This window comes from Coregonus clupeaformis, chromosome 12 (genome assembly GCF_020615455.1).
Source record: "Coregonus clupeaformis isolate EN_2021a chromosome 12, ASM2061545v1, whole genome shotgun sequence".
NCBI classification, from domain to species: Eukaryota; Metazoa; Chordata; class Actinopteri; order Salmoniformes; family Salmonidae; genus Coregonus; species Coregonus clupeaformis.
The window spans coordinates 49,173,555-49,295,450 of NC_059203.1; the positions used below are offsets into that span (position 1 = coordinate 49,173,555).

General features: G+C 42.0%; 2 protein-coding genes and 1 non-coding gene across 6 annotated transcripts; 2 read left to right on the forward strand and 1 right to left on the reverse strand.

Moving 5' to 3' along the window:
• The first annotated feature begins 7,819 nt into the window (after positions 1-7,819).
• LOC121578351 (protein phosphatase 1 regulatory subunit 12B-like) lies at positions 7,820-43,554 on the forward strand. Its single transcript, XM_041892675.1, has 7 exons — positions 7,820-8,214; positions 35,878-35,894; positions 36,130-36,241; positions 36,455-36,559; positions 39,844-39,903; positions 40,084-40,134; positions 42,813-43,554. Exons 1-7 carry the CDS (start codon positions 8,107-8,109, stop codon positions 42,897-42,899), a joined length of 540 nt encoding a protein of 179 aa, XP_041748609.1. The 5' UTR covers positions 7,820-8,106; the 3' UTR covers positions 42,900-43,554.
• A 12-nt stretch (positions 43,555-43,566) lies between these two features.
• Positions 43,567-121,521, reverse strand: LOC121578352 (synaptotagmin-2). Of its 4 annotated transcripts, XM_041892678.2 has the most exons (10): positions 75,597-75,753; positions 75,311-75,367; positions 67,256-67,486; positions 66,954-67,114; positions 61,959-62,087; positions 59,970-60,137; positions 52,820-52,987; positions 52,486-52,603; positions 49,766-49,899; positions 43,567-47,979 (listed from the first exon to the last, which is right to left on the reverse strand). In XM_041892678.2, exons 3-10 carry the CDS (start codon positions 67,455-67,457, stop codon positions 47,764-47,766), a joined length of 1,296 nt encoding a protein of 431 aa, XP_041748612.1. In that variant the 5' UTR covers positions 67,458-67,486; positions 75,311-75,367; positions 75,597-75,753; the 3' UTR covers positions 43,567-47,763. The 4 variants fall into 4 exon arrangements, with proteins under 4 accessions (XP_041748612.1, XP_041748611.1, XP_041748613.1 ...); XM_041892677.2 differs by lacking the exons at positions 75,311-75,367; positions 75,597-75,753 and adding an exon at positions 121,174-121,521; XM_041892679.2 differs by lacking the exon at positions 75,311-75,367 and having other exon boundaries at positions 61,959-62,081.
• Positions 115,568-115,620, forward strand: LOC121578828. Its single transcript, XR_006002832.1, has one exon. It is a non-coding gene; the product is annotated as a U7 small nuclear RNA (small nuclear RNA).
• Positions 121,522-121,896: the final 375 nt, after the last annotated feature.

Below are 121,896 nucleotides of genomic sequence, written 5' to 3' on the forward strand. Positions count from 1 at the left end.
GAACGGTGAGGAATCAGCCCAGAACTACACGGGAGGATCTTGTCAATGATCTCAAGGAAGCTGGGACCATAGTCACCAAGAAAACAATTGGTAACACACTACGCGTGAAGGACTGAAATCCTGCAGCGCCCGCAAGGTTCCCCTGCTCAAGAAAGCACATATACAGGACCGTCTGAAGTTTGCAATTAACATCTGAATGATTCAGAGGAGAACTGGGTGAAAGTGTTGTGGTCAGATGAGACCAAAATCGAGCTTTTTGTCATCAACTCAACTCGCCGTGTTTGGAGGAGGAGGAATGCTGCCTATGACCCCAAGAATACCATCCCCACCGTCAAACATGGAGGTGGAAACATTATGCTTTGGGGGTGTTTTTCTGCTAAGGGGACAGGACAACTTCACTGCATCAAAGGGACGATGGACAGGGCCAAATCTTGGGTGAGAACCTCCTTCCCTCAGCCAGGGCATTGAAAATGGGTCGTGGATGGGTATTCCAGCATGACAATGACCCAAAACACACGGCCAAGGCAACAAAGGAGTGGCTCAAGAAGAAGCACATTAAGGTCCTGGAGTGGCCTAGCCAGTCTCCAGACCTTAATCCCATAGAAAATCTGTGGAGGGAGCTGAAGGTTCGAGTTGCCAAACGTCAGCCTCGAAACCTTAATGACTTGGAGAAGATCTGCAAAGAGGAGTGGGACAAAATCCCTCCTGAGATGTGTGCAAACCTGGTGGCCAACTACAAGAAACGTCTGACCTCTGTGATTGCCAACAAGGGTTTTGCCACCAAGTACTAAGTCATGTTTTGCAGAGGGGTCAAATACTTATTTCCCTCATTAAAATGCAAATCAATTTATAACATTTTTGACATGCGTTTTTCTGGATGTTTTTGTTGTTATTCTGTATCTCACTGTTCAAATAAACCTACCATTGAAATGATAGACTGATCATGTCTTTGTCAGTGGGCAAACGTACAAAATCAGCAGGGGATCAAATACTTTTTCCCCTCACTGTACTTATTGAGTCATGAAAGAGGAAGACATCACAAAACAGTTCTGAGATCTGGGATTTGAAAAAAACTATCTCAACAATATACATTTAGCAGATTCAACCAGTGTGTTCCCAGTGGGAAGTTCTTGATTATTCATGTCATAGTATCTGGTCCTTTTTTTCAATTACTTAGATTATTTGAAGGTGAATGAAGCAGAATGAAAAGGCTAAGACTTGAAATGCCCTTCACTATTAAATGTCTTTGCATCACCACCTAGAATAGGGATGGGCAATAATTTAGGTTTGAGGGCCACATCAGGATTTTTAAAAATAAACGGAGGACCACACAGATTTTTTCAAGACCTATTTGTTTTGTCGAAAGCAATTTGTGGACCAGAAAAAGGGCATTTCTTTTAAAATATATACAGTCGCTATTTAAAGTCTACACACCCCTTGAACAGTCTTCAAATGTTTCTGCCTTAAAATTACATCTACTATTGAGCAGGAGGAGCTGGAGTTGACTTTGCGGAGAATGCCCAAGAGCATGCAGTTAAAAAATACGTCAGACAGAGAGGTGCTGATGGAGAAGGTGAAAGCAATCAAGGAAGAGAGAGCGGCTAATCCCCCTGCAGCGCCTGAGCCTGCAGCTAATGCTAAGGTGGTAGAGGCTGCCAAAATAGCTAAGGACACTGATCACAAGTGTGACAGAGATGACAATGATGACCATTCCAACTAAATGAATAAAGATGGCAAGCACTATCACAAATAAAATTAGCTGAAGATGTCTTTGTGATGTCCTTGAGACAGTTGTTATGAAATACAACTAAATCAATGCCAATCTGTCTTTGTGAGTGCTGGCCATCTTTATTTGTTAAAGTTGGATTACTCCTGGCCTGGGCCACAGCACCCAAAGACTCATCTACACTGAGTGTACAAAACATTAGGAACACCTTTCTATTGAGTTGCACCCCCTTTTGCCCTCAGAACAGCCTCAATTTGTCGGGGCATGGACTCCACAAGGTGTCAAAAGCGTTCCACAGGGATGCTGGCCCATGATTGAAGTGGATTTAACAGGTGACATCAATACGGAATCATAGCTTTCACCTGGATTCACCTGGTCAGTCTATATCATGGAAAGAGCAGAGCTGTGTTCGAATACTCATACTAACAGCACTAACAGTACTATTTGTGATGTAAATTGAGTATGTAGTATGCTTATTGGTCATAGTATGGATATAGTTAGTATGCCAAAAGTTCCCGGATGTCGTACTAAATTCACCAAAATATGAAGTATACAAGCAGTGGACACTATTTCGGTGTTTTTAGGGCACATAATGCAATTCTTCAGAAAATGGGCGTGGCTTCACAACGTAAATGGCGGAAAATATGCAGCCGTAGTCCGACGAGAGCAGATACAAATTCATTGCTGTAACTAATTATGACAAATGTTAAGAAAATGTTGAGCAATGTAATAAAGTAATGACTTTTCAAATAAGTTACGTTACATGTTATGTTGGCTGACAATTTGTTAACTACGCTATCCTTAAGAACCGCATAGCGCAGAATAACTGATGAATTTACGAACGTTCAACACCCATAAATATAACTGTGGTCAGTAAACGTTGGCAAAAAAAGCGTAATTAAATTGTTGCCTGCAGCACAGTTACAGTCACCAACACTCTGGATAACATGAAAACAGCCTAACCAGCTCTGCTAGGGCGAGTAAAATGGTCAGAGTGAGGTGTTCTCTCATTTGTGTCTGGAAGTAGCTAGCAAGTTAGCCAGTTAGCTTGTGTGCTTGACTGCCGTTGTGAGGTCAGAACGCTTGGATCAACCCTCCTCCAGTGACGTGTGCGCTCTGAATGCTCCGAGAGCGAAATACTCTGAATTTACGAACGGACAATCTAACAACGCTCTGAATTTATCAGCGCCCAGAGCGCACTCTGGCACTCCAGATTTAATTCACGAATGAGGATGGTGCCAGGTTTCCTCCAGATGTGATGCATGGTAATTTTGTTTCTCAGGGTCTGAGTGTCCTTTTGGAGCTTTTTGGCAAACTCCAAGCAGGCTGTCATGTGCTTTTTACTGAGGAGTGGCTTCCGTCTGGCCACTCTACCATAAATGCCTGATTGGTGGAGTGCTGCAGAGATGGTTGTCCTTCTGGAAGGTTCTCCCATCTCCACAGAGGAACTCTGGAGCTCTGTGAGAGTGACCATCGGGTTCTTGGTCACCTGTAGTGGACATTTTAATCAATAATGAGGAGAGACAGGGTCAATCACCAATCAGGATATTACTTTATTCAGAACTTGTCAATAAGGCAATAACCGGGGCTGGTCGGTTCAACAGTCTTGACTGTTGGCTGAGAGCCCCAACACAAAGAATACAAATATATTTTATAGCAAAGATACACCCTCTTAGTCTACATGACAAATAACAGATGTATGGAATGGGTCACAAGGTGAGACTTGATATATGAGAAAGGAGCATCCCCCAGCCAGATAGCATTTGCCATGAAGACTGTTCTTATTGTACAGAAACCAGAGTTTGGCCCCCAAAACAAGCTTCCTCTCATCATTATCCATACCCGAGCCATCTCTCCCTGGTACCTCATTACACAAACACCAACTCATTCTATGGAATGCCTGCTGTAGGTTTTATCACCAAAGGCATCGTAAATCTACTGTCAGTGTTAACACAGAAACATGAGAGTGCTAAGAACCCTATTCTATTGCAGAAAACAACCATTTGATGCAATAACAGTATTATAGCATAATCTTGTAATTTTTGCTCTCACACACCTCCCTGTCCAAGGCTCTTCTCCCCCAATTGCTCAGTTTGGCCGGGCGGCCAGCTCTAGGAAGAGTCTTGGTGGTTCCAAACTTCTTTCATTTAAGAATGATGGAGGCCACTGTGTTCTTGGGGACCTTCAATGCTGCAGAAATGTGTTGGTACCCATCCCCAGTTCTGTTCCTCGACACAATCCTGTCTCGGAGATCTACGGAAAATTCCTTTGACCTCATGGCTTGGTTTTTGCTCTGACATGCACTGTCAACTGTGGGACCTTATAAAGAAAGGTGTGCCTTTCCAAATCAAGTCCAATCAATTGAATGTACCACAGGTGGACTCCAATGAAGTTGTAGAAACATCTCAAGGATGATCAATGGAAACAGGATGCACCTGTTTTCGCTTTGTCAATATGGGGTATTGTGTGTAGATTGAGGAGGGAACATTTTAGAGTAAGGCTGTAACCTAACAAAATGTGGAAAAAGGGAAGGGGTCTGAATACTTTCCGAATGCACTGTATATTCTGAACACATTCTCCATAGTCTACATTCAAGTCTTGATCAAATTAATGGGACACTGTTATTTACATGTTTGTTATTTAGCAGACACTCTGGATAAGAGTGACTTACAGTAGTGAGTGCATATATTTTCATGACTCTTTCGTACTGGTCCCCCATGGGAATCGAACCCACAACCCTACCTTTGTAAGCGCCATGCTCTACCAACTGAGCCACACAGGATTGCTTTAAATAAATGAACAGAAAAACAAATTGAACAAAAACTCCCTGATGAAATTGGTAGTAATTGTGTGTTCTGGGGATGAATTAAATGTATTCAGTGCGTGCAAGGGAACCACGCCTGCAAACCTCATAACACGTCTCCATAAGGTGTCTGAATACCAACTACTGAAAAGTGCATAGGAAAGGCATGCGTAGGAAAGGCATACATGTCCTAAGTCTGAATCAGCTCCAAAAAGAATGGCTTGAAACCTTAACCATACTGTGATCTGTAACAAAACACCTTTGCACAACTTACCCAAAGGTTATTTACTGTATGGTGTTGGCTTAGCCTATAGCTGTGAGAACATTATAGCCCTGCACTGGACATGATGTACATGTGAGTAGAGTTTCCCCTGTCTGGTAATCTTGAACTAAGTCTTCTCCAGCTAGAATGCAGGTGGATGTTCTATTTAAAAACTCTCCACCCATCAGGCATGAATGAAGAATTGTTATCGAAGTGTTTTCTGTAACTGGTATATTGCCTCTTTGTGTTCGATACCCCATCTAGTGGTGTCTCTAGCTCCCTACTCATACAATCCTGTTTTATTTATTCTGAGGAAATGTTCACATCACAGGAGGTTGGGGAGGACGGGCTCGTGGTAATGGCTGAAACGGAATCAGTTGAATGGTATCAAATACATCAAACATATGGTTTGATGCCATTTCATTTGCTGTTCTTTTACCGCCAAGCTTTTTTTAAGCCCTTTGGAAGCGTTGTATTATGCCACCAGGTGGTGCCAGTATCTACAGATCACTGTCTCATCGTCAATGTGCGTCAAAGTGTGAAAGATAATTGTCCATACAGTACTGATGTGTGATCTTGTGAGTATTATGAGGATAATGTGATCTTGTGAGTATTGGTTTAGCAGATCTGGTAGTAAAAAAATCCACCCAAAATAATGAACATACTGTAATGATCTCTGCCCTAAAAGGTGCATACAGTACAATTCCCACGCACTGTAGTTTGTTTTATCTTACCAGGAGACAGTGTCAACATGGTCTTTGATTTTCATATACTATTTAGAAAATATAAATAAATAAATCAAAATAGAACCATTGCGCTATCCCAGAAGCTTGGCTGGTGCGTAAAACCTGCGAATTCAGACAAACAAAAAGGGGTCGCATAAAGCTTTCTTCATTATTCGATTTTTAAAATTATTTTCACTGCGTCAGGGATAGCGTACACAGATGTTTCCGCTTTACAGGCTTCTTCGGTGTGTAGGTACAATTTTATTTTAATTCAAAACAGTATTTGTAAAGAACAACCGATGAGCAGCAGGTGCTTCTAATCAGGGTTGCCACTCAACTACCAATCAGGGATGTGGTTTTTCTGGTATACCTGTATACAAATTAGTCACAAAGAAATACAGAATTATACGGTATGGGAGCGGGCACGAAGGGCAACTCACAAGTCAACCGCCCCAGGTGTCCGCTCACCTCATATCAATTCATGAGATAGCCCACCACAAAGGACATCAGGCACAGCCGTTCATAAATATGTGGGGACAACTCATAAAAGATGTGCAAAATCTGATTTGGACAGTGTTCTTGTATAACAATCTCTATTTGGCTTATGGAAGGAGGTGAAATCTAATTCTTTGTTTAAACCGTGTGGAGATACAGAATTTAATTTATATGTCCACATGGTGAATATAAATAAACCAACATGATTGGTGTGATTAGGCTGCGATGATTGTTGTTTTTCTGGTTAATCATGTGGAGTGGTATTGCTGTTACCAATATATAAACTCAGCAAAAAAAGAAACGTCCCTTTTTCAGGACTGTGTCTTTCAAACATAATTCGTAAAAATCCAAATAACTTCACAGATTGGAGGGTGAGGGCTAGGTCCATTCCCCCCAGAAATGTCTGGGAACTTGCAGGTGCCTTGGTGGAAGAGTGGGGTAACATCTGACAGCAAGAACTGGCAAATCTGGTGCAGTCCCTGAGGAGGAGATACACTGCAGTACTTACTGCAGCTGGTGGCCACACCAGATACTGACTGTTACTTTTGATTTTGACCCCCCCTTTGTTCAGGGACAAAAATTCCATTTCTGTTAGTCACATGTCTGTGGAACTTGTTCAGTTTATGTCTCAGTTGTTGAATCTTGTTATATTCATACAAATATTTACACATGTTAAGTTTGCTGAAAATAAACACAGTTGACAGTGAGAGGACATTTTTTTATTTTTTTTTATCACTTTTCAATTGGTCTGAGCAAATAATTTAGGTAGAGATAGATGACAAGCTATCATTTTTCAGGGCATAAAGATAATTTATGCTATTGTCACCTTTAATGTTATGCTCATATCCCCTCTCTGTAAAGTAAAGATAGTGATTATTTGTCCATAAGGTATGTGTATAGTATGTGTACTGTATTTGTACATGCTGAAGGCAGAAGTTGTTGTTAGACAGGCACTGACCACTGACTCATTAGGGGAGCAGTAATCAAAGGAAGTAGGGATCATGAGCCCCAGCCAAAAATACTTCCTGTTGTTGTCATCTACCCCTCCTGCCCCCCTCTCTCCAGATCCCCTCCTACCCCTTCTCTCCAGCAGGCAAATAATCCCTGTGAGGCTGAAGGATCCTCCTCATTTACAGTTTGTAGTCTACTGTACGGTACTGAGAGGACCTCTGCTGGCCACTGTGTGATATCATGTCTTTATAAATATACACATTAAATATGTGGTTGTACTTTTACACTAAGGAAATACTAGTATCCAATTTGGGTGAGGCTGTCATTTTTTTAATGTAAAAAAGAGATCATCTTCATAACTAATTCTAAAGTCTAAAATCCATGTTAGTCCACATCTCAAAGGCTGATTAGAGAAGGAAAGGGAGAGAGAGAAAGAGAGAAAGAGAAACTGTGAGGCAAAAAGAGAGAGAGTGAGAGAGACTGTCAGGCAGAACGAGAGCAGAGTTCTTTGCTTTGATATTTTCATTTTTGTTGAATGACCACAGTCCAGTGAGAGAGTACTCTCATGAGCGGCACTGCTGTCAAGTTCCAGGCAGTGTCCCTCCACATATATTCTACAGCAGGGTTTCCCAACCCTCTCCTCGGGCCCCCCCAGACGTTTCACATTTTTGTAGCCCTGATTCAATTAGTCAACTAATCATCAAGCAGGTGTGCCAGTTTAGGGTTAAAACAAAAATGTGAAACGTCTGGGGCGGCCTGAGAAGAGGGTTGGGAAACCCTGCTCTGGAGCACCGCCCACCCTCTACTTCCTCCACAGCTCCCTCATCTGTGGATCACACTTCTGCTACTCACTCACCCTCAACTCATCGCATCATAACTCAACATCACTTGAAGATAGATCACACTCCTGGCCACAGCTGTTTTTGTATCATTAGAACTCTATAATTTGGATCACAACTCTGGTTCTGTCCCTTCACCACCATTCACATCACAGGGATTTTAACTGCGTGTCACTGGATTGTTTATGCAGTAGTCTTTTGGAATCACATTGGTTGGACTGCTGGACCAGACCGCTGGACAGGACTGCTGGACCAGACTGCTGGACCAGACTTGAACCCCATGCAGTGTAGAGTAGCCTGCAGCGATGTCATCTCTTCTCTCCCCCCGCAACGCAAAGGATCAGCCACGCACGACAAAGTCACTCTCTGACTCGTCTCTCACTACACCCTCGCCGACTTCCAGAAGTCTCAAAGTAAGAGCAGATGACTTATCTTTTCTATGGGCAATATCAAGGAAATGCCTAGGATGCTGTTAGGCTGCTGTTTCTAAACATTGCTATGTGCAGAAGCTGTTACATTGCCATGTGCAGAAGCTCAGACAAAATGCCATGCTTGACTTTTGACTATCATCATTGGTTTGGAGCACAGTGCACTGTGTGTAGGTCTAATACTATACGTCAGTGGTTCCCAACCATAGGTACTACGACCTTGGCCTATCCACAGGGGGTACTTGAGAAGACTCATGAGACCATATGCCTACTGGTAAAATGCAGTAGGGGTTACTTCAGGGGTACTCCGGGAAGAGTAAACTCTGTTGGTGGTACAGTAACCAAAAAAGGCTGGGAATCACTGCTATAGGTGTTATGCTTTTAGGGTGTCCAGGAAAAACGGGTTATTTTGAATATCCTTCTTTGTTTAACCATAAACGTTTTACTCAACATTGAAACCAATGTAATTGTTCCATGAGCAGACATCATCAGATTGTAATGACAGATAGTGATGAGATCTCTTGGGCCCGGTGGATTATGTGGGAGTAAATTTGACTAAAGGAAAATGAATTTTCAGCATTGGCTGCATGCATGTAATTATTCAAATAACATGGTAACACACATTACAGATACAAAGTGTACTAATACACAGGCTCTCTCTCTTTGTGAGAGAGCTGTCCAATACAGCCTCAACATTTACTTCCCACGATGGGTCATATAAGTCCCGGATAACTTTGGAGTTTCCATGACATCATCAGCTCCATGCTATTTTTTCATCGGGCAGAAAGTTGCCTCAGAATTTTACTGAGAGGGGTCCTGTGTAACTCAACGAAATAACAAGAGGCAACTGACATATAAAACTCAGATTGGCATTGAAGATAGATATCTGACAGGATCAACAATATCAAACCCTTTGAGAGGCATGATTTCAAGTATATCACTCTGGACAAGACTCTGGCAGCACGAGCCAGACAGTGAAAACGAAACAGGAAAATTAAAAATAGATTGTAATAAGAAGTTCATCTCAACTGTTTACTCAAGCAGTGACACTGGAACTTTGAGAGAGCGAGAGAGAGAGAGCAAGAGCAAGAGAGCGAGCAAAAGAGAGAGAGCAAAAGAGGGGGAGAGAGAGAGAGAGAGAGAGATGGTCAGAGTACTTAGGGCTGTCTTGTATTGGAACGCAGACACTGTCTATCCCTCCGCTGGTCCAGTGGGAGAAGCTCACATTTTCCACTTGGGAAGAGCTGGTCAGCAGACAGTCAGTCCCCCATGACATCTAACAGAGCAAGAGGGGAGCACAGAGGAAGACTGGCCTGGTCCACAAACAACCCCTGGCCTTTACACTCTAGGCACAGGTGTGGATAGGAAAGGATTTGATTGGTGAAATCAATATGGCAGTACTTTCACCAAGCATACTAGAGAACCAGGTGGAGCTACAACCATATTGTTTATACCCAGATCTACATGAAGTACCTAGGGGTTAGATATTATAGGGGTTATTCCTGACTGGGTTGGTCAGTGTTGGAAGACCAGACTCAGAGCAGGCCCTCTCCATCACACCAGCATCTCCCAGTGCTGGATCCATGATCCAAAGCAGAGCTTCAGGGGGTCAACAGCAAGCCTTATTTTTATGAGAGCTTACCATGGCTCCAAACACAGACAGACTCTTTAATAAGAGAGAGCTGATAGTGTTGACACAGACTGAGAGCTTGTTGATGTCTGACGGGAACCATTCCTGTGTGTTTTTACATGAGGCCCGAGACTAAAGCAATGGACTGATCCCCCTGTAGACCCCCTTGAACAATTCAGTTTAATATGTATCTGTGGAGGGACTGGCCAACACTTTATAGAGCCTAAAGGCGCCCACATACTAGGTTTGGTTTGATCCTAGCAGAACTCGGCTAGGTGAAGCGAACGTCTGTGCCTCGCATACTCCCTTAAAAGACCTTCACCTGAAAAACGAGAAAAAAGTGGCAATAGTACTGTTTGGGCCTCTAGCAACAACATAGCCAGTATACACTTCCTCAAAATAGTCAGAATGAATCTAGGATAAATCAAGAAATCTGTAATTGATTTTGATGTTTTTGCCTAGGGGGTCTAGTCGCAGAATTTTACATCTAACTAACATGTTAGTTGCAGTATTTTTCAAGTGAAAAAAAAAAAGCATGAAAACTAGTCATCTCTCGTTGAATGACAACAAACACTTCATTGAAGAATCCCGTCCATAGTTCTCACTCCTACTAGGAGTAGTAGGCTGTTGACCAATCACCTTCGAAGGGACATAGACTTCGGCTACCGAACTTCAACTTGCCTCAAGAAAATAATGTGTGCGCGAACAGAAGAAATAAAAACTTGCTGAACTTTAAAACGAACAAAAACGTCACAAAATGTAATCATAATATATGCGCAAACTGTTTAGACTGGGAAGCATGCGACAGGCTTTACTTGATGTGTAATGGTTTGTCCCAGGCTGGAAGAAATGCTGACAGGTAGCCTAGTCTGTAGTAAAAATAAAGCTGTCTAAACACTGCAGTGAGTCCATACGTCTGTGCATGACCTTAAGTCTCTCGTCCAGACTTCAATTTAAGTCTCTTTTATTATTGAGAGCAATAATAGGCAAGTGCACAAAAAACAAGAAAAAATGCATATGATCTTACATTGTTAGCTTTATCCATTGACGTGATTTCTAGATAGCACAATTTTAATCAATGTTAAATGCCTTCACTCTTGCATGCCATGGCGTAAAAGCATAAATATTTGGCTTTGTGGGCTGAACTCTTGTAATTGCCTGACAAAGTGCTGGTCCACTGCAGCCTGAGAACACAGAGGTCATGGGTTGGCCCAGAACACAGAGGTCAGGGGTTGGCCCAGATACTGTAGGAGAGTGACTGGGGATATATAGCAGCATGAATGATTTTGTCTGCAGTGGAACACATCTCCTATTCTATTCTATTCTATCAGTAATAAACCTCTCAGCTCTAATGAAATAAATCTACAAGGCAAGTGACTGAAGTGACAAGTGACCCCAACATCATCTGACACTATTAAAAAGCTCAAACATTGCCATTTTTGAAGGAGTATCTCTTTAAAAACACGCTCATATACCCTGCCTCCAGCCCTTCAGCAGGCAATAACCGTCAAGATTCCCAAGCTAAGCCACTGCCATAGTTATGACCTTTTTTGGATATGTTTAGTTTTATCTCTGGCTCTCAGTTAATGCATGTGGCTGTTTCCTCTGTCCTTCTCTGACTTGGTGTGAGCTTCAAGTTTCATCCCAAGATGCTCTCTGCTGATAAGAACAAGCTTGGCTGCAGGACGGTGTAAAGGTCTAAGTCTTCCGTGAGAGATCATAACTAGGGCCAGGGGTTTTTCCTGACCACTTGAACTGAAAATGAAAAACACAGAATCCCTATGCATACAGGACACAAAGTCCTTTACAAAGTGCTGATCTTGACAGCTCTGCTCTGTCATTTTAGAGGCTGGTAATGGTCTTATTTAGGTCACTCAAGTAAAGTCAGTAGCAGGGCTGAGGGAGATTCCATTGGCAACATTCAAACAAAGTGGGGAGCAAACATCTAGTGGAGTTTATTGCAAATGGTAATAGTGTAATGCCGTTATGGGTCTCATACCCAGGTCTCCCAGCCCATAGGCAGGCCTGCTAATCACTGCTCCAAAATGGGTTAATGTTTTAGGGAGGAATTGTAACAGGCATTCCTAGGCAAGGTTTGTTACAATACAATAATTATGACCCAGGCAGTTCTGTGAGTGTTCAGAATGTTGTGTTTGGTCATGACTTGGACTGCAAATAATGGATAATGGAAACTCAACACATTCACTTTAAAGTACAAAAAAAATAAAAATCAATCACTTTTTGTGCAATATGCACATGCATGTGGTACATTTTCAACTCTAAACGCACACCAAAAAAAAAACAGATCATCAAAATGCCTCATGTTTTAAAACCCTAAGCACATTTTCAATTGACTGAATACCACAAACAAATTCACAGTCACTTGTTCACTGCGCCAAATCACTTGTTCAATTTGCATACATTCAATAACTGCTGATCACTGTAAAATTCAATATTTTTACATCATAAATGTATTAATTGACATCAATTCACGTTGGAAGCCAAAACAAAATCATATATGGATGTGGCTGAAAATATCTACATCATTCTCCATCAGCCAGTTTGCTTCAATAGGCAGGGTGTCCAATCAAAAATGTATATTCTGACCAATGGGTCAACTGTATATATCGTCCTCTAAGAAAAACAATGGTCCAACCCCCATGGCGCTATCATAATACATTCAACAGTTATTGGAGTTTTTAACACTGTAGGACGGCCAGAATGAGGCTGACTAAATAAATGAACGAAGGCCAGAGAAAATGGTCGAAAATCTGGAAATTTCCACTCTGTGCAAAGATTAAATCTTCTGGCTACCTGACAGGCTCACTTACCTGTTGAACTCATTTTAGGTTGGACGGTAAAACCAAATTAACATATAGATGTGGATGTAACTACTACATCATCCTCCATCAGCCAGTGTGCTTCAATACAGTAGGGCAACGTGGAAATTGTCTCTAAATGTGTTAGTGCTACTATTTGAAAATATGGTGTAGGTTACAATCCGCTGCTGAAAAGCGAATGATTTTAGCTAATGATACTGTAGCAGTTACAGTGCACGTCACATAGAAGTTGATCTTGTGCAATGTTGCTTGGGGCAGAAATGGCATATATACAGTGCATTCGGAAAGTATTCAGACCCCTTGACATTTTTCCACATTGTTACGTTACAGCCTTATTCTAAAATGGACTAAATACATGTTTTTCCTCGTCAATCTACACACAATACCCCATAATGACAAAGCAAAAACAGGTTTTATTAAATTTTTGCAAATGAATTAAAAATAAGAAACAGAAAAACCTTATTTACATAAGTATTCAGACCCTTTGCTATGAGACTCGAAATTGAGCTCAGGTACATCCTGTTTCCATTGATCATCCTTGAGATGTTTCTACAACTTCATTGGAGTCCACCTGTGATAAATTCAATTGATTGGACATGATTTGGAAAGGCACACACCTCTCTATATAAGGTCCCACAGTTGACAGTGCATGTCAGAGCAAAAACCAAGCCATGAGGCCAAAGGAATTGTCCGTAGAGCTCCGAGGCAGGATTGTGTCAAGGCACAGATCTGGGGAAGGTTACCAAAACATTTCTGCAGCATTGAAGGTCCCCAAGAACACAGTGGCCTCCATCATTCTTAAATGGAAGAAGTTTGGAACCACCAAGACTCTTCCCAGAGCTGCCCCCCCCGGCCAAACTGAGCAATCGGGGGAGAAAGGCCTTGGTCAGGGAGGTGACAAAGAACTTGATGATCACTCTGACAGAGCTCTAGAGTTCCTCTGTGGAGATGGGAGAACCTTCCAGAAGGACAACCATCTCTGCAGCACTCCACCAATCAGACCTTTATTGTAGAGTGGCCAGACGGAAGCCACTCCTCAGTAAAAGGCACATGACAACCTGCTTGGAGTTTGCCAAAAGGCACCTAAAGAACTCTCAGACCATGAGAAACAAGATTCTCTGGTTTGATGAAACCAAGATTGAACTCTTTGGCCTGAATGCAAAGCGTCATGTCTGGAGGAAACCTGGCACCATCCCTACGTTGAAGCATGGTGGTGGCAGCATCATGCTGTGGGGATGTTTTTCAGTGACAGGGACTGGGAGATTGGTCAGGATCGAGGGAAAGATGAACGGAGCAAAGTACAGAGATCCTTGATGAAAACATGCTGCAGAGTGCTCAGGACCTCAGACTGGGGCAAAGGTTCAACTTCCAACAGGACAACGACCCTAAGCACACAGCCAAGACAACGCAGGAGTGGCTTCGGGCAAGTCTCTCAATGTCCTTGAGTGGCCCAGCCAGAGCCTGGACTTGAACCCGATCGAACATCTCTGGAGAGACCTGAAAATAGCTGTGCAGTGATGCTCCCCATCCAACCTGACAGCACTTGAGAGGATCTGCAGAGAAGAATGGGAGAAACTCTCCAAATACAGGTGTGCCAAGCTTGTAGTGTCATACCCAAGAAGACTCAAGGTTGTAATCGCTGCCAAAGGTGCTTTAACAAAGTACTGAGTAAAGGGTCTGAACACTTATGTAAATGTGATATTTCAGTTTTTATTTGTAATAGATTTGCAAAAATTTCTAAAAACCAGTTTTTGCTTTGTCATTATGGGGTATTGTGTGTAGATTGATGAGGAAGAAAAACAATTTAATCAATTTTAGAATAAGGCGGTAACATAACAAAATGTGGAAAAGGTGAAGGGGTCTGAATATTTTCCGAATGCACTGTATCCCAGGCTACACCAATACCTTTTACTGTCGGTGTCTGCTTTACAATATATGCCACAAAACCCCCTATATCTGATGATTTATTCTACTGTACAAGGATACTGAAACTGTAAGACTGACATTTTTCTCAATATGCTACAAACAGTGGATACAATTATTAGTATTTTTGCAGTAAACTTGAAAAATTGTAAATACTGGTACATAGCTAAAACTTTATGGAAAATGGTATTTACCCTCTATTATTCCTTCCATTCAACTAGGCGTATGTCGCAAGTCATGACACAGGAGAGCCATTTTAACTTTTTTTTTTTTTTTTTTTTAAATCAAAATGCGTTTCTTGGCAGAAATGCCTTCTGGAACATTTGAACTTTCATGTGCCTTAATAACAAACTTGTATGCCATCTGTAAATACAAATAAAATAGTTTAATTACGAGCCTTGTTGGTTAAGACACAGAAAAAGACAGCAACCATTCCACTAGCCATGATTGGCTGAGATAATGAGTGGGCTGGACATGCCGAGAGAAGCCTTCTGTCTATTTGAGCCGGTCAGTCTGTGTTGGTAATCCTGTCGAATGTGGCTTTTTAAAAAATGTATCGTCTAGTGGAGCTGCGTAAGTGTTGCTCTCCACTTTCTGGAGGATGGAGTTTTGAAATCAGTGGAATTAGAGTATGATAGCTAAAGAGATGGCGAAAACACGTCTCCAGATTACATGTTCAAACTAAGGGCAACCGTGGCATGGCATCCGTGAGAGCGAGACGCGTCCATCATGCATGATGATGTATACGGGTAAGATAGTCTAGCTAGCTACATTTTCAGATATTACACGTTTCTAATTTTGACAGAAAGTGGTTTCATTTCAAGCTAGTGTACTGTTAGCTAGCTAGCTAATGTTAGCTGGCTGGCTCCCTAGCTAACGTTACTTTTTTTGAAGTTATTATTCATTGTTGTTTAACTAGCTAACATTAGCTGGCTGGCTCCTTAGCTAACGTTACGTGACGTGTGTGATCTTACACGTTGTTTACCTAGATAGGTTCATTGTTTACCTAGCTAGCTACATGTCTTAAGCTAAAGTGTACAACACCCATTGAATATGACCGGTGTCAGTAAACGTCGGCAAAAAAGTTTAATGAAATTGTTGCCAGCAGAGCTGTTTTCATGTTATCCAGAGGTAAACAAATCATTGGCCAGAGCATCAAGTGTGCACTCTGAACGCTCCAAGAGCAAAACGAGATGGGTGGGAACGATGCTGAATGGGTGTAGACAAAGAGCTCTTCACTAGTTCCCAAAACATTTAAATGCCCTTTTCTCAAAAGTGAGTTTACAAGTTTATCAACTTTCAAAGCAGAATTACTTTCCGATTGTTCCTCAAAAATGCAGTGTATGATATACCATTTTGTAGCTATGAGTCTCTACTTTTATCCAATGTAAAAAACAGCATTTCAAATTTTGCTACATAAGACCAAATCCAGGTGGTGAGTCATAATTTTGAAAATTGTATCATATGTTTTTTGCTATTGGATTAAATGTTAGTTAAAAATACTAAACTGTGAGCCTATCATTATCTGATGGATTGGTGACTAAACTAAATGGTCTCATGGTATTTCATGAAAACATTTTTTTTTAGCAAGAATGACTCCGGGGTGAAAGATTTGTTCATCTTCAATGAATGCTCAATCAAAGGTTCTGAACATAAGACAGGGGAGGCATTTGGCTATCTTAAGAGAGTCATATTTACTGCCTCTGTTTGCCCGCACTTCATTGAATTCCTTCCCTTGACAAGAGGAGCACCGGCGAAGCGGGGCTCGTCTCCTTTGAATATCATTTATTTGACATTTGGTTGATCCGCATGGCGGTAGTTGACCCTTTTCTGGCATACAGACTGGCCGTCAGTCATCCTGTCAGTCATCCATGTGCTACGCACTACTTACCTGGATTGAGATCGCCAAGGACTAGCCCTACTGTATCTGGGGTCCTCCAGCTAGGGTGGGATATCCGTTTCCTACTGCTTGTCTCCGTCTGGCACTCCGAGAAACCTGAGGGCAATATAACGAGGGATTATTCGGCCAGTAATCGGTGGTAGCACCCTCGGCTATTGTATCAAAATCTACGACTGTTTGTTAGATTATGCTTGTGTGATACTTGTTACCATTCCTGCCCCTCGCACCTCACCGCGTGCATGTCAGTATTGATGGCTGTGTGTTGCGGTTGGGGGGCACTTACCGTGCCCTCTCTGGTTTGCTCCCCTCGGCCTGCACCGTCGTCAGCGTGCCCCCTGTTCTGATGACCGCCCAAGTGGTCTCCCACTCTTGTTGGGGTTTTGGTTGTTAGGAGTACCGAGGAATATCAAATCCACTTGACCTGATGCGGAACTGGTGCTGCGAGCAATGGGAGTACCGCAGTCCGGAAGGGCGGCCTTCGCAAAGCTGGTGAGCCGGAGAGTCCTGCTCTACTCCAACGATCTGCTGAGAGAATTTTTCCACGCCAACCGGCTGGAGGAAAAGGCCCCGAGTGAGAAGGTTTCTTCAACCACCCGTGGCAGCATCAGTAAGAGTCATATTTACTGACGCCGTTTGCCCACGCTTCATTGAATTTCTTCACTTGACATGAGGAGCACCAGCAATTTTTTAATTGTGTGTAGAGTACAACTTCAGCTGTCTAACAAGAACGGCATTAAATTTCGATGGTCTATTTGGCTAAATACAGTTGAAGTCGGAAGTTTACATACACCTTAGCCAAATACATTTCAACTCAGTTTTTCACAATTCCTGACATTTAATCCTAGTAAAAATTCCCTGTCTTAGGTCAGTTAGGATAACCACTTTATTTTAAAAATGTGAAATGTCAGAATAATAGTAGAGCGATGTCACGCCCTGGCTCTGGGGACACTGTTATGTTGAGCCAGGGTGTGTAATTCTATGTTTGTATTTCTATGTTGGCCTGAGTGACTCCCAATCAGAGGCAACGAGTGTCAGCTGGTTGTCTCTGATTGGGAGCCATATTTAACTGTCTGTCTTTCACTTTGTGTTTGTGGTTTCTTGTTCGTGTTGGTTTGTGTTTAAACCGTAGACATCACGTTATCGTTTGTTGTTTTGTTACGTGTGATCATTAATTAAATAAATATGTTCACCTTCAACGCTGCGCCTTGGTCTCTCCCTGACGATCGTGACAGAAGAAACCACCAAGATGTGACCAAGCAGCGTGTCCAGGAGCCATCGCCAGGGAGATCCCTAACAGATCTCCTTCGCCTCCTCGACTGGGTCAAGCCGAGTGAGGAAGAGAAGGGCTTGACATTGTGGCAGAAGGGCGAACGGCTGGCGAGGGACATGGAGACCTTGGCCACGGGTAGGAGTGAAGCCCAGAAAATTTTTAGGGGGGGGCTAACACCGTGGACGACGGGCCAGCAGGAGACCGCGGCAGAGCGGCCCAGCGGATTGGCAGAGGAGGCCGCCAGGTTACGGGGGCCACTGGTCGAAGAGGGGGTGGAAGATGTAGAGGCACGGCGAGAGGTACTGGCGTGTGTTGCCAGTCCGGTCCGGCCTGTTCCTGATCCCCACGTAGGGCCAGTGGTGTGTGTTCCCAGTACGGTCCGGCCTGTTCCTGCCACTCGCACCAAGTCTACGGTGCGCATCGCCAGCTCGGCCCGGCCCATTCCTGCTCCCCGCACCAAGTCTGTGGTGCGTTTCGTCAGCCCTGTCCGGCCCGTTCCTGCTCTCCGCACGAAGTCTGTGGTGCGCGTCGCCAGCCCAGTCCGGCCCATTCCTGCTCCCCGCACCAAGTCTGTGGTGCGTATCGTCAGCCCTGTCCGGCCCGCTCCTGCTCCCCACACCAAGCCAGTGGTGTGCGTCGTCAGTCCAGTACGGCCCGTGCCTGTTCCCCACACCAAGCCAGTGGTGTGCGTCGTCGGTCCGGCACGGCCCGTGCCTGTTCCACTGGTGCCTGGTCCGGCACCGGTCAGATGCGTTACGCCGGAGCTAGAGCAATCCGCTCCATCAGTGTGCAGTCCAGCTCCGGCCAGCGGGGCCAGACCGGACCAGGGGTACTTTGGGGGGTTGGAGAGGGAGTGGGGATCAGGCCCGAGCCGGATCCGCCGCCAAGGCGGAGTGCCCACCCGGTCCCTCCCCTGTGGTATTTAGTTGGCGCGGTCGGAGTCCGCGCCTTTAGGGGGGGGTACTGTTACGCCCTGGCTCTGGGGACACTGTTATGTTGAGCCAGGGTGTGTAATTCTATGTTTGTATTTCTATGTTGGCCTGAGTGACTCCCAATCAGAGGCAACGAGTGTCAGCTGGTTGTCTCTGATTGGGAGCCATATTTAACTGTCTGTCTTTCACTTTGTGTTTGTGGTTTCTTGTTCGTGTTGGTTTGTGTTTAAACCGTAGACGTCACGTTATCGTTTGTTGTTTTGTTACGTGTGATCATTAATTAAATAAATATGTTCACCTTCAACGCTGCGCCTTGGTCTCTCCCTGACGATCGTGACAAGCGAATGATTTATTTAAGCTTTTATTTATTTAATCACATTCCCAGTGGGTCAGAAGTTTACATACATTCAATTAGTATTTGGTAGCATTGCCTTTAAATTGTTTAACTTGGGTCAAACATTTCGGGTAGCCTTCCACAAGCTTCCCACAATAAGTTGGGTGAATTTTGGCCCATTCCTCTTAACAGAGCCTGTGTAACTGAGTCAGGTTTGTAGGCCTCCTTGCGCGCACACGCTTTTTCAGTTCTGCCCACACATTTTCTATAGGATTGAGGTCAAAGCTTTGTGATGGCCACTCCAATACCTTGACTTTGTTGTCCTTAAGCCATTTTGCAACAACTTTGGAAGTATGCTTGGGTTCATTGTTCATTTGGAAGACCAATTTGCGACCAAGCTTTAACTTCCTGACTGATGTCTTCAGATGTTGCTTCGATATATCCACATAATTTTCCTTCCTCATGATGCCATCTATTTTGTGAAGTGCACCAGTCCATCCTGCAGCAAAGCACCCCCACGTCATGATGCTGCCACCCCCATGCTTCACGGTTAGGATGGTGTTCTTCGGCTTGCAAGCATTCCCCTTTTTCCTCCAAACATAACGATGGTCATTATGGCTAAATAGTTATATTTTTGTTTCATCAGACCAGAGGGCATTTCTCCAAAAAGTACGATCTTTGTCCCCATGTGCAGTTGCAAACCGTAGTCTGGCTTTTTTATGGCAGTTTTGGAGCAGTGGCTTCATCCTTGCTGAGTGGCCTTTCAGGTTATGTTGATATAGGACAAATTTATCTGTGGATATAGATACTTTTGTACCTGTTTCCTCCAGCATCTTCACAAGGTCCTTTGCTGTTGTTCTGGGATTGATTTGGCACTTTTCGCACCAAAGTACGTTCATCTCTAGGAGACAACAGACTCCTTCCTGAGTGGTATGACAGCTGCATGGTCCCATGGTGTTTATACTTGTGTACTATTGTTTGTACAGATGAACTTGGTACCTTCAGGCATTTTGAAATTGCTCCCAAGGATGAACCAGACTTATGGAGGTCTACAATTTCTTTGGCTGATTTCTTTTGATTTTCCCATAATGTCAAGCAAAGAGGCACTGAGTTTTAAGGTAGGCCTTGAAATACATCCATATGTACACCTCCAATTGACTCAAATGATGTAATGAGTGTCAGTGTAATGCGGTTGATCGAAGTCATACGCAGGACACAGAACTCGAGGAAACGTACTTTACTGAACTTGAGTAAAGATAACAACACAGCAATACCTTCACGCAGGAAGGAACTAACCCGCTCACCAAACGACACACGAAACGAAAAACAACCACGCACAAGACACATTGGGAGCACCTGGGTTAAATAGGGTAGGTGTGATTACACAAATGGGAAACAGGTGTGTGACATAGACAACAGGTGCAACATAGACACATATAACATAGATCGGCAGCAGCTAGTATTCCGGTGACGACGAACGCCGCAGCCTGCCCGAGCAAGGAGGAGGGGCAGCCTCAGCAGAATCCGTGACAGTACCCACCCCCCCTGACGCGCGGCTCCAGCTGGGCAGGTGTCTAGGAGCCTTACACTGGGTGCACAACGAGCAGGAAGAAACATAAACCCTCACGTCCTTAGCTAAGGTGGGCCACCATTACTTCCCACTAAGACAATGCACTGTCCGACCGATACCAGGATGACCAGAGGAGGGTGACGTGTGAGCTCAATAGATCAACCGATCGCGGACCTCCAGCGGAACGTACACATGACCCTCTGGACACTGGGGAGGAGTGGGTTCTTTATGCAACGCCCGCTCGATGTCCGCGTCCACTTCCCACACCACCGGTGCCACCAGATACGACGCCGGAAGTATGGGAGTGGGCTCCACGGAACTCTCCTCCATGTCATACAGTCGGGACAGAGCATCTGCCTTAGCATTCTGGGAGCCTGGCCTGTACGAAAAGGTGAAACAAAAACAGGTGAGAAACATTGACCACCTTGCCTGGCGAGGGTTTAATCTCTTCGCCGCCCGGATGTACTCCAGATTGCGGTGGTCAGTCAAAATGAGAAAAGGGTGGTTAGCCCCCTCAAGCCAATGTCTCCACTTTTTCAGGGCTTGGACCACGGCCAAAAGCTCTCGGTCCCCCACATCATAGTTGCGCTCCGCCGGACTGAGCTTCTTAGAAAAGAACGCACAGGTTTGGAGCTTGGGTGGTGTGCCCGAGCTCTGGGAAAGTACAGCACCTATCCCAGCCTCTGACGCGTCCACCTCAACTGTGAAGGCGAAGGAGGGATCCGGATGAGCCAGAACTGGAGCCGAGGTAAACGGGCTCTTCAGACGATTGAAAGCCCTTTCCGCCTCAGCTGACCACCGCAAGCGCACCGGTCCCCCCTTCAGCAATGAGGTAATGGGAGCCGCTACCTGACCAAAGCCCCATATAAACCTCCAGTAGTAATTGGCAAATCCCCAAAATTGCTGCACCTCCTTCACCGTGGTTGGAGTCGGCCAATTACGCATGGCCAAAATGCGGTCACTCTCCATTTTCACCCCAGACGCGGACATGTGTTACCCTAGGAAGGAGATGGACTCTTGAAAGAACAAGCACTTCTCCGCCTTGGCATACAGGTCATGCTTCAACAATCGTCCAAGTACGTTACGCACCAGGGACACATGCTCTGCCCGTGTAGCGGAGTATATGAGGATGTCATCAATATACACCACTACACCCTGTCCGTACAGATCCCTGAAAATCTCATCGACGAAGGCTTGGAAGACTGATGGAGCATTCATCAACCCGTATGGCATGACGAGGTACTCATAGTGTCCTGAAAGCCATCTTCCACTCATCTCCCTCCCGAATACGCACCAGATTGTACGCGCTCCTGAGATCCAATTTCGTGAAGAAGTGCGCTCCGTGCAGTGATTCCGTCATACATGCTATCAGATGTAAGGGATAGCTGTACTTGACAGTGATCTGATTAAGCCCATGGTAATCAATGCACGGGCGTAACCCACCATCCTTCTTCTTCACGAAAAAGAAACTTGAGGAAACAGGTGAAGTGGAAGGCCGAATGTATCCCTGTCTCAGCGAATCGGAGACATATGTTTCCATAGCCGCCTTCTCCGCCTGTGACAGAGGATACACGTGACTCCGGGGAAGTGCAGCGCCTACCTGGAGATTTATCACACAATCCCCTGGACGATGGGGTGGTAATTTAGTCGCCCTCTTCTTACTGAAGGCGAGAGCCAAATCGGCATACTCAGAAGGAATGTGCACTGTGGAGACCTGGTTTGGACTCTCCACCGTAGTAGCCCCCAAGGAAACCCCTACACACCTCCCCAAGCACTGACTGGACCATCCCTTGAGAGCCCTCTGTTGCCAGGAAATAGTGGGATCATGAGTGGTTAACCAGTTAACCAGGGAAGTCCCAACACCACAGGATATGCAGGAGAATCAATCAGATAGAGACTAATCCTCTCCTCATGACCCCCCTGCGTCCTCATAGAGAGTGGTGCGGTAACCTCCCTGATTAGACCTGACCCTAGCGGGCGACTATCTAATGTGTGGACAGGAAAAGGCACATCAACACGAACAGTAGGAAAACTCCGGAAACACAACCTCTATAAACAACTGACCAACAGGGAGCTCTGGGTGAGTCGGGTGCCTACTCACCAAGATGGTCGACCAGTGCTCTGCTTACTGCCTCGACTCCCTGGGGACCCTCCCCAGCACCAAAACGCAGTGTGTCCTCTGCGGCCACAGTTGGTGCAGGGGACGGCCCCTCTCCTGGTCTCCCTAAGTGCAGCACCTCCGAGCTCCATGGGGGTAGAGTCGGAGGTGCTTGGGGATGGAATGAATGAGCCCTGATCAGAAAGTCCGCGGGTCTCCAACAGGTTATTGAGCCTGATGGACATCTCCACCAGTTGGTCCAGATTGAGATTGGTATCCCTGCAGGCCAGTTCCCGCCAAACGTCCTCCCTTAGGCTGCACCGATAGTGGTCGATCAGGGCCCTCTCATTCCATCCGGCGCTGCCAATGTCCTGAATTCCAGCGCAAAATCCTGGGCGCTCCTCCTCTCCTGTCGTAGGTGGAACAGACGCTCGCCCGCCGCTCTCCCCTCTGGTGGATGATCGAATACCGCCCGGAAGCGACGGGTGAACTCCTCGTAGCGGACCGATGCAGCATCAATTCCTCCCCACTCGGCGTTGGCCCACTCGAGCGCCTTCCCCGACAGACAGGAGATGAGGGCGGACACGCTCTCGTATCCCGAGGGCGCCGGGTGGATGGTTGCCAGGTAGAGCTCTACCTGGAGCAGGAAACCCGGCTGGTGTACCGTCATATGCCCTCGGGAGCGAGAGCCGAAACCCACTGGGCCCAGGTGGAGAAGAGGTGGACTGTGGTATGGGTGGTAGAGTGGTTGGAGGAGGTGTGGGAAGGCCACCTCTCTCCCAACGGTTCATCGTGTTCATCACCCTCTCCATGGCGGTGCCGAGCACCTGGATGACACTCTCCTGTCGTTGAAAACGTTCCTCCATAGATTCGGACTGACGAGCTGTATCTGCTGACTCCATAGATGGTGCGTGGTTCTGTAACGAGTGTCAGTGTAATGCGGTGGATCGAAGTCAGGCGCAGGACACAGAACTTGAGGAATCGTACTTTACTGAACTTGAGTAAAGAAAACAACACAGCAATACCTTCACGCATTGGGAGCACCTGGGTTAAATAGGGTAGGCGTGATTACACAAATAGGAAACAGGTGTGTGACATCGACAACAGGTGCAACATAGACACATATAACATAGATCGGCAGCAGCTAGTATTCCGGTGACGACGAACGCCGCAGCCTGCCCGAGCAAGGAGGAGGGGCAGCCTCAGCAGAATCCGTGACAAATGATGTCAATTGGCCTATCAGAAGCTTCTAAAGCATGACATAATTTTCTGGAATTGTGATACAGTGAATTATAAGTGAAATAATCTGTCTGTAAACAATTGTTGGAAAAATGACTTGTGTCATGAACAAAGTGTTGTCCTAACCGACTTGCCAAAACCATAGTTTGTTATCAAGACATTTGTGGAGTGGTTGAAAAACAAGTTTTAATGACTCCAACCTAAGTGTATGTAAACTTCTGACTTCAACTGTATAAGGATGTGGCTGTCTAACCACACACTGTCATTCACAGCTCTCTGGGTGAAGTTCTGTCTTTAAGTCTCCAGTGACTGATGAAGTTGCTTCCATCTATGTAATGTTTTACAGGTTATGGACCGGTGCAGTCAGGTGGCAGGAGGGGTGGAGTGCATTACACTCCATCCTGGATATGACACAGTTTGCCTCATGGGTCCAGCAGGCAGAGTTTAATAACTACAGGCAGATGCAGGACAATTGCACTCTTCTCATACCCATATTCTGACCAATTCTAAGCTTCCTCCAGGGGGAGAAGAGTGCAATTGCTGAACTTATGTAGATATTGTAAGCAAAGTGTTTTGATAACTTTCAAGTGTAACAGTTCCATGTAGAATAAACCATTCTTCACATAATTCTGTAGAAGCCGTGTTCTACTAATATAACAATGTTTACACTGTATTTCATCTTCTATATGAAATACAGTGTAAACATTATTATTATTATTATCATTCTATTGTCATTCCTTGTACATGCACATGTATCTGGCAAATAAAGGTGATTCTGATTCTTATATTACTAAACACTTGTGATGTACTGTCTTAATTGTAATCACCTTTAGTCCCTTCTGAGGTGTTTGCCAGCACCTGATGTGCATGGCAGTGTAGATCAGCTCCAAGCCCCTCTCGTCACAGATACTGGTCAAGAAGCAGCCTGTCTTACAGATCTGACCCAGCTCCTATATCACAGAGGGAGGGACTGAGAGAAGCCAGAAGTAAATACACAGTTGAACATAGCCAATCATAGATCATGATACACAGCTAATTCACAAGTGCCAGCATGGCAGCTCTGTACATTGCTGAATACTTGCTAACTTTGAGTTTGGATCCCGCTACAAAGTTGGCATCAGTTGCTGGGACTGCTGTCCAGTGATCCTGCTGACCAAGGCCGGGTCTGAGGAGCTATTTGGCGTAGCAGCTAGCCTAACTGCTAGATCACTGCCTATCAAGCTAGCAGGGTTTTCTTGAGGGCTTGAACGCAGCCTGCGACGCGGTTAGCCATTGTGGCTGAGACCGCGGATTGTCCCGGGTTTGTGGCTGTCTAGAACCCTGCTGTCTGTTGCTGTTTCCATCTTCCCTGCGACCTGCCCTGTCTGGAATTGCGGGGAGTAACAGCGTAGACTATGTTGCTACCATGACAAAGACCAAAGCCAGCGGGAGTACCGTTGATGACAGTGGTGTCTCTTTATCACAGGTGAAGGATCTTTTTAAACAAACAAAAATAGTTCTACAAGAAGTTGTTACAACAAAGTGAAAATAGCTTCAAGTGTTTTGTCCAAATACTGGTGAAGTCAACTAATAAAATAATGGAATGGACCTGACCAGAATGGACCTGACCAAAAAGGTCCAGGACCTGAAGAACAGTTTGCAGTTTTCCCAGGGTTAGCTCGATGAGTTTAAACAGGAGAACGGCAAGATGACATCAATCTGTAAGTCATTGAGAGAGGACATCAGTTCTGTGTGTGAATCCACGATAACAATGACGGAGAAATCAGATTATCTCGAGGGACAATCAAGGCGGAACAACCTGGTTGTGGACGGAATTGCAGAATCTCCACATGAGACCTGGACGGAGTTTGAGGACAAAGTGAGGGAAATGATCTCAGAGAAATTGAAGATGGACCACAGGAAGATTGAAGTGGAGCGCACCCACAGAACTGGAAAACTCACCACTGGCCCAGGTGACAGGCCCAGGCCAATAGTGGTCAAGTTCCTGAGGTTCAAGGACAATGTAGCTGTTCTGGAAAGAGCCAAGAACTTGAGAGGAACGTTTATCTTCCTCAACGAGGACTATCCTGAAGCTGTGCGCCAGAAGACGAAATAACTTATCCCAGCCATAAAAGCTGCCAGAGCGCGTGGGGACATTGCTTACATCCGCTATGCCAGGCTCATTGTCTACCCTCCCTCCCAGAAGTCTGGAAGGGATGAGAGAGCCAAGCCTATGGGTTCGTAGCTTCAACCCCGCAGCACACACAAATGCATGATAATGTATGTGATATCAAAAGAGAGGTATATTTTCTGGGTGATTTTAAATATTGACTGGCTTTCATCAGGCTGCCCACTCAAGATAAAGCTTCAAACTGTAACTAGTGCCTGCAACGTGGTTCAGGATATCAATCAACCTACCAGGGTAGTTACAAACAGCACAGGAATGAAATCATCAACATGTATTGATCAAGTGTTGTTGAAGTGTTGTGGTTGTAGGTTCACTTGGCACATCTAAAGCCTTTCTTTTGGGGTGTTGCTATAGGCCACAAAGTGCTAACAGTTAGTATCTAAATAATATGTGTGAAATAGCGTATGTAATGTAAACAGAGAGGTCTACTTTCTTGGGGACCTGAATATTGACTGGTTTTCATCAAGCTGTCTGCTCAAGAGGAAGCTTCTCACTGTAACCAGCGCCTGTAATCTGGTTCAGGTTATTAATCAACCTACCAGGGTGTTTACAAACACTACAGGAACAAGATCATCCACATGTATCGATCACATTTTTACTAATACTGTAGAACTTTGTTCTAAAGCTGTATCCGTACCCATTGGATGCATTGATCACAATATAGTGGCTATATCCAGGAAATTCAAAGTTCCAAAAGCTGGGCCTAAAATAGTGTATAAGAGATCAAACAAAATATTTTTCTGTGACTCTTATTTATCAAATTGCTTCTTCCAATTATTGATAAACATACATCTATTAAGAAACTGACTTTTAGAACTGTTAAGGCTCCATGGATTGATGAGGAATTGAAAAAATGTATGGCTGAAAGAGATGGGGCAAAAGGCGTCTAGCTGGACATCTGACTGGCTGACTTACTGCAAATTGAGAAATGATGTGACTAAACTCAACAAAAATAATAAGAAGCTGTATTATGAAGCCAAGATCAATGATATAAAGAATGATTGAAAAAAAACGTTAGAGGACTTTAAATGAAATTATGGGCAGAAAGACAAATTAAACTCCATCTTTCATTAAAATCAGATTGCTTACTCATCACAAAACCATTTGATGTTGCCAATTATTTCAATGATTACTTCATTGGCAAAGTGGGCAAACTTAGGCAGGAAATGCCAACAATGAACAGTGAGCCATCATGTTCATGTATAAAAAAATATATATAATGAAAGAAAAGCATTTGTTCCCTCACTGTAGGCTACGTGTGTGTGCCTTAAAATTGATGTAGTTCTGTCCTTGAGCTGTGCTTCTCAAGTAATGTTCTGTATAATGTCATGTTTCATATTTTGTGTGGACCCCAGGAAGGGTAGCAGCTGCTTTTGCAACAGCTAATGGGTATCCTAATAAAATACCAATACATGTTTTGCTACTTGCTGCCAGAGCCATAGCTATACTTGTAGTACTAGAACATTATTGAAAGCAAAGTGGTTACATCCAATGATAAGCTAGCTAAATAGTATCCAAATACCTGCTCTGTATTTGTATTTGTATTTATTATGGATCCTCATTAGCGGCTGCCAAGGCAACAGCTACTCTTCCTGAGGTCCAACCACAATTTACATACAATAAAACAATACATAACACAACACAACACCTTATTACACACTACTCTACCATAACATATTTACAATACAAAATCAATAATACAGAAAAATAACAATATTAAAATGTGTGTGTGTTAGCATGTGTTTGCGAATGCTGTGTGTGCCTGTGTTTGTGTGTGTGTGTGTCTCTTCACAGTCTGCGCTGTTCCATAATTGTATCTGATTTTACTGCTTGACTGAGTTACATGATGTGGAATAGAGTTCCATGTAGTCATGGCTCTATGTAGTACTGTGCATTTCCCATAGTCTGTTCTAGACTTGGGGACTGTGAAGAGACCTCTGGTGGCATGTCTCGTGGGGTATGCATGGGTGTCCGAGCTGTGTGCCAGCATTCCAAACAGACAGCTCGGTACATTCAGCTTGTCTACACCTCTTAAAAAAACAAGCAGTGATGAAGTCAATCTCTCTTCCACTCTAAGACAGGAGAGACTAACATGCATGTCATTAATGTTAGCTCTCTGTGTACTTTTAAGGGCCAGCCGTGCTGCCCTGTTCTGAGCCAACTGCAATTTTCCCGAGTCCCTCCTTGTGGCACCTGACCACACTACTGAACAGTAGTCTAGGTGCGACAAAACTAGGGCCTGTAGGACCTGCCTTGTTGATAGTGTTGTTAAGAAGGCAGAGCAGTGCTTAATTATGGACATACTTCTCCCCATCTTAGCTACTGTTGTATCAATATGATTTGACCATGACAGTTTACAATCCAGGGTTACTCCAAGCAGTTTAGTCTCCTCAACTTGCTCAATTTCCACATTATTCAGTACGAGATGTAGTTGAGGTTTAGGGTTTAGTGAATGATTTGACCCAAATACAATGCTTTTAGTTTTGGAAATATTTAGGACTAACTTATTCCTTGCCACCCATTCCGAAACTAACTGCAACTCTTTATTAAGTGTTGCAGTTATTTCAGTTGCTGTAGCAGCTGATGTGTATAGTGTTGAGTCATCCGCATACATAGACACACTGGCTTTACTCAAAGCCAGTGGCATGTCATTAGTAAAGATGGAAAAAAGTAAGGGGTCTAAACAGCTGCCCTGGGGAATTCCTGATTCTACCTGGATTTTGTTGGAGAGGCTTCCATTAAAGAACACCCTCTGTGTTCTGTTAGACAAGTAACTCTTTATCCACATTATAGCAGGGGGTGTAAAGCCATAACACATACGTTTTTCCAGCAGCAGACTATGATCGATAATGTCAAAAGCCGCACTGAAGTCTAACAAAACAGCCCCCACAATCTTTTTATCATAAATTTCAGTCATTTGTGTAAGTGCTGTACTTGTTGAATGTCCTTCTCTATAAGCATGCTGAAAGTTTGTTGTCAATTTGTTTACTGTAAAATAGCATTGTATCTGGTTAAACACCATTTTTTCCAATAGTTTACTAAGGGTTGGTAACAGGCTAATCGGTCGGCTATTTGAGCCTGTAAAGGGGGCTTTACTGTTCTATGGTAGCGGAATGACTTTTGCTTCCCTCCAAGCCTTGGGGCACATACATTCTAGTAGGCTTAAATTTAAATTATGGCAAATAGGAGTGGCAATATCGTCCACTATTATCCTCAGTAATTTTCCATCCAAGTTGTCAGACCCTGGTGGCTTGTCATTGTTAATAGACAACAATACTTTTTTCACCTCTTCCCCACTCACTTTACGGAATTCAAAAAAATTACAATGGTTGTCTTTCATAATTTGGTCAGATATACTTGGATGTGTAGTGTCAGCAATTGTTGCTGGCATGTCATGCCTAAGTTTGCTAATTTTGCCAATGAAAAAATTATTAAAGTAGTTGGTAATATCAGTTGTTTTTGTGATGAATGAGCCATCTGATTCAATGAACGATGGAGCTGAGTTTGCCATTTTGCCCAAAATTTCATTTAAGGTGCTCCAAAGATTTTTACTATCATTCTTTATGTCATTTATCCTTGTTTCATAGTGTTGTTTCTTCTTCTTTATATTCAGTTTAGTCACATGATTTCTCAATTTGCAATCCGTTTGCCAATCGGTTGTACAGCCAGACTTATTTGCCTTTCCTTTTGCCTCATCCCTCTCAACCATACAATTGTTAAATTCCTCATCAATCCAGGGGGATTTAACAATTTTTACAGTCATTTTCTTAATGGGTGCATGCTTATTAATAACTGGAATAAGCAATTTCATAAATGTGTCAAGTGCAGTGTCTGTCTGCTCCTCATTACACACCACGGACCAACATATATTCTTTACATCAACAACATAGGAATCACTACAAAACGTATTGTGGTCCTCTGTAGCTCAATTGGTAGAGCATGGCGCTTGTAACACCAGGGTAGTGGGTTCGATCCCCGGGACCACCCATACGTAAAAATGTATGCACGCATGGCTGTAAGTCTCTTTGGATAAAAACGTCTGCTAAATGGCTTATTATTATTACCTCTTATACACAATAGTAGGCCCAGCCTTTGGTTTTCCTAGATCTGGCTACTATATTGGGCCAATTGTGCACCGCCCCATGGGTCTCCCAGTCGCGGACGGCTACGACAGAGCCTGGATTCAAACCAGGATATCTAGTTGCACATCAAGCACTGCGATGCAGTGCCTTAGACCACTGCGCCACTCGGGAGGCTTTCAAACGAATCAATAGTAAAGATATGATCAATACATGTTGATGATTTAATTCCTGTACTGTTTGTAACTACCCTGGTAGGTTGACTGATAACCTGAACCAGGTTGAATGCACTGGTTACAGTTTCAAGCTTTCTCTTGAGTGGGCAGCCTGATAAAAGCCAGTCAATATTTAAATCACCCAGAAAGTATACCTCTCTATTGATATCACATACATTATCAAGCATTTCTCACATGTTATCCAGATACTGACTGTTAGCACTTGGTGGTCTATAGCAGCTTCCCACCAGAATTGGCTTTAGGTGAGGCAGATGAACCTGTAGCCATATTACTTCAACAGTATTTAACATGAGATCCTCTCTAATCTTCACAGGAATGTGGTTCTGAACAGCAACACCTCCACCATTGGCATTTCTATATTTTCTGTAAATGTTATAACCTTGTATTGCTACTACTGTATCCTCAAAGGTATTATCTGAGTGAGTTTCAGATATAGTCAGAATATGAATGTCATCTGTTACTAGCAAATGATTGATTTCATGAACCTTGTTTCTTAAGATACATATGTCAACGTGGGCTATTTTGAGCACTTTTCTTCTGGGATGCTTACTTGTTTTTATTGCTTTACTGGGAAACTTAGCAGCGGTAGATGTGGTCATGTTGTTTATGTTAGTGCAGGGTGAGCTGCACACAGTGGCCTTCCTCCTCGGGCACACCGGCTCAGTGCTAACAGTATAAATCTGGTTCTTAGGCACATGATTACTGCATACAATAGCTGTAGGATCAGCAGAGGCATTCAGGGCAGTTAGAGGGACATAAATTAGGTTACTTATATTGTGTCTACCTACGCCCCTGTTGTAATGTACATTTGCTGAAGCATTTTGACAACTCTACGTCACAATGGTAGGGATTAGCTGAGCTGGGCCATTGGTAAGTCATTGTCTCAACGCAGCCTTATAATGCTGTGAAAGGATCCAGGAACCCAAATGATTTGGGTGGATCCCATCCTCCTTATAAAACGTGTTTTGTTTCCAAAAGGTATCGAAATTGTCAACAAATGTTACACCAATTGAGCTGCAATAATCACGTGGCCAATTGTGAAGAGCAAGAATCCTGCTAAAGCGTTCAATGCCACGATTCAGAGAGGGCACAGGGCCAGATATGATGGGGTTTGTGTTAGTGTCTAGCAGTGAGTCAGTCAGTTCTTTAAAATCCAGTTTCAACTGTTCAGAGCTGCCCTTCATAATGTCATTAAAACCCACATGGACTACGATAGAATCGATTTCCATGTCCTGACTTAGTACATTCGGGAGCAGCTTAGTAATGTCATTTACTCGAGCTCCGGGATAGGACATTGTTTTTGCACCAGGAACAGTCACATTTCTTACCATGGAGCTGCCCAAAATCACGGCTGGCGAGAAGGACAAGGAACTTCGCCCACTCTCACACTTCACAGGATGCAGGCCTCCGACAGATGGAGAAGCCCTGCTCGATGTAGAGCAGGGACGGAAGGTTGATGACTTCGAAATCGTAGTAGTACACACTGCGGCCGCAGATACAGGCACCCCCAGCGACGAAGGTGCTGGAAGATCAGGCTCCAGGACGGCGAAACTATTTGTTGTTTGTATCCGCTCTGGGCCTCTCGTTGGGAGTGTAGACTGCTTTGCGGGAGGTCACTGTCTTCAGCTTCCACGGCTCGTGACATGCGACCATCATTGATTTTCCTTTCTCCTCATGCTGTGCTCCTTTGACGGTGCTTTCAGATGGGGGAGCTCTGGGCAACACCGGCCAGTCGGATAAGGACAAACGAGAAGGCGGAGATGCATCAAACAAGCGTGAACGCCGTCCAGCCACCGTCGTAGAAAATGTAAACATTCCACTCTGTGTTTTCCCCAGTTTCTTACGTAGGCTGGTGACCTGCATGATCAAGGAAGCCACCTCAAGCCTATAATCCTCGGCAAGTAAACAATTGCCGCATTGGAACTCTGAGTGATCCGGTTTGTCCCGAAACAAAGTGTAATAGATACAGCTCCTACAGCGCTGGAACCGTTCATTTAGTTCTCCAGACAAAGAGGGCTCCATTGCTAAATGAATCTGGTAGTAACTTTGTTAGCTTGATGGCTAGCATCTTAGCATCTCTGTTAAGCAGGCTTCAACCTGTCTCTTAAGCAGGATTCCGGGACAAGACATAGCGGTCCTAGCTGTTAAAAGCTAACCGCGTCATGGAATCCACGCAAAAACAAGTTCTGTATTCATTTTTATGAATAGCGTTTTTGATTTAATCCAAAATAACAAACCAAGTGTTTTCCAGCATACAATGTTCAGCTGCGCGGGGAGAAAGTTTGTCTCTACTCTTGATCGTTTCTGTATTGACCCTAAATGCCAATAATACAGTTAAATCAAATCAAATCAAATGTTATTGGTCACATGCGCCGAATACAACAGGTGCATACATTACAGTGAAATGCTTACTTACAGCCCTTAACCAACAGTGCATTTTAAAAATAAAACAACAACAAAAAAAGTGTTGAGAAAAAAAAGAGCAGAAGTAAAATAAAATAACAGTAGGGAGGCTATATATACAGGGGGGTACCGTTGCAGAGTCAATGTGCGGGGGCACCGGCTAGTTGAGGTAGTTGAGGTAATATGTACATGTGGGTAGAGTTAAAGTGACTATGCATAAATAATTAACAGAGTAGCAGCAGCGTAAAAAGGATGGTGTGGGGGGGCAGTGCAAATAGTCCGGGTAGCCATGATTAGCTGTTCAGGAGTCTAATGGCTTGGGGGTAGAAGCTGTTGAGAAGTCTTTTGGACCTAGACTTGGCACTCCGGTACCGCTTGCCGTGCGGTAGCAGAGAGAACAGTCTATGACTAGGGTGGCTGGAGTCTTTGACAATTTTGAGGGCCTTCCTCTGACACCGCCTGGTATAGAGGTCCTGGATGGCAGGAAGCTTGGCCCCAGTGATGTACTGGGCCGTACGCACTACCCTCTGTAGTGCCTTGCGGTCGGAGGCCAAGCAGTTGCCATACCAGGCGGTGATGCAACCAGTCAGGATGCTCTCGATGGTGCAGCTGTAGAATTTTTGGAGGATCTGAGGACCCATGCCAAATCTTTTCAGTCTCCTGAGGGGGAATAGGCTTTGTCGTGCCCTCTTCACGACTGTCTTGGTGTGTTTGGACCATGATAGTTCGTTGGTGATGTGGACACCAAGGAACTTGAAGCTCTCAACCTGTTCCACTACAGCCCCGTCAATGAGAATGGGGGCGTGCTCAGTCCTCTTTTTTTTCCTGTAGTCCACAATCATCTCCTTTGTCTTGGTCACGTTGAGTTAGCTGTTGTTGGCAAGGTAGCTAGCTGAAGTAAGCTATGCACATCTTTTTCTGACGTGTGACATGACATTACATGTTAGCTTGATGTTTTTAGCTAGCAACAGTATCATTCCCCTTTCATCTGTGGTATCATAGCTAGCCTGGCTCGCTAGGATGATCAAATAATGTTGTATAACCAAAAGTAGTACCAGCTATCTACTTACCTACTCACCAACACCAGTCACAGGTTTGACATTTGACAGACAGCAGAAGTGGAAGTTTTGGATGTAATCCATTCCTGGCCATTAGAGTTTGGCACGGGAACAGGACTCCTGCTGGTCTTGCAGGTCCCGCGGGACAGGATCGAAAGACCACAGGCACGGGAATAGTTATGAATAGTTATGAACTGAGTTTTTTTCTTTTGGGTTAGAAATATGTAATGTGTGGAGCATTTCATAAAATAAATATTGTTTACTTAATACAAATCTATACAAAATAAATTGTCATTTTCCCCCTCCCCCTTCCGTCGACTCACTCACTCCAGTTGTAGACAGTCACTACTTTACCTCAGATGCCAATGTACATCAGTGAATGATGAAGCCTTCAAGAGATGAATTGCAACATCTTGTTGAAGCCAAGGACCCATCAATAACATTAGAGCCATTAAAAGGAAAGAGCAATGTTTTAGCTACATTTTATAGATGTGTTTTTGACAACGAAGGAACAGAGTACACGGCTTGTAAAATAAGCCATAGTTCAATCAACAACGTTACCGGTCTAGCCCAATTGGTCCTTTTAAAATGCATGTGGAGACACACACACAATGAGTTCATCCAACTCTGAGTAAGTAGAAGGGCTGCCTTCATTGCTAGAATCTTGTAATATGGTTGTTATCAGCTGACACTTTAGTCATCACCTTTGTGCACAAAACATCCATTGAATTATTCAAATAATTGTCACATTTTTCCCCCCATCACTGACAGCCGAAGATATTAACATGTTATTTTCATCCCAATGTCTGCCATGTTTTTGGATGACGTGCTGACATCATCGCTGCTCCCTGTGCACACTGAGTGCTAGTGTGCATGTGAAGTATGCGAACGTGAGTAGATTACCGACAACAGTCGGACATCTTGTACGCAGTCTCCAGTTATTTTATACCTCAATGGGACAGACAGACGAGCAGCTAACAGAGGACGTTACAGTGCCTTCAGAAATTATTCACACCCCTTGAATGTTTCCACATTTTGTTGTGACAGGCTGAATTTAAAATAGATTAAATTGAGACCTTTTGTCACTGGCCTACACAAAATACCCCATAATGTCAAAATGGAATTATGTTTTTCAAAATGTTGAGTCAGTAAGTATTGCCCGTTGTTATGGAAAGCCTAAATCAGTTCAGGAGTAAACATTTGCAATAATAGTGTTTAACAGGATTTTTGAATGACTATCTAATCTTTGTACCCCACACACGCAATTATTGGTAAGGTCCCTAAGTCGCGCAGTACATTTAAAACCGATTCAATCACATAGACCAGGGAGGTTTTCCAAAGCATCACAAAGAAGGGCACCTATTGGTAGATGGTTAAATAAAAAGCAGACATTTAATATCCCTTTGAGCATGGTGCAGTTAATAATTACACTTTGGATGGTGTATCAATACACCCAGTCACTACAAAGATACAGGCGTCCTTCCTAACTTAGTTGCCGGAGAGGAAGAAAACTGCTCCGGGATTTCACCATGAGGCCAAAGGTGACTTTAAAACAGTGTCAGAGTTTAATGCTGAAATATGCAACTTTTGGGGTGTGTTGCGTGCATGTGTGTGGTTTGACCTGTTCATGCCATGTCAGAATGAGGCTGGTGTGCAGTACATCACAGGCACAAAGGTGCACAACCCAATCCTCTGGGAGCCAAGACGACTGGAGCCAATTTAAGCTATTGAAAACTGTTTCTCTTTGAGTAACATAATATTGATTCAAGTCCTAACACATTCCTATTTTATTCCTGTTCATTAAAGCCCAATAAGCATAGGCTGATTAAAGTACTGTCACAGGCTAAAGTTACGGTCTGAGTGTGCAATATTAACCTGGAAGAAGACATTACACCTCAGTGTTGAAGATCATTCAAACTACTGTTTTATGCATTTTGTAAGTGACATATCTTTTTTGTTTTGTTTTCAGCATGAAAGAGTGTCCAGGTAAGCTGCTTTCATCTCAGTTCACTTTATCAAAAGACACAGGAGGGCTTCAGATTTTCATTACCAGGCATTCACACACATCCTAACAGCCATTGGTCAACTTTATTACTCAGGCCCCCATTGCACCCGACTTTTATTACAATTAGGGTCAAAAGTATATTGACGATCAAGCTCTGACACAGTGAAGTAGGTTCAGGTTCAGTCATTTGGAATATCTGTCCTATCTTTCCCTCAGGCTGGACTCGTCTGGTGCTTACGACAGAGAGGCCTATGATGCTCGCAGGGAAAACAGAATGGCAGCGCGGAAAAAGGCTGAGGAAGAGGCAGGATGCACGGACTATAAGAAGGCAACCTGAAATGCAAAATTCTCTAAAAGTTTCTTAAAGCTAGCAAACTGGCATAGGTAGCTAATGATCTGTTGTGACATCTGTTATGTCATGATAATGACAGTATTATGTGGCCATTATGACAGAGGGTTCAAGTAAAGTGTAATAGTAAAATGCTGTGGCAAGTTATGATATTATGTGTCTGAGTTTGCTGTTGCATCCTGTATATTGCAGATGTACGAGGAGGCCATGTCTACAAATGAGAGACTCAAGTCCCGGCTGCAGGGCAGTAAACAGGAGCTGGTGTTGGTACAGACTCAGCTGGAGAAAGTCACACAGGTGATTATCCCTAACTGGTATTCATCCGCCACACAAAATAGCTCAAACCCTCATCCCAAACATCAAATAAAACGGATGAAAATTACCAGTTTGCAGAAGAGTCCAATGAAAAAGTACACTAAAGTATGTGGACACCTGCCTGTCGAACATCTCATTCTAAAATCATGGGCATTAATATGGAGTTGGTGCCCCCTTTGCTATAACAGCCTCCACTCTTCTGTGAAGGCTTTCCTCTAGATGTTGGAACAATGCTGCGGGGACTTGCTTCCATTCAGCCACAAGAGGATTAGTGATGTCGGGCACTGATGTTGGGCGATTAGGCCTGGCTCGCAGTCAACGTTCCAATTCATCCCAAAGGTGTTCGATGGGGTTGAGTCAGGGCTCAGTGCGGGCCAGTCAAGTTCTTCCACACCGATCTCGACAAACCATTTCTGTATGGACCTCGCTTTGTGCACAGGGTTATTATCATGCTGAAACAGGAAAGGACCTTCCCCAAATGGTTGCCACAAATTTGGAAGCACAGAATCGTCTAGAATGTCATTGTATGCTGTGGTGTTAAGATTTCCCTTCACTAGAACTAAGGAGCCTAGCCCAAACCATGAAAAACAGCCCCAGACCATTATTCCTCCTCCACCAAACTTACAGTTGGCAATATGCATTGGGGCAGGTAGCGTTCTCCTGGCATCCGCCAAACCCAGATTTGTCAGTCGGACTGCCAGATGGTGAAGCGTGATTCATCACTCCAGAGAACGCGTTTCCACTGCTCCAGAGTCCAATGGCGGCAAGCTTTACACCGCTCCAGCCGACGCTTGGCATTGCACATGGTGATCTTAGGCTTGTGTGCGTCTGCTCGGCCATGGGAACTCATTTCATGAAGCTCCCGACGAGCAGTTCTTGTGTTGACGTTGCTTCCAGAGGCAGTTTGGAACTCGGTAGTGAGTGTTGCAAACGAGGACAGACGATCTTTACACGTTACGCACTTCAGCACTCGGCAGTCCCATTCTGTGAGCTTGTGTGGCCTACCTCTTCAAGGCTGAGCTGTTGTTGCTCCTAGACATTTCCACACTAACAGCACTTACAGTTGACCGGGGCAGCTCCAGCAGGGAAGAAATTTGACGAACTGACTTGTTGGAAAGGTGGCATCCTATGACGGTGCCATGTTGAAAGTCACTGAGTTCTTCAGTACGGGCCATTCTACTGTCAATGTTTGTGTATGGAGATTGCATGGCAGTGTGCTCTATTTTATACACCTGTCAGTAACGGGTGTGGCTGAAATAGCCTAATCCACTAATTTGAAAGGGTGTCCACATACTTGTAGTGTATATGTATGGTTGTGCCATTTCATGACGTATCATTGTGATTCCCAATTTACAGTTCTTGTCAAATACATGGTGGAGTAACTCTTCCATGTCCTATTACATGGACCACTGCACAATAGAATCAGGAAAAATGCAGTAGTGAGAACTATGACAGATTATGTAGTAAGATGCTTTGGCTGATTCCAAGAGGAAAATGCTTGGGAATTGGTATTTGTAAAGTACAGTACCATGGTTGTTTTCAAAGGTAAATATTGAAGAGTTTCGTTCCAAAACGCTATGTCCACAAATCATTTACATTTGTGTTTCTTTCATCAGAAATGATTGCTTATGGCTGCCTTCATGTGTGTGTAAAATATTACTGTTTTTTCATTCATAGATTTTAGATGTGTATTAAAATGGCTTTTGTTGCAAAACGCTAATTATCCATTGTTTAGCTGGAATGGAATTGTCTTATCCTGTATATTCGACTGATATGTGCTTGTCTCTCACCTAGCAATCTTAAAATGAATGAATGTAAGTCACTCTGGATAAGAGCATCTGCTAAATGACAAAAATGGCAAATATAAATATTTTATATACAGACCTCATATTACTGTATTGATATAAATATTGATGTCACAAATGTATAATTTGTACATTACTTTATTAAAAATATAATTAGTTGTCACATTTGACTGTGTAAAACCTACCAGTACTACTTATTTTTTTGAGTGAGGCTCAGGCGGATATATAGCGTTTTGCAACAAAACATGATTATTTGTCTCTCTGAAATGAAACCATCACGTGATACTGTAGATTTCAAACAAATACATGTCTGTTATTGAACAACCCCATGCCTTGATTAGGTGGTGAAAAAACACATCAATCTCTTTCATAAGTTCTTTAACCCTTTAACCCTATCCTCAACCGTCTCGTTGAGCATGTTTTGACAGAGGATTTAGAAGTATAAAAAGGTATGCACTCACTAACTGTAAGTCGCTCTGGATAAGAGCGTCTGCTACATGACTAAAATGTTAAATTTTAAGTAGATATAAAAAAAAATTGATTGGTCGTCTCCCCAGCCCTCCTACATCAATTTACATCATTTGTATCCTTTTGGGTGGCTGCAGTTCAGTGTTGTGGCACTCTAACTTTGCCCAATCAGAGAACTGTAAGAAAACTCAAAATCGGTCACCAAAGATATGGGATAAAAGGCAGGAAATCAGTTGGTGAGCGATGAATATTGCACCATTTCTGTTAGGAATAAGAATATGGTAAATAGTAATAAATAGTCATAGAAATAGTAATACAAAAAATGCTATAATAGAAAACTACTCTTTGTCATGTATGTGGGAAACGTGATGGAAGAATGTACAGTAGCTAATTTGAAATGGAAGAAAACCACTTTGGGTGATATTGCATTATACACCACCTGAAAACGCATTCATTTCAATATAATTAAATATAAATTTTTGGACACACAAAATTACCATCATGTGTCCAAATTTGACATCAGTCCTCATTTAACAATGCTTACCTACCTATGACAGCCACTGAAGCAGACCTAAAGTAATTTATGTTATGCAAATTGCCCTTCTAATGTGGCATTGTTAATATGATCCTCTTTTGACTTCTCAACCGCCTGGTAGAGCTCTAATTTCCAAATTGAACATAAAGCTGAACCCCCCCTCTCCCTCGGCCACCTTCCACTTAGATATGCGGAAGGCCGATAGTCGGATGCGGTGGAAGGTGGCCAAGCTAAAGCGGTGTTTGATATCTCTAGCTTAAACTGACAGATTTTGATAGGGATTTTCTTATTATGTTGCTTTGATTGACGCACGGGTGCACGGGTTCGTCAATAGACTCCATCTGAAAATGGATATATAGCGTTTTGGAATGAAACTCTTCATATGAGAAATGTCTGCAGTTTCAGGGATTGTGCTGTTCTCATTTTCGCCATTTTAACCATGGACTTTTGCATTGCAGAGAAAGATCACAATGACTGAGAGGTCCAATGAGAGGTCCATGCTTGAGAAAGAAAGACGGGTGAGATCCTTATCTCACTGGATGTTTGCCTATGGACTTTCTTTTTACTTCTCTCTTGGTCTGGTACAACTTGTCTATTTGATATATTTTATTTTAATAGGTCATAGGTCAAGTCATGGTCAGGCTGATAGCCCCATCATGTTTAGTCTCATTGTGACATGTATCATCTCCTCTCTGTAGGAAACACGTGTCCTACAGAAGAAGATATCAGACATGGAAGATGAAGTGAAGGTATCTGTCCAGTTCCAATAATCTTGTCTTGGAGGCAGAGCTGAGCAATTTCCACTAGATTATTTATTTTATTTTACCTTTATTTAACTAGGCAAGTCAGTTAAGAACAAATTCATATTTACAATGACGGCCTACACCAGCCAAACCCGGACGATGCTGGGCCAATTGTGCGCTGCCTTATGGGACTCCCAATCACGTCCGGTTGTGATACAGCCTGGAATCGAACCAGGGGGTCTGTAGTGATGCCTCAAGCACTGAGCACTAAGATGCAGTGCCTTAGACCGCTGTGCCACTCGGGAGCCAGCTGCAAAATCAAAATTTGCTATATAACGTACAAATTAATGAAAACAAGGTAAGTGTTAGGCATACGGTTAGCAGTGTGGTTAAGGTTAGGGTTAAGGTTAGGGTTAGGTTCAAAATCAGATTGTATGACTTTGTGGCTGTGCCAGCTAGTGACCACCCTGCAGAGCTGCCTCCAGTACATGAGTCATCCCAATAAATACCAACCTTCTTGAAGATACTGAATTGATAGTGAGAGATGTTCAAGGTTTGACCAATTCAGGGCACTTTTCTTGTGGCTTAATGCCAGTTCTTGTCCCTCTTGAGAACATCTCTAATAGACTGAACTGAGCCACAGCAGAGAGAGAACATATTGCCAAAACACACTCTCCACAAAGCCGCCCTGCAGACAGATGTGACTTGGTGCTATAGTGTTAGTCTGTCTATCAAATGGCACCCGATTCCCTATAATGCACTGCTTTGTGATGTGATATTCTAAGATTACATTGTTTGTCACCATTATGCCCCGTTGGCTGTGGATTGTGAGAGTGCTTTGATTGATATTCATTGAGTGAGTACGCCATTGATATTTGTCTGCATTCACTACTGCCACAAGCATCTGCAGTGTTCCATACACCAGGGTACAGACAACAACCTCTTATTATCTCTGAATGAGAGATACTATCTCTGTGGGCAAACACTGTGGGGCCATACTTGTGAACATTTAAAGTTAAATGGGTTCTCCAGCTCAAAATGCGTATCAGGGAATGAAAAGGCATCGATTTACTTGCACGTGATAGAAGGCTCGATTGTAGGGGAGGGTTTGGCCGGCAGGGATGTGGGTTCGTTTCCCACGGGGGGCCAGTATGGGGGGAGAAAAAAATTAATTAATAAATAATAATAATAATAAAATAAAAAATAAAAAAACGTATGCATTCACTAACTGTAAGTCGCTCTGGATAAGAGCGTCTGCTAAATGACTAAAATGTAAATGTAAATGTAGATGGTCCCATCAGATAACATGGCACACGTTAGCCCTATGCAAACCTCAACAGGTGGTACTGATTTTATACTGGCACAACATTTTCATTAGCCTATGAAAGATCTTAGACTTTATATCCACCGATCAATGGCATTTCTTAAAATAGTTCAACCCTGGCCACTAGAGGGGTATTTTAAACCTACAAATTCAAGGTTTACTTGTTCTGTTAGTCTGTAACAAAATGTAATGTGCCAATATTGAACTGATGCATCCTTGACTAGGCTTACTAGTGGTAGACTAGTAAGCCTATATGACAAAATCCAATGTTTTTGTTGATCAATTTCACACATCCATGTGCTTTTATGGGAAAGCTGAAGAGCTTTATGGATTTGTCAGATAGTAGCCATATCATTGTCATCATCACTTCTCTGTGGTACACGCTGCTAAAGTGGTTGACTTGCAATCGATAGTGTACTTTAACCGTGGGTTTGAACCCCCCTCGCTTTTTTGTTGAGGAAAACACTGTTCACTGCCAGTCCTTATGCTCGATTTAAAACGAATGTGACGAAGTGGATCAATATAACAATGCATAGCGGTTAGCCTGCATGTAAGTGTAGCCTACATAAGAATATACTAATGACAGCCAACTGTCTTCCTACATTAAGAATGTCGATTTCGAGTCCTGCACTCGCAATTAAATGTATTTAAAAGAACTGCAATACTGCCATCTGTAGGATGATAACGAGAGTGCAAATTACCTACTGTACACATTGTAATGCTAATCTTTTTTGAATCTACTAACCTGTGACAAAGTAGATAAAAAATGCATATAAAACATTGTAGGCCTACATTTAGGTGTACACGTCCATGTAATATAGCCTATTCAATATGATTATTAGCCAATAGCAGTGTGTTTGTGTGCAAGGCTGAAGAAAGAGGTAGCTCCTTATTCAATTCATTCATAATCTTCATTTTCAAGCTGTTTGCTGTAGGCATCCCTTTTCAACACACTATATAATCAGTGCCACCTGTTGAAGTTAGCATAGGGCTAACGTGTGCCATGTTTTCTGATGGGACAAGCTACAATTTTAGCATTTGTCACAGTAAATCAACGATTTTAATTGACTAATACACATTTTGAGCTGGAGAACCCATTTAACTGAATGGTTGCTTATGTTTGAAAGTATGGCCCCAGTTGACTCGGAGGAGAGATGGGTGATGAATGTGTTAGTCATTGTCATTTGTTCTGTATATCACATTTGGACTGCAATATTTAGTAAATCACCTTGAATTGGTATACTTTCAACTTTTAGCTTTTCCTTTAACAAACATAACATCTACACACTGTACTATTTCAATAACCCCAACCCCAACCCTAATCCTTCTCTGTTTGCTTGTTGTCTGCTGTCCTCCACAGATCCAGACAGAGCTGAAGAATGAGAACCAGAGACTGAAGGACGAGAACGTAGCCTTAATCCGGGTCATCAGTAAACTGTCTAAGTGAGAGGAGGAGGAAGAGGATGATCCAAGCTTTATTTCCAATTTTTACCCCGACTTCCCCACCACCATCACCTCCACCAACCACCCCTACATTCAAATCATGATAGGAATGACAGATAGGCGCCAACTTTAAATCACATCTTGACGCTCCTTTCACCTTTCTCCTCTGTCTTCTGTTGATGATTGTACTGTACACAGATAGTGTTCACACACAGTCAGCACATTAGAATTTTTTTAAATGTATTTATGGATTGTTATAATGCACACTTATATCATCATAGCACATAATTATACTGTACGATTGTCTACAAAGGTTTAATCTATAAACTGGTGTAACAGTTGATATATTATGATGTTCTATATCACTATGTTACATTTAAAATGTTTATTTAAAACTCCATCACCTGAATGGTCTCCTGCGCCTTTTATAAATTATTGATAATGATTGTCTATGCTGCAATCCAATGCAATCTCTTGTATGCACTGTCATCAACTGGTCATGTGTGGTAATGCACCTTACTGCAGAGGCCTACCGTATATATGACATGATTGCGAATCAGGGTTGGTACACATTTGTAAGCGATAATAAAGCAGGTATAGATTATATGAAGAAGTGAATTTGAAAATATAATAAAAAATATATATTGTTTACAAACCACGCAAGACAAGCATACTTAAAATGCCTTTATTTCCTATGATTACATATAGATACGTCTGTTGAGACATTCCATGTTTTGGTTCCCTTGAGGTTCTAAATAATATCACATTGACTGATATATTGATACAAGAGCTGGAGGATTTGGATTCTTTTTGCTGGACAACATGTTCCTTGGCAGGGAAATAAATCATGCAATCCACAAAAGGCACAACTACTGACACACACATACACACACCTCTACAAAAAAAAGTATAATAATCAAGTTCAAGCATTTCCCTTGTCCATGTTGTTGAATAGTATAGAAGGAGAGGAGGGAGTGAGGAGGCGAGGCAGAGGGGAACAGTTCTTTGGAAGTCTTATAGTATGGTGACCACGGAGGATCAAAACGCTATGCATAAAGAAGAACCGTTTTTCTTTTTTAAGCAGCAAGGTTGGCAGTATTGCATTGCGAATGTAGCTCTGCACTGTTTGGGTCCGCCCCATGCTCAAAAGAGTTCCATAGACCCAGGAAGACAGGGATTTTGTTGCCTGCATTGCAGTAATTTGAGAAAAAAAACACTCAGTTTCTGTTGTCCACTGAGAAAACGTTAGAAGAACACAGGTGCTATTGGTCCTATTGCAAATACAATTTAAATCATTTAAAATAGACAGAATAATGGTCTATAAAACAATAATAATCAACCCAAGCATACTCAATACTAGGGATATGGAAAACAAGTGCGGAAGTAACAGTATTCATTCATCACCACAATTAAACTCATATTTTGAGTAATAACTGCTTTACTGGAATGGAGTTTATACTGTATGGGTCATACAAATCAGCTCTATACTTGCAATCAGAGTATTAAGAGCATGTGTGCTGAGACATGGAAAAACGAATGCAATTTTGCAATCGACTAACATGTCACTATTTTGCTGCTATATGCTCGTTATGCTAACATTTAAAAAACATTGTTGTGCAAATTATACGAATGACTGAAGGTTCATTTAAACTTTTTCGAACATAAGTACGTATATGATCGTCACAAAAAGCCAAGCAGTCATATGATTTCATAAATGCAGAGGCATGTATATCTTACAATATCAACTCAAAGTCATGCCAATAATGTTGGTAAACATAACCGCTATTATCATGTTAAGTACCTATTTATAAGCAAAACACATATTATATAATGTGAGGTGAAAATCCAACAGAGCTGGTACAGGTGATTATATAGAGGAACAAATATAATATAATTCACATATAAATATACATATTCAGGAGATCATGTTTAAGCAATTCTGTCATAGGAAAGTGATAAAGTCTGAACCAGCCACTCTGTTAATATCTCTATAAGGTTTTTATATGAGTAGTAATATACCTTTGCTCAGAGTGTAGATACCTAAGAAGTATTTTAGGTTACTAACCTCACAGATGAGCTCTAATGTTTCAGTGCTCAAGTTGTATGGCTTTTCTTCTTATTTTGATCAACATACTAAAAAAGACACGTTTAACTGTTATGTTAAGCAATGAGTTACAGAAAGCAGAGGTCTACTCAGGGTACAAATATGTAAGAGGTATTGAAAGAGGGCTACAAGTCCATGCTTTGACTCCTATACAGTGAGCTAGATCTGATAACATGAGCCTGTCACTAAACAGTCTAAGTATGGTCTAGTACTTGGACTTAAATTTGTGTAGTACCATAATCTGACTTAGTAATGGGCCAGTACTGGTCAACCCAACACAACAGATACAAATGATTTTTGATAAGGCGGTTACTACAACCTCTGGCAGGATACACGAAGGAAACACTTATGGTACTTATAATTACAAAGCAAGAGAGCTAGTGAATGTTGCCCTTTTGCAATAACTACACAATAAATCCTGGCCATCAAAGACCATGCACATGTACAAGTGAAAGCAGGAAATGTTAGTAATATTGCATTTTGACTTGTAGCCCCAGTATATAGTAAAATATTTAGGGTTGACCACAGTAGACAGATAGAAAGGATAATACAATTAACAAATACTAAAAACAAGCATGCAGCATTTTGGTCTGCTAAATGAATACCCACACAGTAAAAAGCAACACTTGAATTCCAGGCAAGAAAATAGCCTGTAAAATCCATATACAATGCAGACATACGTTGAGGCCCATACCCTTAAGGGAAAATACATAAAATGTGCAGTCAATGCATATTTTCTCTCCATTTTATTATCAAAATGACATTGGACACAAACACACATACACAATATAATTATGATTTATCTTTAAAACATGCTGCTATTTACAAAATGTTATAGATACATGCTGTATTAACACATTTGCTCAATGCATAATGTTTACAGAAGGAAGAGAGAGAGGGAGGCAAAACTACAATGGACTTATTAGTATTCTAACGTTCACCCTCGTTTCAGTTCCATCATTTTATATTCCATGGCCTCTTGGACATCAAAATCATAGGATGTCTGAATGAACAACGCCCTTGGGAAAAACAGGTTTGAATAAACAGCGGACAATGCACAATGTTTTAGTACTTTGGCATCTTACAGTAAGGGTTACATAGTAAGCAGTTGCTGATGAGTGTGTGGCGCAAAAGCCAAAGCCATAGACATGAAGATTTGCACAAAGCATAAATCATGCTTACTTTACTCTCATTTGTTTCAAGCAAAAGCTGCATTTGTATGTACCTGTTGATTGATGATGACCTTTTCATCATTACAATGTGAGCATCCAAAAATTGAATGAATATCCACACTACTGCAGTCATCCTCAGCTGAGAGAAATAGACTTTGGGCCTCGTGCAAATACACATTTTAACTGAGAAAACATCCCCTCCAGTATGTTTGTATCAGTCATTTCAGAGATGCACTGTGATTTTACAATTCACAGGCAGTGGCTGTAAACAAGCAGATGGTCCCATTCTATAACATATACCCCTTTCATCCTGATAGCACTAACGCCAAAAATGCATTCACAATAGTGTACAGGGTGTGATGTTGTTTTAGTAGAATATGATTAATCATTTTTCTTTCTTTTCTTGAACATAAATCTGACTTAAAAGAGTAAAAGGTAAAATGTGTTTTCAACACATGCTATTAGTAGTAAGCATATCATCACTAATAAAGCATAGTTGTCATGGTTTTGGAGGACAGAGATAATTCGTCCTTCATCTTTACTTTGGCTATGGATAAGTCATCACATTTACATCCAAGTGGTCAAAAAAGGTCTGCAACACATTTGCAGTTTCCTTGGACTGTGCCATTATGACGTTTGCCAGGTATACAGTTTACCTCAGTGCACATTAAGTTGAGAGCCTAATGTACTTCACCAACTTGAATCAAAAAGGCACCCTTGAACTCCTCCCAGACTGTGTATCACTCTGAAAGCCATGACTGCATATAAATTAATCGTGTTTGATAAATAATAATTAATTGCAAAGTCAAATGTCATTTTTGCCACAATATGTATCTCTCTAATATGTATGGGAATACATATAATAATAATAATAATAATAATAATAATAATAATAATAATAATAATAATAATAATAATAATAATAATAATACTAATGAAATTGGAATAACAAAAAAACATTGCATTGTGAAGTTCTATTAGACAGTAATTCTGGAATGGATTGCTGCATTATATTAACTTTATACCTACCATCTCACTTAAACCCTTTCCATAAGTAGATTTAAAATGGTTCAGTGTGAGACATTTCCCAATACTAATCTCTACTGCAAGATATGGCACACTTATGGTTTGAGAACAAGATATATGCTATTAGGAATCGGTTTGGCATGGTTTATGCAGAGCAGTGAGAGCATAAGTAAAGCATGCATAATGTTATATAAACTAAATGAAGAAGCTTTAACCATCATCACTTTCATTGAGCCTTTCTCCAAGCTTTCATTATCAACATCTAAGCATCTGGTGCTAAAAAGCATGTTGAAATGAAACACAGATCAATTTATCAATCAATCAATCATTCAATCTCCCTCTTTTCACTATACACTAAATATGTGAAATGCTAAAAAAAAGGGTTGTTTATGTTCTTCAATTTAACAATGAATGAGCTGATATTCTAGATGTTTCTTTTTTTTGTTCAGTGTTTCAAGTAGACATGACAGAATCATGTGCACGTCATGAGTTTCATGCAGTGTAGGAGGGTTGGGGAGGGAGGGTTTCTGAGTTGGTTAGTTGGTAATCAAATCGGCCAAGTTAAGTTACTTTTTTGCATTTAAACCTGCCAGCGCCGCATCTATATCCTCCTCCTGTTGTAGTGGATGCCACTGGGCAATGGGACGCCTGGGGTTAGAGAGCATGTCAGACCAATGCTTCAGACCAGGGCCCGTCGCCTTGCTTCCCACAAATATCTTCCCAATGGCGTCATTCTTGCCAATCTTGTCATAATCAAACACTGTCACCACCACCAAGATTTTCTAAAGAGGAACAAGAGAAAACAAAAATGTGTATAGTAGATTGTGCATGTGCGCACTCACATAATCACATAACCATTCATATGCAAGCCTCATACAGTAGGTATTAAACTACTAGGGCTTAAAATTCCAATGAATTGTAATGATTTTCTTCCAGAATTAAATTGCTGTAAGCATCAAAGCATAACAAAAATCGAAATGTGGTTGTAGGCCTGAAAAAAAATTAACACCACTTCAACAAACTGTATAAAAATAAACTCAGCAAAAAAAGAAAAGTCCCTTTTTCAGGACCCTGTCTTTCAAAGATAATTCGAAAAATCCAAATAACTTCAAAGATCTTCATTGTAAAGGGTTTAAACACTGTTTTTCATGCTTGTTCAATGAACCATAAACAATTAATGAAAATGCACCTGTGGAACGGTCGTTAAGACACTAACAGCTTACAGACGGTAGGCAATTAAGGTCACAGTTATGAAAACTTAGGACACTAAAGAGGCCTTTCTACTGACTCTGAAAAACACCAAAAGAAAGATGCCCAGGGTCCCTGCTCATCTGAGTGAATGTGCCTTAGGCATGCTGCAAGGAGGCATGAGGACTACAGATATGGCCAGGGCAATAAATTGCAATGTCCGTACTGTGAGATGCCTAAGACAGCGCTACAGGGAGACAGGACAGACAGCTGATCGTCCTCGCAGTGGCAGACCACGTGTAACAACACCTGCACAGGATCGGTACATCTGAACATCACACCTGCGGGACAGGTACAGGATGGCAACAACAAATGCCCGAGTTACACCAGGAATGCACAATCCCTCCATCAGTGCTCAGACCACAATAGGCTGAGAGAGGCTGGACTGAGGGCTTGTAGGCCTGTTGTAAGGCAGGTCCTCACCAGACATCACCGGCAACAACGTCGCCTATGGGCACAAACCCACCGTCGCTGGACCAGACAAGACTGGCAAAAAGTGCTCTTCACTGACGAGTCGCGGTTTTGTCTCACCAGGGGTGATGATCGGATTCGCGTTTATCGTCGAAGGAATGAGCGTTACACTGAGGCCTGTACTCTGGAGCAGGATCGATTTGGAGGTGGAGGGTCCGTCATGGTCTGGGGCAGTGTGTCACAGCATCATCGGACTGAGCTTGTTGTCATTACAGGCAATCTCAACAATGTGCGTTACAGGGAAGACATCCTCCTCCCTCATGTGGTACCCTTCCTGCAGGCTCATCCTGACATGACCCCCCAGCATGACAATGCCACCAGCCATACTGCTCGTTCTGTGCATCATTTCCTGCAAGACAGGATTGTCAGTGTTCTGCCATGGCCAGCGAAGAGCCCGGATCTCAATCCCATTGCGCACGTCTGGGACCTGTTGGATCGGAGGGTGAGGGCTAGGGCCATTCCCCCCAGAAATGTCTGGGAACTTGCAGGTGCCTTGGTGGAAGAGTGGGGTAACATCTCACAGCAAGAACTGGCAAATCTGGTGCAGTCCATGAGGAGGAGATGCACAGCAGTACTTAATGCAACTGGTGGCCACACCATATACTGACTGTTACTTTTGATTTTGACCCCCCCCCCTTTGTTCAGGGACACATTATTCAATTTCTGTTAGTCACGTCTGTGGAACTTGTTCAGTTCATGTCTCAGTTGTTGAATCTTGTTATGTTCATACAAACATTTACACATGTTACATTTGCTGAAAATAAACGCAGTTGACAGTGAGAGGACGTTTCTTTTTTTGCTGAGTTTATATAAATCCTTTGCTAATCAAGTATGTAAAGTGTGTTATACCTGCATCATGTCCATTGGGATCTCAAAGCTGAAGGACTCGTTGTAGTATGGATTCAGAGTGTTCTTCTTCACCGTAGTCTTCTTCTTCTTCAGTTTCTTGCCTCCCTGCAGCAACGCGATCTTCACATAGGGATCTGCGAAGAAAGACCAACAGATATTCAATCTTTCATTTCATGTTTTAATGCATTGCTTCGGTACATGTGATGTGATATGAGTTGCTGGCTAATTAGAAAAATAATTCAGAGAGCTCATTAATGTAACATACAGTAACGCAATGTCTGCAAATAAATCAGAGTATGCATCACTGAACTGTTTAATTAATGGCAGATTGGCATGCCTGTTTGTTTGAAAATGATCTATTGTTATGTCCAGTGGTTTGCCCTACCAGACAGTCCACCCACAAGCTGTTTTTAACAGCAGACACAGTAGACATGTTTTTTGCAAAAGTATTCATCCCCCTTGGCATTTTTCCTATTTTGTTGCATTACAATCTGTAATTTAAATGGATTTTTATTTGGATTTCATGTAATGGACATACACAAAATAGTCCAACTTGGTGAAGTGAAATGAAAAAAATCAATTGTTTCAAAGAATTCTAAAATATAAATAACGGAAAAGTGGTGCGTGAACCCTTTGTATTCACACCCTTTGCAATGAAGCCCCTAAATAAGATCTGGTGCAACCAATTCCCTTACCTAGTCACATAATTAGTTAAATAAAGTCCACCTGTATGCAATCTAAGTGTCACATGATCTGTCACATGATCTCAGTATATATACACCTGTTCCGAAAGGCCCCAGAGTCTGCAACACCACTAAGCAAGGGGCACCACTTAGCAAGTGGCACCATGAATACCAAGGAGCTCTTCAAATAGGTCAAGGACAAAGTTGTGGAGAAGTACAGATCAGGGTTGGGTTATAAAAAAATATCTGAAACTTTGAACATCCCACGAAGCACAATTAAATACATTATTAAAAAATTGAAAGATTATGGCACCACAACAAACCTGCCAAGAGAGGGCCGCACACCAAAACTCACGGACCAGGAAAGGAGGGCATTCATCAGAGAGGCAACAAAGAGACCAAAGATAACCCTGAAGGAGCTGCAAAGCTCCACAGCGGTGATTGGAGTATCTGTCCATAGGACCACTTTAAGCCGTACACTCCACAGAGCTGGGCTTTACGGAAGAGCGGCCAGAAAAAAGCCATTGCTTAAAGAAAAAAGTAAGCAAACACGTTTGGTTTTCGCCAAAAGGCATGTGGGAGACTCCCCAAACATATGGAAGAAGGTACTCTGGTCAGATGAGACTAAAATTGAGCTTTTTGGCCATCAAGGAAAACACTATGTCATCACCCCGAGAACACCACCAATGTTTTTCATCGGCAGGGACTGGGAAACTGGTCAGAATTAAAGGAATGATGGATGCCGCTAAATACAGGGAAATTCTTCAGGGAAACCTGTTTCAGTCTTCCAGAGATTTAAGACTGGGACGGAGGTTCACCTTCCAGCAGGACAATGACCCTAAACATACTGCTAAAGCAACAGTCGAGTGGTTTAAGGGGAAACATTTAAATGTCTTGGAATGGCCTAGTCAAAGCCCAGACCTCAATCCAATTAAGAATCTGTGGTATGACTTAAAGATTGCTGTACACCAGTGGAACCCATCCAACTTCAAGGAGCTGGAGCAGTTTTGCCTTGAAGAATGGGCAAAAATCCCAGTGGCTAGATGTGCCAAGCTTATAGAGACATACCCCAAGAGACGTGCAGCTGTAATTGCTGCAAAAGGTGGCTCTACAAAGTATTGAGTTTGGGGGGGGTGAATAGTTATGCACGCTCAAGTTTTTTTGTCTTATTTCTTGTTTGTTTCACAATAAAACATATTTTGCATCTTCAAAGTGGTAGGCATGTTGTGTAAATCAAATGATACATACACCCAAAAAATCCATTTTAATTCCAGGTTGTAAGGCAACAAAATAGGAAAAATTTCAGGGGGGGTGAATACTTTCTCAAGCCACTGTAGTACCAAAATAGGGTTCTTTGATTTGTGACCGTGGAGGCACCCTTTTTGGGGCTTTGTACACTCCTCTCTTGATGGTGCTATGTAGAACCGCCTATTAAAGGTTCTATAAAGAACCAGTTATATCATGAGACGGTTCTGAATAGCATAATAAACCTTACACCTCTGTAACAGTTATCTACAGGTAATTAGTATATGATATGTATGATGATGATCTTCTGTTTTTAACATTGTTATAATACTGTGTTGTAGTATGGGGTTGATCATGCTTAATTACTCTCACCTGGGAGTTGTATCAACCTTACTCAACGTCAAATGATGAAGTTAGTCCAAAAATATAAACTCGCATATACTTGCAGAACCTTCTCACTGATGGTATCGGACTAGCCACCTCAACAGAACCCATGAATATAAACACACAGACACAATACAGGTAGAATAAAACAACAAAATCATAGGTACCACACAGTAAGTTAAATAACGCAACATAAATAACAGGAATTCATAATTACCTAGAACCATCTATCGAAGGACTGCTTCAACATTGTAAAGATCAATTTGGAAGGGAAGGGTTCTATATAGAGAAAGGTTCTTTGAGAAGACATGGTTCTACATAGAACCATCACTCACAGCAAAGAACCTCTCAAGAACCCTTTAAGAATCTCAAGAGTAAACTGTACGTCCAGTGGAAGTCTTAACATACCAGACAGTCCACCCACGTCCATCTTCTTGAGGTTCTTTGCCTCCAGGATACAGACAGTGAGTTTGCCAGCGGTGGGCACGTAACGGAGAGAGATACAGATGTCTCCCAGCTTCTCAGGCTGCATGGAGATTAAGGATAGAGAGAGGGCAAGCACAGAGAGAACAACGACACAGAGAGGGAAAGATAGACAAAAAAATATATAAAAATTGTCCGAGTTTGGCTGTTGTTACTTCTGATGGGGCAATGCTCCCGTCCAACGATTAGCTTAGTTCAATAAATTAATAGATAAATAAATAAATAAATAATAAATAGATTGTTTCTTTTCAGCTCATACCTCCTCTTTGTCTGCACTCTCCAAATCCTTCCATTCTTCAATGGGCTGTCCCAGGTCAATTGTGTTCATGGGGATCTTCACCTCTCCAATGATGTCATGCTTGGAGAATCGGTCGTAGTCAAAGACTGACATCACCAGGGTTTTCCCACCGAGCTCAGCATACGGTAACTGATGAAGGAACACATCAACAACAACAACACCACCACAACACAACAACAACACAACTTAATTATTAAGTCTGAATGTGAAACCACGTACATCTTTGTAAATGTCCATACTTTATATCGCACAATGTCTACACTCACTGTATGTGCTATCAATAAAAAAAAAAGTAAACATACTTATATTATTTGGTGCCATGGGCTGCTGGCAAGACATTGATTGCTGTTACATTAATAATACAGCACAATGGCAGTCAACATACATACTGAGTTTTACAACACAGAATAGGACAGACAGAAAATGGGTTAGGCTGGATTATAATAATGTAGCTTTGTTTTTACTTGGGCAACATCTAAGGAGAGTTCATTTATTCAGCTCTAAAGCACTAAAGCATAATTATAATATCTAATATGAATTCTGTTGATTCTCTCCAGCCCTTTCAGACCTGGAGTATAATACACTATAGCAGGTTTAGACATTCCTTTTCCTGTGGTAAATTGGCTCATTGACAAATATAAATAAAAATACGTTCTAAACAGGTTTGGGGCAATACTTATTTGAGTTGCGAATTGCTCTTTAATTCCAATTAAATTATTCAATTTGAATTCAATTAGAATTGGCCACACCCCACAGGGAGCAGCATTTGAACTGAATTTGAATTAAAGGAAGTAGAACTTAATTCAATGAAATTCATATGGCTTATTTATTCTACATAAAAATGTTTATTTTGACATTGTGTATGGTTACCAATACCATAAGGTTGAAAAATTTTAAAACTGATTCTCCTTAAACAATTTTTAATAATTACAGTGGTCTGGCAATATTCATGATATGTTCAAGATCATGTTGTGTGTTGTCTATAATGATTAATAATTCCCTTAATGTCTTTAAATAGCAGAAAAAATATATACATTTCCCAGAATGCTAATGAATCAAACATTGCAGTATGGAGGGAACAATCTAACATCTGGGTCATTCTGCCAATTCGGTGCCTTTTGAGAAGTGTAACTTCTAAAACGTTTTATTTCACGTAATTTTCAACTTAATAAAAAGCAAGTTTTCCCATCTCAAGAGGTTAAATTAAAAAATAATTATACAGTAAGTGACAAATAAAGTAACAAGTGACAAATAAAGTAACAGGGTTGACCGTAACTGGGTTGACCGTAACAGTGTTGACGATTATTTTTTAAATGTATTTTTTACTTATACATTTTTTACGTAACTTATTTTTCTTAAAACTGCAATGTTGGTTAAGGGCTTGTAAGTAAGCATTTCACTGCAAGGTCTACAACTGTTGTATTCGACGCATGTGACAAATACAATTTCATTTAATCTTAACTCGGCCATATATCCCCTTGTGACGGGGAATGGAAGCTTGTTGTGTGCAACAGGGAGGGGCAATTGGATGCAAGCTTAAATGTGTATTTATTTATTGTTAAACATTTCTAGCCTGTCTATCTCTGGGTAACAGGTTTGACGTGTTATGCTCGACCCGCTCAGTTTTCCAGCACAATACACCAGACAATTGCCAAAAAGAGTAGGACCAGCTCAGTTGCTTTTACACTATGATTTGACTATTAGATGTTCAATGTTTCTTTAGAAAAGCATATCACCATATTAAAACCAGAATTCAGTTCACGTAACAGGGTCAACCTTAAAGCGCAACTGAAGGCAATAAACAACTTCTCTGATAGAAAACGGCCTATGCGGAATCGATATTAGTCAGAAACGTTTATTCTAGTGTCAACATTTACTACAAAGTGTAAATAGGATAATTTTGTTCATAAAGTCAGTCTCGTCCAAAACAGAGTTTAATGAGCAACAGACAAAACACATGCGGAATCAGTCGCTCTTTAAAGCTGGAATCCATAGCGGTGAAACTGCCACGTCCGTTTGCGATATTACAACAACAAAGACGTTACTTCAAACAACATCATTGCACATCATGGCACGTGCGGTAGAACAGCAGAATATCTACTATGATTTTTTTCTACCACGATGCTGGATGCTCATTTCCGCAAAACAAAAACAGTAACAATTGCGCCTGGGGCGGTCAGTGGCACTGTTGAGGGACAGACATAAATGAATCACTAATCACATTAAATACTGTAGTCAAATCCAGAGAATGAGACTTTAACGTTTCACGTTTCAGTTGATTTGGTTTGAACTGCTTTGAATTAAATTATACACTGTGTGTACAAACATTAGGAACACCTTCCTAATATTGAGTTGCACCCCATTTTGCCCTCAGAACAGCCTCATTTCGCCGGGGCATGGACTCTACAAGGTGTCGAAAGTGTTCCACAGGGATGCTGGCCCATATTGACTCCAATGCTTCCCACAGTTGTATCAAGTTGGCTGGATGGCCTTTGGGTGTTGGACCATTCTTGATACACAATTGAAACTGATGAGCGTGAAAAACACAGCAGCGTTGAAGTTCTTGACACACTGAAACTGGTGCGCCTTGTACCTACTACCATACCCTGTTCAAAGGCACTTAAATATTTTGTCTTGCCCATTCACCCTCTGAATGGCACACATACACAACACAATCTGTGTCTCAATTGTCTCAAGGCTTAAAAATCCTTCTTTAACCTGTCTCCTCATCTTCATCTACACCAGTGTTCTTCAATTCCGGTCCTGGAGGGCCGAAACACCTCTGTTTTTCATCCTCTCCTTCTAATCAGGGGCTAATTCAGACCTGGGACACCAGGTGAGTGCAATTAACTACCAGGTAGAAATAAAAAACAGAAGTGCTTCGGCCCTCCAGGACCGGAATTGAAGAACCCTGATCTACACTGATTGAAGTGGGGCGGCAGGTAGCTTAGTGGTTAAGAGCGTTGTGCCAGTAACCGAAAGGTCGCTGATTCTAATCCCTGAGCCGACTAGGTGAAAAATCTGACGATGTGCCCTTGAGCAAGGCACTTAACCCTAATTTCTCCTGTAAGTCGCTCTGGATAAGAGCGTCTGCTAAATGACTAAAAATTTAAATTTAACAGGTGAGATCAATAAGGGATCATAGCTTTCAGCTGGTCAGTCTGTCATGGAAAGAGCAGGTGTTCCTAATGTTTTGTACACTCAGTGTACTTCCTTCAATTCAAATTCAACTCAAATGATGCTTCCTGTGGGGTGTGGCCAATTCAAATTCAATTCATATTCACTGTTTGAATTCCGAATAGACCCCAACCCTGATTCTAAAGGCATGCATAGGATGTCACATATTGTACATTCTCTAAACTCTTCATGGTCTCTAGTCAACCTAGGTCCAATATTACAGATTAGTGTCTTCATTCTAGGTCTCTACATGACTGTTATGCTAAGAGAATAGACCGTTTTTAGCTGTGGTGGAAAGATTGCAAACAGTGCTTTCGCATTGACCCTGAGAGTCTTATGGAGTCTCCATGGATCTCATTAAGTAGTACAGGAAGCTGCAGTTAGTACACAGGCTAGAGGGCATATAGCAGGCAGGCAGACATGGCAGGCCAGCACTGCTCTACAATATAATGTGAACGCAACAAGAATACACACGTGACTTCATAATGTAAAAATACAGTTGAAGTCGGAAGTTTACATACACTTAGATTGGAGTCATTAAAACTCGTTTTTCAACCACTCCAACTCCACTAAGTTGACTGTGCCTTTAAACAGTTTGGAAAATTCCAGAAAATGATGTCATGGCTTTAGAAGCTTCTGATAGGCTAATTGACATCATTTGAGTCAATTGGAGGTGTACCTGTGGATGTATTTCAAGGCCTACCTTCAAACTAAGTGCCTCTTTGCTTGACATCATGGGAAAATCAAAAGAAATCAGCCAAGACCTCAGAAAAAATTTGTAGACCTCCACAAGTCTGGTTCATCCTTGGGAGAAATTTCCAAACGACTGAAGGTACCACGTTCATCTGTACAAACAATAGTACGCAAGTATAAACACCATGGAACCACGCAGCCGTCATACCTCTCAGGAAGGAGACGCGTTCTGTCTCCTAGAGATTAACGTACTTTGGTGCAAAGTGCAAATCAATCCCAGAACAACAGCAAAGGACCTTGTGAAGATGCTGGAGGAAACAGGTAGAAAAGTATCTATATCCACAGTAAAACAAGTCCTATATCGACATAACCTGAAAGGCCGCTCAGCAAGGAAAAAGCCACTGCTCCAAAACCGCCATAAAAAAGCCAGACTATGGTTTGCAATTGCACATGGGGACAAGATCTTACTTTTTGGAGATACAGTGGGGAGAACAAGTATTTGATACACTGCCGATTTTGCAGGTTTTCCTACTTACAAAGCATGTAGAGGTCTGTCGTTTTTAATCATAGGTACACTTCAACTGTGAGAGACGGTATCTAAAACAAAAATCCAGAAAATCACATTGTATGATTTTTAAGTAATTAATTTGCATTTTATTGCATGACATAAGTATTTGATCACCTACCAACCAGTAAGAATTCTGGCAATCACAGACCTGTTCGTTTTTCTTTAAGAAGCACTCCTGTTCTACACTCATTACCTGTATTAACTGCACCTGTTTGAACTCGATACCTGTATAAAAGACACCTGTCCACACACTCAATCAAACAGACTCCAACCTCTCCACAATGGCCAAGACCAGAGAGCTGTGTAAGGACATCAGGGATAAAATTGTAGACCTGCACAAGGCTGGGATGGGCTACAGGACAATAGGCAAGCAGCTTAGTGAGAAGGCAACAACTGTTGGCGCAATTATTAGAAAATGGAAGAAGTTCAAGATGACGGTCAATCACCCTCGGTCTGGGGTTCCATGCAAGATCTCACCTCGTGGGGCATCAATGATCATGAGGAAGGTGAGGGATCAGCCCAGAACTACACGGCAGGAACTGGTCAATGACCTGAAGAGAGCTGGGATCACAGTCTCAAAGAAAACCATTAGTAACACACTATGCCGTCATGGATTAAAATCCTGCAGCACACGCAAAGTCCCCCTGCTCAAGCCAGCGCATGTCCAGGCCCGTCTGAAGTTTGCCAATGACCATCTGGATGATCCAGAGGAGGAATGGGAGAAGGTCATGTGGTCTGATGAGACAAAAATAGAGCTTTTTGGTCTAAACTCCACTCGCCGCGTTTGGAGGAAGAAGAAGGATGAGTACAACCCCAAGAACACCATCCCAACCGTGAAGCATGGAGGTGGAAACATCATTCTTTGGGGATGCTTTTCTGCAAAGGGGACAGGAAGACTGCTCCTTATTGAGGGGAGGATGGATGGGGCCATGTATCGCGAGATCTTGTCCAACAACCTCCTTCCCTCAGTAAGAGCATTGAAGATGGGTCGTGGCTGGGTTTTCCAGCATGACAACGACCCAAAACACACAGGCAGGGCAACTAAGGAGTGGCTCCGTAAGAAGCATCTCAAGGTCCTAGAGTGGCCTAGTCAGTCTCCAGACCTGAACCCAATAGAAAATCTTTGGAGGGAGCTGAAAGTCCGTATTGCCCAGCGACAGCCCCGAAACCTGAAGGGTCTGTATGGAGGAGTGGGCCAAAATCCCTGCTGCAGTGTGTGCAAACCTGGTCAAGACCTACAGGAAACGTATGATCTCTGTAATTGCAAACAAAGGTTTCTGTACCAAATATTAAGTTCTGCTTTTCTGATGTATCAAATACTTATGTCATGCAATAAAATTTAAATTAATTACTTAAAAATCATACAATGTGATTTTCTGGATTTTTGTTTTAGATTCCGTCTCTCACAGTTGAAGTGTACCTATGATAAAAATTACAGACCTCTACATGCTTTGTAAGTAGGAAAACCTGCAAAATCGGCAGTGTATCAAATACTTGTTCTCCCCACTGTATGTCCTCTGGTCTGATGAAACAAAAATAGAACTGTTTGGCCATAATGTTTGGAGGAAAAAGGTGGTAGCTTGCAAGCCGAAGAACACCATCCCAACCGTGAAGCACGGGGGTGGCAGCATCATGCTGTGGGGGTGCTTTGCTGCAGGAGGGACTGTTGCACTTCACAAAATAGATGGCATCATGAGGAAGGGAAATTATGTGGATATATTGAAGCAACATCTCAAGACATCAGTCAGGAAGTTAAAGCTTGGTCGCAAATGGGTCTTCCAAATGGACAATGACCCCAAGCATACTTCCAAAGTTGTGGCAAAATGGATTAAGGACAACAAAGTCAAGGTATTTGAGTGGCCATCACAAAACCCTGACCTCAATCCTATAGATAATCTGTGGGCAGAACTGAAAAGGTGTATGCAAGCAAGGAGGCCTACAAACCTGATTCAGTTACACCAGCTCTGTCAGGAGGAATGGGCCAAAATTCAGCCAACCTATTGTGGGAAGCTTGTGGAAGGCTACCCGAAATGTTTGACCCAAGTTAAACAATTTAAAGGCAATGCTACCAAATACTAATTGAGTGTATGTAAACTTCTGACCCACTGGGAATGTGATGAAAGATAAAAGCTGAAATAAATCATTCTTTCTAACATTATTTCCATTTTTACGTTTTAGTCATTTAGCAGACGCTCTTATCCAGAGCGACTTACAGTTAGTGAGTGCATACATTTTTTAATTTTTTAATTTTAGTCATTTAGCAGACACTCTTATCCAGAGCGACTTACAGTTAGTGAGTCGCTCTGACATTTCACATTCTTAAAATAAAATGGTGATCCTAACTGACCTAATACAGGGAATTTTTACTGGGATTAAATGTCAGGAATTGTGAAAAACTGAGTTTAAATGTATTTGGCTAAGGTGTATGTAAACACTTCAACTGTACATGTAGGCTTCAACCATAGTCTTAATTTTGGAAAATTTATATCATGTAGCTTCTTATGTCAGAAATGTTTACAACACCAAATCTGTTACATTACATTTAGTTTGAGACTCTGCTGTCCTAGCCTGACAATATTTTTTCAGCATTATAGTTTTGCAGGATGATTGATGCCCTTTCTATTCCAACTAACTACTGTTCAGTTCTCGTCCAGAAACTGTGATATTACTTACCTTGAAAACAAATGACTCATTGAAGACAGGGTTCAGGTTTTTCTTTTGAACCTTGGTGTCAAACTTCTTCTTCTTGTCTGGGAGGACATAGACCTTAACGTACGGGTCAGAGGTGCCTCCGCTGTCCATGGATATAAGATCTGCAGCTTGGAGTATTCCCACTGTGAGCTGTGAGAGGAGGGGCACAGTGCTCAGGGGTCAGAGACAGCACTGAGACAAACCAACAGTATCAGGTGGGAATCTCAATATGTATTAATGTATTTATTTGTGCCGATGAACTGAGAGAAGCCAACAGTGTCAAGTCAGGTGAGAAACCTACATGCATTAATGTATTCATTTTTGCCAATGCACGCTTCCTGTCATTGCTGCAGACAAATGCTGCAGTCTTGTTACATAAGCTTGTGGCCTGTCAGCTGACAACCATAAAGCTCCAGCAATAATCACCACAGCCCTTTTAGATGACCAAGATTAGATACAAGCTATCCACACTAGAGCTGCCAAATGTATTTGCTGCAATGTCATAAGAAAGTCACAGAATATAATGTTACAGTAGTTATGCATGTCTGAAAAGGGGGTGCCTGTACTAAGTATCATTGTGCTCTGAATGACAGAGAGATTGATTATGTTTAAATTAATTGATTCATTTAGAAAGAAAGGACCTGCTTTAATGTACATTTTTATCTCAAGCCCTGATCCTGTGTCAGTGACTCATGAGGGACTTCCTTATTTCAGAATGACTCAGAATGTTCTATGCTCGTGGACTTATGTCACACTGCCAACATCCTGCATAGCAGACACTGTAATACTGACTCTACCTATTCATTCACAAAGATGCTGAATATACTAGATACCCTCTCATTCCCAGAACCCTGATCTCGATTCACTACTCTCTTGAAAATGTTGTTTGATCCACCATAATTCCAACAATTGCCAGCTGTCACTCCCCAAAAGTGTCGCTGTGCAATTCTGCTGATGTTTTTACATAGCAGCAGTTTTTTGCAAAGCTTATATAAGAATCAGCCCTGAATTAATTGGACAGCTCTATAGCCGCTTTAATTGTCAGAATGGACACTGTATCAAAGTCACTCTCCAAAATCAACAGAAAATATAATCAGCTGAACATCTAGTGTGACTTGCTTTAACCCATTTTTCTGCAGAAGAAGAACACATCTTGAAACAGCATTGTGCTTCTCTATCAAAAAGGAACAATTTCAGCAACTGAGAAAAATATTTTAAAATCAACTGCCACATCATCCTCATATGTATAAATGTAACATTTCTCAAGGGTTTATGTTGATAAACGTTGCTTGTTTCAAGCTACTTTGAGGTGATGATTCAGGCATGACTCCTGAGTGGCGCAGTGGTCTAAGGCACTGCATCGCAGTGCTAACTGTGCCACTAGAGATCCTGGTTCGTATCCAGGCTCTGTCGCAGCCGGCCGCGACCGGGAGACTCATGGGCGGCGCACAATTGGCCCAGCGTCGTCCAGGGTAGGGGAGGGAATGGCCGGCAGGGATGTAGCTCAGTTGATAGAGCATGGCGTTTGCAACGCCAGGGTTGTGGGTTCGATTCCCACGGGGGGCCAGTATGAAAAAAAATTATGTATTCACTAACTGTAAGTCGCTCTGGATAAGAGCGTCTGCTAAATGACTAAAAATGTTTTTAAAAAAATGCTATTTGGAGCATGCCCACTAGGCTCCCACCATGCCCACTGGTTTGCACTCAACAATGCCAAAGCTGAGCTGTAGCTCAGTAAACACACTCATTTCTAGGTGGATGACTCACCACCAAGTCCACCAGTCTACTCTCTGGATATCCATAAATCTGTAAATTAGACAAACTATGCCTTCAACTTCTAGAAGTTGATGGAGTGTTACTGATACACTGACAATGGTGCAAACATTGTAATACGGTAAAACAGTCTAATGCAGGTTTTTATGAGCAGTGCCAGCAATGATTAAAAGGGGAAAATGTCGGCCACTGACTGACCTTATTGTCTTGGAAGTCATAGTCAAGTGAGTACTGCAGTTTGCCAAGCTTCTCCTCCTCTTTCTCCTCTTCCTCTTTCTCCTCCTCCGTCAGCCCTGTCTCACCTTCATCATCATCGTCGTCCTGTTTCTGCAGTGGTAGAACACAGGACACAGGGATCAGAGGTGAGGGGTCAGGGGTCAGGGGTTAGTTGTAGGAGCCAGAAGGAGGATGCCCCAGCCCACCCACCATAGACAGCATGCCACAGACAGACAGTGGACCTCCAGGAGGCTTGTGTTGCGTTACTTTGCGCTGCATAGCAGCAGGTTTTGTTGCGTTGCCTTGCGTTGTGTAGCACCGGGACCTGCTTGTTTTTGCTCCCGCTTACCTGCTCCTCACCTGGTGGCATAGTGGAATACCATCCTGTCTCTAATGCAATCAGGGAATCAGGAATGATATTTGCTAGCTAATGACTTGAATTCAAAATTTCCTTCGGTGACACAATTGTTTTATCCTGTCTTTTAAATCTCTAAAAGACGCTTACCCTGACTTTTACATTTTGCCCAAAATTCCCAATGAACTAGCTAACTGAGAATCCAAAAGCAGGGCCTGTAATCTTATTTGCTTCTTTATTATTCAATGTATGTGTCACCAAGGAATGTTCCTCTCAAGTCAGGTCATCATTATTCCAGCCAAATGGTAGCTACACGATTAAAGGGCATAGCCGGCTATTTGCATAATGCAGAAACAGTATTTCAGTTAGATTACAGCCCGTTATGGTAACCCTGTTTCTGACATGTTCAAGTTTGCATGACTATTTCATCTGCAAAACTGTGTTTTATTCTTGTTCTCATTCTTCATTGAGTGACAAAGTAATCGGGGTGCAGATGAAAAGTACTATTCTAAGATTGATTGGTCATTCAGTTATCATTGTCATCCTCATGTCTACAAACAGCCTATCATGCCCTTTATCACATGCATATATTATTAGTGTTCATCGTGGGTTGCGTTTAAACTATGTCCAAAACTTTCCATATTGGGGTGAGTTTGGCATCATAAAATATGCGTTATTTCAATCATTTCAGTTTTCTCTCAGGGGTTTATGGAGCAGACAATAGCTTTCTCAGTTACATTCTCAAGCCATCATTACAAAAATGTTAGAAAAGCAAAGAAGCTACGACTTTCATTCCATGAAACCCCCCTCATTATCGTCATCATAATCATCATCTGCCCATGGGCCAGAGAGCATCACCACAATCCTTCCACCTACCGTAGATCAGGGGTCCATCACAGTCAAGAAACACGGTGCACACATAAGACACAGAGCGAGAAGGAGGAAAGCAGAGAGAGGAAGAGGTTTGAACTTACGACACAACAGAAAACGAACACGGTACTGTAGGCAGTCAACAACACCGACAACACTAGGATTATGAAAAATGACACACTGATTGTCTGTTTGTAAAAAAAGAAAGTCCAGGACCATCTTTCACCATGTGGAGACAATTAATTGATTGTTTTAATTAACTGTCACTGGTGCATGGGGCCCTCTTAATGATATTGGACACATTCAGCCTGAAATTAAGCAGGAGCACTTTTCACAATCCTCCCCCTGTTTATTCTGCTCTGTCTGAGATATGGCTCCTCGGGTCCATGGGTACCATATCCATTATCCTTAAGCATTAAGGCCAGCTTACCCTACAGATGTAGGGTCTTAATTTGATTCTGTAGCAGTCATCCTCTAATTGGAATGCCACAAATGACAGGGCTCCATTACTTTCTCTACCCATTACTCACTGCCTGCCTAGTCCCTTACCAATAACAAAGTGTGTCATTTTTCAGTGTATGTCATAATGAAGTGGGGGAGAGTGGGGTAAGTTGAGCCAAAGGGTTGGTTGAGCCACCCCTTATTTCTAGGAAACCATACACAAAATGAATCACGTGACCAAATATTTAGGAAGAGATCATCATTTCATGGAGTCTGTGAAGGAAGAAACCACGTGGAAAAAGTGGTAAGCAAGTTAGGTTTAAATAACGGATTTTCACAAAGTCAAATTACTTTATTGTATTGTAGGTTTCTTGATTATTGTATCTAAACCAAAGTAGATGGTTTTAAGATTGTTTTGTACATCAGTTGGGGTCTCTATAAGCTACAATATGAGGCCCTAATCCTAGCATGAAATTGCATCCTTGTAGCTGTGTGGGCTAATATAGTCAAAATGTTTGCCTAAGGGTAAGTTGAGCCAATGGCCACCATACCCCATACAAATGATTATTACATTTTGTCAGTTGTATGCATGATATGCATAGTCTTTTTGCAATGTGTCATGCATATGAATTCAAGATCGTTAATTTTTATTGTTACAGTCAGAGAAGACATCATCATGCCCTGTGTATACAAACGTAAAACAAGCAGAGGTCTAGCCCCCCTTGAGGTTCTTGAGAGACCCATTTGAGCAGCAGCAAGATAATACAAATTAGAATGAATGACACTGAAGGGGTACATTGACAAAAAAAGAAAACAAACATGCTTCTACATCTGCATTGCTTGCTGTTTGGGATTTTAGGCTGGGTTTCTGTATAGCACTTTGTGACATCTGCTGATGTAAAAAGGGCTTTATAAATACATTTGATTGATTGATTGATGTACAGTACCTGTACAAAAGAGAGGCTATGATATGGTAGCAGAGGCACACAAGTTCTTAGCTGATGACATGGAGTCTGAGCTTGCTAAACATATCAAGAATCTTGCGGACCAGTTTCATGGGGTTAGAATCCTCAAATGCAGAGAACTTGCCTACGAATTGGCACATTGAAAAACATCCATGTCCCAGACAACTAGTCAAGAAATGGAAGCATAAGTGAATTGATAGAGAGATTGTCTGTACATTTAAGATATACAATATACCACACCCCCATTCCATGAATTCAACTTTAACATACCAGCACCATCACCCAATGTCACAGAACACCATCACCCCACTCACCCTAAGGCGGCTCAACTTTTTTTTGGGACAAGGTATGTTTTCAAAACTGTTATGTTTACGTGAATTCTGAATTACACGAATTCTGATTATTTCCAGGGATACACAACATCCTGAAATATATCTATATATTTGATAGAAATAATACTATATTTCACTTAACATACTGATGCTGAATGTAAAACATGGCTCAACATACCCCACTCTCCCCTACAGCACACATTTTAAAATGATGACAGCAACAATATCAAGAGAACAGAGAGGATAGGGGGTTATCTAAGTGCTGCCGATGAAAGATCAAAGAATTTTACTGATACACCAAGGGATGCATAATGACCATTTGTTGTTGGTAAAATCCACACAGATATTGACAGAAACGTTCCTGAGTTCCTCCAACAAAAGAAACGGTTACATAGTAAATAAAATAGGTAGCCTTATTGGTATGTAGTGTGTAGTTTAGTAGGCTAATATCTCTTGGGAGATACACTACAAGACCAAAAGTATGTGGACACCTGCTCGTCGAACGTCTCATTAATACGGAGTTGGTCTCCCCTTTGCTGCTATAACAGCCTCCACTCTTCTGGGAAGGCTTTCCACTAGATGTGGGAACATTGCTGCGGGGACTTGCATCCATTCAGCCACAAGACCATTAGTGAGGTCGGGCACTGATGTTGGGCGATTAGGCCTGGCTCGCAGTCGGCGTTCCAATTCATCCCAAAGGTGTTCGATGGGGTTGAGGTCAGGGCTCTGTGCAGGCCTTCCACACCAATCACGACAAACCATTTCTGTATGGACCTCGCTTTGTGCACAGGGGCATTGTCATACTGAAACAGGAAAGGGCCTTCCCCAAACTGTTGCTACGAAGTTGAAAGCACAGAATTGTCTAGAATGCCATTGTATGCTGTAGCATTAAGATTTCCCTTCACTGGAACTAAGGGGTCTAGCCTGAAGCATGAAAAACAGCCCCTAACAATTATTACTCCTCCACCAAACTTTACAGCTGGCACTATGCATTGGGGCAGGTAGCGTTCTCTTAGCATCCGCCCAACCCAGTCCGTTGGACTGCCATATGGTAAAAGCATGCTTCATCACTCCAGAGATCGCGTTTCCACTGCTCCAGAGTCCAATGGCGGCGAGCTTTACACCACTCCAGCCGACGCATGGCATTGCACATGGTGATCTAAGGCTTGTGTGCGACTGCTCGGCTATGGAAACCCATTTCATGAAGCTCCCAACGAACAGTTCTTGTGCTGAAGTTGCTTCCAGATGTAGTTTGGAACTCAGTAGTGAGTGTTGCAACCAAGGACAGATGCGCTGCGTGCTTCAGCATTTGGCGGTCTTATTTTGTGAGCTTGTGTGGCCTACCACTTCGCGGCTGAGTCCTCTGTAGCTCAGCTGGTAGAGCACGGCGCTTGTAACACAAAGGTAGTGGGTTCGATCCCCGGGACCACCCATACACAAAAAATAATAATGTATGCACGCATGACTGTAAGTCGCTTTGGATAAAAGCGTCTGCTAAATGGCATATTATATTATTATAGACGTTTCCACTTCACAATAACAGCACTTACAGTTGACCGGGTCAGCTATAGCAGGGCAGAAATTTGACGAACTGACATGTTGGAAACGTGGCATCCTATGTCGATGCCAAGATGAATGTCACTGAGCTCTTCAGTAAGGCAATTCTACTACCAATGTTTGTCTATGGAGATTGCATGGTGGTGTGCTCGATTTTATATACCTGTCAGCAACGGGTGTAGCTGAAATAGCCGAATCCACAAATTTGAATGGGTGTCCACATACTCTTGTGTATACAGTATATAGTGTTTGTCTTTCAGCTATCCCAGAAGTCTTTTCTAGTCATGTTTGTCTACTCTCATCATCAAAAAATAAGTAACTTGACTTATAGATTTTTACAAGACTTTTGTGTTCAGATGAAATAAGAACCCTGAGTGTGATATAAGTTATGTCTGTGGGAGTTGCCTGTTCTTAGTGAACTCAGTTTAGTTTATATGCGGAGCCTGAAGCACCGTACCTCGTCCCCTTTCATGTTCTTCATGTTGAAGCCATCCTTTCCCTTCTTGCCCTTCTTGTTCTTCTTCTTCTTGCAGCAGCACTTCTTTATAATGCAAAAGCAGCAGGTGAGGATGAGGAGGGCGGCCACCACAGCGATGGCTATGATAGCCCAGGAAGGGACTACAACACAAACACACAATATGGGTTAGATTCATTGAGCTCCTATGAGATTTTTCACCTTTGGCTTCTCTGTTCCAACATTGTTCCATGCATAGTACATGAGTATGAGTCAGAGGTGGGAAAAAAACAGGGAGGACTTACGTGGGATCTTATCGATCTCGTTCAAGAATTTGCTCTTGATCTCTTCAAACATGTCGTTCTTGGACTCTGTGCCGTTGCCTGGGGGTTCAGCCACTGTGGTGGCGATTGCTACGGCTGGGGCCGCGGTCATGGTGGCGCCGGTGCCCGTGGGCTCTGGACCCACCATGGCCTCCGGCTTATTCTTGAACAAGTTCCACTTCATCGTCAATGACTAGACCACGCACACAGTTCCTGGGGCAAGGCACAGACACACAGAGAGGGACAGTCAGTTGTTATCACCAGCAGCACAGGCAATGAAGTGTGTGACCTTTAATATAACGCACACACACATGCACAAAAGTAACAAAATTGATTATTTCTCAAATGACTCATTGTGACCAAACTCAATGCCTTATCGCTGTGTCAGACATTAGAACAGCACATGCGGTGACAAGGCTGGAGTGGTTCGTAGGGAAAAGGACTTCCTTGACATTAGTCCACATCTCAGACTCTGAGAATAAAAAATAATTGTGTATAATATGCCAGCCAGTAGTCCTGCATCCTTAATGTACAATGAACTCCTAAATGGATTTAACTCAGGGATGAAAAAGCTAATCTCATTTGTTTGAGGAATGAGACACAGTATCTTAATGATCCAACGCAGCCATTTTTTTCTCAATATCAAATCATTTCTGGGTAACAATTAAGTACCTTACTGTGATTGTTTTCAATCAAAATGGTCAAAAACTATTTTATTTTGCAAATAACAATTTCTCAAGCAATAATTTGTCTAGGACTGTCTGGGAGTGGTTTGAGTGGCGAGGGTAAAACTGATGAAAAAAAACAACGAGCTTTTCTTGGCAGAGAGGTTTGGAACTCTCTTGGTTATTGGTCTATTAACTAATTTACTGCATGGTGATGTCACCAGGTAGGCCAAAACTCCATCCCACCCAAACAGGCTGAAATTTCAGATGGTCTTTTCAAACAGTTCTTACACTAAAATGGCATTATAATGATTTTTTGAATTTCACAGTATTATTCAAACCTCAGTGTAGAAATGTATATATGAAACAGGAAAATCATGTTTTTGATGGCAATGGGTCTTTAATAATACATAAATGTAAATGGAATCAAATTCTATCAAGAAGACCCTCAGTCCCTTGTGAGAGTCGATATTCAAGATTACAGCATTACATCACGGTCAGTTAGAGATTAAACAAAAATGAATGGTTGGAGCTAATACAAATTCTACTTGAAGTGGAAAATGTGCTAGATAGATATGAAGGCTCCCTATCCAAAATTAGTTCCAAAAAGGGCTATCTTCCAGTTATGATGAGTGATCTGTTACCTCTGAAGGAATGGCGAAGGTGATTATATGTCTCTTCTGAAACAATGATCTCCACCAAATTGAAATTAGGCACTTGTGACTGAAACATCTTCTTTCTAGTAAATCCTAATAGGATTAGCATGGATGCTATACTGAAACAATTTACACTGTGAGAAGGTGAGATTGAGAGGCTGATTGCGAATTATCACCGTTGAATGCATATTAGACCAATAGCCCCGGCTATTGCCAAATGCACCCCCAAAAGTTCTCAGGAGTTGCCATTATCGTGTAATGATTCATAATTACAAAATGTATGACAGTGAATGGCTTCTCAAGTCTAATAAAGGACATTCTCATTACAAGTCACAAAAATGTGAGGGATGAGATCACTGTGCAAATTCAAAGATATAACATAAAGTGGTGTAAAGTAACTAAGTAAAAATACTTTTAAGTATTACTTAAGTAGTTTTTTGGGGTATCTGTACTTTACTTTACTATTTATAACTGTTACTTTTACTCCACTACATTCCTAAAGAAAATATGTACTTTTTGCTCCCATACATTATTATGCCTGACACCCAAAAGTACTGGTACACTTCGAATGCTTAGCAGGACAGGAAAATTGTCAAATTCACGTACTTATCATGACCTCTGATCTGGCAGACTCCCTAAACACAAATGCTTCATTTGTAAATGATGTCTGAATGTTGGAGTGTGTCCCTGGCTTTTTTTATTTTATTATTATTTTGTGCCGTCTGGTTTGCTTAATATATGGAATTTGAAAATATTTATAGCATTCACATTTACTTTTGATACTTAAGTATATTTTAGCAATTACATTTACTTTTGATACTTAAGTATATTTAAAACCAAATACTTTTAGACTTTTAATCAAGCAGTATTTTACTGGGTGACTTTCACTTTCTATTAAGGTTTCTTTACTTTTACTCAAGTATGACGACTGGTTACTTTTTCCACCACTGATAACATGAAGCAAATGCATACTATAGATTATCTTTCTACCCATCTATCCAGATGGATGCTATTTTAACAATAGTGTTCATTAATCTGACCGCAATCCTCAATCACAAACCACAATCATAAAGAATAAGAATGCATGAAACACTATTTACATTTACATTTACGTTTACATTCACTATAACCACATGTCTGTCTTCTTCAGGGAATTCTATACACTACAAACATCTGACAAAATCAATTCTCCTCTCAGGCCTCAGCAAGCATCATATCATTCTGTGCCAGTTCTGTGTTGCTCTCATGGGCAGCGACAGGAGGGGAGAGTAGGGAACGTACATTAGAGTCTGAAAAATTATTTCCCAGAATTCCAAGCTACACCCTGGTCACTCTCAGGGGTGACACCAGCATATGATTAACATTTACAGATCATGGTGATACACTTTGTGAGTCATGCTCATCTATGATTTGGTAGGACTGAGCAGGGCTGAGCAATGGCACAATAGTATGAAATGGGTACCTCTAACCTATAGCCAGCCACTCAACAATGTGTAGGATAAAGAGCTATTTGTTCCCACATGTGCATTGTCCGGCTCTGCCTCCCTATTGTCCCTATTCTATTGTTTTCTCAGGCAAGGATATCTAAGGTGGAAAATGACACAGGCATACTCCTCTATTTTGCACATACATAATTGGTTGTAGATCCATTACTCACAAAGTCAGTAATGGCAGATGACGAGAAGAGAGTAGATGTGCAACTCACATGACAGAGGCATCTTTTAAATCCTATTAGTCTTGTAATAGATTCACCCGATCCATCTCTCCTGACATCTACAAACACTCTCTGGTGAATTAGCTGATGCAAAATACCATCATTGGAGAAGGTTGGTTTACAATACTTTCATACACTGTAAAGGAGTGTTGGTTTGTAAACTATTGAAAATGGATTATCTGCTTATAGTATATACAGTTGAAGTCTGAAGTTTACATACACCTTAGCCAAATACAATGAAACTAATTTTTTTCACAATTCCTGACATTTAATCCTAGTAAAAATTCCCTGTCTTAAGTCAGTTAGGATCACCACTTTATTTTAAGAATGTGAAATGTCAGAATAATAGTAGAGAGAATGATTTATTTCAGCTTTTATTTCTTTCATCACATTCCCAGTGGGTCAGACATTTTTATTTCGTAGCATTGCCTTTAAATTCTTTAACTTGGGTCAAATGTTTTGTGTAGCCTTCCACAAGCTTCTCACAGTAAGTTGGGTGAATTTTGGCCCATTCCTCCTGACAGAACTGGTGTAACTGGGTCAGGTTTGTAGGCCTCCTTGCTCGCACACATTCTTTCAGTTCTGCACACACATTTTCTATAGGATTGAGGTCAGGGCTTTGTGATGGCCAATCCAATAACTTGACTTTGTTGTCCTTAAGCTATTTTGCCACAACTTTGGAAGTATGCTTGGGGTCATTGTCCATTTGGAAGACCCATTTGTAACCAAGCTTTAACCTCCTGACTGATGTCTTGAGATGTTGCTTCAATATATCCACAGAATTTTCCTTCCTCATGATGCCATCTATTTTGTGAAGTGCACCAGTCCCTCCTGCAGCAAAGCACCCCCACAGCATGATGCTGCCACCCCCGTGCTTCACGGTTGGGATGGTGATCTACGGCTTGCAAGCCCCCCCTTTTTCCTCCAAACATAACGATGGTCATTATGGCAAAACAGTTATATTTTTGTTTCATCAGACCAGAGGACATTTCTCCAAAAAGTGCAGTTGCAATGTGCAGTTGCAAACCGTGGTCTGGCTTTTTTATGGTGGTTTTGGAGCAGTGGCTTCTTCCTTGCTGAGCAGCCTTTCAGGTTATGTCGATATAGGACTAGTTTTACTGTGGATATGGGTACTTTTGTACCTGTTTCCTCCAGCATCTTCACAAGGTCTTTTGCTGTTCTGGGATTGATTTGCACCTTTCGCACCAAAGTACGTTCATCTCTAGGAGACAGAACGCGTCTCCTTCCTGAGCGGTATGATGGCTGCGTGGTCCCATGGTGTTTATACTTGCGTACTATTGTTTGTACAGATGAACGTGATACCTTCAGGCGTTTGGAAATTGCTCCCAAGGATGAACCAGATTTGTGGAGGTCTACAAAGTTTTTCTGAGGTCTTGGCTGATTTTTTTAGATTTTCCCATGATGTCAAGGAAGAAGCACTGAGTTTGAAGGTAGGCCTTGAAATACATCCACAGGTACACCTCCAATTTACTCAAATTATGTCAATTAGCCTATCAGAAGCTTCTAAAGCCATGACATCATTTTCTGGAATTTTCTAGCTGTTTAAAGGCACAGTCAACTTAGTGTATGTAAACTTCTGACCCACTGGAATTGTGATACAGTCAATTATAAGTGAAATAATCTGTCTGTAAACAATTGTTGGAAAAATTACTTGTGTCATGCACAAAGTAGATGTCCTAGCCGACTTGCCAAAACTATAGTTTGTTAACAAGACATTTGTGGAGTGGTTGAAAAACGAGTTTTAATGACTCCATCCTAAGTGTATGTAAACTTCTGACTTCAACTGTTGGTGTTCCTCTTGTCCAGGCACGAAAGGCCAGTGTGGAGTGCAATAGAGATTGCTTCATCTGTGGATCTGTTGGGGCGATATGCGAATTGGCGTGGGTCCAGGGTGTCGGCTCAGTCATATCCTTACATGGTCTCTCCTATCATTGCTATGCGGATGACACTCAAGTACTTTTCTCCTTCCCCCCTTCTGACACCCAGGTGGCGACACGCATCTCTGCGTGCCTGGCAGATATCTCAACTTGGATGTCGGCCCACCACCTCAAGCTCAACCTCGACACGACAGAGCTGCTCCTTCCTCCCGGGGAAGGCCTGCCTGCTCAAGGACCTTTCCATCATGGTTGACAACTCCACAGTGTCGCCCTCCCCAGAGTGAAAGTAACCTTGGTGTGACCCTGAACAAAACCCTGTCGTTCTCTGCAAACATGAAAGCAGTGACTCGCTCCTGCAGGTTTAGGCACTTGTCCTCTCCCACCTGGACTACTGCAACTTGCTGTTGGCTGCACTCCCCGCTTGTGCCATCAAACCCCTGCAACTTTTCCAGAACGCTGCAGTCCGCCTTGTTTTCATCCTTCCCAAGTTCTCTCATGTCACCCCGCTCCTCCGCACACTCCACTGGCTTCCAGTCGAAGCTCGCATCCACTACAAGAACATGGTGCTTGCCTACGGAACAGCAAGAGGAATTGACCCTCCTTACCTTCCGGCTATGCTCAAATCCTACACCCCAACCTGAGCACTCCGTTCTGCCACCTCTGGTCTCTTGGCCCTCCCACCTCTATGCGAGGGTATCTCCTGCTCAGCCCTGTTCAAGCTCTTCTCTGTCCTGGAACCCCAATGGTGGAACCAGCTTCCCCCTGAAGATAGGACAGTAGAGTCCCTGCCCATCTTCCGAAAACATCTGAAACCCTACCTCTTCAAACAGTATCTTAAATAATCCTCCTCCTCACCTCGTGAACGCCCCCCAAAAAAAATAATATATATATAATAATAGTAAGATAAATAAAAGAATGAACCAGCACTTGCACTCGCTTTGGATAAGAGCGTCTGCTAAATGACTAACATGTACATGTAATGATGGTGTTGATGTGAGCCATGACCAGCCTTTCAAAGTATTTCATGTCTACAAATGTGAGTGCTATGGGGCGATAGTCATTTAGACAGGTTACCTTGACATTTTTGGGCACAGGGACTGTGGTGGTCTGCTTGAAACATGTAGGTATTGCAGACTGGGTCAGGGAGTGGTTGAAAATGTTAGTGAAGACATTTGCCAGCTGGTCAGCGCATGCTCTGAGTACGCCTCCTGGTAATCTGTCTGGCCCTGCGGACTTGTGAATGTTAACCTGTTTAAAGGTCTTACTCACATTGGCTACGGAGAGCGTGATTACAAAGTCATTTGGAACAGCTGGTGCTCTCATGCATAGTTCAGTGTTGCTAGCCTCGAAGTGTGTATGGAAGGTATTTAGCTTGTCTGGTAGGCTCGCTTCACTGGACAGCCCGCTGCTGGGTTTCCCTTTGTAATCCGTGATAGTTTGCAAGCCCTGCCACTTCCGACGAGCATCAGAGCCGGTGTAGTAGGATTCGATCTTAGTCCTGTATTGACGCTTTGCCTGTTTTATGATTCGTCGGAGGGCGTAGCGGGATTTCTTCTAACCGTCAGGATTAGTGTCTAGCTCCTTGAAAGCGGCAGCTCTAGCCTTTAGCTCAGTGCGGATGTTGCCTGTAATCCATGGTTACTGGTTGGGATATGTACGTACAGTCACTGTGGGAACAACGTCGTGTGCCTGTATATCTGTGTGTATATATGTGTCTGTGTGTGAGAGGCTCTCCAATGCAGCAAGCTTCCCAGAGGTGTATTATTCCCCTCTAAAAGGGCTGGAAGAGAAACGATCTGCATCAGTTTAGTCGACAGGCAATTCCTAGGGCCCATCTAAATGAGCAAGCAAGACAATTGGACAGATTTGGGATACATGGCTGGCAAACACAGAGCTTAACCGTGATTACATGTGTCCTCACTGGAGACAGACAGACACTCACAGGCCTACAACAGATCTTCACTGACTCTAGATCCAGACAGCTTAAGATAACCATGTGCACTCCATTTTGTATATATTTTACCATTAAAGAAGAATGTTACATTGTCAAACCAACAGCTTTTTGTTGTATTGTTGGGATGTAAAGAGATGTTTCGATGCAGTTGACATATTACAAGATATATGATTCAGAATTGTTTTAGAAACTCTGTGTTCAACTGTACAGTTCTTTACCTAAGATACCAAGCATAAAGGCAATGGTATCTGTAGGAACTGCATTGTCTTGAGTGGCAACAGACAGTGAAATGATCGAAACATGGGTCAGCATCAACAGTAAAACAGTATTCTGTCAAGTCTGTGGCCGGGATTCAATGCAAGTCTGTGGCCGGGATTCAATGCAAGGCGTCTTATAGCACAGAGCTATAAGTCAATTACATTTGAGCCGACATGTGCAGCATTTACCGTGAATGCAAACGACCCGGAAAATGCCTTTGAAAGCCACATTGTCGGCTGTATAATGCGCTGCTCTGTAACGCGCCTTGGATTGAATTCAGGCCTGTGTCTTCATTGACCTATAGTCCACAAATCAGTACACTGTGCATCTTCAAAAGGTTCTAAAATCCTTAAAATAGCTAGAAGCTATACGATACCCCACTCCACAAGACGTGTTCAATTCCAGATTGAAACATTACAGGAGACAAACTAGTTGTTGCTGAGCAAATCAAATCCAGATGAATTGCCTCTGTCTGATATCCAGTCACTTACAGCCGGCCTGAAGCCATGGTAGCCAATTGAGTTTGAGATCTGACCAATTAAATTACTAATTGTTTTACATCACAGAAAGAATGAAAATGGCTAATATAGACATAGCTGCTTACACCATGCTCTCTCATTTATCGATATATGACAATCTGAACAGATAAGGAGAATTATATGACAAATTAAAATGATTCCAGCAAAACAAATGGACATCATACATTACAACTGATCATAACAGTCCCAACAGGCTATATTCCAAAATGGTATAATAGCTTACTGTCCTTGTCTCACTCTCATCTTGTTTAGTGGCTGTAAGGCGAAAGAGACAAGAAGAGAAAGCTATCCATTCTATCTAGGTCAGTAGTATCTACCTCAAGCCTGCAGGTACTGCAGGTACACTTACATACCAATTTCTGCATCTCTGCAGCTCAGCACTGGACAGCTCCACTTAGCTAGTCGCAAACCTGAAGCCCCAGATACACACCATACAAACACAACACAAACCCATGAAATCATCCAACGATTTGCAGATTCATAGGTCAAAACTTCAAACGACAGAACCATTTGTCATTCTGATTCATTTATAATCAAGAATGTTCATTATGAAAGTTGTCCTAAAATGACCTGAATTTCTATATCATCTGCTGGTTATCCTTACCAGGGAGGATATGAGAGCGAGGTAGAAAGTCTTACCAGTCTAATGTGATATTCGCACTGGTGACCCATCCAATAATCAGGCTCGTAGGGCTAACGTTTCAGTGTCGTGGTAACATCCCCTGAATTCTCCCATAAGCAGAGACTGCAGTCTCTCCCCTCACTTCTCTCCACTGCAGCAGAGCAGGGCAGTACTCTCCCTCTCTTTCTAGCTCTCTCTCTCCTGTACACACCATCTCCCCCCTTTCCCACCCTCAATCAAATACCCCCCTCTCTCAATTCTCTCCTCCCTCACTGTCTCTCCCTCAACATACACATTCTATCCAATTGTCTCTCTATTTCTCTCTCTCTCTCTCTCTCTCTCTCTCTCTCTCTCTCTCTCTCTCTCTCTCTCTCTCTCTCTCTCTCTCTATCTTTCTCTCTCCTCATTTGTGATGCTGCTCACACAGTATGCTACGCATCGGTCTAGCATCTGATGGAATGGCCATTGTAAAGGATCAATATGCAAACCCACTGTTCTCTGTACTTAGGGGTTGTGGAATGGCTCACTGATTTACTGGTAGGAGAAAGGGATGGAAGAGGGAAGAAAAGAGAGGCATGGAAGGAGAGAGAAAGAGACGAGAGGAGAAGAGGAAGAGAGAGAGGGGAGAGTATATAGGGAAAGAGAAAATGGGGAGATGAGGGATGTGGTTACTACATTTTTGAGAAAGGGGTGCTGTTTCTAAACTATTTAACGTTACACTGAATTTAAAATGGTAATACCATGCACTGTACTGTGTATACCAATATCTCATCTTCAGCAAACAACCACGTATATAAACATTCAGCCATATTAGGAGTCTAAAATCACTAATTATTGGCCAAGAAACCCCTTCAAAATGCAGGAGAAGGAATGCAGGTTCAGTGGAGAAGGATCAGCGGCTCAGCATTTAGTGCTGATTTAGGATCAGTTTTGCCTTTTAGATCACAATGAATAAGATTACATGGACAGAGAGGAACTGATCCTAGATCAGCACCCCTACTCTGAGATGCTTGATACATACGGCACCTGATGAACATCTCCTCCTCTCAACACATATCTTACATGGGAGGATTTGAAAGGTGATGAAAGAATGTTACCAGCATAAGGCTGTGGTGGAATCATGACACATATCTTGTTACATTTCACACAATAGATTTAACAATGGATGGATACTAAATTATCCCTTTGACATGATATTTTGATTAGGATACCAGGAGGATTTGATTAAATGCCAGGATTCATTACTAAATTAGTAGAGCATTACAAGATCATACAGCTCCTATGCTATTTATCCAGCATGAGATCTTGTTTCATGTTTCTGTAGCTGTGAAGATAAGGATCTTGTAAACGTGTCACCTTAACTTGAACTCTCTTGTTGTTTAAATGCGCCTTGAGGTTACTGTCCCACAATACATGACAAGAATAGGAGTAAGTAAATCTGCTCTATAGTATGTGAGTCAAGATCATGCTTAAACTACTGGTAAATCACATTGTTTTGTTTTGTAAGACAATGCAGTTTTGCATATCCCATCCACTCATCCATTTAACTCTAGCTGAAATAACCCTTCCAACCTATTGTATCCTTTCATTTTTATAACAAAGTGACAACATGACAGCAATATTCATGTTCTAACAGATTTGTTGCCATTTCCTTGCATTCCCATCCCCTCTAGTTTGAGCCGAATCCTCCGTCAGCATTCCAGTGAGGACTTTCCAGAACTCTCACAGGTGCCTCCAGAAAGAATACCTCGGTTCCATCCGCGTTTGTGTGGAAGTGAACAGCTGGTGAAAGCCAGGCCGCTTAGCAGGCGCTCTGTGGCTGCTATGTTTCAGCGTGTTATGACTCCTTTGCACCAGATGGGAGCAGTAGTTAGCTCACGCTGCATCACTTTATGTTAATCTACACTGTGCACAGCCGGTTATGCCCTTGGCTGGAGGAAGTAATGAGTTGTTGTTGTGCTGCATTTCGATTCCCTAAACCTTCCTTACTCCTCCTCACTTGTCTACCCTCCCTCCCTACCCACTTACTCACCCCCCTCAAGTGTCTTCACTGACATTTTCAAACTCTCCCTGTCTGAGTCTGTAATACCAACATGTTTCAAGCAGATCACCATGGTCCCTTTGCCCAAGAACACTAAGGTAACCTGCCTAAATGACTACCAACCCGTAGCACTCACATCTGTAGCCATGAAGTGCATTGAAAGTCTGGTCATCAACACCATTATCACAGAAACCCTAGAACCACTCCAATTTGCATACCGCCCCAACAGATCCACAGATGATGCAAGCTCTATTGCGCTCCACACTGCCCTTTCACACCTGGACAAGAGGAACACCTATGTGAGAATGCTATTCATTGACTACAGCTCAGCGTCCAACACCATAGTGCCCTCAAAGCTCATCACTAAGCTAAGGACCATAGGACTAAACACCTCCCTCTGCAACTGGATCCTGGACTTCCTGACGGGCCGCCCCCAGGTGGTAAGGGTAGGTAACAACACATCCACCACGCTGATCCTCAACACATGGGCCCCTCAGGGGTGCGTGCTCGGTCCCTCCTGTACTCCCTGTTCACTCATGACTGCATGGCCAGGCACGACTCCAACACCATCATTGATCCAAGATGGCATAGCAGTGCAGTCGTGTTTTCTGTAATGTCCTCATGTAAATAGCCAGATTTTTTTGTTTGTTTTTTCGTATATATTTCTCAATCTCACTTTCCAGCCTTTAACTAAATCTACTTTCCTGCAACCTGCCTCACCCAATGTGGAACGCATTCTATTATTTCTTCATACATTTTTATCTAGAACCTCTGGCTGAAATTAGCCAGCTAGCCAGCTAACTAGCTATTTGCTATTAGCCACCGTTAGCGGTCTTCACCATTGTCCGTGGCCTGCACCAGCCAGCTCTAGCCTGGACAATTATCGGCCAGTCTGCACAGTCTGCACTTCGCGCTATCGAGCCAGAGCATATCGAATTTTCTGCCGGAATCACAGAATCACTGGACCTTAACACCGGATCATCGCAACTAGCTAGCTGCAACCGAAAGACTGTTGTCGTTGTTGGCTAATCACCACTAATCACCACTGTCCTGAAGCTAACCCCAGTTAGCTTTGAGCTAGCCTCGAGCCAGGCCCATCTCCCGGCTATCTACCGCTCTGTCAACCGGACGGGACCTCCTAGTGTTGACACGGAGCCCCGCCGATCCATCACGACTGGTCTGCCGACGTAATCGTCTGATGTGGTTTCAACAGGCTTCCCATTGCGACGACCATGAAGATCCATCTGCTAGCCCCGGCCCGCTAGCACACGCAATCAACAGCCGTGCCTCCAGCTCGCCTGTAGCGTAGCAGCCACTGAACTGCTCCCGGACTTACTTATTGCTGTTCACTGGACCTTATGATCACTCAGCTACACAGCTGATGCCTGCTGGACTGTTCCTTTATACGGTACCCCATCCTGTTGATCTGTTTAGCCTCATCTCAAACTTTCGTCGCCATTACCAGCTGTTGTCTTAGCTCTCTCGAATAACACCTGTGACTGCTTTATGCCTATCTCCCATGTCAATATGCCTTGCCTATTGCTGTTTCGGTTAGTTCTAACTGTACTTTTTCAATGTAGAGCCCCCAGTCCTGCTCAACCTGTCTCAGATAGATCCTTTGTCCCACCCCCCACACACGCGGAGACCGGCTCAAACGGTGCCTCCAGTGATGCTATCTCTTTCATCTCCACTGTACTCATATCCTTCCATATCCTTGTTCTTACATAATGCCCTGAATCTATTTTACAACGCCGGAAATCGGACCCTTTTTTTCTCTGTACCCAACGCACTAGAAGACCAGTTCTTAAAGCCTTTAGCCGTATCCTTATTCTACTCCTCCTCTGTTCCTCTGGTGATGTTAAGGTTAACCCAGGCCCTGTAGCCCCCAGTATCACTCCTGCTCCCCAAGGCGCTATCATTTGTTGACTTCTGTAATCGCAGAAGCCTTGGTTTCTTGCATGTTAACATCAGAAGCCTCCTCCCTAAGTTTGAGTTATTCACTGCGTTAGCACACTCAGCCAACCCTGATGTTCTAGCAGTATCTGAATCCTGGCTTAGGAAGGCCACCAAAGATTCTGAAATTTCTCTATCATACTATCCAGTGTTCGTATTGCTTGGTGACCTAAACTGGGATATGCTTAACACCCCGGCCGTCCTACAATCTAAACTAGATGCCCTCAATCTCACACAAATTATCAAGGAACCTACCAGGTACAACCCTAAATCCGTTAACATGGGCACCCTCATAGATATCATCCTGACTAATTTACCCTCTAAATACACCTCTGCTGTCTTCAACCAGGATCTCAGCATTCACTGCCTCATTGACCCCTCATCACTGTCAAACACTCCCTAAAACACTTCAGCGAGCAGGCCTTTCTATCTAAAAAAAACAAGAACAAAAAAAGTTGTTTGCTGATGACCCAACAGTGGTAGGCCTGATCAACGACAATGACGAGACAGCCTATAGGGAGGAGGAAGAGACCTGGCCGTGTGGTGCCAGGACAACATCCTCTCCCTCAATGTGATCAAGACAAAGGAGATGATTGTGGACTACAGGAAAAAGAAGAGGACCGAGCACGCCCCCATTCTCATCGACGGGGCTGTAGTCGAGCAGGTTGAGAGCTTCAAGTTCCTTGGTGTCCACATCACCAACAAACTAACATGGTCCCCATACCGGTACCCCCTGTTTATAGCCTCACTACTGTTATTTTACGGCTGCTCTTTAATTATTTGTTACTTTTATTTCGTATTATTTTATATTGTATTTTTTTTGTGTGATTTTTTTTGGTATTCTTTCTTAAAACTGCACTGTTGGTTAAGGACTTGTAAGTAAGCATTTCACTGTAAGGTTGTATTCGGCGCATGTGACAAATAACATTTAATTTGATTTGATGTATTTAAAAGCATTGGATTTGTGTAACCATCGGTAAGAGGGAGTTCACTTAACACCAGTGCCTTTTAAATCTATGAGATGGGAGGAGAGGAGGAAGTTGGCCATATGCACAGTTCTAGGATCATTTTACTCTCCTATCTTAATCCCAATCCATTAGAGCGGGAAACATTTAACACAGATTGCGGCACATCACTTACTGTGAAGTTTCATTTAAAATCAAATCAAATCAAATCAAATATATTGGTCACATACACATGGTTAGCAGATGTTATTGCGAGTGTAGCGAAAAGCTTTAGACCCTTGTCAAAATATGAATTGCCTCCAAATAGCCTATTGTATAGACCAGGGATGAGCAACTCCAGTCCTCAGGGGCCTGAATGCTGTCACACTTTTGCCCCAGCTCCAACAATCAATACATAATGAGCTTCAGTTTAGAATGCAATTAGTTTAATCAGCAGTGTTTCCTAGGGATGGGAGAAAAGTGTGACACCACTCCGGCCCCCGAGGACTGGAGTTGCCCATCCCTTCGGAAAGTATTCAGACCCCTTTTCCACATTTTGTTACGTTACAGCCTTATTCTAAAATTGATTAAATAAATACAAATCCTCACTAATCTACACACAATACCCCATAATGACAAAGTGAAAAGAGGTCTTTAGAAATGTTTGCAAATGTATTAAAAATAAAAAAACAGAAATACCTTATTTACATAAGGATTCAGACCCTTTGCTATGAGACTCGAAATTGAGCTCAGGTACATCCTGTTTCCATTGATCATCCTTGAGATCTACAACTTGATTAGAGTTCACCTGTGGTAAATTACATTGATTGGACATGATTTGGAAAGGCACAGACCTGTCTAGATAAGGTCCCACAGTTCACAGTGCATGTCAGAGCAAAAACCAAGCCATGAGGTCGATGGAATTGTCCGTAGAGCTCCGAGACACGATTGTGTCGAAGCACAGATCTGGAGAAGGGTACCAAAACATTTCTGCAGATTTGAAGGTCCCCAATAACACAGTGGACTCCATCATTCTTAAATGGAAGAAGTTTGGAACCACCAACCACCATGACTCTTCCTAGAGCTGGCCGCCCGGCCAAACTGAACAATCGAGGGAGAAGGGCCTTAGTCAGGGAGGTAACCAATAACCCGATGGTCACTCTGACAGAGCTCTAGAGTTCCTCTGTGGAGATGGGAGAACCTTCCAGAAGGACAACCATCTCTGCAGCACTCTACTAATCAGGCCTTTATGGTAGAGTGGCTAGACGGAAGCCACTCCTCAGTAACCAGCAAATGACAGCCCGCTTGGAGTTTGCCAAAAGGCACCTAAAGACTCTCAGATGAGAAACAATATTCTCTGGCCTGATGAAACCAAGATTGAAGTATTTGGCCTGAATGCCAAGAGTCATGTCTGGCGGAAACCTGGCATCATCCCTATGGTGAAGCATGGTGGTGGCAGCATCATGCTGTGGTGATGTTTTTCAGCGGCAGGGACTGGGAGACTAGTCAGGATCTAGGCAAAGATGAACGGAGCAAAGTACGGAGAGATCCTTGATGAAAACCTGCTCCAGAGCACTCAGGACCTCAGACTGGGGTGAAGGTTCACCTTCCAAAAGGACAACAACCCTAAGCACACAGCCAAGACAATGCAGGGTTGGCTTCGGGATAAGTCTCTGAATGTCCTTGAGTGGCCCAGCCAGAGCCCAAACTTGAACCCGATCGAACATCTCTGTAGAGACCTGAAAATAGCTGTGCAGCAACGCTCCCCATCCAACCTGACAGGGCTGGAGAGGATCTGCAGAGAATAATGGGAGAAACTCCCCAAATACAAGAAGACTCTAGGTTGTAATTGCTGCCAAAGGTGCTTCAACAAGATACTGAGTAAAGAGTCTGAATACTTGTGTAGATGCAGTGGTGGAAAAAGTACTCAATTGTCATATTTGAGTAAAAGGAAAGATACCTTAATAGAAAATCACTCAAGTAAAAGTGAAAGTCACCCAGTAAAATACTACTTGAGTAAAAGTCTAAAAGTATTTGATTTTAAATTTACTTAAGTTTCAAAAGTAAATGGAATTGCTCAAATGTACTTAAGTATGTAAAGTAAAAGTAAAAGTATAAATCATTTCAAATTCCTTTTATTAAGCAAACTAGACGGCACAATTTTCTTGTATTTTTTTATTGACGGATAGCCAGGGGCACACTCCAACAATTTACAAAGGAAGCATTTGTGTTTAGTGAGTCTGCCAGATCAGAGGCAATAGGGACGACCAGGGATGTTATCTTGATACGTGGTGAATTGGACCATTTTCCTGTCAAAATGTAACGAGTACTTTTGGGTGTCAGGGAAAATGTATGGAGTAAAAAGTACATTATTTTCTTTAGGAATGTAGTGAAGTAAAAGTAAAAGTTGCCAAAAATATAAACAGTAAAGTAAAGTACAGATACCCCCAAAAGCTACTTAAGTAGTAATTTAAAGTATTTTTACTTAAGTACTTTACACCACTGTGTAAATGTGATATTTTTAATACATTTGCATACAAACAAAAAAATTGGGTATTATGCGTAGATTGATGAGGGAAAAAAACAATTTGATCCATTTTAGAATAAGTCTGTTAAGTAACAAAATGTGGAAAAAGTCAAGGGGTCTGAATACCTTCCGAATGCACTGTAGATGTAGGCTGTAAAGACTGTGTTTCAATTCAATAGATTTCATCCTTACTACGAACAGTTTCATTTAGACCCTTGTCAAAAAGCATTGCCTCCAAATACATAATGTGTCACCACAGTAAATATCATGTTTATGTTTTCATTGACTGAGTATTAGTGATGACAAACAAACCGCCTCAAGATGCTGGTACTGTACACAAATCATGTAGAGGGAATGTCCTGTAATGTCAGGACAGGACAGGTGAAAGGGATACCATGTTGTTGCCTGGAATTGATAGTAAACTCTCTTTCCCAGGGTATGAATTACCTCTGACAATAACATAAACCAAATGTAGCCCTAAGCTGTACCTGACCTGTTTACAGAAGGTTGTGACACACACACAAACACATATAGTTGTGCTACTGTCATCTATCTCATGAATCCACTAATTGTCTGAATTGAAATGTGGCTGTGGAAATCAGTTTATTGCTGCAATATGAGACCAACCTGTCCTAATGTAATAATGTAACGTTTACTCTATGCTCATTGAAAAGATTAGGGAAGTTAACTAGGCCTATATGTTCTGAGTGTTTCTGCTAGACAAAATATCAAAGATGATTACAGTTGAACTATATATACCAAACTGGGTTTTCACTATTTGAGGAGTGACAAATAATGATCTAAGAAGTGGGTCTTAGCTCCAGTTTATAACAGTATTTTGACTGAACCAGAAAAAAACTAAATTAGAATAATTGATATCCAAAGTATTTTCCCTAAACTAGTCCGTTGGGAAAGGCCAAAAGTATTGTCTTTGTGATAACAGCAGGAAAACATAATATTAAATGCAAGCATTTTTTTCAGAAGCTAATTAGAACATATTGTCCACTCGGGATAGTTTTATCTAACAACCTGTTCTATCTCTATCACCTTGTTCCTGAACTGCAGGCATTGAATCGCCATGGGGGGGATTCAGACCAGAGTTAGGAACTTTATTCCCTTTTTGTGCCCTTCTCTCTCTGCTCATATTCTGACCTTGAACTTACACATGGGGCAAAGCCAGTGCCAGCAAGGTAAGTGTTTGGGGTGGAGATCAAATAAATGGAAGTGAGGTGGAGGTGTATCTACAGATACGCCATATTCTGACCTTGATTTAACTCCCTCATAATTTCACCACCTTTACGCATGAGGAAATGATGAATAAGGTCGAGCAACCTGTCGGTTCCAAGTGGAAAAACATCTAATTGATTTTATCCCCATAAAAAATAACACCATTCTCCATGCACTGTAATTTACAAATTGATAAGAGCTATTGATAAGAGCTAGGTAAAGTATTAATCATTTTGGATAAGGGGGTTGTAAATATATGAACATTGTTTTAGATCTATTTTACCTTATGATCGATGTGAAACCAGTCATATGGCAGCAAACTGAAGCATATCAACATGACAGGTAGGCTATGTGTGCCCCTTTCCCACAGTGAAGTGCTGTGCTGTTATGCAGAATTTAAATTGCATGGCCTTATATCTTGCAGGAATGAATCTTGGAGACACAAGCCAAATGAGATGACAAGCCAAATCTATGACAGTCGGGCCAAACGTAACCTTTGTGCATTCTAGAATGTTTTGAATTTCAGCCTGGACTTTTCTCTGGTCTATTTAAATAATTTGTATAATGTTAAATACTAGGCACTATCGGTAGCCATCGTCAGTAATACTCACACACATTTTTTATTGTCACCTAAATGTTAGTTCCCTTATATTTTAGGTCTATATTTGGCATCATTACATTACCTTGTTAGTTTCCCTTTCTTTCCTCTGTCATGTCTGTGTGGTCGATCCTGAGGGTCACTAGCAATAGAGGATAATATTTAACGTATTACAAGTTGTTCAATAATTTTGGACATGTAGCCCACTTTATGGAATCATCATGGAATCAGGCTCCAGGTTTCACCCTGGCAGTTTAAACCTGGAGCCTGGCACATGGTCAGTTCCATGAACAGTGAGGATTAGGGTACATTTATAGGACTATTGGTCAACCCTTATTGTTAGAGTTTTCTAGCTAACAAGCTAGAAACAAACCAAAACATTGTTTAGAAAGTTGCTTTTAGTTGCCTGATTTGCCAGATTTACATATACTAAATTCATATTTTTTAACAGGTGGGTTTATTGGTGTTAAAATGCACCAGTTATGCTATTTTGGACCACCAGGCTGCTGATGTCATGCAGCCTCTAGTTTTTGTGTTTATACTTTTTCATAACGACAACGACAAGTTTGATGTCAGACTACAATAGAAAGTTCATGATGTCACTGCGATAACTGTCGATGGACGTAGTATAAACCAGCCATTAGTCTTGAATTATTTGGTTTAGCACGCCCCCATTCTCATCGACGGGGCTGTAGTGGAACAGGTTGAGAGCTTCAAGTTCCTTGGTGTCCACATCACCAACGAACTATCATGGTCCAAACACACCAAGACAGTCGTGAAGAGGGCACGACAAAGCCTATTCCCCCTCAGGAGACTGAAAAGATTTGGCATGGGTCCTCAGATCCTCAAAAAATTCTACAGCTGCACCATCGAGAGCATCCTGACTGGTTGCATCACCGCCTGGTATGGCAACTGCTTGGCCTCCGACCACAAGGCACTACAGAGGGTAGTGCGTATGGCCCAGTACATCACTGGGGCCAAGCTTCCTGCCATCCAGGACCTCTATACCAGGCGGTGTCAGAGGAAGGCCCTCAAAATTGTCAAAGACTCCAGCCACCCTAGTCATAGACTGTTCTCCCTGCTACCGCACGGCAAGCGGTACCGGAGTGCCAAGTCTAGGTCCAAAAGACTTCTCAACAGCTTCTACCCCCAAGCCATAAGACTCCTGAACAGCTAATCATGGCTACCCGGACTATTTGCACTGCCCCCCCACCCCATCCTTTTTACGCTGCTGCTACTCTGTTAATTATTTATGCATAGTCACTTTAACTCTACACACATGTACATATTACTTCAACTATCTCAACTAGCCGGTGCCCCCGCACATTGACTCTGCACCGGTACCCCCCTGTATATATAGCCTCCCTATTGTTATTTTATTTTACTTCTGCTCTTTTTTTCTCAACACTTTTTTTGTTGTTATTTTATTTTTATAAAAATAAATGCACTGTTGGTTAAGGGCTGTAAGTAAGCATTTCACTGTAATGTCTGCACCTGTTGTATTCGGCGCATGTGACCAATAAAATTTGATTTGATTTGATTTGATTTGGCCTGACATGTGAATCCTTAAAGAGATGGGTGGGGCTAAGGCTTAAGAGGGTGTGAACGATGCTGAATGTGTGCATACAAAGAAGAGCTCTCCAGTAGGTACCAAAACATTCAAGGGCCATTTTCTCAAAAGGGAGGTTACAAGTTTATCAACTTTCAAAGCAGAATTACTTTCCCATTGTTCCTCAACTGTAGTGTATGATATACCATTTTCTAGCTTTGAGTCTCTACTTTTATCCAATGTAAAAAATATAATTTCAAATTTTGCTACATAAGACCAAATCGAGCCAGTCGGTCACAATATTTATAATCCACATAAAAATTCACATTTCCTGTTTCTGCAGGATTAATTTCCTGCTGTAGCAAACTGGCTCAAATTAACATCCTATATCTGTAATGGATTGAACACCTGCATGGCAACTTTCAGGATTAATCAAACCACTGTATTTTTTGATTTACCAATATATCTTGTGCGTAAAGCCTCTCCAAACCTGTTATGAATTAGGTTGATTCCTAAATAAGTTCCTAACCCTAAATAATATACAAGATAAAAGGATATTTTAATCTACCAATTGGTGCTGAAACAGAGATAAGCATAGGCCTATATTTTGATGGCTTTCTAAAATTCTGAACCCGTTCTCTCGATACGTTAGAGTGAGTCTGTTGATAAAATTTAAATGAAAGGTATGCCATATTTAAAGGGATGGCTTTAGATAAATGTACTGAAAACCCCATTGAATAAAAACTCCATGAGGAAATATGTTGGCAGCATGTAGGAGGGTTTTCAGCGGTTGAATTAAATTTACTCAGTGCGCAGAAGTGAGCCACTCCCAAAGAGCTCATTGCACACCTGCGTAAGGTAAGTCTGAATACCAAATACTGAGAAGTGCTTAAATCAAAACATGTAGGAAAGGCATAAGTCTGAAATGGGCCCCATGTGAAGAGGCCATTTTCATGATCTGTTTCAAAGTTTTTTTTTTGCTTATTATTAAAATCTGCAGCCGACAGACTACAGAACAACACCAGTCCACATGTCTAGAAATGGCTGACCAGAGGGGGCTTTTTAGATGTCACTTGTCTAAAGTGTGTGGTGGATGGATTATGATCCTCTGTCCAAACAGACCCATAGATCTAGAGAGAGAATGGGGGTATATAGCCTGTATGTTATACAAATCAAAACTGGATCAATATAAAGGACCTTGCTCATAAAGAAGAGGGCAGTTCAATCATGAGTCATGACTGAAGATTTTACAGCAGACATGCATCAACCATGATCCAGTGCACTCTTAGAAAAAAGGGTTCCAAAAGGGTTATTCGGTTGTCCCCTTGGAGAACCCATTTTGGTTTCAGGTAGAACCCTTTTGGGTTCCATGTAGAATGAACCCAAAAGGGTTTTACCTGGAACCAATAAGGGTTATTTAAAGGGTTTTCCTATGGACACAGCTGAAGAACCCTTTTAAGTTCTAGATAGCACCTTTTTTTCTAAGAATGTACATGGTAGTGGGTGAGTTAGTATGCTCTTCGGATCATTGCAAACAACACAGTTGCTAAAGAAGGCACATAAGCTCTATTAAAGAATGCAATATTTTGGAGCAGATTCTTCTAGGACTGTTCAAAGAATACACTAACCCCATGATAGTAATTAGGCTAATTAAGATATCACCTGCTGTTACCAATCAACATCAAACAAAAAGTACACTATGCCTGTAAGATGAAGTCAGAGTGATGTGAATAAAGTGTTTTGATTGTACTACAGTACATACAGACAGTGAACAACCAACCAGATTCAACCAGTCCCCATTGTAACTGTCGACTCAGCAGCTCTAGTATGATGGTGCCATTTGACAAGCAATTCTGCAAGGTCAAAGTGCAGCTGCCGTGGCAACCCAAGAAACATAACAGTGGTCTGGAGCTCCTGAATTACTTATCCCTAAGGTTTCCCCTCCCCCCTCTGCAGTATGGGATGCCCGCCCCCCACCCCTCCCTCGGCCCCCTCCCCCCTCCTCTCCTACTCCTCCAAACCAAACCAAATGCCCTGCATCTATCTGGAAGAGAAGCTCAGTCAACCTGGACCCGAATCCAACGTGTCATCTCCGCATGAGCTGTTCGATTATGCCCTGGGGACTGCTGAGCTAAGACAAGATAACAACCAACCAAAATCAAAGAGTGAAATAATAAACCCAGTCTGTAGTGGTAATGTGTGATTGTGCTGAGTTGTGTGCGTAGCACAGGATGCACTAGTCGTCAATGTTATTTGGGCCATATTTCACTCCCCTCCACTGTGACTGCAAAGAGGACGGGGAAAAGACTGCATCCTCTCCAGCACCTGCAGGCAGCACTGCAATGCAGGGGTTTAACATAGAAATATGAAGCTAGAGCGCACACAGGCAGAAGGAGTCTGCCGACTGCTTCTCTCCACTCCACCTCCTCTCTCTCTCTCTCTCTCTCTCTCTCTCTCTCTCTCTCTCTCTCTCTCGCTCTCTCTCTCTCTCTCTCCTCTCTCTCTCTCTCTCTCTCTCTCTCTCTCTCTCTCTCTCTCTCTCTCTCTCTCTCTCTCTCTCCTGTCTCTCTCTCTCTCCCTCTCACACACATATTGCACACATACACACATGCAGGAATGAACGCACACATGCACACATACACACATACACGCACGCACTTGCACACAAATTGACAAATAAAGATTGTTAAGTTCAGCCCCTCTGATTATTTTCCTTGCTGATGTATTTGACAAGTAAGTGTGTTTCTATCTCTGTGATAAGAGCATGCAGTGCAAGCATTTTGTATTGTGCACCAGTCCTAAAATGGCCACATTATGTCAGCAGGGGCTGCTAGTAAAACAGAGAGAGAAAAAAAGAGGTGAGGCGTAAATTATGCTGCTCATTTCCAGAACGGAATTCCTGGCTGGCAAGAACCACTCCAGTTAATTCTTATTCAAAGTACACAATATACAAATAAAGCTTCACAATAAAGTTCCAAAATCAACTAATGCTGAGATATAGAAAGGAGTTTGATACACACACACGGATGCGTGCACGCACACAAACACACACATCTCTCCATCTGGGCCCCTCATAATGCTGACAGGGAAACTGCAAGACAGCCAAGAGTAAAACTAGGGGGGTTGTGGTCTACACATGGTAATAATGAGCCGATAGTATCACAGCGAACCCGCAGCAGTAGTCTCAGTAGTAATAGACAGTAGCATTGTGGGTAGCTCTGGACTGACTGTGTTTGACTGATGATATCATTGTTACAGTTTGGCCTGAAGCTGATACAGTAAACTACCCTGAACAGACAAAACATGTAGCAGACTGTGCTGTAGGTCTAATACACAACAGTTACTCTCAGAGAGATGATATGATGCTTATGATTGCTGCATTCATAAAGAGACAGAGCATGGATCAATTTGACCAATGCAAACATCAACACACAAACACAATTACTAAGTCTAGATATCTGATTGAAGGCAAATTTGCAAGCTCACGTCAAATCAATATCCCGACCTCACCAAGTTTACACCAATATCTGATAATATAAAGTAAAACTAGAAGAATACATTTACAGAAGTAAATGTGGTGTGCTTGCTAGTGTTTAAGTATTTATGGTTGTGAATTCATAGTATTAGTGGTAGAGGTAGTGCAGGAAATGGTAATTGCAGTAGTAGTAATGGTAGTAATAGGGTTTTCATAGGCTGTGTGTTAGTTATAGTGACCTATTTTGGGCTGATTTGTAGGTGTGGAGTTATTATAGTGGGTTATAGTGGGCTAGTTTAATAGGCTAAGGTGAGTACTATATCACCATAAGCCATATAATGTGTTTTTAAGCTCTCCAATGTTTTAGTTTGAACATTCTGAAAGTTTAGTGGCAGGGATTTTAGTTTAGAATGTTCAAGCCAGCATTCCACCATTGAAATTAATGGGGATACAACAAGTTTGATAATTTGAAGCCATCTAAGTTGAGTCAGTCTGCACATGTCAGCGTTGGGGTGGTGTTTGTAGCTGAACAGATCAAGAGCAGTGTTTTATCCACATTTTCCCTTTGAAGTCTTTGTCGCTTTTATGCAAATTGTACACGGTTATACTTCAAAAAGTAAAAATGGTATCACAAAGCTATATACACAAACTCTATTGCAGACCAGTCTGCACGATTTAAATGTTTAAATTTGAATTACGTTTCTAGCTTAAACGGTTGAAGACTGGTAGTGACCAGAATTGTTCCCATTCAAGTCTATGGCACCCGAAAGGCATTGAAATGTATGCAAATACAGATGTAGGCTCTTATTTTGATCACTCTGTAGCAGGATAACTTTTCCCCCCAATGCAGGAAATGTAAATCTTGTGGTGTATTTGAGGTTTAAAAAGGCTTCTGAAGTTTGTAAGTTCCATTTAGAAATTTCAGACCCCTACAAGAATGTCCATAAATTATAATCCACATAATAATTCAAATTTATTGTTGCTGCATGATGATTTTCCTGCTGTATCAAACAGGCTCAAATTAACCCTAGTGGGTCTTGTTTCACATCCATGGGCTTATTAACAGTAAAGATAACAATAATCTCGTTAATAATACATTATTTTTTTAAACAATGGCAATGCTAGCTATTCTCTCTTGGAATTTGAAAGGCCATAATAGTCCCATCAAATGTTCCAGCTGTCTTGATATCCTAGCAAGAAACCATATTGATATAGCAATGCTCCAGGAAACACACCTGCTCCAATAGGACACACATAGAATAGAGAACCATTTCTACAAACTGGTTGCTTTTTTATCAGCCCCCCAAAAAACTAAAGGTGTAATCATAATGATACATAAGAAACTCAAAATCACCATCTTGGGTAGATGAAGACCAAGAGGGTAGAATCACTTTCCTTAAATGTATCCATAATGGATAAAATATTGCCTTTATTAAAGATGCACAATGCAGCAATCGCTCCGCCATTTCCTGGTTGCTAAAATTGTAATAGTTGGCCTCATTTCAGTTTATGTGACAAAACAAGCAAGGATAGTGTAGAGTATCATTGTACCATCTAAACTGCTGTGAAATATATTTTCCATAACCAAAGATATTGAACTTTCAGCTGTTTGAAGTTGGTGTACAAAACCGAAAGTAAAAGACGCAAAAACAAAACATATGAACTGCAAGCATAGAAATAGAGCACATAGAACAGATCAACCGCTTCTTAGACTTGCTTTCAATGATAATTACAGATCAATAACACACATTTCTATGTGCATTTGGTTGGGTTGCCCAATAAGTTACATATTGTGGTCCTCTGTAGCTCAGCTGGTAGAGCACGGCGCTTGTAACGCCAGGGTAGTGGGTTCGATCCCCGAGACCACCCATACACAAAAAATTTATGCACGCATGACTGTAAGTCGCTTTGGATAAAAGCGTCTTCTAAATGGCATATTTTTTATTTATTTAATTTTTTTATATTGCAGCTGTAATATGTACGCTCCAAATTCATATGATTCTACTACGGTTTAGGATTCTCTGAACAGGATATTGTTAGAATTAACTGAATTCCATCTGGTTATTGGGACAGACTGGAATGACATTTTGGACATGTTGGCCAAATCTAATACGGCTAACTAGAATTCACACGCAACCAAGGCTCTCCTCCATGTACTCTCCGATTAATAGACTCCCAAATATACTCTCAAGAGGAAGCCACTTCGCTGGGAGCCCAAATCTTTCTCAATTAACTAAGAAGGGCATTGGATAGCATGAATAAAGGCAAATCACCTGGATGGGAAAGTATTCCTTCTAAGGTCTATTTGCAATTTTAGAATCAATTAGGTCCACTATTGCTCGAAATGATTAACACAGCCATTCACAAAGGTTAATTTGTGAGAGATGTGAATAGAGCACTAATGTCCGTTTTATAATAAAAAGGTAAGGATGCTAACCATTGTTCTCACTATTGCCCCCTATCTTCGATAAACACAGATATGAATCTGTTTTCCAAAATGTTGTCGTCCCGTTTTGAGACTTACTTACCCAAATTGGCCCACACGGACCAAAACGGATTTGTTAAAATACTTTATTCTCAGTTAACCTCCGGTGATTATTACATATTTTAAATGCTTCATCAGAAAAAACAGCTCCTATGGCTGTTTTATCTCATGATGTAGAAAAAGCTTTTGAAAGACCAGAGATATGACCATTCTAGTCTGTCTTGGAATATATGGGAATTGGCTCCAATTTCATTGATATGATTAAAATGCTATATGTGGCCGACCTGCTCGATTCGGTCATATGTAGCAAAATTTGTAATGGTGTTTTTTACATTGGATAAAGGTAGAGACTCAAAGCTAGAAAATGGTATATCATACACTATAGTTGAGGAACAATGGGAAAGTAATTCTGCTTTGAAAGTTGATAAACTTGTAACCTCACTTTTGAGAAAATGGCCCTTGAATGTTTTGGTACCTACTGGAGAGCTCTTCTTTGTCTACACCCACTCAGCAATGTTCACACCCTCTTAAGCTTTAGCCCCACCCAGGATTCACATGTGAGGCTATGTACTAAACACCGAAAGATTTCAAGACTAAAGGCTGGCTTATACTACGGGTGTGTTCTTAAATTTAATCTGGAGTGCCAGAGTGTGCTCTGAGCGTTCATAAACTCAGAGAGTTGTCAGATTGTCCGTTCGTAAATTCAGAGCGTTTCGCTCTCGGAGCGTTCAGAGCACACACTGGATGCTCTGGATGAGGAGTAGGGTTGATCCGAGCGTTCTGACCTAACAACAGCAGTCAAGCACCCAAGCTAACTGGCTAACGTTGGATAGCTTGCTAGCTACTTCCAGACACAAATGAGAGAACAGCTCTCGCTGACCATTTTATTTGGCCTAGCAGAGCTGGTTAGGCTGTAGTTAATGTTATCCAGAGCGTTGGTGACTGCAATTATGCTTTTTTTGCCAACGTTTACTGACACTGGCCATATTCAACGGGTGTTGAGCGTTCGTAAATGTGTCAGTTATTCTGCGCTCTGACACACTCAGATGAGAGTGCTCTGAAATCGGAGTAGATAGCAGAGCGAATTTACCAGCTACGTCTATTGACAGTTGTCGCAGTGACATCATAAACATTCTATTGAAATAGTTGCTTGCATTGGAGTCTTTTGTTTAGACATGTAGCTAGCTAGCTAAACAATAAACCATAATCCCAACGCATAACATTACTAACCTGCATGAATCGACAGGTAGCTAACAACTAGGTTCAATGTTAGCTAGCTAACATTAGGCTATAACTAGCAAAGCAAATGACTCTGAGATACGAATAATATTACTACACAGATCATACACTTAACGTTAGCTAGCTAGCCAGCCAGCTAACGTTAGCTAGCTAATAGTAAACTTTAACTTGAAATTAAAATGACTTTCTGACTAAATTAGAAGTGGGAGGCCATGGTGCACAACTGAGAAAGAGGACAAATATATTAGAGTGTCTAGTTTGAGAAACAGACGTCTCACAGGTCCTCAACTGGCAGCTTCATTAAATAGTACCCGCAAAACATATCTCACTGCCCATCTTAATCTATCTCAGTCTGAGATATGGCTTTTTCTTTGCAACTCTGCATAGAAGGTCAGCATCACGGAGTCGCCTCTTCACTGTTGACGTTGAGACTGGTGTTTTGCGGGTACTATTTAATGAAGCTGCCAGTTGAGGACCTGTGAGGCACCTGTTTCTCAAACTAGACGCTCTAATGTATTTGTTCTCTTGCTCAGTTGTGCACCGGGGCCTCCCACTCCTCTTTTTATTCTGGTTAGAGCCAGTTTGCGCTGTTCTATATTGCCACGGTTGAATTTCTGTAGTTCAATGCATCCCATGGCTCCCCCTTCTGGCTATTGGGATGAAAATTAATAGTGCGGTTTCAAATGTATTTGTCCGGGTAAGCAAACCCGGATAAAATAAAATAAAAACGTACAAAGAGGGAAAGACCCTAGGAGGACTATTCGTACCAAACTTTAAATTGTATTTCCAGGCACTAGCATTTCTCCCCATCCAAAATTGGTTTAAACGCGATTCTTCTGCACCATGGCTGAGTATAAAGATTAATATGGTGTCTCCCATTGCCCTGAAAGAGGTGGTCTTCACTGATATACACTACAAGACCAAAAGTATGTGGACACCTGCTTGTGGAACATCTCATTCCAAAATCATTGGCATTAATATAGAGTTAGTCCCCCCTTTGCTGCTATAACAGCCTCCACTCTTCTGGGAAGGATTTCCACTAGATGTTGGAGCATTAGTGAGGTCGGGCACTGATGTTGGGCGATTAGGCCCGTAGTCGGCGTTCCAATTCATCCCAAAGGTGTTAAATGGGGTTGAGTTCAGGGCTCTGTGCAGGCCAGTCAAGTTCTTCGACACCAATCTCAACAAACCCTTTCTGTAGGGACCTCGCTTTGTGCACAGGGGCATTGTCATGCTGAAACAAGAAATGGCATTCCCAAACTGTTGCCACAAATTTAGAAGCTCAGAATCGCCTAGAATGTCATTGTACGCTGTAGCGTTAAGATTTCCCTTCACTGGAACTAAGGAGCCTGAACCATGAAAAACAGCCCCAGATCATTATTCCTCCTCCACCAAACTTTACAGTTGGCACTATGCATTGGGGCAGGTAGCGTTCCACTGGCATCTGCCAAACCCAGATTTGTCCGTTGGACTGCCAGATGGTGAAGCGTGATTCATCACTCCAGAGAATGCGTTTCCACTGCTCCAGAGTCCAATGGCAGTGAGCATTACACCACACCAGCCGACGCTTGGCATTGCGCATGGTGATCTTAGGTTTCCTAGAAACAAGGGGTGGCTCAACTAACCCCATTATCCCCCACTTCATTGTGACATACAATGAAAAATTACACACTTTGTTATGGGGAAGGGACTAGGCAGGCAGTGGGTAGAGAAAGTAATGGAGCCCTGTCATTTGTGGCATTCCAATTAGAGGATGACTGCTACAGATGTAGGATCTTAATTTGAGCCAGTTTGTTATAGCAGGAAAATAATTCTGCAGCAACAGGAAATGTGAAATATTATGTGGATTATAATAAATTGACATTTTTGTAGGGTTTGGTACATTTTTCGTAAGAGAAAATCAAGTCTGAAATTTCCAAGTGAAAATAACAAACTTCAGAAGCCTTTTTAAACCTCAAATACACTACAAGTTAAACACAATTTCTCCTGCAACAGGGTAATCAAGTTAAGACCTGTAGGGTAAGCTGGCCTCAATGCTTAAGGATAATGGATATGGTACCCATGGACCCGAGGAGCCATATCTCAGACAGAGAAGAATAAACAGGGGGAGGATTGTGAAAAGTGCTGAATGTGTCCAATATCATTAAGAGGGCCCCGTGCACCAGTGACAGTTAATTAAAACAATCAATTAATTGTCTCCACATGGTGAAAGATGATCCTGGAAGTATATATATTTTTTTACAAAGACAATCAGTGTGTCATTTTTCATCATCCTAGTGTTGTCGGTGTTGTTGACTGCCTATAGTACCGTGTTTGTTTTCTGGTGTGTCGTACTGTAAGTTCAAACCTCTTCCTCTCTCTGCTCTCCTCCTTCGCGCTCTGGGTCTTATGTGTGCACCGTGTTTCTTCTTCTGGGGGTTGACTGACCAGCAACCCTCTTAGAAAAAGGGGTTCCAAAAGGGTTCTTCAGCTGTCCACCAGGTCTGGGAAGGGGTTTTGGGAGTGTGGTGCCAGGAAAATAACCTCTCACTCAACGTCAACAAAACAAAGGAGATGATCGTGGACTTCAGGAAACAGCAGAGGGAGCACCCCTCTATCCACATCGACGGGACCGCAGTGGAGAAGGTGGAAAACTTCAAGTTCCTCGGCGTACACGTCACTGACAAACTGAAATGGTCCACCTACACAGACAGTGTGGTGAAGAAGGCTCAACAACGCAACAGCGCCTCTTCAACCTCAGGAGGCTGAAGAAATATGGCTTGGCACCTAAAACCCTCACAAACTTTTACAGATGCACAATTGAGAGCATCCTGTCGGACTGTATCACCACCTGGTACGGCAACTGCACCGCCCGCAACCGCAGGGCTCTCGAGAGGGTGGTGCTGTCTGCCCAATGCATCGCTGGGGGCAAACTACCAGTCCTCCAGGACACCTACAGAACCAATTGTCACAGGATGTCCAAAAAGATCATCAAGGACAACAACCACCCGAGCCACTGCCTGTTTACCCCGCTATAGTACAGAAGGCGAGGTCAGTAGAGGTGCATCAAAGCTGGGACTGAGAGACTGAAAAAGAGCTTCTATTGCAAGGCCATCATACTGTTAAATAGCCTTCACTAGCACATTAGAGGCTGCTGCCTACAGTGCCTTGAAAAAGTATCCCCCTTGGCGTTTTTCCTATTTTGTTGCATTGTCCACTGTATATACATAGAAATCTCTGGCCACTTTAATAAATGGAACACTAGTCACTTGAATAATGTGTACATATCTTGCATTACTCATCTCATATGTATATACTGTATTCTATACTATTCTACTGTATCTTAGTCTATGCCGCTCTGACATTGCTCGTCCATATATTTATTTATATATTCTTCATTCCATTGCTTTACTTAGATTTTTGTGTATTGGGTAGACATTGTGAAATTGTTAGATATTACTTGTTAGATATTACTGCACTGTCGGAGCTAGAAACACAAGCATTTCGCTACACCCGCAATAACATCTGTATGTACAAATAACATGTGATTTGATTTGAAAACATGGTTTCCGGGAGTGGGGGTGGGGGGGTTGGATGGAGACATGTTGACTGGATGGGGTTGGGTTGGGGGAATGGGATGGGATGGGAGGGGAGGTTGTCAGTGGATGCCCACTTCTTTTTTGGTTTTCTTTTCCTTTTTATACTGAATGTATTATTAGTTACATTTTAAAATGATCAATTTCATACATTACATTTTCCAGACGCTCTTATCCAGAGCGACTTACAAGAGCAATTAGAGTTAAGTGCCTTGCTCAAGGGCACATCAACAGATTTTTTTCACCTAGTCAGCTTGGGGATTCGAACCAGCGTCCTTTCGGTTACTGGCCCAACGCTCTTAACCACTAGGCTACCTGCTGCCCCCTAAATTATTACCTTTTGTAAAAAATTGATTGCATTTTCTCTTATTTTTTTCTTCTTCTTTTGAGTGGCAGCCCACAGGTACAATGTATACATAATTAATAGAAAATATATGGATTGATATTAATTAATATATTGTACCTGTAACCCCCCATAAAAAAAACACAAAAAAAACGATTTGGTCACTAAAGAAATTTACCGTTTACACTCGTGGGAATTGGCCTATATGGATAGGGCTAAATTGAAATGTTTCTTACAGAAGACATATGAAATGCATATGCATAAGCATGGTAGCAACTGAAAGGCTTTGGAGATTATGGGAAAATGATTAGACCAAAGTTGGGGGCCAAACATTACACTGTTGATTTTATGTGCATTTGTTGATAGCAAAATCTGAAAATACTCTGGATACATTCAGTAACATGATAAGAATATTCCTGGAAAATGTGGGGTAGTTACAAGGGTTTGAGTGAGAGGTCTAACTGGTGTCTCCAAGTGGCCACACACCTCTCCAAAGTGTGCACAGTTCTTAAGTAATTTCAATGCACTTTTATGTCTCAAAGAAGAGTCTTCAACTATAAGGTGCTTTTTTGAGCTCTCCTAGCTGTGCTGTTGAGGAAATAGAGCAAGCACACTTGTAGTTTTGTTTAGAACCCACCCCTCTATCCCCGCCATCACACAATTACTGTTGTTCTTTATGCAATCCAAAAACGTCCCATTATAAATCGCAATCTGTGTCAGGTGGGCATAATTTTAAATGGTTATAGTTCAAAAAGTATAAATAGTATCAAAAAGCAACCTATTCCAGACCAGTCTGCACATTTTAAAGTTTGAATGGCGTTTCGAGCTTAAACATTGGAAGACTGGTTATGAACATAATTTTTCCCATTCAAGTCTATGGCCATTGAAATACATTGGGATTCTTGCAAATATGGTTGTAGTGTGAAAGGTATAAATATTATTAAGATGTTCTTTTTTCAAGCACACAGCGGGCAGGCAGCCTGCACATTTTAAATTTGTTTTGGTGTTGGTAGCTGTTACAGTTTTGGTGCTACAGGTGGCAGCATAAGGCGAATAATAATAATAAGTATTAACATTTTATAGAGTTAGCTGCCGCTCCAGAATCTCCCATAAGTGTTCAATTGGGTTGAGATCTGGTGACTGACATGGCCATGGCAAATGGCTTACATTGTTTTCATGCTCATCAAACCATTCCGTGACCACTCATGCCCTGTGGATGGGGGCATTGTCATCCTATAGGGGCATAGACATGGTAGCCAAAATAATGGCCTGCTCAGCATTTTTATACATGACCATAAGCAGGATGTTCATTGCTTAATTAACTCAGGAACCACACCTGTGTGCAAGCACCTGCTTTCAATATACTTTGTATCCCGCATTTGTTTCCATTATTTTGGCAGTTACCTATACATACTCCTTATTTTAAAACTTTTGGAAAATACAGCAGCCATTTAGTAATTATACTAGTTTTCATTAAAAGCTCCAGTCTCCAACTGTAATTAATTATATTGACCTGACAGCTCTGTTATAATTAACAGCGAGATCAATTGTGAAATAAGAGGAGTCGCTTTCAATTACTCTTTCACTAAAACTTACTTTATATATAAACTGACCTCCCAAACATCTAACCACTGGGAAGGTTAAAGGAAGATACATTTATGTGAAATAGAACATTCTCTGATCATTGAAAGTAATAGTTGTATTTATACAAATTCCACAGCATGGGTCCTTGCATTCCTGAACTTCTTTCACATCATCAACAGAATACTATAGGTTATTCACCGCCTGGTGACATAAATATAAATAATATAAAAGCATTAAGACTTTTCTGTAATCGCAACAGTAAAACACTGTAGAATGCACAGTAAAATATTGTACATGTGTTTTACAGCATTAATGCTGTAGATAGCACTGCATTATGGGTAAAATGCTGATAAATGCTGTTATTAACTGTCACATACTGTATTTCTTTACAGTAATAGCTTAAGCCTACTGTAGATTCAAATGATCCGTTTCATGAGCTAAACTCATGCTGTTAGGTGAGAAACATGAAACTCAGACTATTTTAGTAAACATCTTCTTGAAGCGGCTGTGAAGTGGAATAATATTTTCAGCAGCTGCTGGGTAGGTACCATGACTTGTTTTTAAGTATCTTTATTGCTAGCCAACGTTGCTAGCCAACGTTGAATTACTGCATGTTTTCTTAGCTAACCTAGCCTGCTAGCTGGCTAACAATTGCAAGCTAGCTAGCTAGTTACAGTGCCTTGCAAAAGTATTAAGCCCCCTTGGCATTTTTCCTATTTTGTTGCATTACAACCTGTAATTTTTGGGGGGATTTACTGTAATGGACATACACAAAATAGTCCAAATTGGTGAAATGAAAAAAAAATATATATCAAAAAATTCGGAAAAATAAATAACGGGAAAGTGGTGTGTGCATGTGTATTCACCCACTTTGCTATGAAGCCCCTAAATAAGATCTGGTGCAACCAATTACCTTCAGAAGTTACATAATTAGTTAAATGAAGTCCACCTGTGTGCAATCAAAGTGTCACATGATCTCAGTATATATACACCTGTTCTGAAAGGCCCCAGAGTCTGCAACACCACTAAGCAAGGAGCACCATGAAGACCAAGGAGCTCTCCAAACAGGTCAAGGACAACGTTGTGGAGAAGTACAGATCAGGGTTGGGTTATAAAACAATATCAGAAACGTTGAACATCCCACGGAGCACCATTAAAGCATCCATTATTAAAAAATTGAAAGAATATGGCACCACAACAAACCTGCCAAGAGAGGATTGCCCACCAAAATTCACGGACCAAGTAAGGAGGGCATTAATCAGAGAGGCAACAAAGAGACCAAAGATAACCCTGAAAGCTCCACAGCAGAGATTGGAGTATATGTCCATAGGACCACTTTAAGCTATACTCTCCACAGAGCTGGGCTTTACGGAAGAGTGGCCAGAAAAAAGCCATTGCTTAAAGAAAAAAATAAGCGAACACGTTTGGTGTTCGCCAAAAGGCATGTGGGAGACTCCCCAAACATATGGAAGAAGGTACTCTGGTCAGATGAGACTAAAGTTGAGCGTTTTGGTCATCAAAGAAAACGCTATGTCTGGCGCAAACCCAAAACCTCTCTTCACCCTAAATACGGGGAAATTCTTGAGGAAAACCTGTTTCAGTCTTCCAGAGATTTGAGACTGGGACGGAGGTTCACCTTCCAGCAGGACAATGACCCTAAGCATACTGCTAAAGCAACACTCGAGTGGTTTAAGGGGAAACATTTAAATGTCTTGGAATGGCCTAGTCAAAGCTCAGATCTCAATCCAATTGAGAATCTGTGGTATGACTTAAAGATTGCTGTACACCAGCAGAACCCATTCAATTTGAAGGAGCTGGAGCAGTTTTGCCTTAAAGAATGGGCAAAAATCCCAGTGGCTAGATGTGCCAAGCTTGTAGAGACATACCACCAAGAGACTTGCAGCTGTAATTGCTGCAAAAGGTGGCTCTACAAAATATTGACTCTGGGGGGGTGAATAGTTAAGCATGCCCAGGTTTTCTGTTTTTTTGTCTTATTTCTTGTTTGTTTTAAAAATATATATATTTTGCATCTTCAAAGTGGTAGGCATGTTGTGTAAATCAATTGATACAAACCCCCCAAAAATTCCATTTTAATTCCAGGTTGTAAGACAACAAAATAGGGGGTGAATACTTTCATAAGCTACTGTAGCTAGCTCAAGTTGACACAAGCTATTTCGGTCTGCTGTAAATTGCTGGTAAATATCTTGCTCTGCAACCTAGAAAAAAATCACCCAGATAATAATTGTTGTGATGATAGGCATTTAGGTAGGCTACACCGCAGCATCTGAGTGCCATAGAGAATAAACTGAGCGCTGATTCGTGACCGTTATGTTTTCACAAGTACTACAGAGGAAATGGCTTGTTTCTAGCAGTTCAAAACATATGACCCATATTATAACCAGCGTAACGTATTTTTTTTATTGGATTGACGGGCATTTTACACATAATCCATGTCGTGGGCGGTTAAACTACTCACGAGCCGCTAAAGCCATTGCGAATGACCAGTGCACCGGTGTTGAATCAGGTGCCTCCCGGCTATAGGGTGCTTGCCACTGGCCAGCTGTAACACAGTGTCGCCAACGTGGCCAATTTTTTTTACCTCCCAGGATTATATTTCTAGTAGGATAGCAGCCTACACAATATATAACTAATATTGGTAGCCATCTAGATGTCACCGTGATGCAGTCTACTCAATGGGGAGAGTATGAACAGCAACAACACCAGGACACAGTTTCCTCCTTAGCTGTCACAACCCTGTGTGATTCGGTTCACTCGGTTCTCAGCTGCGCGACATACGCCATTGTTTTACAGTAAGGATAATAGTACTGTAAAATACATTACAGCATCTCTGCTGTAAAGCAAAATTCTGGTGCCAGTATAATGCTGTAAATTTACCAGGAAAAGTTTTACAGTGAACATATAGGCATCAATAGTCAAACTTCCAGATTATGTCAGAGTTTTTCCAGTTATCAATAATGAGAGAAATACAGCATCACGACTGCTGAGTAAGGCCCTATGTTTTTCCTGGCAGGTAAAATTAATCAGGAAAAACTGAGGGTCCCACTGAAAACTACTTAGGAAAATCAGCTATGAGTCTGGTTTACTGTCTATTAGTTTGAAGGATAGACAAAAGTATTTGGTTTTAAATATACTTAAGTATCAAAAAGTAAATGTAATTGCTAAAATATACTTAAGTATCAAAAGTAAAAGTATAAATAATTTCAAATTCCTTATATTAAGTAAACTAGACGGCACCATTTTCTCGTTTTTTTAATTTATGGATAGCCAGGGGAACATTCCAACACTCAGACATCTTTACAAATGAAGCGTTTGTGTTTAGTGAGTCCGCCAGATCAGAGGCAGTAGGGATGAGCAGGGATGTTCTCTTGACAAGTGTGTGAATTTTGTCCTGTCCTGTCCTGCTAAGCATTAAAAATGTAAATAGTACTTTAGGGTGTCAGGGAAAATGTATGGAGTAAAAAGTACAATATTTTCTTTAGGAATGTAGTGAAGTAAAAGTAAAAGTTGTCCAAAATATAAATAGTAAAATAAAGTACAGGTACCCCAAAAAACTACAATTTTTACTTAAGTACTTTACACCACTTGGCGTAACATAACCCCAGGGTCAACCACTGTTACAATAACATCTTGCATGACTGTCCTACTGTACAGTACAGACTGTGGCCCGAGAATTGTGAGTGAGTGGTTGAGCCAGAGGAGGGCGAGGATGAGGGAGGGGTTTGTCCAGGGTCAGCTGTAGCTCACATCACAGCAGGAGGGACACTGGAGAGACCCCTGTGGTGGAGTGGTGCGTGGCACGGTAGTGCAGCATTGTTTGGAGCAGGCTGGTGGCGAACGTGCACCCTTGTGCGAGTTAGGCCCTGATGCCATTCTTGAGTGTCTGGTTGAAGCTCTCTACCCTACCCCACCCCCAAGGGGGCAAAGTGTGACTCAAGAATGTCTATAATCAAACTGGTTGTGACCGAGCCCACCGGTTTCACCTCAGGCCACTTGGAGTGGAGGTCGTAGGTCACCACTAGAAACCTCTGTTGATGGGAGACTCCATGGAATTCCCCATAAATGTTGAGCTGCAGATGTTCCCAGGGGCAGGACGGCCAGTCCAGTGGCTGCAGGGGGAATGGAGCGGGGCCTTCTTTTCTCGCTAACAAGGCAGGTGAGGCAGTCCCTTTCAATATCCTTGTTGATGCCTGGCCACCATACTAGAGTCTGACTATGCCGAAGTGGCCTTTGTTCGCCATAGCAAGCACAGACGCACAAAGAGCACTTGGGACCACAGTGCAGAGCCCTTGCAAGACAGCTCCTCTCGGACCCTGAAGTACGGCGACAGTTCCTCTGCTCTGTGGGGCTGAGGGCTCAGGAGGAGAAGGCCTATGCTCATATGGCAGCAGCAGAGGCATCGCACGTGACAAAGGTGGTGCTTGGGAGGTCTAAGTGGGCCAAGACTGGTGATGAGGTGAGCTATGATTTACAGAGATGCACAGCATCTGAGCAGGCTGCCTTCCAGACCCAGTGCTCCTCTTTCTTCAGCAGGTGGCGCAGCGGAGCAGTTGTGGACGAGTACCGTAGTAGGAAACACCATAATATCCAAGAAGAATGCAACATGGGCAGCAGAGGTGGCCTCTGGGATCCGGTGGGTCGCTTCAGGATTGGAGTGGAGAAATGCCCTTGGCCGAGAAGCAAAATTCCACAAAGTCATTGGCTTACTAACTTTAAGCGTCAGTTGTCAGAGCAGCTTACCGATCACTGCACCTGTACACAGCCATTCTGAAATTAGCCCACCCAACTACCTCATCCCCATATTGTTATTTATTTTGCTAATTTGCACCCCAGTATCTCTATTTGCACATCATCTTTTGCATATCTATCATTCCAGTGTTAATACGAAATTGTAACTATTTTGCACTATGGCCTATTTATTGCCTTACCTCCATAACTTACTACATTTGCACACACTGTATATATATTTTCTGTTGTATTTTTGACTTTATGTTTTGTTTACCCCATATGTAACTCTGTGTTGTTGTTTTTATCGCACTGCTTTGCTTTATCTTGGCCAGTTGTAAATGAGAACTTGTTCTCAACTGGCTTAACTGGTTAAATAATGGTGAAATAAAAAAAATTAAAAATTAAAAGGGTCGGAGAAGAAGCACAGTCCTCCATTCAGGTGGTGTTTTGCCAGTGCAGTGAACACGATGTGGAGGTGCTCATCATGGACCCGTGTAGTGGGGCCCCCTGATAAATGTTTTACCACCACCAGGTTTGAGATCCAGGGGGATGTATCAACAGGCTCGATGATGTCTTCCTCTAGCTGGCACCGTAGCTCAGCATTAATGTCTGCACGTAGGGCCAGGGGGACGTGGTGTATAGATTGTATGCTGAGGGTCACGGTGGGGTCAACCAGGGGCTGGTGTGCGAAGAAGGTGAGGCAGCCCAAACTGTTAAACAATGCAGGGTGCAACAGAACAGCTGGCAGAGCTTCATCCCCGCAGTTTACAGGCAGCTGGAGGGACCCCACAATGTCAATTTTGGTTTTGCCATAATCAGGTCCAGTTGAGGGGGCGCCCAGTGGCTGGTGGGAGAAGAAATGGCTATGTCTCTAAGTTTAGCAGAGACACTGGAGGGGCAGGCTGACCTCATCAATCAACACTATGCATGTTTTCAATGCTACTCATCCAGCGCAAACATTGTGAATGATGGTGGTTGGTGATTGGGCACCAAACCATTGTTTGTCAGCTGGGGCCGACCTGCGGACTTCAGCAAAGTGGTTGATTTTGCCACAATTCCTGCATACGTGCGGGACAGTTTTGCACTCTGGAGTTGTGAGCAGAGGAGCCGCAGTTTCCACAGGGCTGACGTGAGTGATGACGTGGTATTGAAACGACCAGCTCTCCTCTCTTTGAAGTGCTGCCGTACTCTCTCTCTCTTGGGGGTCTGTCTGAGCAGTCCGCTGTATGTGAGAGCTAGTGGCTGGAGAGAGGAGACTAGCTTCCCAGCACATTCTGATGTGGACTCCAATTGAATTGCCAGTGACAAATCATCAGGCTCGAGTAACTGTCATTCACATACTTTCTCATTGTTTGTATGCTCAATGAGTTGGTCACGTACCATTTCGTCCTACAGTGCCCCAAATTAACACGAGCTAGCTAAGCCCCATAGATTTGCCAAAATACAGCCTAGCTAACTATTCTATGGAGAGAGAACATTTTTGTAATGCTACCCGTAATGTTAATGCATGTTTGAGTGTCCAGTTTTCCGTTAGTTAGGGGTACATTCTATTTATGTCAGCAAAAAACTTCTGAGAACCTTTTAGCATGTTTTGATGTTAAAGTTAGGAGAACATTCCCTTAATGCCAAGTAGAACTTATCTAGAACATGGTTACAATGCGTTTTATGGGACGTTGCAAGAACATTCATGTGTCCAGTTTTCTGAGGGTAAAGAGAATATTCCATCAACGTCCCACCAAACATGCAGTATATATAACATGGTTGCCATGTTCTCAGAATATACAATATTAATTTGACTATTCTCTCATCATTGATTTGATTTACTTACGGTATTTCAACAATTTAAGGTCTTTCTGTATGGTTGTCAAATGTTGGTGGGGCATTTTAACCTGTTTTAATGATACTCCTGAATCACTATGATTTGTATTTTTGTTTTGTTAACCCTTATTTTACCAGGTAAGTTGACTGAGAACACATTCACATTTACAGCAACAACCTGGGGAATAGTTACAGGGAAGAGGAGATGAATGACCCAATTGGAAGCTGGGGATGATTAGGTGGCCATGATGGTATGAGGGCCAGATTTGGGAATTTAGCCAGGACACCGGGGTTAACACCCCTACTCTTACAATAAGTGCCATGGGATCTTTAGTGACCACAGAGCATCAGGACACCCATTTAATGTCCGATCTGAAAGACGGCACCCTACACAGGGCAATGTCCCCAATCACTGCCCTGGGGCATTGGGATATATACAGTGGGGAGAACAAGTATTTGATACACTGCCGATTTTGCAGGTTTTCCTACTTACAAAGCATGTAGAGGTATGTCATTTTTATCATAGGTACACTTCAACTGTGAGAGACGGAATCTAAAACAGAAATCCAGAAAATCACATTGTATGATTTTTAAGTAATTAATTTTTTCATTTTATTGCATGACATAACTATTTGACACATCAGAAAAGCAGAACTTAATATTTGGTACAGAAACCTTTGTTTGCAATTACAGAGATCATACGTTTCCTGTAGGTCTTGACCAGGTTTGCACACACTGCAGCAGGGATTTTGGCCCACTCCTCCATACAGACCTTCTCCAGATCCTTCAGGTTTCGGGGCTGTCGCTGGGCAATACGGACTTTCAGCTCCCTCCAAAGATTTTCTATTGGGTTCAGGTCTGGAGACTGGCTAGGCCACTCCAGGACCTTGAGATGCTTCTTACGGAGCCACTCCTTAGTTGCCCTGGCTGTGTGTTTCGGGTCGTTGCCATGCTGGAAGACCCAGCCACGACCCATCTTCAATGCTCTTACTGAGGGAAGGAGGTTGTTGGTCAAGATCTCGCGATACATGGCCCCATCCATCCTCCCCTCAATACGGTGCAGTCGTCCTGTCCCCTTTGCAAAAAAGCATCCCCAAAGAATTATGTTTCCACCTCCATGCTTCACGGTTGGGATGGTGTTCTTGGGGTTGTACTCATCCTTCTTCTTCCTCCAAACAAGGCGAGTGGAGTTTAGACCAAAAAGCTATATTTTTGTCTCATCAGACCACATGACCTTCTCCCATTCCTCCTCTGGATCATCCAGATGGTCACTGGCAAACTTCAGATGGGCCTGGATATGCGCTAGCTTGAGCAGGGGGACCTTGCGTGCGCTGCAGGATTTTAATCCATGATGGCGTAGTGTGTTACTAATGGTTTTCTTTGAGACTGTGGTCCCAGCTCTCTTCAGGTCATTGACCAGGTCCTGCCGTGTAGTTCTGGGCTGATCCCTCACCTTCCTCATCATCATTGATGCCCCACGAGGTGAGATCTTGCATGGAGCCCCAGACCGAGGGTGATTGACCGTCATCTTGAACTTCTTCCATTTTCTAATAATTGCGCCAACAGTTGTTGCCTTCTCACCAAGCTGCTTGCCTATTGTCCTGTAGCCCATCCCAGCCTTGTGCAGGTCTACAATTTTATCCCTGATGTCCTTACACAGCTCTCTGGTCTTGGCCATTGTGGAGAGGTTGGAGTCTGTTTGATTGAGTATGTGGACAGGTGTCTTTTATACAGGTAACGAGTTAAAACAGGTGCAGTTAATACAGGTAATGGGTGGAGAACAGGAGGGCTTCTTAAAGAAAAATGAACAGGTCTGTGAGAGACGGAATTCTTACTGGTTGGTAGGTGATCAAATACTTATGTCATGCAATAAAATGCAAATGAATTACTTAAAAATCATACAATGTGATTTTCTGGATTTTTGTTTTAGATTCTGTCTCTCACAGTTGAAGTGTACCTATGATAAAAATTACAGACCTCTACATGCTTTGTAAGTAGGAAAACCTGCAAAATCGGCAGTGTATCAAATACTTGTTCTCCCCACTGTATATATATATATTTTTTTTGTTTGTTTACCAGAGGAAAGAGTGCCTCCTTCTGGCCCTCCAACACCACTTCCAGCAGCATCCGGTCTCCCATCCAGGGACTGACCAGGACCAACCCTTCTGACCAACCCTTCTGAGCTTCAGCAGTAGCATGCAGGGGGGTCTGCTGCTGGCTGAATTATCAATAAAAAAAATAAAAAATTGTTTTTTAAATTAAATCTCAGCTCTGTTAAAAGTACATTCATGAAATATTTTATTGGTCATAGTGATTCAGGAGTATCATTAAAACAGGTTAATATGCCCCAACAACATTACGCTTCGAACACACCGACTGCGTCATTGCGTTTTGGTACACCAGAAGTATATTCATTTCCAATGGAACGCTGCGTTTGCCTTGCAGCATTGCATTGCAGAGGCAGTTGCAGTGCGTTCTTTGTGGTGCATACGTTGGATTTATCGAACGTATGCATCAAACTGTATGCATAAACAGGTTGACAGAAATGGTAGCAGAAGGAGAATGTTGAACTTTTGTTGCACACATATCTAGATGATGCTGCATCCTATTTTGCGCAATGACGCAGTCGGTGTGTTCAAAGCGTTAGACAACTATACAGAAAGTCCTTAATTTGCTGAAATAAGTAAATAAAATAAATGACAAGAGAACAGGCAGATTAACTGATACCTGACATCGACATGGGGGTGTAGCAGGAAGATACGAATACCGTGAACCAAGAGGTTGTGAGTTCAAATCCCAGGTGAGGACATGTTGAGTAATAGTTACTGTTTAAATGAACATGCACAATGTAATCATGTGTGTCAAATATGTAAGTTGTTAACAGTGTGTATGAGTATCCCTAACCTTGCCAACAGACAAAGAGCTATGCATGGATCAGTGGCTCCTCAATCAGTGCCTTAATTGATTCAGTAGCAAGATGTAATGTATAAAAAAAATGACACAAATGTTCTTGCAACGTTCCAATGAAACGTGTCTAGAACATTAATATGTTATGTTCTGAGTATGTTTGGTGGGACGTTGATGGAATATTCTCCTAACCCACAGAAAACTGGACACAGGAATGTTCTTGCAACGTTCCCATGAAACGTGTCTAGGAATTTCATATCTTAAATTCTGAGAACATGGTAACCACATTCTGGGTAAATTATATTAGACATTAAGCATGAAAACATTCCTTGCACATCACAGGAATATTCCTATGAAAACATGAGTTAATGACCTAATGAGACTCTTAAGGGAACATTATCTTAAGTTGTGGGGATGTTTGTTTGTTAGCTGGGACTGTAAAATACAGACATAACACTGCCTTCTATGTAAGTTGTCATTCCCCATGCTGTGTTGTACCAACTACAATGCCCATACATATATGTCAAATCGCTAGTCTTTCTGTGGCAGGCTGACAACTATGCAAATGCTTTCATTTTTGTAATAAAAAATGCTAGCACAAGCACAGGGGAAAATCAGAAAGTGTTAGATCAAAAATGTCATTTCATCAGCATGACATCCCGATGTAGAAAGGCAAGGACAACAACATGTGAGTGACACACTTTATCACATGACAAGGACCCTGGGCTGAAAATAAAATATGTTCCTGTGCTTGTCTGCAGTTGTGATCTTCAAGATAAATTGAAAAGCAGTGAACAAAGCCAACAGAAATCTCACTGATCTAAAAGTGCACTTCCCTGTGGATTCAATCAAATATGTGGTGCCAGACCAGTCATTTTAAAGTATGTATGCCATGACGATTTACAAGAACTTATTTGAGCTTGCAAAACATACCATAATCTTCTGCATCTTTATGATATTAATCTAGATAATGTGTAATGTGCCTTACTACCCACTCCAATATTATATAGAAGGAGTAACATATACTTACTGTATTTCAAACCTGATATAGCAGCTTGGCCTCAAAAACTAGAAGTAAATTAACATATCATACTAAATGGAAGGAGACACATGTACATTTACTCTCCAGGTTGGATAAAGCTAGTCAAAATATTAACTCAACTAATTGGATACTAATAATATAAAAACAAACTAACCAAAGCCATTGGAAGAAGTCACATTTCAGATAAAAAATAGTTGCCTCCAGTAAATAAATCGGCTGGGTCAAGGATTAAAGATGGGAAATTATTCTGAACATGATTCATATTCAGGACTATTATCATAGATTGGTAATGTCTCAGGACAGGATCTGTAATTGTGAGAGGCTGAACGTCACCTAAGTACATGGCTCCCCCCTGGACACAGTCTCACAGTCCTTCTATCCCATCACCATCACAGAGCCTCTGTCTCCTCTACAGTGTCTTTCCAACACCCCCTGAAGGTTGCTCAAATTAGGCCAGTCAGACGTTTGGACTCTTTCTTACCCTTTTGGCTGCTCTTGGCTTAGTCCCCCCCCCTTCTCTCTCACAGATGCTCTCTCTCTCTCACATGCACAAACACATCTCTCTCTCTCTCTCTCTCTCTCTCTCATGCACACATGCCCTCTCTCATGCACACTCTCTCTTACACAGCCACTCTCTCACTCCCTCTGTCTCTCTGTCTCTCTCTCTCTCTCTCTCTCTCTCTCTCTATTAAACACACACACATGCACACACACACACACACTCATTAGGGGTTCACAGCGAAGTTCATTAGGGGTTCAAAAAGAATGGTACCGATAGGCCTATAAGCAGTCTCACTTAAATCCTTATGACCTACAGACTTGAAACTTTGTATGAAGGCGTATTTCCTCATGCTGAACAAAGTTACCTCAAGGACCCATAATGTCTGTCAGGATACATTTTCCTTAAACATTCTGGAAAACCTTTGAAAAACGTATTCTCATGAACCATAAATCCTAATTTGGTATGTAGGCCCATGGTACATCGCTTAACTTAGTTAGAGAAAAGCTAAGGGATTGGTTAAGAGATGGCTGAGTTATTGTTAAATCAGGAAATTTAATTTTACGTGTCCATTTAATCCTTTATAAATCCACTCCACAATTGCCTATCAACTTGAAACAGTTTAGGGTCATCAAAAACATTACAACGACGGACCATGTTAAGTTTGGCATTGATATCTTAAAGAATAAGGACATTTTTAATAATTCACTTGTTTGACTATGCAATGCTAATGCTTAAAATAATCATTAAAAAATCTACTCATGGACTAAAAGTCAGATTCACAAAAATGTGGTATTTGGACTCATCACAAAAGTCTTTAAAGAGTTTGAGAAAATAATGTTGATGCATTCAAAGATGGCCACACTATACCAGTAGATCAGTGTTACCCAAACTCGGTCCTGGGGACCCCAAGGGGTGCACGTTTTGTTTTTTGCCCTAGCACTACACAGCTGATTCAAATAATCAACTAATCATCAAGCTTTGATTAATTGAATCAGCTGTGTAGTGCTAGGCTAAAAAACTAAATGTGTACCTCTTGGGGTCCCGAGGACCGAGTTTGGGAAACACTGCAATAGATTCAAATGAGCAAATACGCTAATATCCTAATGTATGCTAAAAATACTTAAAAAATATTTTAATGAGCCATAGGACAAAATGACAATTACAGCACTAGACTAAACTTCACTTGCGTAATCCTTGTGGTATTGAGAGATACTTTCACTGATTGCACATAAATAAAGATAGTTCCTACATGATATAGTGCTTGCTTTGTTATCCAACTGATCTTCTGTCCTTTCTTTCATCCTGTGAACCCCGTTCATTGCTGCTCACAGCTATATTTATTTTTGTGCTTCTGCTGGTACCTAAAATAGCTTGACCGAATAGTGCTGGTTTGTTGAAGCAGTTAGAGACAGACTAGGGGAGAGGATAGAGGAGAGAGAGAGAGAGCTAGGTCTGAATTCATCAACCTACAGAGAGCAGAGCGTGTTGCCCCATTCAACGGATCTGGGGCAACTTGACTGAGCACTGAGGGATAGGCCATCCATAAGGGACATAAGTTCACTGACTAATGAACTGATCTTGTTTTGCACCCCATTTTCTCTGCTCTCTCAACAATTTCAGTGCAGATTTTAATACATTTGAAATGTTAGGTGTTTTACTGTGATTTGTTGGTATTGCTAAGGCTACTGGAGAACCACTAATATCCATTGGACTGAATCCTCTAATGTTGCAAAACAAGGCATCTGCATCAGCAGTTATATCATCAGCAGGGGGCCTGCATCATGTTTTAGGAACTTATATAAACAAAACAAAACTCTGGACCAAAAAGGAAATGTGATGATCATGTTCTAGAACCTGAGACGTGTCAATAAAAAAGGCATATTCTATTTTCTGCTTCAGCAGATCTCCAAGGCTCACCAGTAGGAAGAGAGGGGAAGAGACATTGGCATCATTAAGGAAGGCTGATTCTCACCATTCCCTCACAGAGGCAGCATATTCTCACTGTCTCTTCAAGCTGCCCTGTTCAGCATATAGTCAATATTCTTAACAACATTCAATATAGGATGGATACATTCTCAGTCTCACTAAATAATTTGAAGAGATGATGTATGATGGTGCTATTCTGAGATCGGCCAAGGGAAGCCAGGCTTCCCCAAAAAATTGACCAAGAAAAAAAGAAAAAATAACATAGTATATTTTCAGTCTCTTTGTGTTTCATAATTTTCCTTCAATTCACAAGAGGCTGAATGTATCTCACCGAAGAAAGCATCTGAGTGAGTGAAACAGTGCCCCTCTGTCCCTCTACGTGTCGGCCATCTATCTGATGCTGTCTGGTCCAAAATAGTAGGACATAGTAGCATTGAATGCAAGGGAAGCCAGCAAGCAACTGGCCTCCCTTGAAAAAAGAAAGTATAAAATAATAGCCAATCAGCATTGAGCTAAACTGAGTGAGCTCAACTGTGAATGGTCCTGGCGCACCAAAAAAAAAAGAGTCAAGGGAAGCCAGTTTGGATTTGGCGTCATTCCAATCAAATCACATTGAAAGCATATGTCATTGACAGAAACAACTTGAATTGTTGCATCTTGTTGAGTTGTTGTCCTCTGGTAGCTAGCTAGCTAGCTAAAATGGGCCCTTTCCTAAATTAGCCATGGATGGAGATAGGGATTTGGACTTGTGGTTTTACTTAATTCTCCATAATGGCAAATTATTATAACTGCGATTACGATCCAGCCATTAATTCATCCATTGTGCCCCTGGCCTGAGAGGATGGAAGTTTAATATGTAGCTAGGCGTAGAAGGCTAATGTTAACTAGCTAACGTTGCCCTTGAAAGGAAGTTAGGCTAGTGAGCAAGAATTTTAGCCAGGTAGCCTAGGACAAACAAAAAACAAATGTTTGTAGGCCTACTGTATGACAAAGTGATAGACCATTTCATCAACATGAAGGAGAGGATGATTGCATTACCATTTCTATACAAATAGGGTGAGTCAACATGTTTTTTTCAACTTGCACGACCGTGCACGCACGCACACACACACAGAAATCAGAACCATAGACAGCCACACCATAGGCTATTTAGCTAACGTTGATTGGACTAAATCGTTTTTGGTATCTTTTAGTTGTCACTGCATTCGACTAAGCATAGGTGATTTGATGATGAAATGTGCTGAAATAAAGGTGTGGTTGAATTTATTCTGCCACTGTGTCTTCTTACTGTCTCTGCCTTTAGGCCTATGTATCACGGTCGCAAGGCATATGAACTAGCAGGTTCTAGGTTGTAATATAGCTTTTCTATCTGGCTTCCCCAGTGATTTTACCCACGCACCGCTACTGCTTTGCACGCACATTGTAGTGATGCACCAGTCTGGAAGGGAAGGTCTGGTTTCTGACCCATAGGGGACAGTTGAATTGTCCTTTATTTATCAGAAGAGGGTAAATGTCATATGATACCGTTTTCGATTGCAGTTTGTCCTTTTACATGGCTGCATGCATTACTCAGTAATTTAATCATGGTTTTACACATCATTGATCAAACTTTAATGAGATATTACCCCCATGCATAAAATCAGATGTAGTAAAGGACAGGGAAGGGGAAGCCCTTTCTGCAATAGCAGCCCTCCTAAGTCAGTGGAGTTTGTGCTGATGTGGACATAACTCAGCTATGACAATACTCAGGTATACATCTTCCTCTCTCATCTCTTTAGCTTCTAACTCTGCTATCATACAACATACAACATAGACAGTGTATGGCTCTAAAAGTCAGGAAAACAAACACAGAGAGAATAAGAGACGTAGGCTCAACGTGGCTCTCATCAAACATTAATTTGCCCCTGAATCATTCTATATGAATTGATCAATGCTTACTGGGACTGCAGGGGTTGGTCTACTCCACTCTGATCTGGACCAATGAAGGCTAAATGGTGGTCTCTCACTCTAACTATGAGATGATGGGGAGTTCTCTAACCAACACTCAGTCACTAGTTATTCACACAATACAGCATGTTTTATCATTCAAACGACCATGGATGCAGAGTCCATTTAGGGTTAGTAGCACATGAAACAGCAAGATACACAGATATTCTTTAAGTGTCATATCTAGCCTGAAATCCAGTCTATTTGTGCTAACATTCCACTCCTTGCCTTGTCATGTAGACAAGGAGTGACATGTTAGCACAAACAGACTGGATTTCGGGCTAGATATGACACTTAAAGCAAGTTGAACATAATATTTGGGATTTTTTCAGACTTTGGGATTGATACAATATCGATGTTATGGATCCCAAAGTTATGCATTGCATACTGTAGGGCAGAGGAAATGTAAATATCTTAAAACTGGAATCCTTAATTAAAACAATAACAAAAATACCCCACATAAAAATACTACAGTTTACTATAGAATTCTGTATTTAATATTTTTTTGTATTTAACCTTTATTTAACCAGGTAAGCCAGTTGAATTATGTAGTAAACTGTAGTATACTGTAGAATACTATAATACACACTGTAGCATCCCTCGATCATGTGTAGTACTTAGTATTAAATTTTGTAGCATACTGTAGAATACTATAAAATACTACTGCATTATTCCTTGTGTTTTAGGTTATTGTCCAGCTGAACGGTGAATTCATCTCCCAGTGTCTTGTGGAAAGCAGACTGAACCCGATTTTCCTCTAGGATTTTGCCTGTGCCTAGCTCCATTCCGTTTATTTTTTATCCTGAAAAACTCCCCAGTCCTTAATGATTACCAGTGTACCTATAAGGCCAAAAGGGAATTGCTTTGCCAAATTTTTTGCAGTACTACTTCAGTGCCTTGTTGCAAACAGGATGCATGTTTTGGAATAATTGTGTTTTGTACAGGCTTCCTTCTTTTCATTTTACCCATCCAACAATAGGTGCCCTCTCTTTGTGAGGGATTGGAAAACCTCCCTGGTCTTTGTGGTTGAATATGTGTTTGAAATTCACTGCTCAACTGAGGGACCTTACAGATAATTGTATGTGTGGAGTACAGAGATGAGGTAGTAATAAAAAATATGTTAAACACTATTATTGCACACAGAGTGAGTCCATGCAACTTATTATGTGACTAGTTAAGCACATTTTTACTCCTGAACTTATTTAGGCTTGCCATAACAAAGGAGTTGAATACTTCTTCACTCAAGACATTTTTTTGCTTTTCATTTCTAATAAATAAAATACAATAAAAAAAACATAATTATTCCACTTTGACATTATTGGGTATTGTGAATAGGCCAGTGACAAAACATCTCAATGTAATCAATTTTAAATTCAGGCTGTGACACAACAAAATGTGTAATCAGTCAAGGGGTGTAAATACTTTCTGAAGGCACTGTATATTGCGTTCTCTAAGCTTAAAGAAAAGGGCAGAATCTCTGAACTCTCAGTTCAGAACCCAGTCCTACCTACAGGTTATGGAAAATGTGCTCTTTTAGTATTTATCCAGTAGGTTTCCTCAAGGAGAAAGCCCCCCACGTCTATGTCAAAGATAAAAAATAAATTTAAAAAATGTATATACCATACTACAGTCCGCAAAAAACACTACATTAAATACTATAGTATACTACAGTCCGCAAAAACACTACAGTATTTACTAGTATATATTACTATAGTATTACACAATAGTAACCTGTAAATACTACAGTGTGCTGCAGTAAATTCCACAGACTTCAGTCCGTAAAAACACTACAGTGTATACTACAATATTCCGCAATATTCCTACCATATTGTACACTAAAGGATTATTTCATGTGGGTCACCCCGCCTCTGTTTTGGTAAAAAGCTAGGGATGGGCTTAGAGAAATGTAAGCACGCTCAAATTCATAGACAGTGCTATGGATGCAAGGACTGATCATCTACTAAGCTAACATATGGAATTGTTTTAAGATGGTCATACCAAGGATAATTTAGCTATTTGATTTGGAATTTGAAGATAATAATAATAATAATATGCCATTTAGCAGACGCTTTTATCCAAAGTGACTTACAGTCATGTGCGCATACATGTTTACGTATGGGTGGTCCCGGGGATCGAACCCACTACCCTGGCGTTACAAGCGCCATGCTCTACCAATTGAGCTACAGAGGACTCCTTTAGATATCCCAAAAAAATTAACAACGATTTGATAAAACATTGGATTAGGCCATAGAAATGCTATGAGTACAGATTCATGCATGGAAAAAAACAGATAGTCCCAAAGAAATCAAAAGCAAGTTTTGTTTTGAAGTGTTTGTCCTATATATGAGAGATATAAGAAAGATCAGGAAATTATTTCTATATTGTTTGACACAATAAAAATTATTTTGCATCTTCAAAGTGGTAGGCATGTACAGTACACCTCCAATTGACTCAAATGATGTCAATTAGCCTATCAGAAGCTTCTAAAGCCATGACGTCATTTTCTGGAATTCTCCAAGCTGTTTAAAGGCACAGTCAATTTAGTGTATGTAAACTTCTGACCCACTGAAATTGTGATACAGTGAATTATAAGTGAAATAATCTGTCTGCAAACAATTGTTGGAAAAATTACTTGTGTCATGCACAAAGTAGATGTCCTAACCGACTTGCCAAAACTCTAGTTTGTTAACAAGAAATTTGTGGAGTGGTTGAAAAACGAGTTTTAATGACTCCAACCCAAGTGTATGTAAACTTACGACTTCAACTGTATGTACTTCATAGAAAGTGTTACCGAAATGTCTACTATGTGCACATGAACACTTCACAGGCTAATATACAGTTTTCTGACTCAAAATAACATAATCATCTCAGTCTCATCCCACTGTGCACCAGATGTCTCATTAAGGATTTAGCAACTTCTAGGAGAGATAATTTTAGAATTTAGTTTTGTTCCCACTTCTTAAGCAAGCAATCTGATGAGACACCCCACTGAGATTGACAATCATAGTGTGTCACTGTCCTCAACAACCACAACACATAACCACCAATTTACCATTATATTGCCTATCACAGCTGTGCTGAAGATTCATACAGACAAACATGAATGCACCCGTCACTGTTTGAGAGGATCCCAATTTCACACAAAAATGATTATAGGGCACTACACAATTCCATTTCATGAGCCATCAAGCAGACGCTCCTCTAAAACATACAAAACATCTCTCCTGGAGAGAGTGAGAGGAGCTCAGAAACGTGTCAAGGCTTTTCAGTGGTGATTTTAGCATGTAAATCTTTTAGCATGTAACAAAAAAATAAAAAAATGTATGCATGCCAGCAAAGCCACTACACAACACAAGACTAAACAATACATGAATTGCACTATTACAGTGACAAAAGGTGCCCACAAACTGTTAGGGCCTACATAAAGCTGTCCCAACAGCAGAGCTTTCTTTTCAGCACCATGGAGTGAATCCTTACCACCGCTACACCTAGCTATCAGCAGAGCCTTGTCTGGCAGCAAAACAGTTCATTCACCCTCATTTACTGCCTTTTTAAAAAACATAGCTGATATGGCTGACTTGCTTAAACAAATGTGGTTTCTACTGACAATTGAGATGTACAAACTATGGCATAAGGGGACGACGAGTGGATAAGAGGCAATCCGTAATTTCGATTAAGACATTAATGAGCGAGCTAAGACGGACGTACTCAATACAGTATAACTATTTGTTCAGCACTTTTGAAATCTACAGAGACAGAATTCAGAACATGGGCCGTTCTTAGAGTATTCTCCCTGTACACCTAGTCAGAACCATAGGATAAATGAAGGGGGCATATAAGCAGACAATGAAAGCTCTTACAATATTCGAAGATGACATTTCACCACCAAGTCAGGACAGTAGGCTAAATTATGAGGGGGAAAGGGACCAAATGATTAGGGTGAGGCACATGGGCTACTAACAGCTTACTACACAACATACACTTAGTATTACTTTCTTAGCTACAGTATACATATCTCCCTGGCATATTAAATCATTTATACAGCAGCATACAATACATTTTTGGACTCACAGTTGTGCTGTGCTCACTTGAACAGGAAGGGTGGTCCTTCTTGTGGGCAGATTTTGTCATGAAACTTTGTTGTCAAAGTCTAGCATTCTCTGGATTTATGGTGCTTTCACGACAACTGGGAACACTGAAAAAACAAGGTTGAATCATGACGTTAGTGATCTTCAGGTCAGAGCTCTAGAAAGAGGCCCGAGTTCCCGACTTCTGTGTTGGATGACCGTTCAAAATGTATTTTCCCAGTCGGAGCTCACTGAAGTCTGAGATTTCCCAGTTCCGAGTTTCCAGTTGTTTTGAACGTGGCAGAAGTCATGCTGGCTTGACAGCATGGCCAATGTATTCAACCTTTTCTGGCTCATGATGTTGCGTGTGATTGTTTATTATTTTAAGCTTGGAAAAGAGACCCTTAATCCCAGACTTGGATCACACACCCTCTCCACCAAAAAGCAGGCAGGGAAGCGAAATAACGATTGCTTTGCATTGCTTGCAGTTAGCCACTGATTCCTTCCACACCACTCATTGTTGAATTAGCGATTTCCAACTTCTTGTGTAATGTTTATGTTAAATGGCCGATAAGCACCGACACGTTTGATCTATAATTTCTCTTCATATGACAAGGATTGAAAAGGATTTGCCTGTAGATTGTCGACGTGATTCATGATGATGGCCGCTTGTCTAGCTTGCTAGCTAAGATTTTGAAAGTATGATGTTGACATGATCAAAGCTACGGTAGATATAACGTGATTTGACGTCTTTCTTGGATGGGCACTTCTAATGTAAATCTAAGGCAGCGTCCAAGGGCGCTTTAACTTTCAAGCTCTCCCTGTAGATTTTGCGGTGACTTAGTGTCCCCATGAGTGACAGAACACTGAGCCAATCACGGCGCAACTAGACAAGATTACCAACCGCTAAGCTCTGTATTTTCCGCTGGCTGCCCCTCCACCACAGAAAGCACTGAGCTAGGCTGAAACACCTGCATTTTGGAGTTGCCTTACTCAAGAAAGCAAAAAAGAGACCTGCCCCACCTGCCCTAAATGACGGGTCGCCACTGAGGCTTTTCCAATTCAGCTGCACAGCCACTCTACCGTGAATAGAGTACACTGTTAGAAAAAAAGTTACAAAAGAGTTATTCTGCTGTCCCCAAAGGAAAACCCTTTTTGGTTCCAGGTAGAACCCTATTTGGTTCCATGTTTAACCCTTTTGGGTACCATGTAGAACCCTCTATGGAAAGGGTTCTACATGGAACCCATAAGGGTTCTACCTGGAACCAAAAATTGTTCTTCAAAGTTTTCTCCTACGGGGACAGCGAAATAACCCTTTTATGTTCTAGATAGCACCCAATTTTCTAAGTACTGTATAGAGGCCTTTTGAGATACAGGAAAATGTATTAACATATGTTTTTATGTTTAGCAGGAAAGAAACCAGCAATTGACCTCCTCAACTTGCAAAAAATATAATTTAATTTCAGGCATTACTATAATGTTGCATCTTCCTTTCGAATCCCATCCATTTTAACCCAGTAAAACCGCAGACTTTTCTCTCCCTCTTGCCCCACAGACCCAAAATAGCCCTGACTCTTTATAAACGAATGGTCTTATCACCATCAGCACTGGTACGTATCTCAGTATCCTCCCTCATGACATGGCCAACTCAGCACTATTCCCCCAGACGACTCTGTGCGTGCATACTTGTGTGTGGCTGTGGCTCCTCTGAATCACTTCTGCTGTGCCAAGAGGAGGCAGATTCCTCTGCATCGAAACCAGGATAGTCCCTGTCCAGGCAGTCCTGTACACATAGTGCCCCTGAGGACTGACAGGCCTGAATGTCACTTGATAACACAACAGCCCCATAGAAACACACTCACTTCTCACCGTGGATGTTGCTGCCTTTCAATACAATCATCTTAATCTTGATGTATAATATAGATGTTCTATCCTTATGCTAATGACTCATGACCAAAGTATGCGTATAAGGAATATGGAATTGCTCATCTCAGTTGGTAGACCATGGCGCTTTCAATGCCAGGATAGTGGGTTCAATTCCCGGGACCACCCGTACGTAAAATGTATGCACTCATGACTTAGTCGCTTTGGATAAAAGTGTCTGCTCAATGGCATATATTATACTGTATATTATTATCAGGTATGAGATTTATAAACTGCTGCATTTTGACAAAGGTCCAATTCACCTGACAGACAATGCCCTTCAGAGTGGTGCGGAAGACTTTGAAATCAGCCCATGAAAATAAACGCTTGTGTGGAATACGCAGTCAACATAGTCAAGAATATTGCAACGCCTACAGTTAAGAAAAATACCTTTTCAACCATTATGGTACAGTGTAGCAACTCTTCAATGCATGGGCCCTTCCAGAATAGCTTGTTCAGCAGAATTGACCTTGCGTGCACCCCTCCAAGCATCGTACTGTACTGTATAGCAATCTAACAGACTTATATCGACATTATGTCAATCTTATATCAACTTGATATCAATGGATTAATAGAACCTGAATTGGTAGTTTGTCATTTCCTCTCAGTTTTTGGTTCAGGGTAAAGCAGTTTTATTGCAACAATGTTGAAAAGGCATTTGAAAAACATTGAGCATTTGAAAAACACACTCCACCGATTACTCTGGTTATAGTTTAATCAGCATTCCTGAAGTGGATTGAATCCATAATATGTGAAATATGTTGTTTCAATGTTTCTAATGTGAATAGCCCCATCCCAAGTTCTACTTTTTCACACATATTTTCTACTATTATGTAACATGATACTGCAGCACTGTATGAAGCTACGCACGAGGACTTGACTCAATGCTAAGAGAGAAAGTTCCACTCTGGCAGCCTCCGTTTCCCTGCAGTGTCTCTATGCAATAAAACCATAGGAAATTCCAACTGAGGAAGATATTATTGTCTGCTATAATTACTCCGAGCCTTTCCCTCTCCCACTGCAGTGGATAGATGGGCACTGTGATGAGGCTGGGTACTGCCATGACTAAATGATACAAGACCACGCACTCATCACTGATCACCGAACATGTAAATACAGTAAGAAAGTGCACCTTACCTGTATTGGAGAGAGCTATTGTCTCCTGAAAAAGAGAGAGAGAGGGACTTCTGTTTGTAGTACCTGCAGGACACTTGAGATATGGTCTTAGAAGAAGTAAAAAAGTACAATCTTGAAGAAGAATCGTTTTTGGTTTATCCCCTTCTGAAAAAGATAAGCCTATTGTAACTGCTCAGTCCCTGTATTCACCCCTGTGGGTTTCTTCCCAAAAGCCCTCTTCACAAACATTCACACACTCACACAAAATAGTTGTGGTAGGGCCTGTGCTGCTGAGTTAATCAGATGTGGGGGAAATGAAAAGAAACACACATGCACATTAACATTCTCTCACACTGCAAATCAGCACCAGCATCAGAGCTATGTGCCGTTTCACTGCTGTGTTTCCCGGCACTGCATCCTCATTGGCTGAAGAGCTACTCAATAAAAATCCTACTTGTCATCAATTGGGTGGGTGGGGGGGCGTTTTTATGGCGCACTCTGTACTCCTCTCTGTCATTTTTTTTCTCTCTCCAGTACACGCAGAGGGGAATGCTGAGCATTGAAAATTAGATGAAGGGTGAAATGGAGGGTGGAGAGAAGGAGGGAGGAGTAAAAGATGGGAGAATGGATAAGCAGTGGGGAGAGATGTGCCGTGCAGACGCTGAGCCTGGTACAATGGAGGGGCTCAGAGAATCTGGCCGTAGGTGCTGCTCTCTCCTCCCGGCAATGCTGTCTCTATGCAGG

What these genes read in the sequence shown, in the direction of transcription:
- LOC121578351 (XM_041892675.1), top strand. Translation starts at nt 8,107, where the DNA reads ATGTCATCTCTTCTCTCCCCCCGCAACGCAAAGGATCAGCCACGCACG. An exon ending in GATGCACGGACTATAAGAAG is followed by an intron (nt 36,242 to 36,454) that starts GCAACCTGAAAT and finishes TGTATATTGCAG; the next exon opens with ATGTACGAGGAGGCCATGTC. An exon ending in TGCTTGAGAAAGAAAGACGG is followed by an intron (nt 39,904 to 40,083) that starts GTGAGATCCTTA and finishes TCCTCTCTGTAG; the next exon opens with GAAACACGTGTCCTACAGAA.
- LOC121578352 (XM_041892677.2), bottom strand. Translation starts at nt 67,457, where the DNA reads ATGAAGTGGAACTTGTTCAAGAATAAGCCGGAGGCCATGGTGGGTCCA. An exon ending in AGAGTGCAGACAAAGAGGAG is followed by an intron (nt 52,604 to 52,819) that starts GTATGAGCTGAA and finishes ATCTCCATGCAG; the next exon opens with CCTGAGAAGCTGGGAGACAT. An exon ending in GGACGTGGGTGGACTGTCTG is followed by an intron (nt 49,900 to 52,485) that starts GTATGTTAAGAC and finishes CTTTCTTCGCAG; the next exon opens with ATCCCTATGTGAAGATCGCG.